Source organism: Oncorhynchus nerka, linkage group LG22, assembly GCF_034236695.1.
Source record: "Oncorhynchus nerka isolate Pitt River linkage group LG22, Oner_Uvic_2.0, whole genome shotgun sequence".
NCBI lineage: Eukaryota > Metazoa > Chordata > Actinopteri > Salmoniformes > Salmonidae > Oncorhynchus > Oncorhynchus nerka.
Genome location: NC_088417.1, coordinates 48,140,254 through 48,284,432, shown reverse-complemented (window position 1 = coordinate 48,284,432; position 144,179 = coordinate 48,140,254). Strand labels below are relative to the sequence as shown.

The following is a 144,179-nucleotide window of genomic DNA, read 5'->3' as shown; positions in this document are numbered from 1 at the left end:
AATATGACATCCAATTATGAGCAGAGGGTAAACAAATGATTAATGTCTCACAACTCAGTTGTGTTGTAGACTGCAATCTGGTAATGCAGTCACTGTGTGCCAGCATCCCTTATATTAGTGAGTAACTTGTTTTATCAGCAGCGGAAATACCTCTCTCTCTCTTTCTCTCTCTCTCTCTCTCTCTCTCTCTCTCTCTCTCTCTCTCTCTGAATGATGTGTAGACAGGCATTTTAGCAACTCTGTCAAGCTTCCCTCGACATCTCCTGGTCTGTGTGAAATTGTTTCAGAGCTTAGCTAAAATGAGAACCAGGGGTAAAAAAAAAAGAAACATTAGCTACAGGCAAAGTGACCTGAGGTAGATTTGTATATACCTCCAGAAAGTATTCACACCCCTTGACTTTTTCCACATGTTGTGTTACAGCCTGAATTTGAAATGGAATTGAAGTGGAATTATGTTTTTCAAAATGATTACAAATGAATACAAAAATAAAAGCTGAAATGTCTTGAGTCAAGTATTCGACCCCTTTATTATGGCAAGCCTAAATAAGTTAAGGAGTAACGATTTGCTTAACAAGTCACATAATAAGTTGCATGGGCTAACTCTGTGTGCAATAATATTGTTTAAAATCATTTTTGAATGACTACCTCATCTCTGTAACCCATCCACACAATTACATGTAAGGTCCCTCAGCCGAGCAGTGAATTTCAAACACAGATTCAACCACAAAAACCAGGGAGGTTGTCCAATGCCTCGTAATGAAGGGCACCTATGACACTGAATATCCCTTTGAGCATGGTGAAGTAATTAATTATGTTTTTGATGTTACATCCAATCACTACAAAGATACAGGCGTCCTTCCTAACTCAGTTGCCGGAGAGAAAGGAAAAGGCTCAGGGATTTCACCATGAGGCCAATGGTAACATTAAAAAAGTTTAATGGCTGTGATATGAGAACTGAAGAAGGATAAACAACATTGTAGTTACTCCACAACACTAACCTAAGTGACAGAGTGAAAACAAGAAAGTCTTTATAGAATAAAAATATTCCAAAACATAAATCCTGTTTGCAATAAGGCACTAAAGTAATACTGCAAAACCTGTGACAAAACAATGACCTTTTTCCCTGAATAGAAAGTGTTATGTTTGTGGCAAATCCAATACAACACATTACTGAGTAACACTCTCTATAGCTTATTGAGAGTTATATTGTTATATATATTTTATTTTAAGGATATTGGTGGTGGCATCATGTTATGGGCATGCTTGTAACCATTAAGGATTGGGGAGTTTTTCAGGATTTTTTTTTTAACTAAATGGAGCCAAGCACAAGCAAAATCCTAATAGATTTCAGTCTGCTTTCCTCTGGCAGATGAATTCACCTTTCAGCAGGACAATAGCCTAAAACACAAGGCCAAATCTTCACCGGAGTTGCTTACCAGGAAGACAGGGAATATGGGGTCAGTGACCTAGCAGTGTGATGCTGGGACAACAACCTCTCAATCTCAGTAAGACTAAGGAGCTGATCGTGGACTACAGGAAACGAGTGGCCAGCATGGTCTCAACCACATCGACAAGGCTGCAGTGGAGCGGGTTCGATAGCTTCAAGTTCCTCAGGGGTCCAAATCACTAAGGACTTAAAATGGTCGGTGCACAGTCGTGAAAAAGGCGCAACAACACCTCGTCCCACTCAGGAGGATGGCATAGGCCCTCAAATCCTCAAAAAGTTATACAGCTGCACCAATGAGAGCATCTTGACTGGCTGCATCTCTGCTTGGAATGGCAACAGTAATGCCCTCTCGCGCTACAGAGCAGTGGCAGTCAGTGACGTTTATAATGAGGGGACACACATTTCTTTTCATGAGCATGGCCTTATTTCTATTACAGCATGTTGAATGAGGTCATTCATATTCCATTCACCCAGTTCAATGTAACAGTGATAGGTTTAGGCTACTTTGTCTTTCAAAGATAATTCATAAAAATCCAAATAACTTCACAGATCTTCATTGTAAAGAGTTTAAACACTGTTTCCCATGCTTGTTCAATGAAACATAAACAATTAATGAACATGCACCTGTGGAATGGTCGTTAAGACACTAACACCTTACAGACGGTAGCCAATTAAGGTCACAGTTATGAAAACTTAGGACACTAAAGAGGCCTTTCTACTGACTCTGAAAAACACCAAAAGAAAGATGCCCAGGGTCCCTGCTCATCTGCATGAACGTGCCTTAGGCATGCTGCAAGGAGGCATGAGGAATGCAGATGTGACCAGGGCAATAAATTGCAATGTACGTACTGTGAGATGCCTAAGACAGCACTACAGGGAAACAGGACAGGCAGCTGATTGTCCTCGCAGTAGCAGACCACGTGTAACAACCCCTGCAGGTCTAGGGTTGTTCCCCCCCCAAATATGTCCGGGAACTTGCAGGTGCCTTGGTGGAAGAGTGGGGTAACATCTCACAGCAAGAACTGGCAAATCTGGTGCAGTCCATGAGGAGGAGATGCACTGCAGTACTTAATGCAGCTGGTGGCCACACCAGATACTGATTGTTGTTTTTGATTTTGACCCCTGCTTTGTTCAGGGACACATTATTCCATTCCTGTTAGTCACATGTCTGTGGAACTTGTTCAGTTTATGTATCAGTTGTTGAATCTTGTGTTCATACAAATATTTACACATGTTAAGTTTGCTGAAAATAAACGCAGTTGACAGTGAGAGGACATTTATTTTTTGCTGAGTTTACATGATAATCAAATTTTCCTTATACCCATGATGAGGTTGCTACAACCTAGTCTACGAATATGAAAGTTTACAACATAAGTGCACGCAGGTCGAGAGAAATTTGAGATGACAGACAGTGACTCATTTAATGCTGCTTTGCACACTCTTGCCTGCATCTTGCTTGTCTAGAGTGTAATCATTAGTCCAACTGTTGCAAATGAGAGTTTGGACAAAATAGGTAATTTTTTTCCCCTGTTTCATTTGCTTCCGTTTAAGAAAAGGTTTTCAACAGAATCAACAGAATGAATACACCCCTTATGATGGATAAATACAGTTCACTTTCATAGCAGCCACATTGTATTCCTTCTCGCCTCTATGCACTCTCCTCCTCTTACCTTTCTATATCGACTTCAATGAACAACACATCAGCTGTATGTGACCAGGCGAAAAAACCTTTCCAAGCCAAATCATGTCATAGCAGTTATTTATTACGCTTTGGATGCAACATCTAGTCACTACAAAGATACAGGAGTCCTTCCTATCTCAGTTGTCGGAGAGGAAGGAAACCGTTTAGGGATTTCACCATGAGGTGATTGGTAACTTTAAAACCGTTGCAGAGTTTAATGGCTGTGATAGGAGGAAACTGAGGATGGATCAACAACATTGTAGTTGCTCCACAATAATAACAAACGTTTCAGAGTGAAAAGAGGAAAGTCTTTAAAGAATAAAAATATTCCAGAACATGCACCCTCTTTGCAATAAGGAACTAAAGTAATGATTCAAAAAATGTGGCAAAAAAAGTACTTTTTGTTCTGAATACAAAGTGTTATGTTTGAGGCAAATCTACAACAACACATCACTGAGTACCAATCTTAATATTCTCAAGCATGGTGGTGGCTGCATTATGTTATGGATATGCTCGTCATCAGCATGGACTAGGCAGTAAAAAAAACAGGCACAATCCTAGAGGAATACCTGGGTCAGTCTGCTTTCCAACAGACACTGGAAGACACATTCAACTTTCAGCAGGACAACAACCTAAGACCCAAGGACAAATTTACACTGGAGTTGCTTACCAAGACAACATTGAATGTCCCTGAGTGGTCTCGTTAGCTTTTCAAGCCGCTTTAAGTCAAAACTCTATGGTAAGACGTGAAAATGGTTTTCTATCAATGACTTGACAGAGCTTGAAGAGTTTAAAGAAGAATAATGGTCAATTATTGTACAATCCAGGTGTGCAAAGCTCTTAGAGACTTACCAAGAAGACTCACAGTTGTAATTGCTGCTAAAGTTGATTCTAACATATATTGACTCTGGGGATTGAATACTTATCTAATCAAGATATATTACATTTTTTTTTAAGTGTTCAAATTTTTCTTCCACTTTGACATAATATTTTTTTAATGTAGATTGTTGAAAAAATGTGTAACAACAAAATGTGGAAAAAGTGAAGGGGTGTGAATACTTTCTGAAGGCAAGGTATTATGCCTCATCACAATTCTATCTCGGAGATCTACGGACAGTTCCTTAGATATGATATAGTTTCTGCTCTGTCATGCACTGTCAACTGTGGTACCAGGTGTGTTTCTTTCTAAATCATGTCCAAACAACTGAATTGGCCACAGGTGGACTCCAATCAAGTTGTAGTGACGGCTCAAGGAGGATCAAAGGAAATGGGATGCACCTGAGCTCGATTTGGAGCGTCATAGCAAAAGGGTGTGAATACTTACGTGAATTATATATTTCTGTATTTAATTTTCAATACATTTGCAAACATTTCTAGAAACATGTTTTCACTTTATCATTATGGGGTATTGTGTGTAGATCGGTGAGAAAAATATATATATTCATCAATTTTGAATTTAGGCTGTAACACAACACAACTTTCTGAAGGCACTGTAACCTTTTTGAATGGTGCCACACGTTCATTGTGTACGTTTTGTAATCAGAACTTCTTAAGGACAACGCTAGACTGCACAAAGCCTTTTCCACTCTATCACTCTGCCTCAACCTCCTTTATCCCATTGTTATCATTGACACATCTGGGCTTTTTACAACAATCCTATAAGGCTCTTTACAAAATTGTCTTAGCTAAAAAAAAAAAAAAAAAACAAATGTTATGCCATTGTGCCCCCACGCGCATTATCTCTATGGGTGTCAAGTTTAATTACACTTGATCATCCTCAGAGTTTGGAGTAAAATTGGGAACATGCAGGGCCGTTTAACGACCCAGTTCTCCGCTATCCCTCTGCCTCTCCCTGACCTTGCAGGCTTGGATAAACACACACATGGCCATCCTGTGAAATGTGATCTGTCAGATTAAATATTTCCACTCTGCCTGCACTGAGATGTGTGACCACGGGGCAGAGCTTTAGATTGGCAACTGAACCAATACAATCACTGGATTTCGCAGAGGTAACCCTGTATTGCCCCAGGTGTCTGCAGCCTGCATCCCCAAAGTCCAGTTCCTTAACTCATATGTTGAGGGTTATCAGCAACAGCAGAACAAATCCCTAATCCCTAAAACTGAGCTCTGATAAAATCTTTCAAACTTTAAGCATCTAACTTTTTGAATATAACAAATACTGGTGCTCTACTATCTGGTGAAGGTCCGATATCTATGCTATACGTTATATTGTCCATGTGTCATAAAACAAGCTTCCCGTTTCATAAGATGTTTTTATTCAACTTGAATGGAGGCATCACGAAGACAAATTTAACGATTGTATGGCTAATGATTTTCACTGTTGAGGATACCAAAAACTGCTGTATGAAATGACTGCCTAGTAAAAAGTGTTCATTATATTTTTGTTTTGTTATAAGTACAGTAGTAAACTTTTAATAAAGCCTAGAACAAAGGTATGTGGACACCTGCTTGTCAAATATCTCACTGCAAAATTAGGGGGATTAATTTGGAGTTGGTCCCAGCTGCTATAACAGCCTCCACTCTTCTGGGAAGGCTTTCCACTAGATGTTGGAACATTGCTGCAGGGGAATGGCTTCATCTACAGAATCGTCTAGAATGTAAATGTATACTATAGCATTAAGATTTCCCTTCACTGGAACCAAGGGGCCTAGCCCGAACCATGAAAAACATCCCCAGACCATTATTTCTCCTTCACCAAACTTTACAGTTGGCACTATGCATTGGGCAGGTAGCGTTCTCCTAGCATCCTCCAAACCAACATTCATCTGTCGGACTGCCAGAGGGTGAAGCATGATTCATCACTCTAGAGAACGTGTTTCCATTGCTCTAGAGTCCAATAAAGGTGAGCTTTACACCACTCCAGCCGACGCTTGGCATTGCACATGGTGATCTTAGGCTTGTGTGCGGCTGCTAGGCCATGGAAACCCATTTCATGACGCTCCTGATGAACAGTTATTGTGCTGACATTGCATTCCAGAGGCAGTTTGGAACTTGGTAGTGAGTGTTGCAACTGAGGACAGATAATGTTTTACGCGCAACCCGCTTCAGCACTCAGCGGTCCCGTTCCGAGAGCTTGTGTGGCCTACCACTTCGCAGCTGAGTCATTGTTGCACCTAGACTTTTCCACTTCACAATAACAGCACTTACAGATGACCAGGGCAGCCCCAGCCGGGCAGAAATTTGACTTATTGGAGAGGTAGGACTTGAGAGAAGGTAAGAGCGGTGTCTTTGCCCTCTGTCTAAGTCTCAAAGTTGAAGAGAACCACGAGATCCATCCTGTCATCATCCTCGTCATCCAATAGCGGCCTTCCCCTGACACTACGTCCTTAGACAGTGAGGGGAGGTAATAGAGGCTATCCATAACCTCACCCCAGCTGGGCTCAGTTGTGGGGGACTGAGCCTCAACCTCGTCGGTGACTAAGAGGTGAGGGAGGGGGTAGAGATAGAGGAGTGTTTTATCCTCCTACTCAAACCCGCTATGAAAATCGAATAAAAATGTTATTCACGTGCTTTGTACACAACAGGTGTAGATTACCAGTTAAATGCTTACTTACGGGTCAATTTCCAGAGTTAAAGAAGTTAATATACATATATATATATATATATATATAAATGTAAATAATACAAATCATTCTATAAATGTGGAAAGTCAAGGGGTCTGAATAGTTTCCGAATGCACTGTTTATATATATGCTACCGGTCAAAAGTTTTAGAGCAATAGTGAAGACATCAAAACTAAGAAATAACACAAATGGAATAATGTAGGAACCAAAAAAAGTGTTAAACAAATCTAAATATATTTTATATTTGAGATTCTTCAAAGTAGCCACCATTTGCCTTGATGACAGCTTTGCACACTCTTGGCATTCTCTCAACCAGCTTTACCTGGAACGCTTTTCCAACAGTCTTGAAGGAGTACCCACATATGCTGAGCACTTGTTGGCTGCTTTTCCTTCACTCTGTGGTCCGACTCATCCCAAACCATCTCAGTTGGGTTGAGATCGGGGGATTGTGGAAGCCAGGTCAACTGATGCAGCGCTCCATCACTCTACTTCTTGGTAAGATAGCCCTTACACAGCCTGGAAGTGTGTTGGGTCATTGTCCGACTAAGCCCAAACCAGATGGGATGGTGTATCGCTTCAGAATGCTGTGGTAGCCATGCTGGTTAAGTGTGCCTTGAATTCTAAATAAATCATCACAGTGTCACCAGCAAAGCACCCCCACACCATCACACCTCCTCCTCCATGCTTGATGGTGGGAAATACACATGCAGAGATCATCCGTTCACAAAAACACGGCGGTTGGAACCAAAAATCTCCAATTTGGACAAATTTCCACCGGTTTAATGTCCATTGTTCATGTTTCTTGGCCCAAGCAAGTCTCCTCTGCTTATTGGTGTCCTTTAGTAATGGTTTCATTGCAGCAATTCAATGAAGGCCTGATTCACACAGTCTCATTTGAACAGTTGATGCTATGTGTTTGAAATTTCCAGATTGACTGATCTTCATGTCTTAAAGTAATGATAGACTGTAGATTCTCTTGCTTTTTTGATCCGTTCTTGCCATAATACATTACGGACTTAGTCTTTTCACAAATAGAGCTACCTTCTGTCGTGTTGTCCGCAAACTTAATGATGGTGTTGGAGTCGTGAACAGCCATGCAGTGCTATACAGTTGTGGGTGAACAGGAAGTACAGGAGAGGACTAAGCACGCACCCAAGGGGCCCCCGTGTTGAGGGTCAGCGTGGCGGATGTTTTATTACCTCCTATCTCCAACTGGGGATGGCCTGTCAGGAAGTCCAGGATCCAGTTGCAGATGGAGGTGTTTAGTCCCAGGGACCTTAGCTTAGTGATGAGCTTAGAGGGCATGATGTCATTGTGTCAGAATTGTGTTTAGAAAAGAGAAGATGCAAAACAGGGGAATTATAAATGGGCAAACTTGCAGTGATGCACATTTGGACCACAACTGATGTTGAACGCTGAGCTTTAGTCAATGAACATAGGTATAGAGTACAGTATATGTATATATGTATATACCGTACTACATACCATCTACTGCATCTTGCCTATGACGTTCAGCAATCGCTCATCCATATATTTATATGTACATATTCTTATTCATTCCTTTACACTTGTGTGTAAAAGGTAGTTGTTGTGAAATTGTTAGATTACTTGTTAGATATTGCTGCATGGTCGGAACTGAAATTTTGTCCGCCGCTTGTTGCCATGCAAAAGACTGCCGGTCGCACGGTAATTGACCGTTAATTAACATAAACGTATTTAGAATCTCCAGGCCTCCATGCATACAAGCCGCTGATGCCTTTGTAATATCTACAATTTAAAAATTCTAATAAATCAATTGAATATACTCCATTATTTATTTTAGGCAGATCTAAATAAACACTTTGATATGAAGAAAATGTATTTCAGAAGAACAGAATATAAGTTGGCCTACTGTATGTTGTGTCGCTATGCCCAATGCCTTGGGCTCTCCAACCCTGTTCCTGCATTTACCCAGTCCTTAATTTAGGAAACCTAGTGAAATCTGTTCGAGAACATTAATAGTAACATGTTTTCACAACAAAACATATTTAATTAAACCGTTGACAGGCCCTCCCTCCGTCTGTGCGCTAGAGAAAATAATTAAGGAGAGAGAAGAGGAGAATGTTTCTGTTAATTATTAAAATATAAAAATGCCCGGTTACCAGACTATTCAAAATAAAATATAAATTCACTATAATTGTAAGCTTAGCCACCTGCACAATCAATGAACGAACAGCATCGCCTAGGCCTATACGTTCTCTCCCAGACTCGAGAATAGAACATTTAGAGTGTAGCATAACTTAACCACTCCATCCAGTACGCATAACAATATAATCCACACTTACTAGAATTTTATTGTATAAGGGCACAATCATTATTTGAATTCAGGTTTTTTGTCTGGCTAGGGTTCACATAGGCCTATGTGCATGCATGATATCTAATATGCATATGGGTGTTTTGAAATATTCATCACCTTAGAATGCGCTGTCCATTTAGTTGTTTTAGGCTTTGAAACAACATCCACAATGACCATGTTTTATACACTCAGTTTCAACCTGTCGTTGAACTTCTTTCTTCCAGTTGATCAATCACAGTGAGGTTAGTTTTAAAAGCACATGCTGTTTATTGATGTGTTTGATAGGGTTTTTGATTGCATTTGCGTTGATTTCAGTGTGGTTACAAGGACAATAGAGGACTGAGTACTAGACCATTAGCATCCTGATGGTCTTCAGCGAGTTTGGGCACTACCAATGCATGTCCAGGTGCATAAGAGGAGATTACCGTGACTCAATGGTCACGTGGAATTTTACTAGGGTCATAACTGCTGATGTGGAGATAATATGGTCACTGCAACAGCCCTAGTGAAGACACTTGCCAGCTGGTCAGCGCATGCTCTGAGTACGTGTCCTGGTAATCTGTATTGTGAATGTTAACCTGTTTAAAGGTCTTACTCACATCAGCGACTAGACAGCAATTTACAATCCTTATAGGACTTGGGGTTGTCGAGTGCTTCCTGAGCATGTTCCCTTCTCGGGCAATTGATGCATAGAAGGTAAAATTCCTACTATGCAATCATGGAACTACAAGTGCAAGAACGCGGGAGTTTGAATGCTTTGCTCAGCTCATCTTGGGATGGGGCAGCACTAGCCCATTGTATAGAACAGAGCTAGCTGATGGTGAGACACCGGTTGTAAAAACAATGTGTAAGCCCTGGGCTTTAGATAGGCATAAACTAGCTAGTAGAAGTCTTGCAACTAATGTGCACAGCGTGAACGCTACAGCCGCGAGGCTAGTAATAGGTTAGCTAGCTAGCAGCTACCTCGTGGCTCAGGCACGCTGTAGCTACCCCAGTGTTAGCCGAAAATAACCTTGCGAGGGCAGTTTGACTTCGGGTAAGTATTCTACCACGACTGTAGAGACGCTAACCAATCGTTCTAGTTGACACAAATAAGTAAACGAACTAGACAAGAGAAGGGAGCTAGCAATATAACTGTGTTGCAGGTGGTTAGCTTTCCTTTCCCTTTCGGTCAGTACTCAACACTATTGATAGAAGCCGAGGTCCTACATTTAGCAGTGTTAACCTCATGGTTCGCCTGAGAACCAAATACAACTGATTACAGTTAGTTGTTTTGTAATCAGACAACGTGTAATCAGTTTCTCTCCAACCTTGTCCCTGGACCAAAGACTAGCTTTTCAGTCTTGCAAGGTAACTTTAGAGTGCAGAACACAATGAGCGGGGTTTGAAAATAAACAGTTATACATTTGCCTGACAATGTTTTGTCATAGAAAAGATTTAAGACAATTGGGTTAACTTCCTGTATTGACTCAATTGAAAATTATTTGCTGCTCATCTGTCTCTGTCGAGTCCCATAGTTCTTCTGGAGTGTCAGGCCTTGGGAGACGGTATTCTAATATCCTCCTCTGGGAGGAGTGACATTTTCCTGTTTGTTTCCATCCCTGCAAAATTATCAAGAAAGCAAAATAAGCACTAATATGGAGTGACTCTGTGGGCTTTGCTCTCATTAGGGAGGGCGAGCCAGCAGCGTGTTTTATAGCGGTAGAGACTTTCCATTATGTCAGCGAAGTATATCACTGAGTTTCGAGACAGGATCCAGAGCCACAAAGGGAGTTGGGACTAGCCTTGGGGTGTTATCAGCGCACGCCATTGTTTTCATGCTCCCACATCATTTCCACAGAGATGTACCTAAGAGGTGAAACATTGCTGACCTTTTTGTTAATCACTCTCTATGCATGGTGTATTGATGTGCAGTAACACTCTGTTTACCGAGCCATAGGACACTGTATGAAAACACGTGGCTTGACTTGGCACACAGTGCAGCCTCTTAGTAATCAGATACGTTGTGGTGTTACCAAATTCATTAGCCTCCACTGCTCTCTTCTAGTAGGAGGTAAGTTAAGGTGGCTGGTATTACTAAGGTTGCAAAGCTACCGGTAATTTACCAAAGTTATCAGAATATTTTGGTAATTTTGGTAATTAACAGTACATCTATGGCAATCTATTGTAACTTTGGTAATTTATACTTGAATACATTTTAAAAATTTATTCATATATGCAGTGGTTCCCAAACTTTTTATAGTTCCATCCCCCTTCAAACATTCAACCTCCAACTGCATACAGGGGGAAACATCACAAACCCTCTAGCACCAGGGTCAGCGCACTCTCAAATGTTGTTTTTTTGCCATCATTGTAAGCCTACAACAACATTTATTCAACATACGTAAGTATGAGTGTGACTTTTTGTCACAACCTGGCTCGTGGGAAGTGACAAAGAGCTCTTATAGGACCAGGGCACAAATAATAATATCATAATAATCAATAATGTTGCTCTTTCTTTAACCATCTCACATATGAAACCTTATTTGTTAATCGAAAATTGTGAATAACTCATGAGATGGGCCGAGAATCCACTCTCACATAGGCACGTGGTTGCAAAGGTCATCAATGTCTTAACAATGCGATTTGCCAAGGCAAGATACTCTGAGCGCAGCCCAATCCAGAAATCTGGCAGTGGCTTCTGATTAAATACATTTTCCCAGAACCGCTTGTTGCAATTTAGATGAGGAGTTCCATGAGAGAGTTCCATTGATGAGAGTTCCAACTTCTTCATCATAGCCTCAATTTTGTCCCGCACATTGAAAATAGTTGCGGAGAGTCCCTGTAGTCCTAGATTCAGATCATTCAGGTGAGAGAAAACATCACTCAGTTAGGCCAGTCGTGTGAGAAACTTGTCATCCTGCAAGCGGTCAGACAAGTGAAAATGATGGTCAGTAAAGAAACCTTTAAGCTCGGTCTCTCAATTTTAAAAAAAATGTGTCAATACTTTGCCCCTTGATAAACAGCGCATGTTGTAAACGTGTCACATGGTTGCTGCCCATATCATTGTATAGTGCAGAAAGTACACAAGAGTTTAATGGTTTAAAATGGTTTAACAAAGTTAACCATTTTCACTGTAGTGTCCAAAACGTATTTCAAGCTGTCAGGCATTCCCTTGGCAGCAAGAGCCTCTCGGTGGATGCTGCAGTGTACCCAAGTGGCTTCGGGAGCAACTGCTTGCATGTGCGTTACCACTCCACTACTGTATGTCTCCCTGTGATGGCTTTTGCGCCATCAGTACAGATACCAACATGAGTAGCAGCTACTTTTGACTACATACGACCGTTAGTGGAATTCCCACGAGAGAGTACCGGTTAATGTGATTGGATGTTTATTATTTGACTAGTCTAACAAAATTTGACATTGTGTTGTTATTTCGCTGATCACCAGATGGTTTAATTATTTTCTTGCAGTAAAACAAGGCTACTCAGGCAAGAAAAAACCTTACTCAAATGTATAGCCACGTTGTAAAATAATAATGGACTGTTTGAATATGTTGAGAAAAAAAAATGGAAAAACAAAATAATATATATATATATATATATATATATATATATATTGGTACACTTAATGCCGTCGGGATAACAATGTGATTCAGATTTTTATTTTATTTTAAATATATATATATTTTCAATCTGAATCACATCGTTATCCTGACGGCATTGCGTATAACCCTGGGGGTACGCACAATGAATTCATCTTTTATATCTGTGTCCATGTTGTCGATGAGTTTCCAGTAGATAGACCATATAGTTCAAGAGAATATAATTAATGAAAAAATAATCTAATCAGCAATGGCATTATATTTACTCTTCCAACTATTAACTTTTTTTCACAACTGCCACCAGATTGATGCCAAAAAAATGTATCATAAATACATATTGGTATATACACTACATGGACAAATGTATATGGACACATGCTCATTGAACATCTCATTCCAAAATAATAGGCATTAAAATGAAGTTGGTCCCACCTTTGCTGCTATAACAGCCTCCACTGTTCTGGAAAGGCTTTCCACTAGATATTGGAACATTGCCGTGGGGACTTGCTCACATTCAGCCATAAGAGCATCAGTGAGGTTGGGCACTGATGTTGGGCGATTAGGCTTGGCTCGAAATCAGCGTTCCAGTTCATCCCAAAGGCATTCGATGGGGATGAGTTCAAGGCTCTGTGCAGGCCAGTCAAGTTCCTCCACACCGATCTCAGCAAACAATTTCTGTATGGACCTCGCTTTTGTGGAAGGGGCATTGTCATGCTGAAACAGGAAATGGCCTTACCCAAACTGCTGCCACTAAGTTAGAAGCACTGTAACGGCGTTCTTCGTTTGTTGAAAGAGAGTCGGACCGAAATGCAGCGTGGTGGTTAATCATGATCTTTAATGAAGGAAAACGGAACGATACATGAAATAACTCATAAATACAAAAACAACAAACAGAACGAGAAACCTATTACAGCCTATCTGGTGAACACTACACAGAGACAGGAACAATCACCCACGAAATACAAAGCGAACCCAGGCTACCTAAATACGGTTCCCAATCAGAGACAACGAGAATCACCTGACTCTGATTGAGAACCGCCTCAGGCAGCCAAGCCTATGCAACACCCCTACTCAGCCGTGATCCCAATAATACAAAAAAAAAACAATACGAACCACAACATATAAACCCATGTCACACCCTGGCCTGACCAAACATATAACGAAAACACAATACAATGACCAAGGCGTGACAAGCACAGAATTGTCTAGAATGTCATTGTATGCTGTAGCGTTAAGACTTCCCTTCACTGAGACTTCCCGTAACATAAACAGCCCCAGACCATTGTTCCTCCTCCACCAAACCTTACAGTTGGCACTATGCATTCGGCAGAGATTGTTCTCCTGGCATCTGTTGGACTGCCAGATTGTGAAGCATGATTCATCACTCCAGAGAACGCGTTTCCACTGTTCCAGAGTCCAATGGCGGCAAGCTTTACACCACTCCAGCTGACGCTTGGCATTGCGCATGGTGTTCTTAGGCTTGTGTGCAGCTGTTTGGCCTTGGAAACCCATTTCCTGAAGCTCCCGACGAACAGTTATTGTGGTTGCTTCCCGAGGCAGTTTGGAACTCGGTGTAGTGAGTGTTGCAACCGAGGACCGGGGCAGCTCTGGCAGAAATATCACTATGGAGATGCGTGTGTGCTCATTTTTATACACCTGTCAGCAATGGGTGTGTCTTAAATAGCTAAATCCACAAATTTGAAGGGGTGTCCACATATGTTTATACAGTGCCTTCGTAATGTATTCAGACCCTTTGACTTTTTCCACATTTTGTTACATTTCAGCCTTATTCGAAAATGTATAAAATAGTTTTTTCCCCCTTGTCAATCTACACACAATACCCCATAATGATGAAGCAAAAACAGGTTTAGAAATTTTGCTGATTTATATAAATAAATACTAACTGAAATATCACATTTATAGAAGTATTTAGACCCTCTACTCAGTACTTTGTTGAAGCACCTTTGGCAGTGATTACAGCATTGAGTCTTCTTGGGTATGACGCTACAAGCTTGTCACACCTCTATTTGGGGAGTTTCTCCCATTCTTCTCTGCAGATCCTCTCAAGCTCTGTCAGGCTGAATGGAGAACGTCGCTGCACAGCTATTTTCAGGTCTCTCCAGAGATGTTCGGTCAGGTTCAAGTCCGGGCTCTGGCTGGGAAACTCAAAGATATTCAGAGACTTGTCCCGAAGCCACTCCTGCATTGTCTTGGCTGTGTGCTTAGGGCCGTTGGAAGGTGAACCTTCGCCCCAGTCTGAGATCGTGAGCGCTCTGGAACAGGTTTTCATCAAGGATATCGCTGTACTTTGCCCTGTTCATCTTTGTCTTGATCCTGACTAGCCTTGTAGTCCCTGCCACTGAGAAACAACCTCACTGCATGATGCTGCCACCACCATGCTTCACCGTATGGATGCTGCCAGGTTTCCTCCAAACGTGACGCTTGGCATTCAGGCCAAAGAGTTCAATGTTGGTTTCATCAGACCAGATACTCTTGTTCCTTATGGTCTTTAGGTGCCTTTGGGTAAATTCCAAGCTGGCTGTCATGTGCCTTTTACTGAGGAGTGGCTTCCATCTGGCCACTGTACCATAAAGGCCTGATGAAAAGATGGTTGTCCTTTTGAAAGTTTCTCCCATCTCCACACAGGAACTCTGGAGCTGTCAGAATGACCATCGGGTTCTTGGTTACCTCCCTCACAAAGGCCCTTCTCCACTGATTGTTCATTTGGGCCTGGTGGTCAACTATAGGAAGTGTCTTGGTGGTTTCAAATGTCTTCCATTTAAGAATGATGGTGGCCACTGTGTTCTTTGGGACCTTAAATGCTGCAGACATTGTTTGGTACCCTTCCCCAGATCTGTGCCGACATAATCCTGTCTCGGATCTCTACGAACAATTCCTTTGACCTCATGGCTTGGTTTTTGCTCTGACATGCACTGTCAACTGTGGGACCTTATATAGACAGGCGTGTGCCTTTCCAAATGTCCATTAATTGAATTTACCACAGGTGGACTTCAATGAAGTTGTAGAAAAATCTCAAGGATGATCATTGGAAACTGAATGCATCTGAGTTCAATTTCGAGTCTCATAGCAAAGGGTCTAAATAATTAGGGTAAATAAGTATTTTTTTAAATTTCTGTTTTCTAAAAACCTGTTTTGCTTTGTCCTTATGGGGTAATGTAGATGGCTGAGGGTTTTATTTTATTTTATTTGATCCATTTTAGAATAAGGGTGTAACGTAACAAAATGTGGAAAAAGTCAAGAGGTCTGAATACTTTCCGAAGGCACTGTATATGGTGTCCATGTTTATAAAGGATATTTCATGCAGAAACCCTCATATTGAACACCATTGGTATTAGCTAAGTCAATGGATTATATTTAGAATTATATTTATCAGCTTTGTCATTCTATTTGTTTTGATAAGGCATCACAGAGGGCCAGTGATAAATACAGATGTCTGTGATAATCTGAATTATCCAAAAGGGCCACTTGATGTCTTGTGATAGATTACATGTCAATCAGTCAAATGTATTTATAAAGTCCTTTTTACATCAGCAGATGTAACAAAGTGCTATACAGAAACTCAGACTAAAACCCCAAACAGCAAGCAATGCAGATGTAGAAAAACAGTGGCTAGGAAAAACTCCCTTGAAAGGCAGGAACCTAGAAATAAACCTAGAGAGGGACCAGGCTCTGAGTGGTGCCAGTCCTCTTCTGGCTGTGCCAGGTGGAGATTATAAGAGTACATGGCCATTTAAGGCCAGATTGTTCTTCAAGATGTTCAAACGTTCATAGATGACCAGCAGGGTCAAATAATAATCACAATGGTTGTAGTGGGTGCAACAGGTCAGTACCTCAGGAGTAAATGTAATTGGTCTTTTCATAGCCAAGCATTTAGAGGTCGAGACAGCAGGTGCGGTAGAGAGAGATATCAACTGCAGGTCCGGGACAAGGTAGCGTGTCCTGTGAACAGGTCAGGGTTCCCTAGCCGCAGGCAGAACAGTTGAAACTGGAGCAGCAGCACGGCCAGGTGGACTGGGGACAGCCAGGAGTCATCAGGCCAAGTAGTCCTGAGGCATGATCCTAGGGCTCAGGTCCTCTGGGAGGGGAGGGAGCATACTTAAATTCACACAGGACACCAGATAAGACAGGAGAATTACACCAGATATAACAGACTGACCCTAGCCCCCGGTACATAGACTATTACAGCATACATACTGGAGACTGAGACAGGGGTGGGTCGGGGGGACACTGTGGCCCCGTCCAACGATACCCCCAGACAGGGCCAACCAGGCAGGATATAACCCCACACATTTAGCCAAAGAACAGTCCCCACACCACTAGAGAGATATCAACAGACCATGAACATAAAATCTTTGAAAGACCCCAAAATGCTGGTAGTTCACTGGTAAACTTCTAAAGTTTCCAGTAATATAACCTACCTTAGCAACCCTATGTATTACTCACACTATTGAAGCAATAATGTATAGCAGTGGTATGTTGATAAAGGCTATATTCAGAGAAGTGCCAGGACAGGACTGCAACTCAGTTTCTTGATGGGAGTTGTAACATAACATAGGTACTACATTCCTACCAGAAATACAATAATACAATAAAACATGAGTACTTACTTTAAAGAAAGATGTTTTTTAAATTACACAGCCAACCGAATGACCTTTTGTTACACATATTACTGTGATTAACAATCTAACGGTTTCTTTCCCCTGCGTGTCTTTTTATTCAGCTATAATAATCCCCTCTCCCGATAGAGTGCTGATTGTGAAGTTGATTATTATCTTGACCGCTTTACTTCATCTGCAATTCTTATTAGTGGAAAGAGTGTTGAGTTCATTTGGAAGTAAATTGCACAACTTTCCCATTTGCATGATTGAGTGGAATAACATATACCTTCCTCCCCCTCTCCACCTCCCTCTTCCTTGTTCATTATTACCTGTGGTAAGGATAGCAATAGCAGCATGTGACAGTGATTCTACACAAACATTTGTATTGTTTTAATGATTCTCTTATCTATACTCAGATGTGGTTGTACCTGTGGGGGCTGAGGCTGGTGCTGCTGCTGCCTGGACTGGCCTTATCAGCGGTTGACATATGAGGTGTACCTCATCCTCTCGGTCTCTCTCTCTATTCATTTTTTTTTGCCACACTCTAAACCTGTGCAATGAGCATTATAAATGAAACCATTAATAGCCATGGGTCACTTTCACAAAATACTCAAAGCATTAGTAGAAATTGTTTTTGGAAAATAGGGTCAAAAACACACACAATAACAACAGCATTCTTTTGCCCAGTGAGTCATTTGCTACGGAACACTGCCCTGGTCATTAGAGAGGAGGTACAATGAGAGGAGGTATCCCCCCCCCACATCGAGCAATGGACCAGAGATCCCTGCGGCAATACCGTCTGAGCCACTTCCCTCCTTGGTCCCTGGAGCCCCAGCTAGCTCTCTCCACTCTCCTACCCTCCTCCAGGCCTCAGGGCCCAGGCCTCTTGATGCACAGAGTGTACCCTGACACCATGTACCAACCTGAAATACTATCCCACGGGTACACCCCAATCTTCCCTTCAATGAGCCTGCAATAATCTGTATAATACAGTGAGTCATTTTCCATCCCTGGTGAGTCCGTTGAAGCAGGCCACTGCATGACTTTGCCCACTCCTGCAAAGAATGGAAAAACGATCAACATGATTCCAAAATCACTCATACAATAGGTTCTCTGATGTTCTTCAAAAAGAAATGAGAAAGGTGTCTGAGAATATGGCACGATAATAGAACATAGTCTCATGCTTGATGGAATTCAACGCTTGTTTGAGAGCGAGCTTTCTTCTTTTTTTTTGCGGCTGAAATAAGCTACAGTACTATATCATGAGCAGAGTAAATACGATCCCCTGTTCCTGGTTGTAGTCCGTGGAATAATTGTGTATGACACTGCACATTGTCTGAGTGCTTAATTCGTCTAACAGGTGCATCGCACTGAGCCAAGTTTGACGCTTTAAGAGTTCACAGTAAATTGAGGGCCATTATCAGTAATGGCACCAAGTCGTCCCTTAGATCTCCGTGATTTAATTTAGCAACACACAAGGATCAACAATGTTAATTACAAATTTACAAGCAGGTAAGGGCATCAGAAGTAAATGTCAACAGCTGACAAGCCTAATAAATGATCCATTCTGAATGACTCCGTAGGACATTTTGTCATTATGGCAGTGGTTGAGGTATAAATGGCCGCCGTAAAGCAATTCATAACACATTACGGGCTAATATATTTTATGAGCCTCTTGAGAAATCGCAGGAGATAGACATGACTTGGGAAATGGATGTAAAGACGCGAGCGAGGGTTTTCACAGTGATGGAGTGTTGCATGTAGCCAACTAGTTGCTGCACACTGCCATGTGTTCTTGTGGACTGACACATACATACATACACACACACGTGCACACCAAACACAAACACGCAAAATACCAGGGTTTCTGTTAGCCTGTAATAAAAGAAAGTAAAAATGTTGCCGGCCAATTTGACCAGGAGAAAAAAACTATCCCCTTTGCAAAATAATGCTATTTATTAATTGATGGAAATATCAGTCAATGGAAAAACATTTTTACCGTCATGCTTATCCGTCTGTGGGTTAATTCAATTGGGGCGTGTGTATACTTGTCAGACAGGCTACAGCCTATTTTGAGTGGAGTATCTCGTCAGACAATGCTAGAGCTGCTGCCGCTGCTGCAGCTCCTCAGCTCTTTGCTGCTGGAGTCAAACGTGCTTTTATAAGCCCTGCCGTTGCGCAACAATCCTGAATACAATCTCGTGTTAAAATTCGCTACTATTTTTATTTCTCAACGGGTAATCGAAGCGCGCCTCCCATTCGCCATTCATAGGCAACGGCAGGCAGGCTATGCACTTGAATGTCACCCGCCACCTTGCAATGTGAGCTGGTGGCAGTATGCATTTAGAAAATGTATACTGAACTGTTCGAAACTTGAATGTTTTACTTCATATTGTAACCACTCTGCTTACCTTATTGCATAATGAACGCTAATCAAACAACTGTCATTTCAAAGGGTTTGCCCATCTTCACCTTTCACATTTCTCACTGGTGAATTAAGACTACTGGGTTTAGGGAGGATACATGGTCTGCCTCTCGAATGGCACCGTATTCCCTGTATGTAAGATGCACTACTTTTAACCAGAGCCCTATGTGCCTTGATCAAAAGTAGTGCACTATACAGGGAATATGGTGCCATTTGAGATACAACCATACTGTAGCAGTGCCATATCCCCACCTCACAGCAGTCTAGTGCCCTATCCACCACGGATCACACTCAAGCACATAGCACAGGAGTGAAGCCCTTTGTGTCTGATCGGCTCGCCTAAAGAGCAACCCATTACTCCCATCTAATGTATGCTTGATTAGACAGTTAGACAGTGTATTTCCTCGACTAATGCGCGTTGAAGTAGTTTTTTTTTTTTACCTTACGTGTTATATGACACAGTACCGTATTTGCATTTCTATTATACAGCGAGACAGAAGATAATAGCAACCTGTTCAAACAGGTTGGGGTTTTCAACCTTTACACTTTTACTACAACCGCTTAGTTTCCTTGGGAACAGATGTTAATTACTATAAAGTGTTTCACTGAGAACTATTCACACATTCCACCCCATATGGTACAGCTAGAGCAGAAAGGAAAGACACTTGGCACGAGTCTTGACGAGAGTGTTATTTTGGGCTGCCGTTCACAAATATTGTGCCAGTCGGGGGTGAGACAAACATCAGCCATTTTCCTGATTGTTTCACGCGCGAATAGAGACAATTTCATCAGCATTTGTAGACAATGTGGTACAATGTTGTCAGAGATGAAATTGCATTTGAAAGAGAGCTTGTACCAGCTGATATAGTTCTGGGAGCATTCCTTGGAGACTCGGAGTTGTATTTGTGAATCGATTAAGCATAGAGTAGGGCTTGGGGAATGCCAAGGAGCAAGTAAGGACACCGTCATGGAAGTCATTACACACAATGAACATTTTGGGGATGAGTCTCGGATTGCCAGGAAGTTGTGTGAGATCATAAAGCATATTGTGAATAGTAGTATTATAGTTCTACGCATTTGCTAGGTGACACCTCAATTATAGATGGTAGGCTAGGTTTCTTTGTACACTTCGTACCACCAGTTTAGCATGCTACATTGAAATAAGTGTAGTTCCATGGGAAATAAAGGACATTGGCAGAGTTTGTTGATCACACCAGGTAGTGTTATGTCAACATAATCTTTCTGATATTTCACAGTTATTTATCAATCTATGTGGAGTAAACGCAGAGTAAAGCTCAACTAACGACACAAATCACTGTAATATAAATCAGGTGCCTCCCAAGGCCTCAACATACTATAAATCAATGGCAGACCTTATTGCTTTTCTGGCTTTGTAATAGAGAGAAGAATAGCTACGGGTTTGAAAATATATTGTCTACTGGTCATGTGATGAAAGTGATTGCGATTTCAGCACTTTGTTTAGATTACACAATACGACTGCTTCAGAGGTGTTTGTTTCACCAGCGCTTACATTTCCCTTTTCATGATACTTAACTCAAAATGAACAGCTACAAACTCACTTTTTAAATAAACAATGTGTCCGCTTTTCCCTAATGCTGTAATGCACAATTTTAATATCCATTCATTTTTTTCCATATGCCTGATTTTGAGAAAACGCTCTTCTCAAAGCCTCTATTACTGCTCAAGTCCAACCTTGTCATTCATTACCTTACGAATGATCATTTCTGAATGTGGAAATTGTTATATGAAAGATTGCATTTAAAAGGCTGATTTATTAAGACCACCAGAGGACAGGGAGCCAGGCAACCGCTTGAAAGACATGCAAACGCCTTGCGCTAATAACGGTAGATCAAATAGACTATATTTAGCAGTGCATTTAGCAGTGCAAGTGAAGGCATTCCTAACTGCCCATGAAAACCTGGAAAGCGAGAGAAATCAAGAAATTGTATATGTCGTATGCTTCTTAAACAACAGGTGTAGACTAACAGTGACATGTTTACTTACGGCCCTTCCCAACAATGCGAAAAAATATCAATAGTAGAAAAATAGTAAATGCATAAATAAATTAAATAAATACACAATGAGTAATGATAACTTGACTATGTACACAGGATACCATTACCAGGTCGATGTGCAGGGGTACGTGGTAATTTAGGTAGATACAGTTGAAGTCTGAAGTTTACATACACCTTAGCCAAATACATTTAAACTCTGTTTTTCACAATTCCTGACATTTAATCTGAGTAAAAATTCCCTGTTTTAGGTCAGTTAGGATCACCACTTTATTTTAAGAATGTGAAATGTCAGAATAATAGTAGAGAGAATGATTTATTTCAGCTTTTATTTCTTTCATCACATTCCCAGTGGGACAGACGTTTACATACACTCAATTAGTATTTGGTAGCATTGCCTTTAAATTGTTTCACTTGGGTCAAACGTTTCGGGTAGCCTTCCCACAATAAGTTGGGTGAATTTTGGCCCATTCCTCCTGACAGAGCTGGTGTAACTGAGTCAGGTTTGTAAGGCCTCCTTGTTCGCACAAGCTTTTTCAGTTCTGCCCACTGATTCTCTATAGGATTGAGGTCAGGGCTTTGTGATGGCCACTCCAATACCTTGACTTTGTTGTCCTTAAGCCATTTTGCCACAACTTTGGAAGTATGCTTGAGGTCATTGTCCATTTGGAAGACCCATTTCCGACTAAGCTTTAACTTCCTGACTGATGTCTTGACATGTTGCTTCAATATATCCACTTAATTTTCCTTCCTCATGAGCCATCTATTTTGTGAAGTGCACCAGTCACTCCTGCAGCAAAGCACCCCCACAACATGATGCTGCCACCCCCGTGCTTCACGGTTGGGATGGTGTCCTTCGGCTTGCAAGCCTCCCCCTTTTTCCTCAAAACATAACGATGGTCATTATGGCCAAACAGTTCTATTTTTGTTTCATCAGACCAGAAGACATTTCCCATTGTGCAGTTGCAAACCGTAGTCTGGCTTCTTTATGGCGGTTTTAGAGCAGTGGCTTCTTGCTGAGAGGCATTTCAGGTTATGTTGATATAGGACTTGTTTTACTGTGGATATAAATACTTTTGTACCTGTTTCCTCCAGCATCTTCATAAGGTCCTTTGCTGTTGTTCTGGGATAGATTTGCACTTCTCGCACCTAAGTACGTTCATCTCTAGGAGACAGAACGCGTCTCCTTCCTGAGCGGTATTGTCACACCCTGACCATAGTTTGCTTTGTATGTTTCTATGTTTTGTTTGGTCAGGGTGTGATCTGAGTGGGCATTCTATGTTGTGTGTCTAGTTTGTCTGTTTCTGTGTTTGGCCTGATATGGTTCTCAATCAGAGGCAAGTGTTGTCTCTGATTGGGAACCATATTTAGGTAGCCTGTTTGGTGTTGGGTTTCGTGGGTGATTGTTCCTGTCTCTGTGTTTGTTTGCACCAGATAGGCTGTTTAGGTTTTTCACGGTTTTCACGTTTATTGTTTTGTGTATACTGTTCGTGTTGTTCATCTTTATTAACCTCTTAGGGAAGTTGAGAATTCAAGCAGCTTTTCGCAGCTTTTTGTTAAAAATCGCGCAACATTTCAGCGCCCTGCTATTCATGCCAGGAATATAGTATATGCATATGATTAGTATGTGTGGATAGAAAACACTCAGACGTTTCTAAAACTGTTTAAATCACGGCTGTGACTATAACAGAACGTGCGTTTAATCGAAAAGTGCAGGGAAATCTGATCACTGAAAATGGAAAAATATATCCGTCCGCGACTTCAAGGAATTGTTCAAAGTGATCCGAATTAAATGAGGCCGAGGTTACAGTGCCTACAGCTTCCACACGATGTCTAGAGTCTTGTCATTTGATTCAGCTTTGATTCTTGGTCAAACCGAATCAAGGGAACCGATTCCCTCCGGTCTCCGACCGGATGTTTTGGTCGAGCTCTCTTCAGACATCTTTTCGACACGGACAGCTAAAGAATTTACATCGCCTCCTGATGAATTTTATCGCTTATTAACGTGTACTAATACCTAAAGTTGCATTACAAAAGTATTTCGAAGTGTTTTGTGAAAGTTTATCGTCGACTTTTTGAATTTAAAAAAATGACGTTACGTTATGAAACACTATTTTTTTCCGTTTATCACACAGTATTCTTAGATCGATATCTAGGCTATATATGGACCGATTTAATCGAAAAAAGACCCTACATGATATTTATGGGACATCTAGGAGTGCCAAGAAAGAAGCTCGTCAAAGGTAATGAATGTTTTATATTTTATTTCAGCGTTTTGGTTTGCGACGGCTAACGCAAAATCTGTCGTGTTAGGTGACGTTGCAGTATTTTGAGGGTGCATGGTATCAGATAATAGCTTCTCATGCTTTCGCCGAAAAGCATTTTACAAATCTGACTTGGTGGATAGATTCACAACGAGTGTAGCTTTAATTCAGTATATTGTATGTCCATTTTAATGAAAGTTTGAGGTTTATCAACCTCTATAGGTGGCGCTCTTGAACATTTCCGCTGATTGTGGTTCCCACCACGGGACCACGTCCCTAAGGTTTTCACGTTTATTGTTTTTTGTATACTGTTCGTGTTGTTCATCTTTATTAAAGATGTATACAAATAACCACGCTGCATTTTGGTCCGATCCCTGCTACACCTCCTCTTCAGAGGAAGAGGAAGAAGAAAACCTTAACAGAATCACCCACCACAACAGGACCAAGCGGCGTGGTAACGGGCAACAGCAACAGCGGCGCAAAGAGGAATGGACATGGGACGATGTATTGGACGGCAAGGGTTGCTACACATGGAGATCCTGGCGGGAAAAGATTGCCCTCCATGGGAACAGGTGGAGGCAGCTAGGAGAGCAGAGGCAGCCGGAGAGAGGAGCCAGCGATATGAGGGAACACGGCTGGCAAGGAAGCCCGAGAGGCAGCCCCAAAAATGTCTTGGGGGGGAGGGACACAGGAAGTATGGCGAAGCCAGGTAGGAGACCTGAGCCAACTTCCTGTGCTTATCGGAGGGCGAGAGAGACCGGGCAAGCACCGTGTTATGCTCTGTCAGGCATTTGGAAATTGCTCCCAAGGATGAACCAGACTTGTGGAGGTCTACAATTAAAGCTGATTTCTTTTGATTTTCTCATGATGTCAAGCAAAGAGGCACTGAGTTTGAAGGTAGGCCATGAAATACATCCACAGGTACACCTCCAATTGACTCAAATTAGGTCTATCAGAAGCTTCTAAAGCTATGATATCATTTTCCAAGCTGTTTAAAGGCACAGTCAACATAGTGTATGTAAACTTCTGACTCACTGGAATTGTGATACAGAGAATGAAATAATCTGTCCGTAATCAATTGTTGGAAAAATTACTTGTGTCATCCACAAATTAGATGTCAAACTATAGTTTGTTAACAAGAAATGTGTGGAGTGGTTGAAAAAGGAGTTTTAATGACACCAACCTAAGTATATGTAAACTTCTGACTTCAACTGTATGTACATATAGCTAGGGATAAAGTAACTAGGCAACAGGATAGATAATTAACAGTAGCAGCAGCATATGTGATTAGCAAAATAGAAAAAAGGTCAATGCAGATAATCCGGGTAGCTATTGGATAACAGCAGATAATAGCAGTCTTGTTCAGGGTCCTGTTGGTTCCGGACTTCGTGCATTGGTACCGCTTGCACTTTGGTAGCAGAGTGAACAGTCTATGACTTGGTCTTTGACAATGTTTAGGGCCTTCCTTTGATATCGCTTGGTATAGTGGTCCTTGATGGCAGGGAGCTAGACACCAGTGATGTACTGGGTCATACGCATTACCCTCTGTAGCGCCTTGCGGTCGGAAGCCAAACAGTTACAAGTGGTGATGCAGCCAGTCAAGATGCTCTCAATGGTGCAGCTGTAGAACTTTTGGAGATGTGAGTGTTACAGAGTGATAGTCATTTAAACATATTACCTTGTTGTTATTGGGCACAGGGATTATGGTGGTCTGTTTGAAACATGTACAGTAAGTATTACAGACTAGGCCTGGGAGAGGTTGAAAATGTCAGTGAAGACACTTGCCAGCTGGTCAGCGCATACTCCGATTACGTGTCCTGATAATCCTTCTGGCACCGAGGCCTTGTGAATGTTAACCTTTTTCAAGGTCTTACTCAAATCGGCTAGTCGCAAGTCGTCCGGAACTGCTGGTGCTCTCATGCATGGTTGTGGTGTTGCTTGCCTCGAAGCGAGCATAGAATACATTTACAGTGCCTTGCAAAATTATTCAGACCCCTTGGATTTCTTCACATTTTATTGTGTTACAAAGTGCGATTAAAATGGTCATTTATTTTGGATGAAAAATGTGAGAGTTAATAAATAAAATATAGTTGTTGCATAAGTATGCTGCGCCTTCGTTTAGGCAAGCCTAAATTAGTTCAGGTGTTCCTAATGCTTTGTACACTCAGTGTACACTGTGTGTATGTGTGTGTATGTATATATGTATACGGATGCCATTGTTTCCCTTCATTTGAAGATGCAATGCGGAGGCAGGTGTTTTATACAACAGCCTTTTGTGTGTTCTCTTTTCGTCTCTCTCCACATATTTGCAATCAAACGCCAGCCCATCCATTATCTTGGCTAAACCAACTAGGCTCGTAATTTACAAATGTTATACACCTCTGTTATTAAGGCACATGAAAGATCACATGTTCCAGAAGACATTTCTGCGCCTGTCTCCCGAATCATTTATGCCAACTTTGACGTGAGTCACGTGTTTTCCCGGCATTTTACAGCTTGTTTTCTAGCATAAATTATTCAGGAATAAAACGTTGTTATAGATCACTTTAAATAATTGGGTCTATTGCATTTCTTTGCGAAATCTTAAGCTAACAAGTGGTAGGCCTATGCTTTTAGCCATTTTCTTGAGCGTAAAACACAATACCCTCACATACCCTTACATATCCCCTCAATTCGAGCCCTGGATAGTAAGACTATAATTTAGTATGTCAACAGGTGGGCCTACCTGTTATTTATTGAATAGGAAGAAATAGGCAAAGCCCTATTGCTGTTAGTAGCCTGAAGTAAAATTAAAATGACGACTGTTTAACTTTATTAAGCCTTCTCGATAATAGCCTACTTTCAGCACCCATGCACTATCTATCTCCATGGCTGCCTCTTCATAGTAATGTGTGTTATGTAAATTACTCAAATATGGCTTTTTGGGGTGGCAGGTAGAGTATTGGGCCAGTAAATGAAAGGTTTCTGGATCGAATCCCTGAGCTGACAATTGTGAAAACCTGCCGTTCTGCCCCTGAACAAGGCAGTTAACCCACTTTTCCCCAGTAGGCCGTCATTGTAAACAAGAATTTGTTCTTAACTGACTTGCCTAGTTAAATACAAGTCAAATAAAATGTAAAAAGGTCAATTAAAACATATTGTTTTTTATTCAAATCAATTGTAGCACTAGCAAGTAGTCTTCCTTATCATCTTCACGCTCTCCCTCTCAAACTGAACACCAGTAGTCCTTATCATCTTCACGCTCTCCCTCTCAAACTGAACACCAGTAGTCCTAGTCTGCAAGCACAGATATTGATTTTGTTTCTTGACAAATAAAACAAATATTTTCGGAAGAAGTCTTTGACTCGCCTCCTGAAGTGCCACCGTACACAGCACAGTCATTGGTTAGGCAGCACAAAAGGGTTTACCTCAGCAAGAGCAGGGCAGGCCGGGGCTCATGATTGGGATAGGCTATCCATTGCAGTGTGTAATGTTTTACATACACCATCCCAGCAGTGCAAAAACTCAAGAAGGAGGTACATTTTCTTTGAAATATAACCTGGCCCTGTGCTTCTCCGAGCATGCTCGTCGTATAGCCTATAGTATAGGCTATGGATCATTTGATTGAGACCACATTAGGCGCACTTGATATTGCACGCCCAGCAGAGAGTCAGGGATGAGGGGCAGCATCGGGCACACCGAGATAAAATAAGCAACTAATTATCAAACTTTGAGACAATATGACATTTAATCGATTACAATTACAGGATCCTCCCCTAGACTAAATTAAACTCCCCCACTCCCCCATTTTCCCTGGGTACCAATTGCGTCATTTCAACTGCTCCCTTAAGTCAAAGCTTTATTAGTCACTTAACTTGCCAACCTATTCCACGAAACTGTGCAGGAAACATTCTGTGTAGGAACTTCTTTCCCTACTTGCTGTTAAGGGTCCCCAATTATTCAGTTACAATATACATTTCGTATCTTCCATTTTGTTGCGGTGCCACCGTGTCCCGCGAAGGAGTGTATAGCCTATTGTAGCTGACTGGGTTCAGATGGCATCATCTAAGCATCATTTAAGGATAAGCTGCTGTCTCCATTACCCTGGTCTGGGTATGTGTGGAGGGACAGTGTTTGCATCCCAAATGGCACTGTAGTCCCTTTTATAGAGCACTACTTTTGACCAGGACTCATAGGAATGTGGTCAAAAGCAGTGCTCTATAAAGGGAATAGAGTGCAATTCGGGATGCAGCCTGGGTGTGTTCTGGGGAGAGACAGTGCTGTGAGCTCATTAAGGGCGCTGATGAATAGGATTCCACTTGAGTGGAGGTGCCCGAGGACAATATGGTAGAGATTGCATGATGATCCCTCCAAAGAGCAAGACAGGCTCCAGGACAGAGCTGTGTAAAAGAGCAACGGCATTCCAGGTAGCAAAATATTGCCCTATGCAAACACAGTTCATCATATCCGGGCCGCTGGCAGCAGCACACCCAGTGTGTACTATGGAAATGTTTGCCAAGCGATATTCTTGTTCTGCTATGGTAGCGGTATCAGGCGATTGTGAAAATGTGTAGTTAACCATTGCATGTGATACTACATAATCAGTTGAAATGATTTCTCATCAGCGTTATATGCTCTTTACGCTCAACATTGCCCTACAATACCGGTCATAATTATTAGAACACGCCTGTCATTTCGTTTAATGAGTAGCCTGATGAGTTTTGACTTTCAGTCATCATTTCAACATGGGGTTGGCCTACCATGGAGAAGGCTACAGCACACAATACAGCACACACACCAACAAAGGGATCTAAAGAGTGTCGTCGTTGATTCAACCAGCTCTCTGCCCCAGGAAGATAGTCATTTACTCCATCACCAACTATATGTGAACTTCTGACATGGTTGTTTTGAGAGCAGCTGCCGGGATGGCTTTGATGTCAGTATCCTTTCTGTGTGTAGCACTGTGAGTGTATTATTGAGCGCGTCCCAAATGCCACCCTCTTCCCTACATAGTGCACTACTTTTGACCAGGGATCCCTGTGGGCCGTGGTCAAAAGTAGTACACCGCATAGGGAATAGAGTGCCATTTAGGACGCAGGCCTACATATTAGGGTTCCTTGTAATTCTCCTGCCGCCCGTCATCAGTCAGGCCAGCCATGTTTTCTCTCGTAGCCCAGGCAGCAGCGTCTGACGTGTGGTCAGCTTGTCAGTCACACACTCATGCGCCTCTTGCTCAGCAGAGCATCTGTACAACATCAAAAGCACCTGTGGTGTCAGACACGCTGCCGTCATCTGGTTCGTCCTGGATCAGGTGGTAGTGAGTGGAGAGTTTGGGTGCATACCAAATGGCAACCTAGTCCCTATATAATGCACTACTTTTGAGTAGAGCTCTAGTTAAAGGAGGGCCGCTGGGCTCTGGTCAAAACAGTGCACGATATAGGGAATAGGGTGCCATTTGTGATGCAACTTGTGTCTACGGTGGGTGTCCCTGGGACCCAGGTTGGTTGAGTGAGTGTCTTCTGGATGGAGTTGGGGAGTGATCTCACTGAGATGTGAGCTGTTGCTGTCCTTTTTCATTTAGACTGACTACATGAGACTAATACATTAGATTAGGAGGAGAGAGTGTTCAACTTCACCCATCTCGGAAATTACTAAAAACCTCACCTTTATCACTATGATCCTCAAAATGGAAGGAAGGTATCCCAATTTCTGCAATAGCTGACAAATAAGGGCCCAAATGTGCGTAAGTGTGTATGGAAATTAGCTTCAAAAGCACCGTTTAATGACACTTTCTATTATTGTGTCTGGCTATGTATCTGATTCAAGATGTCGCGTTAGATCAATCTGCATATATTCAGCACACTTTTATGATAATTCCAGACACATCTGGGAACCTTCATGAACATCATTCATCAATCAAGATGCCACATTTGAAATGTAGATGTGACATATAAGAACATGTGATGGCCATGGCATAGAGGAGCTATAGCTAGCTAGTAACATAAGGCTAGTTCACCCTATCAACACTGGCCCTCTTCCTGTGTCCCTCAATGTTTTCACTACAAGGCTATTAGTCAAAATGGCACGAGCCCCTGAAGTAACAGGGAACAATTAAACAAAGATTGATTTCACACACGGCCAAAATAAAGTGGAATTGAAACCTGTTTACTTCAACAGTAAATTGAAGCGAGCAAGCATGACAACTGGCAGCATTTAAATTCTATTACCAGGTGCCCAGACATCTGGGTAATTCCCCCGGCAGGTTCGAACCAGGGCTTTGTGAGATATGCATTATTTACAGGCCAGGTTAAGACTGCCATCCTACTTTACTCACTACACACATCGATGACGGGCAGGAGCGGGGGTGGGGGGCGAAGGAGGCGGAGGGGTGCTTTGAGAAACAATGGCAAAGTCAAAGTGTCTTTTGACTTATTAAATCATGAAGTGACTGATCCCTGGCATGTACCGAGTCACGGCCGAGAGCTGCAGCTGTTGGAGCAGAAGGGAATGAGCTTTGTCGTGGTACTGAAAGGAGAGCAGGGGAACAGGGGCGCTCAGATCACAGTGTCTACGTCCCAAATGGTACCCTATTCCTTATGTGGTACACTACTTTTGACCAGGGAATAGGGTGCCATTTGGGACACACCCAAAGTTACAGTATCCCTTCCTTCCCTCCTGGTCGACGTGCCAGGCAGGCGTCCGTGATGTTTCCACTTCACGTCTCTGACTCTACTGCATGGTGGTGATATTAATATGACTATTATTATTATGTTTATTAATAATAAGGTGATACTCTGCCACCGATGCCATAATAAGTCATTTCTTCCATACTGCATAACATTGCAGCTATACATAATCTGTCCTAGCCGGCGTCTACCGTATTAACAACACATATGCTTACGCTCGCCTCTTTATGTGAATTCATGTGGATGTGTGTGAACGGTGTGAATTCCTCATGTCTTATTCTCTTCAAAACCCATAACTAATCTGAAATGCTAGCTTTGAGTGTGCACATCTGTGTTCACCCGTGATACTGTAGGAAGAAGAGCAGGTGTGCTAACCAAATTGCACCCTATTCCTGATTTTAGTGCACTAATTTTGACCAAAGCCCCCATAGGGTTCTTGTCAATAAGTAGTGCACTATACAGGGAATAGGGTGCCATTTGCGACACATACCCGTTGTCCCGAACTGACCTCCCCTACCTAGAAACACCTGTTCGTTGGCAGGGACAATATGAAGTGTCTTTGATCTGTGGCCAAAGTATGTCATATCTAATACGGTCATGCCATGCTACAACTTCAATTATCTTTACTGTTCTTTAATTTAAGCCCCTAATGTTGCACATCGCTTCACTTAGCAGATGAGAGTATCACCAATGGGACCTCACAGCAAAATTACACATCTGACATTACATTTCATGTAAAATATGGCTCTGGTACAGCCAATTACAATTTGACTGCATCAGCAAGATTTGTAGCAGTCTTAAGCAGTAATCTTTTCTCACTTAGTTGAACTTGACAACTTTTCTCCTTTTTCTCTTCGGCCAGCATCTAAACAGGCAGAGATGTGCCTCAGGACAGCAAACTCTCATCATGCAAACAGTCTGGAGTTATAAACAGCAATCGTCTAGCAGTAATGAAGGTTATTTAGAAGGAGGTTATCTTGAAGGAGTTCCCACATTGGCTGCTTTTCCTTCCCTCTGCCGTCCAACTCATCCCGAACCAACTCAATAGGGTTATGGTTGGGTGATTGTGGAGGCCAGGTCATCTGATGCAGCACTCCATCACTCTCCTTCTTGGTCAAATAGCCCTTACACAGCCTGGAGGTGTGTTGGGTCATTTTCCTGTTGAAAAACAAATGATAGTACCACTAAGCGCAAACCAGATGGGATGGCGTATCGCTGCAGAATGCTGTGGTAGCCATGCTGGTTAAGTGTACCTTGAATTCTAAATAAATCATGACAGTGCAACCAGCAAAGCACCCCACACCATCACACCTCCTCCTCCATGCTTCACGGTGGGAACCACAGATGCGGAGATCATCCGTTCACCTAGTCTGCATCTCACAAAGACACTGTGGTTGGAACCAAAGACACTGTGGTTGGAACCAAAAAAAAAAAACACTCATCAGACAAAGGACAGATTTCCACCGGTCTAATGTCCATTGCTCGTGTTTCTTGGCCCAGGCAAGTCTCTTCTTATTATTGGTATCCTCTAGTAGTGGTTTCTTTGCAGCAATTCAACCATGAAGGCCTGATTTACACAGTCACCTCTGAAGAGTTGATGTTAAGATGTGTCTGTTACTTGAACTCTATGAGGTGCAATCTGAAGTGCAGTTGTTTGCAGATATCTGAGGCTAATGAACTTATCCTCTGCAGCAAAGGTAACTCTGGGTCTTCCGTTCCTGTGGCATTCCTCATGAGAGCAAGTTTCATCATAGTGCTTCATGGTTTTTCCGACTGCACTTGAAGAAACTTTCAAAGTTCTTGACATTTTCTGGATTAATTGACCTTCATGTCTTAAACTAATGATGGTCTGTCATTTCTCTTTGCTTATTTGAGCTATTCTTGCCACAACATGGACTTTTACAAAATAGGGCTTTCTTCTGTATACCCCTACCTTGTCACAACACAACTGATTGTCTCAAATGCATTAAGGAAAGAAATTCCACAAATGAACTTTTAACAAGGCACACCTGTTAATTGAAATTCATTCCAGGTGACTACCTCATGATGCTGGTTGAGAGAATGCCAAGAGTGTGCAAAGCTCTCATTAAGGCACAGGGTGGCTTCTTTGAAGAATCTCAAATATAAAATATATTTAGATTTGTTTAACACTTTGTTGGTTACTACATGATTCCATATGTGTTATTTCATAGTTTTGATGTCATCACTATTATTCTACAATGTAGAAAATAGTAAAAAATAAAGAAAAACCCTTGAATGAGTAGGTGTGTCCAAACTTTTGACTGGTGCTGTACATATACATCAGGAATGAATGATGCATGTCATGCTAACAAAGACAAATGTGTTGGCTTGTCGTCAACAATAGAACACTATCTGATAACACTTTCTCTAATGGTATCTTGAACACTCTTGAGAACATGAGTGCAGTCCACTGTTGGATTAATACAATCTATTAGAGTCTATCTACAAAGGAGACAGACTAGATTTAATCAGAGAATTGGGCTGGCAAGCTTAATACGATTATCTCTCCTTAATTAAAATATCATCAAGATGGCTGACATTAAATAGAAAGTCCGTACAGACATAAAACATTTGGATGTACATTACAGGTTGGATGTACACGTTGTTTCAGTATTTTACAGAAACCCATAAGGATTTCCAAATGGTAGCACATTTTTGTTCAACAACAAATTAATACATGTGTTGAGTGTAATTTAATGTTTTTACCAAAGCAGCAAAGTGATTTATTCAACCTGACATAATTTTACAGCGTAAGGTATTACAAAATGTCAAACTAGACTACTACTACGGTTTCTTTTTTAATCAAAGTCCCTCTTGTGGCCAGGGACTCTGTGGATTATTTTGCTTGGCTTTAATTCATTATTAATCTGACAACTAGTAATTTGTACCACCTCCCTGTACCCCAGAGAGGCTGAGTGATACTGTAGCCTTAATCCTATGTTTGGGCTGGTAATTGGTTTTGTTTTTTAAACGTGTTCGTTTCCCTAATGATTCATTATTTTAGAATATCAAAAGGCTCAAGAGAGACAACATAGCTCAAGTGCTGGAAGGGGATAAGGTTTCTTGCTCAGAATGATGATCAGTTGGTCAAACAAAGACAGGACACAGTAGTATGGGTTGATGATGAGGATGCTAATGGTTTTTAATGAGAATTCTCATACGCTTTCTTAAGAGTTCTATGTCCCATTTAACCCGTCACAAACACATTTTGAAAAGACCCAAAACATCAAAATAGTTTATTGTGGGTAGCCTAGACAGATCTGGGTTCAAATCCATGCATATTTAAGTATTTTTTTATTTAAATGTGTACTTTCTGTGTATTTGAGTATTTCCACATAATGTGGCCAAGTCAGCTACCTCTTTTTGAATTTTATGAAACTATTTTCAAAAATGTATTTACAAATACAGTATTTCAAATACCACTAGGACCAAACAGACCTGGGAGTATTTAATATTTATGGAGTATTTAAATATTTGTATTTGAAAATACATGCCAATACTTTCCTAGTGTATTTTGAAATACATTCCAATATTCAAAAACATAATTAAAAATGTTTGTGAAAATAATTGACATCTCCTAAATAGTATTTGAACGCAGGTCTGAGCCTTTTAACCGTCTCTTAAGGACAGGAATCGGCCAACGCATTTCAGCATTGAAGGGAACATTGAATAGAAGGCCTATTCTTGTTTTTCTGCTGAGTATGAGGCCTTTCCACACTGCAACAATCTCTAATAATATCAGACTGCATTCTGCTCTGCTGTTTCCCCAAGGAGTGTGTCTGTTTGTTTTCATTACAGACACAGTCTTTAATCTAGATATATTACGGGCGCAGAGGACCTACACACTTTTGTCAGGTTTTTTAATTAGGGTATCTGTCGTTGGACTCCTCTTGCTCCATGTTCTCAAATTAGTCACTTGGATGATCAGGGGGGCTGTGGGATGGAGAGGCTGTAGCTCCGGGGGAAACAGTGCTTCAGCTGCCATTGTGTGTTGCATATTATCATCCTGACCCACATTCCTCCCTGTCTGAGTCTCCTGTTCATTTAGCCTGCGTTGTCAAGCCCGGGCCTAATGACGAAGCCCCTGAAAAGGTGGGGGAAAGGGAAAAAAACAAGAGAATGAATCGTGTTACTTCCATTTAGAAGTCAATTCCATGGACCTCTGAGATTACCCCCTCTTAAATTTGTTGGTGTGAGTGACAGGCTTGTGGGATAGAGGCTCGACTGGTGATCTTGAGGGGACAGGGAGCCAATGGGTATTTTAATAGCTTCAGACCCCTGCTTTGAAACATGCCATTCTATCTGACAACCTCATGCTAAAAGAGTGACTCTCACAGTTATGAGATTATAATGTTGGAAACCCATCCAGCAGCGGGAATCCATATTCTGGTATAGATTCACCACATGGGGGTGAAAGAGAATTTCACATAGCCACTAAAAAGTCACAGAGTTTTAGAGGCAATTCTCTGAAGGGACTGTGGTTGAAGTGGTGCATGCTTAAACTGGCCAGGCCAATGATACATTTGCCTGTTCAACATTCACACAGTTCTATATATAGATGAGGTGGTGTGGTCTGAATCACTCACTGTGTTCAACCAGGTCAGCTCATTATTAATAGCCAATGAGACATCGGCAAAAATGTGTTTCTTGCATTTCTTCAAAGATTTCTTCCCCATTGCAGACATTTCTGACCCAGATAGTATAAGGAACCTGCAGCCAGGCAGGAGCCAGGCAGGTAAACCATGCTGTATTTCTTTGTTGTTTTGTTCATTTATCCCTTCATTAGTTCTGTTCCCTGGTTAATGACTTTCCCTCACACTATTTCTACCTGCTGGCAGAGAGAGGGAGGAGGTTGAGGAGCTCCGAGTGTAAACCACTAATGACTCGACATCAATCCACGGCGTACCAATGCAACGCACCTCCAGGCAACCAATAGGAGTTGGGGGGGGGGTATCTTTCCTCGACAAATAAATAGAGACAATCTATGACAAGGAAAATATTGCTTATTAACGTAGTGCCAGAAGGAGATGTGATTGCACATTTTTTCTAAATTATGGCATTTTTGTTCCATTTAAAACAAGGATTCTTGCATATCAGCCAGCAGTGTGAATGCAGTAACCTGTGTAGGCCTACTGTGCTTGAGGAAAGATTGCACCTCCTCCCCAGCGGTGTTTGTGCAGTCAACTTATATTACCTGTCATACGAACAGCTTATTCTAAAATTGCCCCTGAAGGTTGCATCGGAGAGTAATGGTTTCATGGATCAATAGCAGTCCATGGCATTAGTGAGAGTTGGTGCTCACTGGCAGATGTTTTAGTCTAATGGGAGCTCTGGTGGTCACTGAAAACTCGCATAGCACTTGGCCCTGTGTCTGAGTTTGGTAAGTACTGTATGGTTATTTCAGAAAGTGAAGAGTAGACATATTAGCACACAATTTAACTGGGTTGATATGTTTTTGATAAAACAAAGTTGGCATGCTTTTTCATTATCTTTTCCAACATTGACTTTGTTGTTAAAAATAGATATGCCATCATTGAGTATTTCAGTATCCTTCATTCACTGAAGTAGATAACTGAGAACAAATTGTATTTGTGAAATACTGACATGGTAGGTTAAGAAGTATCAAAAGTATAATGAGAATTATACAATGTATTTTTTTGTTAAAGTCGCTACCAAACATTACAGTTATTCTGTAGCAAATGTTATCACACTGTAATTGTTCATCTGTAAATTGGAACAACAACGATTGCATGGATCTGCAATAGAGGAACAGGTACAGCTTTTCATAAGCACAAATTGAAATGAGCTTCCAATAATTGCTTAATGTGGTAAAAGTGAACATGATTGTGTAGATATGGGGATTGAAACATGGAAATCAAACAGCAAACTACTTTGCCTACTTTGGAAAAAAGAATCAAAGAAACAAACCTAGAGCTGAAACATAATATAGTTATAAACAACTGTCTTGAACTACACTGCAGATCAAGCATTGATCTTGGCCCTTACATAATTGAATTGAATGAAGCTCAAATGTGTTTTAAACAAAGCATATCTATCTATACAAAGTTATTCACAAAAGTAAAACAAATGGATGCTATGACAATTGCCTATCACCTAATCCCCATACCCTCCTTTCCCGAAAATATATGGAAATGTGATTATTCTCTTTTCAAGTGTTAAAGCAAGTTATCTAAGTATCTGTAAAAAAGTTTCCCAGATTTGTTTTCACACCTTTAAAAAAGAGCCCTGTCTTAAATCAATGTCATATGACTGAAGTATATTAATGATTTTGCATTTAAGTGTCATCATTGCACATTCCGGGCAGGTGGATATGCATGGGGGTAGTTACTTAGCTGTTGAAGCTGCCACAATTACATGAGAAAAATGTCCTCTCAGTGCCGCAGCGAGGGAGAAAGAAGATGAAAACTCCTCTTTTAAGGGAAACAGTCAAAGATAAAAATTTAGTTGAAAGACAAAACTCTGAGATGAAAGGGAGACATAGCATCTCCATTTCTCTTTCTGACTATGGAAGTCGTGAGAGAATGAAAGGGCTGTTCCCTTATGTTTTCTTTGCCATCTCACTTTCTTTTCTTCATTTTGTCTTCTTCCTGCTTTGCTCTTCCACTGTATTGTAAATGAACATAATGCTTTTTCCAGAGTCAGGTACCTGCTCATGCTGTAGCAAAGAGAGGAACCCATTGTCCTCGTTATCTTACCTCCTGGTCAACAGCTGAAGATTAGTTTTGTTAGCCTATACTGTCATTTTTTGTAATCACTCATTTATTGAAAGTCCAAAAATATTTTCTGTTGTCCAAAGTTACACTGTATCATCCAAGTACTGTAAATGTCTCTTATTCAATGGATCTTCTTAAGTTGACAGTCCCCGAAATCGGGCCCTAGAATTGCTTAAATAAATATTTTATGTTTAGATTGGAGATTTTATTGATTTCTCACCATTTTAGAAGTCAGAAGATAGCCATCCAGACCTACCTATGACCATGTCAACGTCCTAAACGTGTATTTGCCTTCTACTAGGGGGGTCCTTTATAAAAACATGTATCTAGCTCGACTACTTTACGGTACAGACATGGCGAAGCAATCACTGAATTTGTCTCGAGCAGGCTGATCTAAATAGATCTTCATAGATTTTCATAGCTCTACGATAAATAATGCAATCTACACACTTCCTTAAACCTACAAATAAGTATTTTATTTTTTTATTTTTTTTATTTCACCTTTATTTAACCAGGTAGGCTAGTTGAGAACAAGTTCTCATTTGCAACTGCGACCTGGCCAAGATAAAGCATAGCAGTGTGAACAGACAACACAGAGTTACACATGGAGTAAACAATTAACAAGTCAATAACACAGTAGAAAAAAAATGGGCAGTCTATATACAATGTGTGCAAAAGGCATGAGGAGGTAGGCGAATAATACAATTTTGCAGATTAACACTGGAGTGATAAATGATCAGATGGTCATGTACAGGTAGAGATATTGGTGTGCAAAAGAGCAGAAAAGTAAATAAATAAAAATAAAAAAACAGTATAAAAACAGTATGGGAATGAGGTAGGTGAAAATGGGTGGGCTATTTACCAATAGACTATGTACAGCTGCAGCGATCGGTTAGCTGCTCGGATAGCTGATGTTTGAAGTTGGTGAGGGAGATAAAAGTCTCCAACTTCAGCGATTTTTGCAGTTCGTTCCAGTCACAGGCAGCAGAGTACTGGAACGAAAGGCGGCCAAATGAGGTGTTGGCTTTAGGGATGATCAGTGAGATACACCTGCTGGAGCGCGTGCTACGGATGGGTGTTGCCATCGTGACCAGTGAACTGAGATAAGGCGGAGCTTTACCTAGCATGGACTTGTAGATGACCTGGAGCCAGTGGGTCTGGCGACGAATATGTAGCGAGGGCCAGCCGACTAGAGCATACAAGTCGCAGTGGTGGGTGGTATAAGGTGCTTTGGTGACAAAACGGATGGCACTGTGATAGACTGCATCCAGTTTGCTGAGTAGAGTATTGGAAGCCATTTTGTAGATGACATCGCCGAAGTCGAGGATCGGTAGGATAGTCAGTTTTACTAGGGTAAGCTTGGCGGCGTGAGTGAAGGAGGCTTTGTTGCGGAATAGAAAGCCGACTCTTGATTTGATTTTCGATTGGAGATGTTTGATGTGAGTCTGGAAGGAGAGTTTGCAGTCTAGCCAGACACCTAGGTACTTATAGATGTCCACATATTCAAGGTCGGAACCATCCAGGGTGGTGATGCTAGTCGGGCATGCGGGTGCAGGCAGCGATCGGTTGAAAAGCATGCATTTGGTTTTACTCGCGTTTAAGAGCAGTTGGAGGCCACGGAAGGAGTGCTGTATGGCATTGAAGCTCGTTTGGAGGTTAGATAGCACAGTGTCCAATGACGGGCCGAAAGTATATAGAATGGTGTCGTCTGCGTAGAGGTGGATCAGGGAATCGCCCGCAGCAAGAGCAACATCATTGATATATACAGAGAAAAGTGTCGGCCCGAGAATTGAACCCTGTGGCACCCCCATAGAGACTGCCAGAGGACCGGACAGCATGCCCTCCGATTTGACACACTGAACTCTGTCTGCAAAGTAATTGGTGAACCAGGCAAGGCAGTCATCCGAGAAACCGAGGCTATCGAGTCTGCCGATAAGAATATGGTGATTGACAGAGTCGAAAGCCTTGGCGAGGTCGATGAAGACGGCTGCACAGTACTGTCTTTTATCGATGGCGGTTATGATATCGTTTAGTACCTTGAGCGTGGCTGAGGTGCACCCGTGACCGGCTCGGAAACCAGATTCCACAGCGGAGAAGGTACGGTGGGATTCGAGATGGTCAGTGACCTGTTTGTTGACTTGGCTTTCGAAGACCTTAGATAGGCAGGGCAGGATGGATATAGGTCTATAGCAGTTTGGGTCCAGGGTGTCTCCCCCTTTGAAGAGGGGGATGACTGCGGCAGCTTTCCAATCCTTGGGGATCTCAGACGATATGAAAGAGAGGTTGAACAGGCTGGTAATAGGGGTTGCGACAATGGCGGCAGATAGTTTCAGAAATAGAGGGTCCAGATTGTCAAGCCCAGCTGATTTGTACGGGTCTAGGTTTTGCAGCTCTTTCAGAACATCTGCTATCTGGATTTGGGTAAAGGAGAACCTGGAGAGGCTTGGGCGAGGAGCTGCGGGGGGCGGAGCTGTTGGCCGAGGTTGGAGTAGCCAGGCGGAAGGCATGGCCAGCCGTTGAGAAGTGCTTATTGAAGCTTTCGATAATCATGGATTTATCGGTGGAGACCGTGTTACCTAGCCTCAGTGCAGTGGGCAGCTGGGAGGAGGTGCTCTTGTTCTCCATGGACTTCACAGTGTCCCAGAACTTTTTGGAGTTGGAGCTACATGATGCAAACTTCTGCCTGAAGAAGCTGGCCTTAGCTTTCCTGACTGACTGCGTGTATTGGTTCCTGACTTCCCTGAACAGTTGCATATCACGGGGCTATTCGATGCTATTGCAGTCCGCCACAGGATGTTTTTGTGCTGGTCGAGGGCAGTCAGGTCTGGAGTGAACCAAGGGCTGTATCTGTTCTTGGTTCTGCATTTTTGAACGGAGCATGCTTATCTAAAATGGTGAGGAAGTTACTTTTAAAGAATGACCAGGCATCCTCAACTGACGGGATGAGGTCAATGTCCTTCCAGGATACCCGGGCCAGGTCGATTAGAAAGGCCTGCTCACAGAAGTGTTTTAGGGAGCGATTGACAGTGATGAGGGGTGGTCGTTTGACTGCGGCTCCGTGGCGGATACAGGCAATGAGGCAGTGATCGCTGAGATCCTGGTTGAAGACAGCGGAGGTGTATTTGGAGGGCCAGTTGGTCAGGATGACGTCTATGAGGGTGCCCTTGTTTACAGAGTTAGGGTTGTACCTGGTGGGTTCCTTGATGATTTGAGTGAGATTGAGGGCATCTAGCTTACATTGTAGGACTGCCGGGGTGTTAAGCATATCCCAGTTTAGGTCACCTAACAGAACAAACTCTGAAGCTAGATGGGGGGCGATCAATTCACAAATGGTGTCCAGGGCACAGCTGGGAGCTGAGGGTGGTCGGTAGCAGGCGGCAACAGTGAGAGACTTATTTCTGGAAAGGGTAATTTTCAAAATTAGTAGTTCGAACTGTTTGGGTATGGACCTGGAAAGTATGACATTACTTTGCAGGCTATCTCTGCAGTAGACTGCAACTCCGCCCCTTTTGGCAGTTCTATCTTGACGGAAGATGTTATAGTTGGGTATGGAAATCTCTGAATTTTTGGTGGCCTTCCTGAGCCAGGATTCAGACACGGCAAGGACATCAGGGTTAGCAGAGTGTGCTAAAGCAGTGAGTAAAACAAACTTAGGGAGGAGGCTTCTGATGTTGACATGCATAAAACCAAGGCTTTTTCGATCACAGAAGTCAACAAATGAGGGTACCTGGGGACATGCAGGGCCTGGGTTTACCTCCACATAACCCGCGGAACAGAGAAGGAGTAGTATGAGGGTGCGGCTAAAGGCTATCAAAACTGGTCGCCTAGAGCGTTGGGGGCAGAGGATAAGAGGAGCAGGTTTCTGGGCATGGTAGAATATATTCAGGGCATAATGCGCAGACAGGGGTATGGTGGGGTGCGGGTACAGCGGAGGTAGGCCCAGGCACTGGGTGATGATGAGAGAGGTTGTATCTCTGGACATGCTGGTTGTAATGGGTGAGGTCACCGCATGTGTGGGAGGTGGGACAAAGGTGGTAACAGGGGTATGCAGAGTGGGTCTAGGGGCTCCATTGTGAACTAAAACAATGATAACTAACCTGAACAACAGTATACAAGGCATATTGACATCTGAGAGAGACATACAGCGAGGCATACAGTAATCACAGGTGTTGAATTTGGTGAGCTAGCTAAAAACAGTAGGCGAGGCTAATCCGCTAGCACAACAAACAGCAGGTAAAATGGCGTTGACTAGGCAACGGGGCCGACAGGTAAGACAAACAAGCAGAAAGGAGTACCGTGATTAATGGACAGTCCAGCGTGCGTCAGCTATGTAGCCAAGAGATCAGTGTCCAGGGGGCAGCGGTGGATGGGCAGGGAGGCTGGGCTGGCGAGTGTTATCCAGGTTTTTAAAAAACTAACAATGACTAAATAGCTTGTAGCTAGTTAGCTGGTTAGCGTCTGGAGGTTCTTGAGTGTGTCATAAAAATAAAAATAAGAGTAAAAGTAATAGCGATTCCGTATCACATTGGGTGAGGCAGGTTTCCGGAAGGTATAAACAAATTAAAAATCAAAAAGAGATAGAAAGTAAATGGGGTCAGAGAGTGATTGGGACGCGGTGGTTCAGACGGTTAGCAGGCCTGTGCTAACAAGCTAACAGTTCGTAGGCCCGAGCTAGACAAGGTAGCAGTTAGCGGACCGGAGCTTGACAAGCTAGCCGTTAGCAGGCCGAATTAGCAAGCAGGGAGATAGCGAGGGCTAGAGAGTTAACCTTTGGGGGACGTCGCGATGGGGTGAGTCTGTTTATTCCTCTTCATGCGGTGAGCTGGAGATACAGCGATTCAGAAAGCTCGCGGGCCTTGGCCCCTCGGACGATTATGTCGGCGGACCAGTCGTGATGGATTGGTGGGGCTCCGTGTCGGCAGTAGAGGGTCCAGGCCAATTGGCAAAATAGGTATTGTTGGACCTCTTCGGCTAGTCGGGAGATGGGCTTAGCTCGAGGCTAGCTCCAGGCTAACTGGTGCTTGCTCTGGGACAGAGACGTTAGCCAGGAGTAGCCACTCGGATTGCAGCTAGCTAGTTGCGATGATCCGGTGTAAAGGTTCAGAGCTTGCGGTAGGAATCCGGAGATGTGGTAGAGAAAAAGCAGTCTGATATGCTTTGGGTAGATGTCGCGCTGGTGTCCTAGTTAGCGTTGAAGACCGCTAGCAGTGGCTAGCTACTAGCTAGTAGCTAGTTAGCTGGCTAGCTTCTGATGAGGGTTCCGATTCTAAAGTATAGAAAAAGCAGATCCGTACCACATTGGGTGATGCGGGTTGCAGGTGAGTATATTCAGCCTGTAGTTGGAAAGTGAGATTAAAATATGTACGAAATATATACAGTAAAAAACCGAGGAAAAACTATATTTACACTATACAGGACGGGACAAGACAAAACACACGTCCGACTGCTACGCCATCTTGGAACGTAAAGGAGTAATTTTGTGTGGGAGTCAAACATTTGTTTTGGTTGGAAGCAAACATATTGCATATGCTCAGAGCAACAAAATAGAGCCCTTTACATAGTCCTTCTCTGCTTGTCTATAGGAGGGAACGTCACTGTTTAAATGTCATGATATCTTTCTAGGGGTGTGTGTGTGTGTGGGGGGGGGATATTGTAGAATGGCTGTCAGCTCAACTGGTTATTGACGTTCTCGCTCTCCCTGCTATACACTGAGCAAGTCTAAGCAATCAGGCACAAGTTGATGAGCACCTCTGCAGTTAATTCTGTGTCTTTCATCTTGTTGCTAGGTTTCCATATGAATTTCAAACGTATGATTTACACTCGTTGATTGTTTACATACAGCTTACAGTAGCAACAGTGCACACAGTACAGTTTCTGTACCTTTCCCCAAGTCATTTTACCATCTCCCTTTCAAGCCTCTGAAGGTCACCAGTGTGACGGAGCAGGCTAATGATGGCTGTTTGTGCTCGGGTCTCAGTGTGGATGGGTCTCGCTGAGGCTGCGGTCCTAAGCAGCTAGCCAGGCATTTTAAACCCTCTTTCCCCCTGAGACGGCAGTCTGCAGCCCCAGCTCAGCTAACAGACAGGACAAGCCAGGAGATTACTGTAGTTTACACTGAAGGTATGGTGGGGGGGGGGGGAGTATGCTAAAAATCTAATATACGCCCTACACTTGTACTCCTAATCTAAAAGCGGAGTGATGGCAGGGGCAAGTGCAACTCTTTTTAAGGACTGTCAGGTGGGGGTTTATTTCTGGGTTTGATTGTGTTGGTGATTTAACTGGTTGTGAAACATATTGGTAAAGTGTAAGGTCGTGTAGGGGGTCATGGAAGGAGTAATGACTGTGGAAGTTACCGGACTGTACATTACACCTGCAGTGCGTCTTAAACACTCACAAAGGGGGCGCGATGGACCATGATTGAACTTGACTGTAAAGTAGAAAAAGGTGTTTAATAGTTTGATTACTGTACTTTTCTGCTCTGTGCGAAAGTAGTAATGTAATGTGTATATCGGGATGGCTACTTTCCTGTTCTGAGTTCTACAACAAGTTCAAGAATTCAATCTCATTACAGTAGAAGGATTTGTTTAGGTTGGAATCAGTGCAGTTATGACGCTAGTGAAGCGATCCTTTTTTAATTGCTTCTCTACCTCTGTAACTGCAGACACAATCTAATGCCCATATTCTTCATTTTTCACAAGATGTTTTCTTCTCCTTCCTCTCATGTGGACCATCCTGCATAACAGAGTACATTTGATTACTTTTGAATGCTATTAACTTACGTCTGTAAGGTGTTTGTTTTCACATTCCATTTTAGATCAGCCCAATTCAGGATTACCAAGTTATTTATTTATTTTTTTTTTTTTTTTTCAAAAAATGTTAAGGATTGTCAAGTGTTGGTGTTCAGTCATTTGGAAATTGAGACATATTCCTGTCTTATATCACTAAAGCCTTGTTTCGTACTTTGAAGTTGAACTGCGATATTACTTGGATAACTTTGATCCAGACTCCACAAAATATTTTATACTTGGGATTTTAAACTGGGAGAATGTAGAGACTGAGAGGGAGGTGCAGTTAGCATATGTGACCGACTGGCTCTATTCAGTCCTATGTAGCAAAATTTGAAATGGTGTTTTTTACATTGCACAAAAGTAAAGACTCAGCTAGAAAATGGTATATCATATATTAAAGTTGAGGAACAATGGGAAAGTTTCAAAGTTGATAAACTTACCCCAGTTTTGAGAAAATGGTCCTTGAATGTTTTGGTACACCTTCTGGAGAGCTCTTCTTTTTCTACACCTATTCAGCGTTGTTCTTAAGTCTTAGCCCCACCCATCTCTTTAAGGATTCACATGTGAGGTCATGTGCTAAACAGTGAGTACAGTAGTGTACCAAACAACCAAAGATTGCAAGACTAAAAGCTACTTCGATCGACATGTCTGTACGCAATTGTCTCAGGGACATCATGAACATTATATTGTCATCCGACATCAAACTTGTCATTGATGTTATGAAAAATATAAACACAAAGGCGACAGGCTGCATGACATCAGCAGCCTGGTGGTCCAAAAAGCACAACTAGTGTATGTTAAGCCCAATAAACCCACCCATTTAAAAACTAAGTACATGTCAATCTAGCAAACCAGGCAACTAAAATCAACTTTCTAAAAAATGTTTTGGTTTGTTTCCAACTTGCTAGCTAGCCAGTTCAAGTAATGATGATATCATATAGCTGACAATGTCTAAACTTGATCTAGTTTTAAAAATTAATGAACAATTAAACTCACAACAAGATCATTATTTACAAATTAATGGCAAGCTAATTACAGAAAATAGCTTGCGGATGTGAGTGTGACAAAATAAAAAAGAGCATTCTACCTAATGTTATATCCTAATTTGACTTTGGTGCATGTCATGTTGTTCCTCACATTACCATCTCTGGTAAACACACACTATATCAAATCAAATCTAAGTTTATTTGTCACATGCACAGGATACAGAAGGTGTAAATGGTACAGTGAAATAGTTGCTTTCATAGAAGTAGCTAGCTAAACAATGAACCATGATCCCAACTCATAATGTTACTACCCTGCATGAGATCCCAATGTTAGTTGGTTTGCTATAGGTAGCAAACCAACTAGGTTCAATGTTAGCTAGCTAACATTATGCTATAACTAGCAATACAAATTGCTCTGAGATACAAATAATATTACTACACAGATCATACACATAATGTGAGCCAGCCAACCAGCTAACGTTAGCTAGCCATCTTCAGTACGCTTTAACTTGCAATGAAAATGACTTTTGACAAAATGATAAATGTATAATATCTGAAAATGTAGCTAGCTAGACTCTATTACCCGTATACATGGATAAATGCTTTTCCCTCCCTGTCACGGATGCCATGGTTGCCCTTAGTTTTAAGATGTAATCCAGAGACCGGTGTTTTATACAACAGACCTTCTGTGTTCTCTTTTGGACTCCCTCCGCTTTTGCAATCAAACACTTCAATAGTCTCTATCTCTTAGTTATTGTACTCTGCTTCCACCGGGCATTCCACTGAATTCAAAACTCAGTCTTCCAAAAAATGGAGAGCATAAGCAACACTTTTGCAGTTCTTCGTGATATCTTTAAAAAAACTGTGTTAGAAAGGAATACCTACACATACTCAGCTGTTCATGTTATAGACAGAAGTGTGCTTCCAATCCAAACTCATCTCTCGGCATGTCCAGTTCTCAGCCAATCATGGCAATTGGGACGGTTCCTGTCTTTTACCGTGGCTGAACCAACTGGGCTCGCAATTTAACCATTTTATTTGTATTTACAGATGGCATACACGTTTGTTATTAAGACACATGAAAGTTCACATGTTCCAGAAGGCATTTTGATTTTAGAAAATGTTTACGTTCAAATGCCTCTCCTGTGAAGTAGTGATGTGTGACATATGCCTAGTTTCCTGAAACGAGTCACATATAGTACCGATGCACGGTTTGAGCACTTTAGGTTTCCACAGCAGTCAGTCCTCCATAGTATTTCTCCTTCACTGCTCTGCCAATAACTCTCATGTTGCAATGAGTTCTCATTTAGCCTGTCCCAAGGTGCAGTGAGTCAGATAAGGTTTGCCAAGCACACACACATCCTGACGGCAGAACATATGGGGGAAGACTGGATGTCTTTACTCAGCTAATCTAATGGCATGACTAAAATGTTGGGAGAGCTATTGAGATTTACTTGAGATTACTCAATGGCTGTCAAACTACTGTCCTCCGAATCAATGGCATTGATCTGAAAATATTATAATATGATATAACCCAGCTAGCACATTTGGTTCCTTGGAAGTTGTGGGTACCTAGGATTTTGGTTTAACATTGGTTGTGGATACGAAGCCATACGATTCCTGACCGGTAAAACAGATTACATTTTTTAAAGTTCTGAGAACAGAAGTGAACATTTAGAGAGCGTTTTGTTCATTCTTATAACCGAATGTATATGTTTTTAAATAGCATTCTTAGAACATTCTCTGAACGTTCTGAAAATGTTCTTGTTTTTTTTTATGGACATTTTCTTCACTTTCTGAGAACAAATGTGTGTTTTTAAATTCTTAGAATATTCTCTGAACGTTGTTAATGTTTTCTTGTGTTTTTATATGGAAGTTTTCTTAACGTTCTCTGAACAATTTGAGAACATGACTTTAAATAGAATCATGTAGGAAAACCTGTAGGAAACGTTATGCTGAAGTACTGAAATTCCCACATTTTTTGTTGTTTCTTTACATTCTCTGAACTACTTGAGAACATTTCCAATGCCAAACCAGAACAAATTCCTAGAACATTACCAAAATTGAAATGAAATGTAACCGTGTTTCTGTTAAAGCAGGGCTGCCCAACCCTCTTCCTGGAGCTCTACCGTCCTGTGCGTTTTCAATCCCATCCTAATTTTACACACCTATTCTACTTATAGCTGCTCAACAAGACCTTAACTAGCTGAATCCGATATGCTAAATTAGGGTTGGGCGGAACACCTACAGGACAGTAGATCTCCAGCAATAGGGTTGGGCAGCCCTGTGTTAAAGTAATGAATATTATTTTTCAATGTGCTGAGAATGTTCCAAAGCCAAGCAACTATCCTACACCATTTCCAGAAAGTTGTGGAAAGGTTGTATGCAAAATAACCATAGGACAAGCACGCTCTCACCAAGTTTTAAGAAACATATGGTTCTCAAAATGTTATGTGCTAGCTGGGAATACACTTTCCTGAGCTCTGTCAAAAGCTCAAACTGTCCCAATTGAGAGTTTCTGGGCAACTTGCTACGCAACATGGCATTGCTATTGGGAGATTATAGATTTTTCAGAGAATGGATTAATTAAACAAATAGAAGTAAACATATGTAATTAAGTATTGCTATTCTGCAAATAGCAATACTTAATGCATGACACCATGGCACCACCACTTAAATAATGTGAACATTGGGATCTCAAAACGTGTTTGGAACATTGATTGCTTCTCTTATGTAGCTTGCCTTTCCTTTTGGCTTGCTCTTCTGATAAACACCCATTGTCTTTTTTGTCCCTCAGAACAATTTTCACAAAACAAATGTTATAGTGTTCCCTTGGCAAAGCTCTTACGACAGACATTCCAGTTTCACTACAGTCAAATTCTTGCAGCTTTGTAACAGCATAGATTTACGATTTGCTGAGTTGGGCTGAAAAGAGATGAGATTTTGAAATGGCCTCTCTGTTGTTGATTGTCTTTTGTCTGCGTACACTTTATTTACACAGCCAGATTGAGAACAGAAGTAGAGTTCTCTCATGCAGTATGTGGCTCCCGTCATTTGCTGCATCGCAGGCTACTTTCGTTAGCTCTGGGCCATAGTTATAGGCTGTCACTGTGAAGACTTATGTCTAAATTAAACAGGCAAGTATTTAATGTGCTCATGTCTCAATGAGGGTAATGTCCATGCAACAGATAACCCTCAAAGGACCCCTGGTCCATGCTTTGATTCACAGTTACTTTCGACCTGATGTCCCTCACGTATGAGGAAAGGATCTATCATCTCCATAATTACCTAAGAGGCAAGTCAATCTTTTTCCATTAGCAGGACACAGATGGCATGGCTTAAATAACCCAATCATCTCAGCCCATGGAGGTCAAGCCATCATAAATCAAACAGGAGCACTGCTCACACCCTTGAGGGATAGTAGTAAGGTTTCAACACTTGATGTATAAGATCAAGCTTTTACTCTCTTGGATCTGATGCTAAGAACCGCTCATGAGAGGCTTTCAGACACCGACTCTTTCAATTAAATTGGATTTATTTTTAGTCGTTTTTTTAATAGTTAGTCCATTCTTTAGTTTGGGTTATGTCTCGAGATTTAAAGTAGGCTTCTTTTATAGATCATGCCTCTCCCTAAACAGCAGAAAGCAGATTGCACAGTCATCTTTCCTGCCAGGTCTTGACTATGGTGACACCATTTATCTGAATGCAGCCAGCCCCTACTCTTAAAACTTTGGATGCCGTCTACCATAGCGCTCTTCGCTTGATCACAGGTGACAGTTTTAATACGCATCACTGCATCCTGTATCAAAAGGTTGGCTGGTAGATCATTCATTACTCCCTTTTGAAAGTGAGCACCACTTTCAAAACTACAAAAGCTCTGGAGTGCATCTTTAAGCAGCTAACATTTCAAACAGGGAGTACTGTGAATTTCAGCCGCTCAGCTGCTGTCTTCAGCAGAATAAGAAAGACTTACTGGTGGTAGGACATCATTGAAGGAAAATAAGGACATTCATTTAAACAAGTGGCACACTCCAGTCCCCCCAGAAGGAATAACATTGCCTCGGACTGATGCGGATGGTGGGGTGTGTCTGTGAAAGGTCATAAGATCTTTACCCCCTGAAAAAACTGAGGATCTTGGATTGATAGCGTGTCATAAGAACTTAACCCATATCACCGTCGACCTTTCTCCTCACAAAGTCGCCTTGATAGATGTACTTCATTACCCGATTTGAAAAGTCGAAAATTGAATCCCTCCCCTTCTTCGTGGCAGTTTGATCAATGATTGATCAGCCACTGAATGTAGTCAGAGAGAAAGGGCTGGAGCATTGAAATGACCCCTTGTCATGCTAATGGATGGCACCAGAGCAGTGCCAGCGGCAGGTCTTTGCAACGACACAAGTTTCGCGCATACAGACAATGCAGCGAGTAGGCAAAATAGAGCTGGTAAAAGTGTTTTAAAGTTTGGTTTGTTTGATTCGGTCGTGTGTTGCAAAGAGAGGTGCTAACAATTCAAGTAGCATGTCCGTTAACCCTCCTGTCACTGAAGAGAAAGGAACCCAATTTAGTCATCAGGCAGCCCGCATGCTTCACCAAAAAGCAACGAAACGTGACGTAATGTAGGAGACTTTTCTCCCTTTTAGAGGCTTAACAGAACTGTTGTTGAGTTTAGGAGTGACATGAGGGTGAACGGATAGGACATTGAGGCATCAGGGCTACAGTGGGGTGGCGGAACCAGGGGGGATGCAGGTTGGACGCTTTGGATGCCTGCATCTTGTACAATGTTGTCTTTCTGTGTTATTTATTAGCTGTAATTGATGCTGATGTCTATTCTGAATTAGGCATTGCTATCAGGCCCCGGTCCTCGCAGGAGGGGGTATGGTTCTTCGCAGCGATCGGGAGACATTTTCTAATGACTTATTCATATCAATGAGCTTTTAATATTTGGTGCGCTCATCACTTGGCGGAGATACACAGGCACCCCTCCCACCTCCTGTCAACTCTCACAGGCAGCTGGTGGAAGGAAGGGGGAGGAAGGGGGAGTGGAGCAATGCTCTCCATTCACATCAAGTCTTAAAGATGCCCACAGCGGGTGGCCTGTGTTTGCACAATTTTATTTCAAGTAAGGAATAAACACACTCTCAGCTGCACTTGATTAATCATGGCTCCTCCATTCCTCTGCACATATTTATCAGCGGGCTGGGAGACAGAGTGCTGAGCAGTCAGGCAGGATGTGATGCTGTGTTTGAAACATGGGGTGTTAATCCCTCGGCAAGTGAAAGAGGACAAAACTGTCTAAAGCATCTCAATGAGGTTGTTTACCTTTTTGTTTTCATGTGGATTGGAGGATTATACATAATTAATTGGACCCCCTGCGCGAAAACACATTATGCAAGCACACACATACGCACACTGCCACACGCACTCAAGCAAGCAAGAACCCATGCACGCACACACGCAAACAAAAACACACACATTTAATACACTCACTCTTACACACTTAACCATCCTCCAAAAGCATTTAGTCCTGCAGCGGTAAGGTCATTATAACCTAATTGAGGTTCATTTAAAGTCTGTATTGTGTTGTTATAGGAGACACGTGCACCATGGCAGATTACAACAAGCTGAAGAGTATGCTGCTGGATATGCAGCCTAAAGGCCTGAATGGCGGGGACAGGAACCTTAAGAGAGACATGGACCAGAAGAGAGCCCTGGTGGACACCATGTTTAAGTACCTGGACATGGACGGGGATGGCCGTCTGTGCAGCGACGAGCTGGAGCAGGTGGGTACTTCTCTGGGGCGGGAATTGGATTAAGGTGGGCATCAGAGCCACACTGACTGGTGTTAAGTGGATGCATCTCCATCCATGGGTGATCTACTTCTACTAGCCCTATGCCAGAAGGGGCTCGGGGTCGGGGTGTAGGGCTCAGTGGCGGTCAGTGCCGTTTAAGATGAGGAGGGGGCCAACAAAAAAATGTGTTCATGAGCCATGGCCTTATTTCTATTGCAGCGTTTTGGATGACTCTTTCATATTCCATTCACCCAGATCAATGTAACAGCGATAGGTTTAGGCTACTACATGATACTCTAATTTTCCCTATACCCATCATGAGGTTGCTACAACCTAGCCTACGAATGAAAGTTTACAACGTAGGTGCACACAGGTCGAGAGGCAAATTTGAGGTCACAGACAGTGACACATGGACTGACAGTGACATTCAATACCGCCTTGCACACTCTTGCCTACATCTAGCTGATATAGGGTGTAATCATTAGTCCAACAAGAGTTTCTATTGGACAAATTCAGGTATGTTTATCCCTATTTTGTTCCATTTGCTTCCATTTAAGAAACCTTTTTCAACAGAATTCCTTGTTGTATCTATGTTCTCTCCTCCTCTCAGCTCTTCCTTCACTTGTGGACTTCAAAGCGCAACACATCAGCTGTATGTGACCAGGCGGAAAAAAAACTTTCCAAGCCAAACCGCTACACACAGCCTACATCATGGGCACCATAGATAACATAGCTAATATAACTAAGGTGTTAGTAAACCCGCTACAATCATGCAGTAAAGTTACAGTGTACAGTCAGTAAGCAGTTACAACAGCGGGTCCCGGTGACAATAAATTTGTAATACCAAAATATTACCTTGACTTGGAAGAGTTCCAGTGTTGTGTTCGATAGTCATAGCCAACTAGCTAACATAGCATCCCTCTGTTTGAGCAGGGTGTTTCAGTAGGCTAAACTAGCTAGTTGAATTTGCTAGCTAAGTGAAACTGAAAGTGAAAAAAATTACAACGTTGAACAATTTTCTTTCTCTCTCTTTGAGTCAACTAATCACCATATTTTATACACTGCAGTTCTAGCTAGCTGTAGCTTATGCTTTCAGTACTAGATCATTCTCTGATCCTTTGATTGGGTGGACAACATGTCAGTTCATGCTGAAAGAGCTCTGATAGCCTGGAGGACGTCCTCCAGAAGTTGTCATAATTACTGTGCAAGTCTATGGAAGGGGTGAGAACCATGAGCCTCCTCGGTTTTGTATTGAAGTCAATGCACCCAGAGGAGGGCGGAAGCTAGTTGTCCTCCGGCTACACCGTTGTGCTTCCCTATAGAGTGCTGTTGAGGCTACTGTAGACCTTCTTAGCAATATAGTGTGTTTTAATCATTTATTTGGTGATGTGATTATATTTAGGAAAACTTTTTAAATGTTTTACAATTAAAATGTTTATGAAATTTACTGAGGAGGATGGTCCTCCCTTTCTTCCTCTTAGGATCCTCCACTGGCAGGGCTTGAGCATAGTCTGAAGGTAGAGAGGCACAGTTGTCATGTTGCTCCGTAGGCAAGCACCACAGTGTTGTTGTGGATGCAAGCTCCAAATGGAAGCCAGGGGAGTGTACGGTGTGACATGCGAGAACTCGGGAATGTGTTGTTTCTGCATTAAAGCACTGTTTAGGTTTGTGATCTTTTTTTAAATGGTAGATACTTCAAATTATTTAGTTGCAGTGTTGTGACAAATAGCTGTCGTGTTTTATTAGCTTACAGAACAGGTTCCTAAATGACATAACTCTTTGTCTCATGAAACTAAAATAAAATACTTTGCCTACATAGAAATGGCACCCTATTCGCTATACACTACTTTTAAATCTATATATGGAATAGGGTGTCATTTGGGACGGACAATTTGCACCTTTCTACTTTGAGGAGACAGGACCGATGTGAAATACATTATGAACTATTTCTCACATCTCAGCAGTTTAGAAGATTTGATTGAAGATCTGATCAAATCATGGTTGGCAATTATTAATGTTGACACGTAGCCAAGAAATCTTTAAAGAGACATTTACTTTTTTTTAAGGGAGAAAAATCGATCCAAGATCAGAGAAATCAAAGAAATAGAAATAAGATGTCACTAAATGTCATGATCAGATATATATATATATATATATATGTGTTAATTAAGCAGTATTTGACTAGCTCTACACATTGGTTCTCCTTCCCTCTATAGATGTACAGAATGGGGCCAGTCTCAACAGAAGCATAGTTTGCACCTGTACTTTTTCCAAAGGGAATTCAATATAGGATAGAACAAGGCTAAAATAAGGGTTAAGAGAAGATGTAAGACAGTTAAGTGAATGAAGGAAGACAGTTGTTATGCTGTACTTTATCTGACTTAGTCTTATGGTTTATATCCATAGAACTAGAATGTGAATCATAGAATGTAATACAGTCATTGTAATATAGTCTATGGTTTCCATCCTCCTGTCCAGATCTCTATGAAGGAGCACCTCGAAGACAGTCTGCTGGAGTGCACCATGCAGGACCTGCTCCGCTACGATGATTACAACAACGACGGACACCTCACTCTGCACGAGTTCTACACCGCTTTTCGTAAGTCCAGCATGAAAATCCCCACCTCCCTCTCAGTCTCTCTCTCTCCCTCGCTCCCTCCCTCCCTCTCTCAGCCCATCCCATCAGGATAAGACCGGATCAGACCAGATCAACCTGACTCAGGCTGCGCTGCAATCCAGTAATCCTGCAATCCTCTGCCCTGTTTGCCAGGCCAGGCATCATTATGGGCCTCTGAGCTGTGAGCCGTGGTTGAGAGCACCTGGTCATCAGGCCTAATAAAGAATAATCGCACAGCCAATATGGCAGACTGGATTTGGGCTGGAACGGAAGATGACAGAGCAACCCCTATCACTGAGGTTGCTTTACCTTTGAGAGGATATCTATACACCATACATCTCAGCCATTGTGATTAGAAACACAATATGCGACCTGAGCACCAAAATGCACAGCCCAGAGCTATATTGCCAGTCCATCCAATTGGACAAAGCCGATAAATCAGGCCATTACCAGTAGGCGGCATGGCACCATTTTGAAGGCTTTCACAATCGGGGCAAAAACACAGGTCCATTAAGCCTCAACAGTCATTAACCATAGTAATGACTGGGTTTTAGTGGAATCATTGTTGTCATTATACAGTTACTTTCCTTTTAGCATCCAGATGGGCTGTGAGAATGGCTGGCGGTGGGTCTGTTTTGAGGAAGGTGTAAGGGGTTTAACAGGGAGGTGAAGGAGAGGGTTGGGACTAATAAAACATGTGATTGATCAGACATTGTTCAAGGTTAACTGTTGTGCTGCATAAGACTAAAACAAGGAGGGGGAATGTTTTATTAAGAGGAGGTTTATGGCTTATGTGCTATGGATGGATGTTCCTGAGATGAGTTGTTCTCCCATGAGGGAAATTGAAGTTGAGATGCCAGGAAGTTCAGGTGTTTCTACACAACCTCCCCCTGTAGATGCCATGCTTGGTAGATACACTGGGCAGCAGTACTCAATGTTAAGCCCCGTTCTGCAGATGCTGTTGCGTAGAGAGTGTTCTGTTCCATAGCAGGCAGACAAATTCCATTCCAAAGCTGGGAGTTCAGTTTGGCTCTAGACACCCCCCTTCAGGAAGTGATAGTATTTGCAGTGATCTACTTAGGTGTCTGACAGTAGCAGTTCAGCACAGCGTTGTTGTTTCCTTTTTTCCCCTCTCTCTCTCTCCAACATCTTCTTGCTTTATCCTTTGCCCTGGTCTGTCAGGATGGCTTTGCTGTACAGGATGGCTTTGCTGTACAGAATGGCTTTGCTGTACAGGATGGCTTTGCTGTACAGGAAGGCTTTGCTGTACAGAATGGCTTTGCTGTACAGAATGGCTTTGCTGTACAAGATGGCTTTGCTGTACAGGATGGCTTTGCTGTACAGGATGGCTTTGCTGTACAAGATGGCTTTGCTGTACAAGATGGCTTTGCTGTACAGGATGGCTTTGCTGTACAGGATGGCTTTGCTGTACAGGATGGCTTTGCTGTACAGGATTGGCTTTGCTGTACAAGATGGCTTTGCTGTACAGGATGGCTTTGCTGTACAAGATGGCTTTGCTGTACAAGATGGCTTTGCTGTACAGGATGGCTTTGCTGTACAAGATGGCTTTGCTGTACAGGATGGCTTTGCTGTACAGGATGGCTTTGCTGTACAGGATGGCTTTGCTGTACAGGATTGGCTTTGCTGTACAAGATGGCTTTGCTGTACAAGATGGCTTTGCTGTACAGGATGGCTTTGCTGTACAGGATGGCTTTGCTGTACAGGATGGCTTTGCTGTACAGGATGGCTTTGCTGTACAGGATGGCTTTGCTGTACAGCTGTAATCACAGTCAGAAAAAAATATCTACTTGAATCTTTGCCTGATGAGTATTTAACGAAATGTTGGAAAGTAGTGTTCATGACTAATGATGAAAAGTTTGGAGAGCTCAACTCAGTCAAAGGAAGAAGAGACCTCTCGTTCTTCACAAAGGTGAATAAGTAATGGCCGTTGGATAACGCACATCCCTGCCGCAGTGCCTACGGAGGTGCTGAGATAAAGGTATAATGACTCTGAGATGTGCTCTGTGTGTGCCCTACCCACTGTGCACAGATGTCAATACAACGTCTATTCCACGTTGTTTCAACGTCATTTTGTTGAGAAGACATGGAAACAACAGTGACTCAACCAGTGTGTTCCCAGTCGGTAGAGTGTAGTATTTATCTATTCCAGAGTGGTCAGGGGGGAAGAAGGGAAAGGAAGAAAGAGGGAAAGAAAGGGAGACAAGTGTAATTGGCTAGGAAAAGGGGTCCGTGTGTGTGTGTGCGTGTGGTGGAATGTACTGAGGGGCAGGCTTTGCGGTGGAGGGGCATGAATGACCGTGTTCAATAAAAAATACAAAAAAACACCCAATGTGAAGGTAGATCATGCTAGAGAATGGCTGGTACACGTGCGCTGTTATTAGAGTGAACTGATACATTGACCTCATGGACCACATGTGTTTTAGCCATTGAAGCAGATGCTTGTCCAGACTTGCAGATACGTACACACTGTGGTAGTACTCCCTTTAACATTGTAAACCTTTTCTACTGCAGGAGGGATGCATTGTAGTGCCCCAGGGGAGTGGAAAAGAGGCATCCATATGGGACGGAGTGAAGAGGATAAGGGAAGGGAGAGGAGAGGGGGAATGCTGGAGTTGGGGGCATTGTGCCCAGAGCTCCCTTCGCTGGGAGTCTATTTGTATTTCATGGCTGCCGTTAATAGTGGAATTATAAGGACATGGTGAGCTGAGCTGGCAGGCACAGTCAGCAGATCTGCTTAATTAATCAAGTGGCTGAAACAGAGTGTGGTGGCAGAGAGGGGGGAGAGAGTGGTCAGGGGGGAAGGAGGGAAGGAAGAAAGAGGGAAAGAAAGGGAGACCAGTGTAATTGGCTAGGAAAAGGGGTCCATGTGTGTGCGTGCGTGTGTGCGTGTGGTGGAATGTACTGAGGGGCAGGCTTTGCGGTTGAGGGGCATGAATGACCGTGTTGGGTGTAGGTCAGGAAGAGCGGCACGCGCCAGTCCCCTGTCTGCCTGTGATGCTTATCCTCCACAGGTGGAGATTACACAGGCCATCAGAAGGGTATGCTTATCACAAGGAGATCACCGCTTTTCAAGGGATGCAAATTACTACATTAGCAAAGGCATAGTCAATTAAACCCACTCATTGAAAGACAAAGCTTCTGTCCGTCACCGTAAAGCTGTCGCAGCACATTTTTCATGGTTTTTTGACTTTCCCAGTAAGTGAAAAACAGCCTAAATTTAGATCATAAGCTGACACTGTGGACAACCTCGATCATATCTGCATGTCATTGTCCAACAAGTAACCATGAAGTTGTAGCCTGCAGTGAGTGGTGAAATATCCGTAGTTAAGCACATAGTAGAGAGTGACTTAAGATAACTGTACTTAAGGTCTATTCCACCTGCCTCCCCCTCAGGTTGGCTCCTCTCGTCCAGCTCCTCTCTGTTCCACGTTGGTGTTTTATTTGAAGGCTCATTAGACGACGCCATGGCCTTCACGGCTAATTGCCAATACCATATTTGTATGGTTTCCGGCACATTCATTGTGTCAGCTGTGTGCTGGGGTAATTACATTCTGTCAGCTTGCTGTGTTAGCCCTTAATAACCATCTCTGTCCCTGAGTGTGACAGAAACAGAGGATGTCCTGTCATCACATCTCTTCCTCCACACATCCACCGTTTTACAGTTTCCCTCGGCAGCCCCTTAAATATGGCCAACGGTAAGACAGCGAACGGCAAGAAGCCAGAGGATTCCTCTGTTCTGCATAACACAGTGAGACAAGCAAAGTGAGTCTCCATGGCAACTGTAGGTACCTCTGATCTTGGAATAATCTATTTTGTGAGACATTTAACAATGCCGCCATCTCCCTATAGAGAGGCGAGAAGAGAAGAGGAGGACAGTACAGAAGGAATGTGTCTACGCTCATTAAGTTGCCTGATACACTGAGCCTAAAATGCACAGGTACAATGTGTGTCTGGAAGACGAAGCAAAATATCTCCGTACCCAGAGACTTCAATAAGTATCAAATTTCAAATAAGAAATATGAGCCAACATCTTCAACATTGTGAAATACCACAGGGTTTTTTCTTTGTACAGTAGAAACATCCAAGCATATGTCAAATGATATTGCAGAGCAGTATAATGCTAATAAAATCAATATCCCTGTTAGGCTGACAGAATCTTTATCCACTTGTTTACATAGACAGTGATATAAATCTATAAATGGGATGAAAAAGTAGCGCATTAGTGTTACAGCAGTTGCCTGTCAGCATGTAACCAATTAAAGGCAAATGTTGGAAACTCATTGTTTGCCAAAAGAATTGTGAAATACAACGACTTCCGCAGAGTTCACAGAAAGGATGTTTGTCTTTCTTTTCTTATACATGAGAACTGACTATTTAATTGAAAGTCTTAATATTCTCCAATCCAAACTCCAATCCTTGAGTTTGAATAGAAGACTCTCTTAACCGGGGGAAATGTAATACAAGATGTGATAAAAGAACACTTAATGTAAAACTCTAATATTTCCTGTCTCCATAATCATCAGTGAGTTGATCATTTAAAAGGTGAACATTCTCTGGAGAGCCGTTGTGCTACCAGTCATCTAATATCAATTTTAATTTTACCCCTTTAATAGTTATTCTCTAATTTATCGGAGTCGTGTCCCAGGAATAGCACGGCCTGACCTCTAACCCCTGAACACCCAGACTCCACTACTCCTCCATCCTCCTTTCCAACAACGCCTCGTTGTTTTTCCACCATCACATTTTTGCTAGCAGTCCTCAGGCTCCGGCACACCGTTTTTCACACACTGAGGCCCCCCGGCTGTTAGCAGCACAGCACGGGGTCTTCTTTTATCTCTCGCTCCAGCAAGGAAATAATTCATTATCATGCCTCCATTGATTGATTCATTTTGTGAGCTTCATTGCTCCCTCTGCAACTTTAAAACAAGTGCGTGTGTCCCCCAGCCCCCTCCCCTGGAGAAGAGAGTCTGTCCCAGAAAGAGTGTTCCTCTGATCAGCCCAAACTGTTGTGGAGAGCTGGGCCTCAAAGAAACATTAAAACAGCTTAGAAAAACACACCTTTTGAAAGAGTATGATAACAAAGACCACAACAAAGATGCAGTGTGTTCATCGTACTTGTACTGCTTCACTGGGTTCGCTGTAAGGGCCCAATTCCGAACTGAGTTAAGCGGGTAATTGGATTGTAATTCCCTTTTTATGCACTTTTTTTCCTCTAGGTGTATTCTACACTTGAATTTTTAAGGATGAGAATAGCATGCTATTCGTTTTAGGTGGAGATCGAATAAATGAAGGTGTGGCGGAGGTGTGTCTACAGAAACGCCGTATTCTGACCTTGACTTAATTCCCTAATTATTCCACCACCTTTATACGTGAGGGAACAATGAAAAAGACCTAGCGAACCTACCGATTCCAAGTGGAAAAAACATCTACTTTATTTTTTCTGATAGAAATAACACTATTCTTCATGCACTGTACTTTACAACTTGATAAGAGCTAGGTAAATGAGTAATCCATTTGGAAGAGGGAATTATAAATATAAATTACACTTGTTTTACATACAGTTGAAGTTTTTCAACCACTCCACAAATGTCTTGTAAACAAACTATAGTTTTGTCAAGTCAGTTAGGACATCTACTTTGTGCATGACACAAGTAATTTTTCCAACAATTGTTTACAGACAGATTATTTCACTTAAAATTCACTGTATCACAATTCCAGTGACTGTGCCTTTAAACTGTGCCTTTTGTAACGGTTTTCTTCTGGTGAAAGAGAGGAGGACCAAAATGCAGCGTGGTTATTTTTGTACATCTTTAATAAAGATGAAAATACAACAATCTACAAAACAAGAAACGTGAAAAAACCGAAACAGTCCTATCTGGTGCCACAAACACAAAGACAGGAACAATCACCCACAAAACCCAACACAAAACAGGCTACCTAAATATGGTTCCCAATCAGAGACAATGACTAACACCTGCCTCTGATTGAGAAACATATCAGGCCAAACATAGAAATAGACAAACCAGACACACAACATAGAATGCCCACCCAGCTCACATCCTGACCAACACTAAAACAAGGAAAACACACAAGAACGATGGTCAGAACGTGACACCTTTAAACAGCTTGGAAAATTCCCGAAAATGATGTCATGGCTTTAAAAGCTTCTGATAGGCTAATTGACATCATTTGAGTTAATTGGAGGTGTACCTGTGGATGTATTTCAAGGCCTACCTTCAAACTCAGTGCCTCTTTGCTTGACATCATGGGAAAATAAAAAAGAAATCAGACAATACCTCAGAAAAAGAATTGTGGACCTCCACAAGTCAGGTTCAACCTTGGGAGAAATATCCAGAAGGTACCACGTTCATCTGTACCAACAATAGTACCAAGTATAAACACCATGGGACCACACAGCTGTCATACCGCTCAGGAAGGAGAGATGAAAGTACTTTGGTGCGAAAAGTGCAAATCAATCCCAGAACAACAGCAAAGGACTTGTGAAGATGCTGGAGGAAACAAGTACAAAAGTATCTATATCCACAGTAAAATTAGTCCTATATCGACAACCTGAAAGGCTGCTCAGCAAGGAGAGGCCACTGCTCCAAAATCGCCATAAAAAAGCCAGCCTATGGTTTGCAACTGCACATGGGGACAAAGATGGTACTTTTTGGAGAAATGTCCTCTGGTCTGATGAAACAAAAATAGAACTGTTTAGCCAGAATGACCATTGTTATGTTTGGAGGGAAAAGGGGGAGGCTTGCAAGCCGAAGAACACCATCCCAACCATGAAGCACGGGGGTAGCAGCATCATGTTCTGGGGGTGCTTTGCTGCAGGAGGGACTGTGGGCAGAGGTGAAAAAGCGTGTGCGAGCAAAGAGGCCTACAAGCCTGACTCCGTTACACCAGCTATGTCAGGAGGAATGGGCCAAAATTCACCCAATTTATTGTGGGAAGCTTGTGGAAGGTATCCCAAAACGTTTGACCAAAGTTAAGCAATTTAAAGGCAATGCTACCAAATACTAATTGAGTATATGTAAACTTATGTCCCACTGGGAATGTGATGAAAGAAATAAAAGCTGAAATAAATCATTCTCTCTGCTATTATTCTGACATTGCACATTCATAAAATAGTGGCGATCCTAACTGACTTAATTCAGGGAATCTTTACGAGGATTAAATGTCAGGAATTGTGAAAAACTGAGTTTAAATGTATTTGGCTAAGGTATATGTAAACTTTCGTATCAGCATATCAACTTTCCCACATCAAAGTTTATCAAATGCTGTGCCATTATGCCAAATATAAATTGTACAGCCCTTTAACTTGCAGGGATGGGCACTCTCGAATATCTTACTTATAGGCTACTTTCTCTGTTTCATATTTCTATCATGTTAAATATTATCCACTATCAGTATTGGCCGTCAGTAGGCCTAATGACCTCACATACAGTGCCTTAGGAAAATATTACTTTTTCCAAAACATTTTACGTTACAGCCTTATTTTGAAATGGATTACATTTTTTAAAATCCTCAGCAATCTACAAACAATACCCCATAACGACAAAGCCAAAAAAAACAGGTTTATAGAAATGTTTGCAAAAAACATTTTTCAATAATATTTGTTTGTTTACATAATTATTCAGACTCGAAATTAAGCTCGGGTGCATCCTGTTTCCATTAATCACCCTTGAGATGTTTCTACAACTTGTTTGGAGTCCACCTTTGGTCAATTCAATTGATTGGACATGATTTGGAAAGGCACACACTATATATAACGTCCCATTCATTGCAAAAACCAAGCCATGAGGTGACCAAGAACCCGATGGTCACTCTGACAGGGTTCTGGAGTTCCTCTGTGGAAATGGGAGAACCTTCAAGAAGGAGAACCATCGCTGTAGCAATCCACCAATCAGGCCTTTATGGTAGATTGACCAGACGGAAGCCACTCCTCAGTAAGACAGCCCACACAAAATTCTCTGGTCTGATGAAACCAAGATTGAACTCTTTGGCCTGAATGCCAAGCGCCACGTCTGGAGGAAACCTGGCACCATCCCTACGGTGAAGCATGGTGGTGGCAGCATCATGCTGTGGGGATGTTTTCAGGGACTGGGAGAGTAGTCTGGGTGTCAGGATCAAGGGAAAGATGAACGGGGCAAAGTACAGTGAGATCCTTGAACAAAACCTGCTCCAGAGCACTCAGGACCTCAGACTGGGTCAAAGGTTCACCTTCCCACAGGTCATTAAGCACACGGCCAAGACAACGCAGGAGTAGCTTGTAGCATCATACCTAAGAATACTCGCAACTGTAATCACTGCCAAAGGTGCTTCAACAAAGTACTGAGTAAAGTAATGGCCATGTTGAAAGGAAACACTTTGAAGTTTGAGGAAATGTGAAATGAATGTAGGACGATATAACACAGTAGATCTGGTAAAAGATAATAAAAAGAAAAAAACATCATTTTTTTGTATTTCTTTTGTACCATCATCTTTGAAATGCAAGAGAAAGGCCATAATGTATTATTCCAGCCCAGGTGCAAGCCCAGGATCCTGTAGAGGTTAAGACAAACGGAATTTCCTAAATTGGAATCGGAATAGTTTTTGATGGCAAAAACACAGGCCTGGTATTTGATACTGCAATGAAGACTTGTTTTCATTAGGGAAAATCTCTTATGATAGAAAACCAATTCCACTGAGTGATTACACTTTTCTTATGCATACTAATACTCATCCATTCACAAGTCACGTCCAGTTACATTTTTATTTATTAGGATCCCTAATAACGCCAATGGTGACAGCTAATTTTACAGGGGTCCGACACGTAACAAAAAATACATTCGAAATAAAATACTTTACAATTTACATACATGTAAAAACATTAACAGATAGTGTGTGTGTGTGTGTGTGTGTGTGTGTGTGTGTGTGTGTGTGTGTGTGTGCGCGCGCATCTATCAGTTACACATACATGGCAGTGCGTACACACAAAAAGTAGGTCACATGGCAGAGAGGCGTTGTGCCGTGAGGTGTTGCTTTATTTGTTTTTTGAAACCAGGTTTTCTGTTCACTTTCACTATATAAGATGGAAGGAGTTCCATGCACTCATGGCTCTGTATAATACTGTACGTTTCCTTGAATTTGTTCTGGACCTGGAGACTGTGAAAATACCCCTGGTGGCATGTCTGGTGGGGTAAGTGTGTATGTCAGTGCTGTGTGTAAGTTGACTAGGCAAACAATTTGGAATTTCCAACACATTAATCTTTGTCATAAAAACATGTGTCGGAAGAGAGACTGGCATGCATAGTATTAATATTAGCCCTCTATTTACAATGAAGAGCAAGACATGCTGCTCTGTTCTGGGCAAGCTGCAGGTTAAGATAAAAATAGAGCCTGCAGGACTTTCTTTGTGGAATGTGGTATAGGTGTTTTTAATTTCTTTAGCTTGTCAATTCTTTGTTTGTTTTAGTCTGTTTTCAGCGTAATCTTCTGCAATTTATCCCTAACTATACAAAGAAATTCGAGTTTGGATTAGCATTTTTATCCACACCATCTTACAAGCGAATGTCGCGGTTAGCCCCTGTGGCTGGGACCTCTCCAACCTGACCCAAGCTTGGATCCTACTGGCTAGAAGGCTAGCAGTGTTTTTATTTATGGCTGGGCCCAAATGCGATAGGTGCAAGATTTGTGGATGTCCATCATTCATTTCGTATGATATGTTACAAATTACAATTCATATGAAATGTTTTGAATTACAATGCACATTAGATTTTATAAATTGCAATTCATACAATAAGTTACAAATTTGCAATACACATGATATGTTATGAATTCCAATTTGTTGTGGCTAACATTAGCAAGGTGGCTATCTGGCTAATGCTAATGTTAGCTAGGTAGCTAACGTTAGCTAGGCTAGGGTTTAGGGGTTACGTTTAGGTTTAGCTAACATGCTAAGTAGTTGTAAAGTAGTAAGTAGTTGCAAAGTTGCTAATTAGCTAAACACACAACCTTTGGGTTACTAGACATTTGCGTTATATACCTACCCACCTTGACTAACCACCCTCCTTTTACATTTTCCACGCGTAACTTTATGTCTTATGTAACTATACCATATGATATGTTACGAATTGCAATTTGTTGTGGCTAACGTTAACTAGATGGCTAAATTTAGCTAGGCTAGGGGATAGGGTTAGGGGTTAAGGTTAGGGTTAGCTAACATGTTAAGTAGTTGTAAAGTAGCTAAAAAGTACTAAGTGGTTGCAAAGCTGCTAATTAGCTAAAATGCTAACGTTGTCCGTGATGAGACTCAAACATGTAAGGGGAGGGAGACTGGTTAAAAAAAAAGAAGATTTTTAAGCCCGGAGACAATTGAGACATGGATTGTGTATGTGTGCCATTCAGAGGCTGAATGTGCAAGACAAAATATGTAAATGCCTTTGAACGAGGTATGTGATTATTATCATTTGACCTTGCTGGTCATCTATGAACGTTTGAACATCTTGGCCATGTACTGTTATAATCTCCACCCGGCACAGCCAGAAAAGGACTGGCCACCCCTCAGTGCCAGGTTCCTCTCTAGGTTTCTTCCTAGGTTCCTGCCTTTCTAGGGAGTTTTTCCTAGCTACCGTGCTTCTACATCTGCATTGCTTGCTGTTTGGGGTTTTAGGCTGGGTTTCTGTATAGCACTATGTGACATCGGCTGATGTAAAAAGGGCTTTATAAATACATTTGATTGATTGATTGAAACCTTTGGGTTGCTAGACGTTTTTGTTATACACCTCCCCATCCACCCCGACCAGCTTCCTTCCTTTCATTTTTGCCTTACTTAACCTCCCGTCTTAAATAACCATACGAAACATAACATATCATACTCATTTGAGTGTCACAGATTTGTGCATATTATGTTACGTCTAGTCTATGAGCCCAGGCTGCACAATCTAGTAGCTTCGGGAAGAGATTCTCTGGTGGTTAGCTCAGCTGCAGCAGAAGCAGGACCTGCTATCAAACTTCACCAACCTATCTGCATCCCAGGCGAGTCGCATCTCGTTCTCGATGAGTCGGGCGTCATTGATCTGTTCCTCCACTGGACAGATGATAAGCTTAACATCGCTGCCTTTGGGAGACTGGTCACTAGCCGTCTGGCAGTCTGGCAGGCCTCCATCTATCCCGGAAGATCCGATCCAGCTATCAAACAATGGCTGTCTGTTACAACTCTGCAGAGAAACCTCACTGCCTGGTGTCCTTGGCTGAGCATGAGGAGCTGAACAGACAAACGCATTACACCTGGCTCATATCATTTTAGAGAGCGATAGATAGATAGATAGATAGATAGATAGATAGATAGATAGATAGATAGATAGATAGATAGATAGATAGATCCAATGGGATTTTGCTGCTGGTAGCAATTTAACAGGATGGAGGTAATGGAACAAAAGATGGTTTCTGCTGCCAGCAGCCTACACAGCTTGTCCTATCCACATGTACATAGGCCTACTGTAGCTCTCTCTCTCCCAGCTGCATGTTGTTGAGTTTCCCAGGTCTACAGAGCTAAACAGTGTATCGATCAGCCTCAGACCTGCACAACGCACCGGTAATCTGCTGGAAACAACACTGATCTGTCAATGCCTGAGTCCCAAATGGCATCTTGTTCCCTTTATAGTGCAGTACTTTTGACTAGAGCCCTATGGGTCCTGGTCAATAGTAGAACATTATATATAGGACATAGGGTGCCATTTGGGCCTCAGCCTCCGTTCTGGAGGGAACCATAATGAAAAGAGAGCAGAATGTTAACCTGATGTTGCTTCCTGTTTACAGACTGTAGACTCTTTGTAGCGCATTGGTTCTCGCTCTGCGTATAAGATGCAGGTGGAAAAAGAGAAAGAAAATGTCTGGGTGGATTCTCCAGAGAATTGGCTGTTTCTCTAACTCAGCTGAAATCCTCAGGCCTCCAGAGACAATGTCAGTATATCCCTGCTCGACTAAGAGACTACCAGCAACATAGTTTTGCCTTGAGGAAATCATGCATTTAGCTTGCTCAATGGTAGAGCTCAAAGAGACAAGCTTTCCAATGCTGTGTGGTTCATCAAGGCAGACCTGCAGAACTCCCAATGTTTAAACATAGCCCATGTTGTAATGTTGTCCTTACCTCTATGTGAACTGTGGAAACAGCAAGGCAGTGTACTGATATTTATTTGAGATAAAGTGGTAATGTTGGTATCTCTATACTGTACAATCAGGTATTACAGATTTTTTTTTTTTGTAGGAATTAATTCCACATTTTCAAGTCAAAATAATATAATTTTTCAAATAAGAGGAATATTAAGAATGTTTAAGTCAGATAATTAGCATACACCAGCAGACAGAACCAATGTAATAACGTGGCAGGCTTGTGACTTCTAGACCTTTTCTCCAGTGATTTCCTTTTGTGGGAGCCAAGACTCCAATTAGCAATTAATCAACTTAATCAACTCATCAGTATCTTTCTAGAAACCTTTGACTATCTTTCTTTCCTATCGTGACAGAATGTTGCTCTTTGCTCTCATGGCTTGGTTAATTACTAAAGCTATTATTTCATGTCACACAGTTGCAGTACGGGACAATTGTTCTCTAATTGATCTTCTTTGCTCTGTACCACAATGCTCTGAAAAGGAGAACCATCCCACTAGGCACAAACTGGTTGAATCAACTTTTTTTTAACATAATTTGTCAATGTAGTGACGTGGAATCTACATTGGATTTGAAAATAGTCTGCATATAAACTATTGTTTTGAGGATGAAATTTCAACCACAGGATCATGTCATCATGGTAATCAAATTTCAACATAGACAAACGTTGTATAAAATAGAGTTGAATTTGTTCATTTAAAACAACGTCAGATCTTCAATGTTATATCAACTATCAGAAAAAGTAACAATAGCCTGGGCAGCACCTCCTACTGGAGAATTGATTCATGTACAGATGCACTTTGGTCTCACATTCAGGGTTTTAATCAAGCCCCGTGTAATTAACAGCTATTGTTTCAATTCAATCCAGAATTAAACTACAAATAGACAATACAATAGTCCAAGCTCTGGTTGATTTCAAATGTAATAATAATTTGTGATATTGAATTGTGTTTGGTTGTCCACACAACCAAATATCAAAATTTAAAAGAGACTTACACTGAGTGTACAAAACACTTGGAACACCTTCCTAATATTGATTTCCCTTTTGCCTTCAGAATAGCCTCAATTCGTGGACATGGACTCTACAAGGTGTCGAAAGCATTCCACAGGGATGCTGGCCCATGTTGACTCCAATGCTTCCCGCAGTTGTGTCAAGTTGGCTGGATGTCCTTTGGGTGGTGGACCAAAGGACATCCACACGGGAAACTGTTGATTGTGAAAAACCCAGCAGCTTTGCAGTTCTTGACACACTCAAACTGGTGCGCCTGGCACCTACTACCATACCACTTTCACTTTTGTTTTACACTTGCCTTGCCCACCAATACAGAGAGAAAACATGAGAAGAGAAAGAGATGTAATCGCATCACTTTATATGACAAAATAAATACAAATACATGTTACCAAAATACAAACAACGTTTCGGTAACACTTCATCTTAAGGGGTCCTACATGTGTAATTACACCCTAACAAGTCACTCTAGTAACAACACGTAACTGGTGGAAATTGCAGTCTGTAGCAAAAATTATTGTTTCCATGCTTGTTACATGTAGGCAAGTTTCCACAAAATTCACAAATGTAGTGTTTTGTTTCTTCTCAGCTGCATCCAATTCAGTAATAACTACCACAAGGTTGTAATCTCTTGTAGACAGATGTGCTGGAGGTCCCAGATTACAATGGTTGGATGCTTAATAGGCTCTAATTAGCTACCCTCAATTACCTCCATTCAATGTTGTTGCTAGCACTTGTCCCCTAAAAAGTGTACCATCTGGGTTAACTTGGTTTAACTTGGTTGAGTTTACAAAAACAGATCAGGTCAACAGATATAGGTCAACCTCACTGACTGGGGTCAATCATACAGATGTCATCCCAGTTTATAATATAATATATGATATATAAACAAAATACTTGCCCACTTACCCATTATGACAACCTGAACCTCTTTGCCATCCAAGTGAGAGGATAAACCCACTGAAAAAGTGTGTGCGAGCAAGGAGGCCTTACAAACCTGACTCAGTTACACCAGCTCTGTCAGGAGGAATGGGCCAACATTCACCCAACCTATTGTGGGAAGCTTGTGGAAGGCTACCCGAAACGTTTGACCCAAGTAAAACATTTTAAAGGCAATGCTACCAAATACTAATTGAGTGTACGTAAACTTCTGACCCACTGGGAATGTGATGGAAGAAATAAAAGCTGAAATAAATCATTCTCTCTACTAATTATTCTGACATTTCACATTCTTAAAATAAGGTGGTGATCCTAACTGACTGGGAATTTTTACTAGGATTAAATGTCAGGAATTGTGAAAAACTGAGTTTAAATGTATTTGGCTAAGGTGTATGTAAACTTCAGACTTCAACCTTAAGTGGTGACTCAAACCTGTAGCCTAAAGTATGGTTAATAGCCTAGATAGCTAATTGAGATGGTCTTTTTGTCCACTTTAAGCAATGGAAATTGACAACTGTCTCTGTCTCCATCTGTTTCTTTCTTGTAAGCATTTCCCATCCTGGTGTCGGTAACCTTGTGAGAATCTGTGGTAGAAAAGAAGAATGTATGAAAATGTAGCATAGACACTGTATATTACACTAGCTAGCTAGCTAACGTTAACATGCTGGGTGTGTCTCACGTAATACCCTTGAGTACGCATACCCTGAGAAGGTTAAGAGAACATACAACCATCGAGCCCAGCTAATGTTAGCTAGCTATTTAGCTAGTGAATAGCTAGCTAGATACCTGTGCTAAATCATCCAGCAGAATTAATGTATCCAAAAATGCAAATAAATTGCATAGAAAACATACTTTTGCTCTCCAGTGTTGATGTTTTTGACCTACAACACTGTTTTTTCGTAGCAATCTTTCATGTTTGGACTTGCCCACTGACCTTCCTCATGTGAAAGCTTTGCTTTCAAATGATATCGATGTCAACATCTGGGCACGTTTGCGGTCGTCATTATTTCTAGGGTTTTGCGCAGATGGGCAGAGCTTGACATGATGCCTTAATTCCTGCGATAAATAAATGATTGCACCAATGCAGCCCAGCCAAAAGTGAGAATGTTCCTCAACGGTGAAACACTTGCAAGGTTTACATGAGGGAATAAGAGTTTGTCTTATGACCATGTTAAGTGCATTTATAAACCATTATTCAACCAAGCTTAATAATAGGCTTACAATTTGGCAATCACAAATGACTATCATAATTTTAAACGTAGTCGTTTATTAATGTGTTTACAAATGTTTAATTGATGATTAAAATAATTGACCCATTGTAATTGACTCAATGCACAGTGAAATGGTTTAACATTTTAAAGTATTTTTTGATGTAAACTGTTTGTAAACCCGTTTTTGCTATTGGGCCTGGGCATCATACTCCAGAGCTATTTATTGCAGAAGTGATCGGTTTTCAATTGGCTAACACTTATCATGTGGTTTGTGCAGGCTGAAATATGGTGTGTTGGGATGTTATCGGAAACTTTAACATTTATAACAAGCATGGTAACTAGCGTTCGTTGTTAACACCACTGTAATTACAGACTGCAATTACCACCAGTTATTACAGTGTAACTGTGAATTATTACAATTAATTACAATGATTGTTACAGTGTAATCGCATATGTAATAACATATAATTGCATATGTAATTAAAGTGTAATAACAGATGTAATTACAGTGTAATAACAGATGTAATTACAGTGTAATAACATATGTAATTACACTAATAAGGACGTTACCAACATTTTTCGCTTGAAAAAACACTTCAGACAAGGTCAAACTGCACTTTGCGATTATTGCTTGAGAGGAAATGGAATGTTCTTTTCCTTCCATTCTGTCCTCCAACAGAGGAAACAGCTAGGGACAGGATGCAGGCTTCCTGTCATATTAGTAAGATGACTGATTATTAATTGTCACGTAAATCCAACCTGACTCCCCATCAGTGTGTCACACAGACCATGGCAGTGACATGCATTACAGAAATGTCCATTGGTGAGGAAAGTCATAGTCACATGGACTGGGACAGCTGAACATTGTCAGCCCGCATTTACTGCCTCCAATCAGAGTCCCTATGACTGTGTATTCACCCACCGTCTGCCCCCTTGTCCTGCCATCTACGATAAGTGTTGCCATGGAGCGGTGAGGGTAACAACTGCCCCAAGGCCAGTGACATGTGACCGCAGCCTCTCTCCAAGTCTCTATCGAGCTCACTGGGATCTGACGTCCTACTACATGACAAGAACTCGGGCCTGACACCTATGTTGGTTACTGACTTACACTAATGGTTGAGGCTATTGCAAGCAGTGACACACATGTTGTGCTATTGAATGGAATGTTCTCGTACATGCTAAGTAATGTTTACACTTGCTAGCTAATGTGCTAGCGTAGCAACAGCTCATTTGAAACACCACGTTTTACAACAATATCAGTGTCACATGTTTGTTCTTTTTCTGTATCTATAGCAAAACTGCTTAAACTCCCTCAGTATTTTCTTTTAAAGAAAAAAGTTAAGCTGCCTGAGCCTAATGCAAGATAAGTGCTCTCACTTTGTCACAGTGTGATACTGCATTCACTAGCTCCCATAGAAGTATATTATTGTATCTGTGTACAGATCTATGGGCTGGCCATGCACAGTATGTATTACACCTGAATGCAACAGACCTTAAAAACTAGTAACATTAAAGCATGAATGCCTTTTATTTACTGCCTCCTCTTTTATGTTGATCGGAGATCGATGTCTGGTGATTACGGTAGTGCGTTCTTACTAGGCTTTTACCACAGTCTGTTACAGTGGACCACAGATTTGAACCAGTATTCCCGGTACTATAACACACTATAACGTCCCCATCAATACCATTCATTGTCAGTTAAAAGCCAAGGCAGAACAACAGTACTTCAAGTCTCATGATGACATTACTGCACAACGCTTACTTAGCCATTTCCCTGCACATACTTCGCTTTCACCATCCTCCTTTCTAGGCCTAGATTCAATCAGATCGGGTGTTAACAGGTGATAGCAGACACCCGCATTGCTGATGTGTTGGCTGTGTCGGAGGTGGAATTGCGTTGGAGCTGTCAAGCGATCTTTGTCACGAAGCCAGACCCGTCCCACTCGCGTTAGAAGTTCAGAACCAGAAAGTGTAGGTTATAGAGAAATAATGACGTTCAAATGAAATTCATTAAATTCAATAATGAGAATCTACACCTAAACAAGGTGTAGATTACATCTCACATTTCAGTTTTTGAACGTGTAAACAAGGCTGCATGGGATTTCTCTAATTGCGTCTTTGTGCAGCCAATGGCAATGTCCGCTTTAGGTATGATACTGTGTGTCGATTGTGGATTTGACAGCTCTAACGCAGTTTCACCTCCCACACATCAAATCATCAGCTATGAAGATGTCAGCTAAAGCGGATCTGACTGAATCGGGCCCCTAGCTTTATGAATAACACGCAGAATGAAATTCAATTCAAAAGTTGCAAATCATGTTCAAACCCAAACACTGTCTAGCGCAAGGTGATTCCTACACTATGAGAAGAACCAAGGCCTAACATTGACGCTTTGGAAGACATTTCAAACACACCCCATTTAATGAGCTGCAGAAGAGATGCTGTGTGTGTGTGTGTGTGTGTGTGTGTGTGTGTGTGTGTGTGTGTGCCAATAACATCTCTAGGTCAGGTCAGTCAGTGGCACCCATAAAAAAAAGATTTATGCTGCAGGCAATTAATCCCTCTTACCTCCTCCTTAAGGCTTTAAAACAAGAAAAGCTATTTACCCCTGTCAAAGGCTTTAGCATTGTTTAATAAGAAAATGCCTCTGGCTGGCTGTTTTTAAAAGATTTAGGCTCTATTCAATCCGTTATCGTGGAAATTCAGCATTACATCGTGATTGAAATTGAAAGGCAATGTTCATGTGTTGGTGAAGACCGCATTCACAGTAAATGCTGCATGTCGGCTCAATCGTAAATTACCTTTACATTTCCATCACAGAATCAGCAATGCGTCTGCTTTACAGATGAAAGAATATCCAGATTGCATGTTGGCCCTTAATGTATCAGACTTGATCTAGCCAAATTAAGTTGGAGATTAGTTTCAGAGAATGTGTCGCTCCTCACTAAAGGCTTGGAGGTCAGTATTAAGTGAAGGTTGTCTATCTTTTTTGTTGTTGCTTTGGGGAGAGTTCTGTGGTTTTTATTTGGCATAGGGGAGGGTAGAGTGTTTTTCTCCAGGGTTTACTTTAGCCCTTTTGCAGGTTTTACTATACCATTACTCTTCTGCTTGCATGCCTCTTCCCTATATCGAGGTGTTTTGGTACTTCACTTATGCACTACGTTTTTCCACACACTAACTATACCACACAGGTCAATATAGTCTACCAGTCTATCCTGCTTTCTATCCATCATTCATAGTGACAATAGTGGTAGGTGGATCGTTTGTCCAGATCTGCAATATCCTAAGTAGCGATCATACCACACATAAGAATCATTCAAAGCTGCACCAATTTTCATTATAAGTGGAGAGGACATGGTGCATCATTGTGCATGAAAGAACAGTGAAGACATGAAACAGGCAGCTCAACAAGTTGCCCTATTGAACTTGTTTAGAGACACTACAATGATCTTACCTAGACTAGCCTCCAACACTCCAACACCCCATTGCAATGAATAATTGCATTGTTTTCTACGTTCTACTCTAGGCCGTAAACTTCAGCGAACATGTTATTTGAATCACAGCGCAAACGTGATTTGAATGTTTCATTCCATTCTATTCTTAACAATTTATTCGGTATAGAAAGTAGCATGCCAGTCTGACTGTATTTTAATTTCTGATGCTGAGATGCGCTGTCTGTTGTCGCTCACCAAGTCATCCTATAATAATGTGGCCACATATGCTTCCAGCAAGCAGGATGATGAGCTCTGCCTTCTCTCCAATCCGAGTGGCTACTCCTCGCGCACCTATAATTCATAACGCTTCAATATCCTATAGCCTAAACTTTTGTCATTTCACTTTTACAATGTATTATCTTTTATTTGTGGCATTAACACAACCAGTCATAAAGTTTTCATCTGATTAAAGGCTACTTCAAACGTATCCTGTAGGCTACCTGCGCACATTCGTCCAAAATATAATTCCAGCAGCCAAACTGTGCAGATTGTAGCGTTGAAAACGCAAACCGTGTTGAAGCGCCCAAAGTCTGTATGCTTTGTTTATTGGTTATGGTGCATTGGCACAGAAACCTGTTGGTGGAACATTTGTTGCATATATTTTAGATCATTATAAATATTGCATAAACATGTTAAATCAGATTTTCACCAAGCTGATCATTGTCTATCAGATGGCTCTGATCGTAGAGTAGGTCTAACGAAACTGTCAGGGAGAGTTAGCTCATCCGTGGTGCTCGGCGAACCCTCAACTTTCTGTCGAGTAGTCCTGCGTGGCATCGACTGTGCTCCAAAAGCATGCTGAAGTGGCAAATTCAATATCCACGCTTATAAACACAGGGTCGCTACAGTTCGTTATTTGTAATTTTTTGTTAAGTCTATGAGGGGGAGGGTGTGCACATTTTTATTTATTTTTTGTACCTTAAAAGGAGAAGGTCTCGTGAAAATATTTCTAACCTGAGAAGGACGCCTTGAGATGCACCAGCCCCCTAAAAAAAGACCTAAAATGGAATTTCAGGTGTCCAAGGTTAAACATATCCTTCACACTACAAGCAAATACCAATGGTACAAAACTGTATTGTTTATTAAGTGGATTCATTTGCCAACTGTTCAGTGCATTATCTGAACCTATTTTTTTCTAGACCGCTGAATATTTGCCATCACATACTTTATTTTACCTTTATTTAACTAGGCAAGTCAGTTAAGAACAAATTCTTATTTTCAATGACGGCCTAGGAACAGTGGGTTAACTGCCTGTTCAGGGGCAGAACGACAGGTTTGAACTTGCAACCTTTCGATTACTATAACTTAATAGAGTAAGTTTTACATTAACTATTGGTTGTGAATTTTTTTATGTACATGAGAAAGACACCCATTCGCAGTCAAACGTTCAGTCCATTCAACAATATGTGACTGGAAACGATTGTTTTTTTTATGGTTCAGGAAATTGAGTTCCATAAGGATTTATGGCTTTCTTTAGCAAATAATGGCAATTGGCTGTGACATAGAATTTCTCCTCAGTTATCCTCAGTAACTTATACTGTTCCCCAAATTACAAAGCTTTTCATATCTCCGTTTCACAAGCAGCATAACGGACTGAAAAATGTAAATGTCAAATTGCATATGCCTGAACATTCTGTATCCTATTTTTCCATAAAATTATATTTTTCCATGTAATCTAGTCAGAGCATTCGAATTGAGAGATTAGTACCTAGTAACATCATGCTATCATTTAGATACCGATTTACAAGTAAATGTACACTTATATTTTTGTTAATAAACCACCAAGCAGACTAGCAGCGATGTAGTAGGTTATTGACCTTACATTGCAGATTCTCCTGGGCCTATATTACAGAGCTCACTTAGATATATAGGTCCATCCCAATCAATGAAATCTTTTCTTATTTCTAAACCTTTAAATGTAGTTTAATGATGTGATTGTTCTCATCATCCAGACCTTTCCTATTCTTAGTGATTATAAAAAGCTTCATTCTCCTTGTAGTTCAGGGCTGCCAGGGAGCCGCAGTCAGTCTCTCCACCTTGGCTTTGTTAGAGCCACTGGGGCTCATTTAAAGAGAAAGTGACCGAGAGAGAGATAGAGGTAGAGAGAGAGAAAGAGAGGGAGAGACAGGAGGAGAGGTAAAGAGAGAGGCAAAGAGAGAAGTGGCAAGAGAAAGATTGAAAAATACAAAAGAGAGAGAGAGAGACAGAAGTAGAATAAAAGTGAGACAGGAGAAGTAGAGCGAGAGGCAATGGAGGGATTCATCTTTACCTGTGGAGGAGATTAAGGGTCTGGATTGTGTGTGATTAATGAGTGGGCTGCTGATTGCTCATCTTCTCTTTCCCTCCATGAATTACCAGCACACTCGCAAATTGACACATTCAGATCCCTCAAATTGAAGAGAGAGAGAGAAAGAGAGAAAGGAATTAAAGAGATGAGAATAAAAGAGAGAGAACTCAAGAACGAGAGAGAGAGAGAGAGAAAGAGAATGAAAGAAAAAGAGAGAAAGACAGAAAGGAATTAAAGAGATGAGAATAAGAGAGAGAACTAAAGAAAGAGAGAAAGATAAAATGAGAGAGAGAGAACTAAAGAAAGAGAGAGAGCGAGAATGAAAGAGAGAGAGAACTCAAGAACGAGAGAGAGAGAGAGAGAGAAAGAGAATGAAAGAAAAAGAGAGAATGAATGAAAGAGAGGGAGAGCACTAAAGAAAAACCGAGAGAGACAGAAGTGAATGTTTTATTCCAATGGTAATAACTTCAGGTTGTTGTGCTGGAAACATTTTATTCACGTACCATCTCAGCTATAGCAAAAAACTTTTCAGGAACATGTGGAGACCTCTCTACTGGGTCCCATTGGGTTTTAAGCAGGCCCCCAATGTCCGGTCTGGAGCGTGTAGTCACAAGCTTTGCTGGTCAGCTACCATGTAGCAACCTAGCAGTGCCCTAGAGAGCCTATGTAAATTATTATTATGACATTTGTCGTTACACAGGACCACGTGCTGACATAGACCAATCACAGGCCCGGCAGGCTACGAGGAGGTTCCATAGACATTAAGGTTGACTCTCTCAGCCAGGATGAAAACGACTACATCGACCACAATCATTTTCTAGTTACGAACACTTTCACCATGATCCTTAGCAATTTTTTGGGGGTGCCATTCAGCCCCATTCAGCAATATGGCACGCTTCAAATTCTAATACTTCTGGCTTCACGAGCCAAGCTTTCCATAGGAACACGTGGATGACGTCGGCACTATCACTATCTACTGGTTTTAATGTCTATGGCTTTAAGATAAAGGAATGTTCCATAGAACGTTTTCGAACTTGTTGGAGTTAACAATTAGTTTGACTGTTCCTGGGATTCTTCGGTGTGCAACACTCTCAGAATAAGAGGTAATGTTGCTGGACCCCAGGTCTGAGTAGCAGCTGCCATGGCAGCAGCTAATGGGGATTCTTAATAAATACAAATTCTACCTAACTCAACCGTTCCTGGAACCAAAAATGTATTAGCTGGTGTATTTATGTATTTTATCACTTTGCCTTGGTGTGAAATTACAAGACCTTATAAATCCTTGCAAGTCCTTTTACTGGACGTGGCAAATATGGTCTGTTTTTAATTGATAATAGAACAACCATATGTATCAGTTCCCACCTGCACAGCCCAGGCTTATATGTACAGCAACACATCAGGGATTGTTTGTAGTCACCGAGGGATCTCAGGGGAGGCATATCTGCATAGAGCCTCTCCCCGCTTTGAAAAGACACATTAAAGTGTGTGTGTGCACGTGCTTGTGTGTGTGCATGCATGTTTGTACTTTAGGTCCAATGTGGCTGCTTTTCTTCAGATGTTATATTGCAGTAGTGGCACATTGCTATCAGTTAGGGATTGGACTGAGGGAACCAAGCAGTCACAAGAATGTGGCCCAGCAAGAGGAAACAGAGCACCAATTAAGAGCTGTTTTAAACCTAATTGCTTTAAAGCCCATTGCTAAGCAGCTTTGGCAACATTGGAGAATAGGTAGCAAGTATCAAGAATGGCAAAATAAACACATTTATTTTCAGGTGTTGATATCCTGAATCGATTAATTAATCTATCTACCTAACCTGAAATTATCTATCCTGACTCTATATAACCTGAAATGATCTAGCCTGACTCTGTATAACTTGAAATGATCTAGCTTGATACTGTATAACCTGAAATGATCTATCCTCTCTATATAACCTGAAATGATCTAGCTTGACACTGTATAACCTGAAATGATCTATCCTGACTCTATACAAGCTGAAATGAACTAGCTTGACACTTTATAACCTGAAATAATCTATCCTGACTCTATACAACTTGAAATGATCTATCCTGACTCTATACAACTTGACATGATCTATCCTGACTCTCTATATATATTGTGGGGCTCCCGAGTGGAGCAGCGGTCTAAGGTACAGCATCTCAGTGCTAGAGGCATCACTACAGACCCTGGCCGTGATTGGGAGTCCCATAGGGTGGCGCACAAAAAGCCCAGCGTTGTCCGGGTTAGGGTTTGGCCGGGGTAGGCAGTCATTGTAAATAATAATTTGTTCCTAACTGACTTGCCTAGTTAAATAAAGGTTAAAAAAAAAGATATACACCACCGTTCAATAGTTTGGGGTAACCTTTGAAAGAAAAACACATATTTTGTGCATTAAAATGACATCAAATTGATCAGAAATACAGTGTAGACATATTTAATGTTGTAAATGACTATTGTAACTGGAAACAGCTGATTATTAATGGAATATCTACATACGGTAGGTGTACAGAGGCCCATTATCAGCAACCATCACTCCTGAGTTCCAATGGCACATTGTGTTAGCTAATCCAAGTTTATCAATTTAAAAGGCTAATTGATCATTAGAAAACCCTTTTACAATTATGTTAGCACAGCTGAAAACTGTTATACTGATTAAAGAAGCAACATAACTGGCCTTCTTGCAACTCAGCATTCTTTGTCCTCCAAACACGACGAGTTGCGTTTTTACCAAAAAGTTATATTTTGGTTTCATCTGACCATATGACATTCTCCCAATCTTCTTCTGGATCATCCAAATGCTCTCTAGCAAACTTCAGACGGGCCTGGGCATGTACTGGCTTAAGCAGGGGGACACGTCTGGCGCTGCAGGATTTGAGTCCCTGGCAGCGTAGTGTGTTACTGATGGTAGGCTTTGTTACTTTGGTCCCAGCTCTCTGCAGGTCATTCACTAGGTCCCTCTGTGTGGTTCTGGGATTTTTGCTCACCGTTCTTGTGATAATTTTGACCCCACGGGGTGAGTTCTTGCATGGAGCCCCAGATCGAGGGAGATTATCAGTGGTCTTGTATGTCTTCCATTTCCTAATAATTGCTCCCACAGTTGATTTCTTCAAACCAAGCTGCTTACCTATTGCAGATTCAGTCTTCCCAGCCTGGTGCAGGTCTACAATTTTGTTTCTGGTGTCCTTTGACAGCTCTTTGGTCTTGGCCCTAGTGGAGTTTGAACTGTGACTGTTTGAGGTTGTGGACAGGTGTCTTTTGTACTGATAACAAGTTCAAACAGGTGCCATTAATACAGGTAACGAGTGGAGGACAGAGGAGCCTCTTAAAGAAGAAGTTACAGATCCAGAAATCTTGCTTGTTTGTAGGTGACCAAATACTTATTTTCCACCATAATTTGCAAATAAATAAATTAAAAATCCTTAATCCTTATTTTCTGGATTTTTTCAACTAATTTTGTCTGGCATATTTGAGTGTACCTATGATGAAAATTACAGGCCTCTCTCATCTTTTTATGTGAGAGAACTTGCACAATTGGTGGCTGATTAAATACTTTTTTTGCCCCACTGTATATTGTAATGAAACAGGCATGGAGCAGGTCTCGAACCTTCGACCTTCTAGCCAGAAGTCCAGCTCGCTATCGACTGTGCTGCAAAAGCATGCTCGAGCGAGTCGATATCCGCGCTTATAAACCCAGGGTCGTTACACTACTCCCTCCTTTCAAAGAGCGCGTCCTCGCGACTCAATGTCTTATAGGAACGCGCTCACCGTCCAAGCACACGCACTGTCGTGGATGCAAGGTCGGATCACTTCTGACACCAATGTAAGGAAACAGCAGGGAGCAGATCTCAAACTCTCGACCTTCTAACCCGAAGTCCAGCACGCTATCAACTGTGCCGCGAAAGCATGCTCGAGAGTCAGAGTCAATATCCACGCTTATAAACCCAGGGTCGTTACAATATACACTGCTCAAAAAAATAAAGGGAACACTAAAATAACACATCCTAGATCTGAATGAATGAAATATTCTTATTAAATACTTTTTTCTTTACATAGTTGAATGTGCTGACAACAAAATCACACAAAAATGATCAATGGAAATCAAATTTATCAACCCATGGAGGTCTGGATTTGGAGTCACACTCAAAATTAAAGTGGAAAACCACACTACAGGCTGATCCAACTTTGATGTAATGAGGCTCAGTAGTGTGTGTGGCCTCCACGTGCCTGTATGACCTCCCTACAACGCCTGGGCATGCTCCTGATGAGGTGGCGGATGGTCTCCTGAGGGATCTCCTCCCAGACCTGGACTAAAGCATCCGCCAACTCCTGGACAGTCTGTGGTGCAACGTGGCATTGGTGGATGGAGCGAGACATGATGTCCCAGATGTGCTCAATTGGATTCAGGTCTGGGGAACGGGCGGGCCAGTCCATAGCATCAATGCCTTCCTCTTGCAGGAACTGCTGACACACTCCAGCCACATGAGGTCTAGCATTGTCTTGCATTAGGAGAAACCCAGGGCCAACCGCACCAGCATATGGTCTCACAGGGGGTCTGAGGATCTCATCTCGGTACCTAATGGCAGTCAGGCTACCTCTGGAGAGCACATGGAGGGCTGTGCGGCCCCCCAAAGAAATGCCACCCCACACTATGACTGACCCACCGCCAAACCGGTCATGCTGGAGGATGTTGCAGGCAGCAGAACGTTCTCCATGGCGTCTCCAGACTTTGTCACGTCTGTCACATGTGCTCAGTGTCAACCTGCTTTCACCTGTGAAGAGTACAGGGCGCCAGTGGCGAATTTTCCAATCTTGGTGGTCTCTGGCAAATGCCAAACGTCCTGCACGGTGTTGGGCTGTAAGCACAACCCCCACCTGTGGACGTCGGGCCCTCATACCACCCTCATGGAGACTGTTTCTGACCGTTTGAGCAGACACATGCACATTTGTGGCCTGCTGGAGGTCATTTTGCAGTGCTCTGGCAGTGCTCCTCCTGCTCCTCCTTGCACAAAGGCGGAGGTAGCGGTCCTGCTGCTGGGTTGTTGCCCTCCTATGGTTGTTGCCCTCCTCCACGTCTCCTGATGTACTGGCCTGTCTCCTGGTAGCGCCTCCATGCTCTGGACACTACGCTGACAGACACAGCAAACCTTCTTGCCACAGCTCGCATTGATGTCCCATCCTGGATGAGCTGCATTACCTGAGCCACTTGTGTGGGTTGTAGACTCCGTCTCATGCTACCACTAGAGTGAAAGCACCGCCAGCATTCGAAAGTGACCAAAACATCAGCTAGGAAGCATAGGAACTGAGAAGTGGTCTGTGGTCACCACCTGCAGAACCACTCCTTTATCGGGGGTGTCTTGCTAATTGCCTATAATTTCCACCTGTTGTCTCTTCCGTTTGCACAACAGCATGTGACATTTATTGTCAATCAGTGTTGCTTCCTAAGTGGACAGTTTGATTTCACAGAAGTGTGATTGAGTTGGAGTTACATTGTGTTGTTTAAGTGTTCCCTTCCCTATTTTTTTGAGCAGTGTATATACAGTTGAAGTCGCAAGTTTACATACACTTAGGTTGGAGTCATTAAAACTCGTTTTTCAGCCACTCCACAAATTTCTTGTTAGCAAACTATAGTGTTGGCAAGTCGGTTCGGACATCTACTTTTGTGCATGACACAATTCATTTTTCCAACAATTGTTTACAGACAGATTATTTCACTTATGATTCACTGTATCACAATTCCAGTGGGTCAGAAGTTTACATACACTAAGTTGACTGTGCCTTTAAACAGCTCGGAAAATGACAGAAAATTATGTCATGGCTTTAGAAGCTTCTGATAGGCTAATTGATATAATTTGAGTCAATTGAAGGTGTACCTGTGGATGTATTTCAAGGCCTACCTTCAAACTCAGTGCCTCTTTGCTTGACATCATGGGAAAATCAAAAGAAATCAGCTAATACGTCAGAAATAAATTGTAGACCTCCACAAGTCTGGTTCATCCTTGGGAGCAATTTCCAAATGCCTGAAGATACCACGTTCATCTGTACAAACAATAGTACGCAAGTATAAAGACCACGGGACCACGCAGCCATCATACCGATCAGGAAGGAGATGCATTCTGTCTCCTAGAGATTAACATATTTTGGTGCGAAAAGTGCAAATCAATCCCAGAACAACAGCAAAGGAGCTTGTGAAGATGCTGGAGGAAACAGGTCCAAAAGTATCTATATCCACAGTAAAATGAGTCCTATATCAACATAAATTGAAAGGCTGCTCAGCAAGGAAGAAGCCACTGCTCCATAAACGCCATAAAAAGCCAGACAACGATTTGCAACTGCACAAGGGGACAAAGATCATACCTTCTGGAGAAATGTCCTCTGGTCTGATGAAACAAGAATAGAACTGTTTGGCCATAATGACCATTGTTATGTTTGGAGGAATAAGGGGAGGCTTGCAAGCCAAAGAACACCATCCCAACCGTGAAGCACGGGGGAAGCAGCATCATGTTGTGGGGGTGCTTTGCTGCAGGAGGGACTGGTGCACTTCACAAAATAGATAGCTTCATGAGAAAGGAAAATTATGTGGATATATTGAAGCAACAGCTCAAGACGTCAGTGATTAAAGCTTGGTCACAAATTGCCTTAGCCACAACACTGACAACTTCATCAGAATGCCATAGGCATCAGAGGTGGAGCTATGGAGGTGGAGCTATGGAGGTGAAGCTTGGGAGGTGGAGCTATGGAGACCAATCAAACATTTAGGCCGAATTCTTACCGAGTCTAATGCTCCTTCCTCGACTCTCATTCCTGTGTACCCCCACCTCGCAGACAGCCAAGCTCTCTTCTCCCTGTTTCCAGTGATATCTTATTAAAGCCCCAGGTAATATAGGAGAAAGGGGACAAGATTTCTGGGCTGCATTCAGAGGCCCACATTAGTTATTCCCAGGGAGAGCTCATTCCTACTTTGCATTTACATTCCTGTGTGTGTTTTTTGGAGCGGAGGCCAGAAACGAGCATCCTCCATGATGGCTATACCGCATATAGCAGGCGCTAGCAGTTACCACTGATGGATCAATAGTTTGTGAATTGCAGGAAAGTTACTCGTACACATGCAATTTTTGGATGGGTTAAAAGCCTAGGAATCATTAAGGAGATAATGTCATGTCAACCCTATCCAGCAGGGAGAACCGTGCAGGCATGGCCAGTGGATATGTAATTTGTCTGCCTTTGTCACACACACTCTGCTCTTCAGAAGACGAGGCTTTTGCCTGTGTAGTCGGCTGGTAAAAAATTGGACGGAGAGAGGCTTCTCCTCAGGGAACAACAATCTCCAAAGCTGGAGTCAAAATCTCCATTTGGCATCAGGATTTATTTCACATCGAATTGCTCAGAGCCAACAAAAGATGAAACCACCACCGTTCTAACATGGACATTTTTTTGTGTGGGTGTGTTTTTGTATTGCTTTTGTGCCAGACAAAACAGTGTAGGCTGAATTTCTATATGGAGTGTGTTTGAAAAGTTGCCAGGTTGACTCTGCAATAACCTCCATCTTAGTGCACTCTGAATTTTACATTTGATTCAGCTCATATGTGTCAAAGTGTATATATTCTGGCGGATTTTAGAAGGCTGAAATCTGTTGGTTTTAACAATGATCTATCAGTTTTATCAACCTTCACTGTCCTTCAAGAGTTGACGAATTTCCTCCTCACTTCAGTTTTGCTTTCGGTTTGGAGACATCTCTCAAGACCCTGCAAATGAATATGTCCTTTTCAACAACTTTACTCTCTACTCATATACTGTACGTGTAACATTGGAGGGCAAAAAGGGAAACTGACCACTCAGTCATTTGCACAATCCTTCTCTCTGCATATTGTGATACCAGTAACATAAAGGTATGCAGTGTACATAAGAGGCCAGTTGTAGTGAGGAGTAGGCTCCCTAGCTAGCCATGTTAAATCAATGTATTCTGCTCTGCATTGGCCTAACTCTCATGGCCCACCATGTCACCCCAATTACTGTGGGGTAGATTAAACCCTACCTGGAAGTGGCAACGTATCATAAGAAAAAAATGTATATTGTTTTATTTTGGAACTCAGTTGGGGTCCTCAACTTAAAACAGAGTAAGAATAGTAGAATACATAATAGGTACAATTTAGAAATGTTTTACTCTTGATATGTCAGTCACTGACAGTCACTCGATTAGCCATGTCAGCTAACAGTTTTTAGAGAGGGAGTTTTTAGAGGGAGTTTGTCTAGCCAGTTATCTAAACTTGTATTCGGGCCTAATCATGGCCGAATTCCGACCGCGCATGCAGAGCATGTGCCCAGGGGCCCTGACCTCCAGGAGGCCCCATTGGTTTTGTTAGTCATTCTCACTCAGATATCATATTAACATAGCATAAGTCATTAGGGAATTTGCTTTGAAACTGCAGCAATGTCTCTCCCTTCCATGGCAAAATGGGTAGAATTGCATGAAATGTGCTGTAAAATTCCACATCCTTTCTCTCTGCCCCATGGCAACATGTGTAGATTTGCAGAACACTTGCTTTAAAACTGCAACATTTTCTTTACACCCCATGGCAAAATGTGTAGAATTACAATTAGACGTTAAAAGGTCTATCTCACTTCGGGCCCCCAAAAGGCACACTATTAGATGTGCTCTCCTAATCTCACCAATCCAGTAAGTAACCCTTGGTTATTTTACTATAAATTCAGTGTTTCACTAATCCAGTAAGTAACCCTTGGTTATTTTACTATAAATTCAGTGTTTCACTAATCCAGTAAGTAACCCTTGGTTATTTTACTATAAATTCAGTGTTTCACTAATCCAGTAAGTAACCCTTGGTTATTTTACTATAAATTCAGTGTTTCACTAATCCAGTAAGTAACCCTTGGTTATTTTACTATAAATTCAGTGTTTCACTAATCCAGTAAGTAACCCTTGGTTATTTTACTATAAATTCAGTGTTTCACTAATCCTATAAGTAACCCTTGGTTACTTTACTATAAATTCAGTGTTTCGCCTCTCTTGGTATGTTCTGTAACTGAACGAAGGAACAGCAAGCAGTGTAGCAATCTAAGTAGTTCTTGACTTAATGATATCATTAGACGGCAACAGTAAATGTTTCCCTCTCAAGCAGTTTGTGTTCGGTGCTCCACTAGCTCTCTGCCTTCAGAGCCTGATGAATTGGGTTTACGTAAGCCTTTATAAGAGGTGGATCAGAACATCGTGAATTGCTTCTGCGAGAAAAGCAGGGGAGATTTGTCACAAGCAATGTACTAGCTAGCAGAGCAGCTCTTCGCCAAGCTCCTTTCGAAATGCAAGGTATTCTAGTCTGAACACGAACCAGGGTGAGTCGACAACATTGTGTGTCTCAAACCTGTCAAACCTATTTGATTTGTATCACCTGGATTTGCTCATCATTGGATTCCCCTACACATCCAGTAGTGTTTGTTACAGTCATGTACTGTAGCAATACCGACTGTAAGGAATGTATAGACCAGCGGGAGAGGATGGCACATTGTAATTTCATACAGGTCACACGGGGGAAGAGAGCCAACTGTTTCCATCCAATCCATTTCAGAGTGGGAAGGGAACAGGGGAACAGCTCAGGAGTTCATGCATGGTCGGCTCGGTTTAGATATCTGTCAGGTGTCTGGGAATCTTTGTTTTATTGAATGACTTATACTCTTCCTAAAGACCCCAACCAATTTTGACCCAGGGTCATTCGGACATACACTGAGTGTACAAAACATTAGGAACACTTTCCTAATATTGAGTTGCAACCCCTTTTGCCCTCAGAACAGGCTCAATTTGTCTGGGTATGGACTCTGCAAGGTGTCGAAAGCGTTCCACAGGGATGCTGGCCCATGTTGACTCCAATGCTTCCCACAGTTGTGTAAAGTCGGCTGGATGTCCTTTGGGTGGCGGACCATTTTTGATACACACGAGAAACTGTTGAGTGTGAAAAACCCAGCCGCATGGCAGTTTTTGACACACTCAAACCGGTGCACCTGGCACCTACTACCAGACCCCGTTCGAATGCACTTAAACCTTTTGTCTGCCCATTCACCCTCTGAATGGCACACATACACAATCCATGTCTCAATTGTCTCAAGGCTTAAAAATCATTATTTAACCTGTCTCCTCCCCTTCATCTACACTGATTGAAGTGACATCAATAAGGGATCATAGTTTTCACCTGGAATCACCTGGTCAGTCTATTTCATGGAAAGAGAAGGTGTTCCTAATGTTTTGTACACTCAGTGTATTTATTACATTCTTACCTGTCATCCCTCATTCATCCATCCCTCTCTCATCCCTCTCTCTTCCTTCATGTATATGGGCCCCGGGGACACTGTGGAACAGTGCTTCTTGATTTTCCTTAAAGGTGAAACAAATTGGACTTGCTAGTCAGCTGAATGTAAATCTTCCTTAATGAGAGAAATTATATTTCCACAATGTCCTGCTCTCGTCCTCAGATCAGACACCGTTCCCTCTCACACAGCTGTGTTTGTATCCCCTACTGTGTGTTCTGTGATGAATAAAGTCTGTCTTTGGTTCAGTTCCACCAGCTCATCTCTATTATTGGGTTTCTTTCTTTCTTTCTTTCTTTCTTTCTTTCTTTCTTTCTTTCTTTCTTTCTTTCTTTCTTTCTTTCTTTCTTTCTTTCTTTCTTTCTTTCTTTCTTTCTTTCTTTCTTTCTTTCTTTCTTTCTTTCTTTCTTTGCTCACCCCCTATTTCTCTCTCTCTTTCTCCCCCCCCCTCTCCTCTCCTCTCTCTCACTCCCCTACTGTATGTCTCTCTCGCTCTCTCTCTCTCGCCCTCTTCGCCCCACCCCGACTACAGAGGTTGTTCAGCTGAGCCTGGCTGAGGACCAGAGAGTGAGTGTCTCCACGGTAACAGTGGGCCTCAGCACCGTGCTGTCTTGTGCCATCCAGGGAACGCTGCGGCCGCCAATCATCTGGAAGAGGAACGGAATCATACTCAACTTCCTGGACCTGGAGGACATCAATGTGAGTGTCGGCTGAGTCAGAGGGTTTCAGTTGTCCTGGTTGGAGGATTCCCAGAATAAGAAGGGAATAAGCAGGAAACCAGGGAATTTATGGGAAGTTATAGGACCCTGTAAAAATCATGTTTCGACATGAAGTAAGTCATGCTAGTATGAGCCAGAGTTCAAGGGAACAGGGTTGAAACAGGGTAGTCCTACAGCCCAAAACTGCATAGGCTTTCACTCCAAGACTGTCGATGTGAGTAAGAGTGTCTTTAAACATTATGGGCCTTTCAAGGTGAAACACTGAACCAGTGTCCAACATTGTAAACTTTGATGTGGTGTGTTTTTAGGAAAAAAAGATGTAATTGGAACGTTGGTTAATATTTTATTATCCTCAGAATGTCTCAGCAGGGGCTCTTCACATTGAAAGAAATCAAAGAATAATCAATAACTTTAGATAAAGGTTCACGGAAAATAAATGAGAAATGCTCATTCCCATTAACACCATTAATTCATTTTATTTTCCCAGCTTGTTTTTTTACATATCCAATTAAAAACAGGTCTGTGTTTTTCCTCACTTTTTAGCTAACATTTATTCGAATTAGAAATGATGTAATGATTTGGGTCTCATTGGCACTCTGCCAGGCGCCGTGCTGATCTGAAAGAGCACAAACCATGTTCAAAATAAATATTAGCAAATCCCAACATAGCATAGCATGGGAATTGGCAACATGCGGTTAATGAACTATGGAGTGGCGGCGCCGGCGAGTTGTTTAGCTCACAGCTGACTGTTAATCCACCAGCTGATTAGTATTCTCTACTTGCATGTTAACGAATTGGCCTTGTTATATGCTGCCATGGAGATACAATAGACAATGGCATGCAGGTCAACTGCCATGTGTATAAGCGGGGTCACGGGGAGGACAAGGAAGTGAGAGAAAAAAAGGTCCTCTGTGCAACATGCTACATGCTACTGCTACTGTTGCCGTGGAGTATTCAGTGGTAAATAGTGTGACGATAATTACAGTTGTCAGTTACCACTTTGAGGTTATTTTTCATGCCTTCATGTTCACAAAGTAATGTCTGATGCGCAAGAACATGCAGGTGTGCACAATAAGCAATGTGCCACTCCGCATCATGTGTTCCCAAGTAATTCTTAGGCGGCTTTATGCTCTTACAATGCACACAGTCTGCAAGGGAAAGAGTTACCTCCTATTGGGCACTACCGCCGCATTTTAATTCAGAACAAAGGAAATGATTCATACTGATTGAAGGCCTTTGGTCTCCGCGTGTGCCCCTCTAGCGGCGTTGGCAGAGAGCGGATGTTGCCGGTTCTCAGGGATTCAGTATTTTCAACCCAACTTCAGTTTCCCCCCCGAAAAATAAAAAAATAAACAGAAGCGGGAACTCCGTTCAGGCGTCTTTCTACGGCTACGTTGGGTTGCCGTGTGATCTGTCGCTTCGGGTCAGCGTAAAGTACATTCATTTACAGGCCAACTTGAGTTGTTCGTGTTGTACTATGAAAATGATCTCATTTTGCAATCAATAAACAAATATTACATTTAGCTGTGATTGAAATTCCAACCCAAAAGGCACTCTGACATATGAAACGTTTCACTGGCTGAGTGGCAATTTGCCCATGCTGGAATCAGACCCATTTGTCTGCACTCTGCTACAGCGTAAAGGTAGAGCAGTATTATTATTATTATTCTCTCTCTCTCTCTCTCTCTCTCTCTCTCTCTCTGTCTCTCTCTCTGTCGCTCTCTCGCTCTGTCGCTCTGTCGCTCTCTCGCTCTGGGCTCTCTCTCTCTCTCTGTCGCTCTCTCGCTCTCTCCCTCTCCACCCCCCCACACACTAGTAAATGGGACATTTTACATATTGAATGGCTACTTTTCTCCAAAGTAATTGAGTTGTGTTTTGGGAAAGATAAAATCTGTTCCCCTCTGCTTTGATTGCCTTCAAGGAGAAGGCGGCACTATACGGCTGCATTTACACAGGCTGCGCAGTTCTGGTCCTGTGGCCAATTATTGGCAAAAGAGCTGATCTGATTGGTCAAATAATTTGTGGAAAAGGATCAGAATTGGACTACCTGTGTCAAAGCAGCCTATGTACTGAGGAGAAAGAAAACAATTTGTTTCACTCATCACCTCCAGTAGTTCCAGACAGACCAACCTTTACTGAAACACAAGGGGATAATTCAGCAATGAAATTAAGTAGTGCGCTTTCTCTATTCAAACAAGTATGCTATATCATATGTTAATTAGCATGTCAAACTCGCCCGTTTGGGAATGCTGTGGAAAATCCACAAACGCTATTATGGCTACAATAGACAAATATTAGTGTATTATAAAGGGGGAGGGGAGATAGACGGAAGCATGGGGGTTGGTTTAGCATTTCAAAGACAAAGGAAAAGGAAACATTTATCAGACAATATTTAGCTTTTTATGAAATAAGGCAGAACTAATTAACTATGTGTAAGTCTAAAGCAATTCCGCTCACTGTATTAAATCTTTTTTAATTTTTTATTATGAGACATTTCCCTCTACAAGGTCCATCATTTGAGACCCAAATGGCGGTGTGAACAAGGTGTTCAGCATCTCTTGTTTAGTTTAACTTTGAGAGGATTGTATTACATTTATAGTCTCAGGACCACCCACATAGTGTACACACGTGTCTAGGTAATTAAAAAGCATCTCAGATAAACCTGTACTGGTTTAAGTATATCCCCTATGGGGCTACATACTATAGAGAAAAATGTCTAGTGTTTAATATCTACCTCACAGGGGGAGGCTGCTGAGGGGAGGACGGCTCGTAAGAATGGCGGAGCAAATGGAATGGCATCAAACACGTGGAAACCAGGGGTTCGATGTATTTGATACCTTTCCACTCACTCCACTCCAGCTTTTTTCCATGAGTATGCCCTCCCCAATAAAGGTGCCACCAACCTCCTGTGATCTACAGGTACTGTACTATACAGTCATTTATTTCTAAAGCAGTTTCTACTGTTTTGCGAAGTCTGTCCTAAGTATTTCCTCTGCATCGCTAGAGATGATATGTCCTCATCCACTCCCACACCTCGTTAGCTAAGAGAGAAGCAATATTTTTATTTATTTATCTAAAATCACGTAGTGGGACAATAGCTTGTGGCAAGAAACTCCAAGGCTTTAGTCTGTGTTCGGAGAGAGATTTGTTACCAGGTAGGTAGCTTTGCACACACTCTGTCCGCCACATACGGGACACCACTATTTAGTTTCTTAATCCTCCCTAAGCCCCTGCTAAAACCCCAGGTGAGTTGTGCATCCGGAAAAACAACAACTGGCTCCATTAATCACACTAATGTTCTTTGTATTTTTAACCCTTCCTATTTATCAGACTGAGTGAGCGTGACGACGGGGCTCAAATCCCCACACCCCTCCCAACACCCAGGGACCACGTTGATTCATTGTCTAATATGCTTCCCATCACTCCATGCTCCCCTGTTGTATGCCCTCCCTCCTCCTCCCTCCCTCCATTCGTCCCCAAACCCCCCTCACTCCCCTCCCTTATTCCCTTCCTCACCATCCTCCACTGCCACCTTCCTCTTCTCCCAATAGGACTTTGGTGATGACGGCTCCCTCTACATCACCAAGGTGACAACCATTCATATGGGGAACTACAGCTGTCATGCGTATGGATATGAAGAGCTCTACCAGACCCATGTACTGCAGGTGAATGGTTAGTAATGGCACATACGTGACATTTCACTGTCCTTTCAGGGTCAGATTTGAGTTTTGGCACGTGGTCGACAGAATGTTGACCTGACTAAACGTGTAGTAGTTGCAGTTTGCGATCATTGCTGCGTTCAACGTTACCGTTTCCGTTTTTTCTGTTGTTGCTTTGTTGTTGAATAGATAGCAAATATTTTGATCAAGTTAGATGCTTTTGTGGAGGAGGGACCTTCAGAGTTGCCTTCCGGGGTCAGGAGTGGTAACCCCTGCCTTAGACTCCAATGACAGCGTTCACATCGCCAAAAATGGCATTGATCCCAACATGTCCAACATTCTGTCATCGAAAGCAAATGAAACCTGTAACCATGGTGTTCTATTCACCATACTCCGTTGATTCCACCCTGAGCATGTAAACCGTTTGTAGCTACAGTACATCAACTAGCCAGCAGCAAGCAGCGCAGATGCTGCAGACATTTATCAAAGCACACTGCTCGACAAACTCGTTTGCATAAGTATTTTTTCCCTCTCTCGCTGAGATGACGTGTGATTAACCGGGCCTGCCTCTTCATTGAGGACCTTGGGAGAGCCGTCTGTACCGTATCAAATCAAAGATAATAATCGCCGTTTTCGGAGCTTTGATTCATTTGCATGCGCAGATATGAATAGAGGAAAAATAGCCTGAAATGATTTTCAATTAACAGGGACAATAGGCGTGATTGTGTTGTGTTGTACGGCAGGATTTAGGCTAATTGAAAAACGATACAGCTGCATCTAAGACCTGGCTTCAGCTGAAAAAGCTGAAAAAGTTTTCTTCCTGAAAGGCAGGTTATCTTGAAAGACAATTACCTTGTATTTCAATTGTGATCTTATTTGGTCTTATAAACATGTAAGCATGCCTCTTATAAACATGTCTCATGCTGGACTCTGTTGTAATGCAGTGCATGTAGCTATGCGTGTGGTACTGGTGTGAAACTAAATCCTTTCTGCCTGGTGTGCCCGATGTGCCTGGTGTGTGTGTGTGTGTTTCTACACCATCTTGCCACTCCTATCAATGTTTCTTTGTAAGTATACCTCCCTAACTCCTCTCTCTTGTGGCTGTGTGCGTGTGTCTCTCTCTTTTCACGTGTGTGTCTGTGCATGTGTGCGTGTTTCTGTGTATCTAGTTCCCCCAGTGATCCTGGTCTACCCAGAGACGCAGGCGCAGGAGCCTGGTGTGTCTGCCAGCCTGCACTGCCACGCCGACGGCATCCCAGACCCTAAGATCACGTGGCTGAAGAACGGCATGGACCTGCAGCCTAGACCGTCCAAGCAGCTCTCCCTCATCGGTAAGGCACCAGGCTGCTTTGCTGCCCACACTGGCAAGACGGAGTGCATCCCAAATGACACCTTATTGCCTATATAGAGAACTACTTTTGACTAAGGCCCATAGGTAACGTATAAGGGTCAGGGTGCCACTTGAGACGCACCCTGTTATTACCGTCACAGCAGCTGCTGTGTACCAGACACACCACTATGCAGGGAACCATGGAGGTGTTGCTATACTAGGTGCCAATCTGTGTCACACCTTTCTGTGTTGTCAAGTCTAAGATTACGGTGACCGTTTTGACTATTGTTAGTTTGTCGGTTGATTGCTTAGGCCACTGATTTCAGAAGAGTAAATATCCATTGCTAGAAGATGAAAGAAATAGATGGAACAACAGTGTGTGAAAATGAAACCGACAGCAGCCAGCCGTGTGGGGGGAGTTAAACGGAAGTTTCAATTTCCGAGGGGACAGAAGTGATCGTCTTTTATGGAGTCGTCCTCGTTAGATGGCAGTTTACAGGCTGTGTGTGGGTCATTACCTGTGATAATGGCCTGTTTTCAGGCTTCAGATGCAGCTTAAACAGGGGAGGTTCTGAAAGCTTCACACATACATTTAACGTCCTGCAACCCAGCTTCACGGATCGGCCAACTCTCACAGCTCGGTTTAGAGCTGGGTTCTAGGATGTCCATTTAATTGCTATCAGATCTGATGATAGTCTTATACCTAGTAAAGGTTTAACAGAGTGCTCAAAAGTCTACAGAGCACGGTGGTTTTAGAGAGTGATACTCTACACATGAATTTTTTCAACATTGCATCAGTAAATTGATTTCCAACTCGGAGGCTAATGTTAGAGCTCGCAATCTTTCTTGCCAATGTAAAGGTGAGGCTACAGTGGTCACTAGCTATGTTCCCATTAAGTAGTCCAGTGATTTTTTTCCCCTTGACATTTAGAAGGTTTGCATAGAAAATAGATGCGACAATTGACTGCTGCGGTGCGTTTGTGTCGATAAAAACAGCTGGAGCTAATGACATCCCAAAAACCTAGAATGTCAAATAAAACGGAGGTAGTTGGAAGTGTTTTCTTCATTAGTTTAGGTAAATTCCTCATGAATAAATTGTCGATAGACTGTATGGCCTCCCACCTATCTGTGTCATGTATCAGGTAGCCTGCAAAAGCCAAATATGGATAGAATGCAAGATTTGCAAAGAAACCTTTATTTTTTTATTTTTTTATAGTTGAACAGTAGATTTAACGAGCAGTAGGCATTTAGAAACAAATGTGGAGTGGAGGTTCACGTGCTCCGCGTCCCTTCAAAATGATTCGGCAATCATCATTTATTCGACAAGCACTGTTTGTCGCAATTTGACAAAAGAAAAGTTAGACAAAAGAAAAATCCACACCTTACCGAACTGATAAAAATGCTGTCAATCTTTACAAAACATTTCTCCTATAGCTGCAGTGTCCATTACACGACACAACCTTTTTTTTTTTACATAGCTTTGTTGGTTAACTGCCTAACTATGCTGCCAGGATCCCCTCCATTTACAATGGGAGTGTTCAAGAGGCTCAGCTGTTAGCAATAGGCGCTGTCCAAGGTTCATGACTGCTTAATGCTACTGATGGTGCTGAATGGACAGCTGCATGGGGGTTATATAGGAAGGCATAACACTGCTGAAATCAGATAGAAATGCATTATGTAGAACCAACATCATCCTCTGTCATTTGGAATATTGATATATATATATATATATATATATATATAGATATAGATAGATATCATCTCTGTATATTTTATTTCTATCTGACACATTCTCAACATCTCAACTGACTAAAACCTTCCATTTACCCCCTGGCGCCACACAGTTCTACAAGTCTGAAATCACAGTATAATATCTCTGTTCCCTTGTTATTAATTCAACACAAAAACAACATTTTAAGTGAGAAATCAATGTCTAACTATAGGCAAATTATTAATTGAGTGGTTATGCATTAAAATTGATCAAAGCATAATTATGGATAATAGGCAATTACGACACTGGGTGTTTAATGTCGGGAGGCCCACACTTTACATCATTACGTTTCTCCTCCCTAAAGAGTAGATAGAAAAGTGAATTTGAACACAAACTACTGTGAAAACATAATCCATTTAACTGTGCATTTCAATAACGTGAGGTATAGTGTAACAAAAATGACTGTTTATAAGGTGGTATAACTTTTGTTATCTACGTTGCTCCAAATGGGGCGGCATGTAGTCCAGTGGTTAGAGCGTTGGACTAGAAACCGAAAGGTCGATCCCCCGAGCTGACAAGGTAAAAATATGTCGTTCTGAACAAGACAGTTAACCCACTATTCCTAGGCCACCATTGAAAATAAGAATGCGTTTTTTAACTGAATTGCCTAGTTAAATAAATACACGTTGCATTATCTGTGCATTGGTTCCTGTGGAAGTTGTTTGTTTATATTAGTCCAGGGTTTTAGTCTCAGGCCATGGCTCAGTCAGGTCTTTTGTAGCACTGAGAAGTTCTCCACTGCCTCTGCACTGCCAATCCACATTTAGGAGACACATGGAGAGAGCTCAAGAGAGGGGGATCAAAGAGGACAGCAAGAGGGAGGCAGAGAAGAGGGGAGGAAGGTGGAAGAGAGACTGGCACATGATCTTTGACACGGCGTGTCGAAAGCAGCTGTCTGACACAGGTGTCCTTCACTCCTTCTGCGGCGTTGTGAAGATTGCCTTGTGATCAAGGCAACAATGCAGCAACAGCAACGGCAGCAGCGTGAGGATGAGGAGGGGGGGAGGGATGTGAGTGTGAGAGCATGCCGTAGATCCAAAAAAGGCTGAGTGCTAGTGTCAGAGAGCTAGGAAAACCTCTGCTGCCTCTCATGATAGCACTGTGCCCTGGGATACATCACGTTTACCTGATACATCTAACACACACACACACACTAGTGATACCGTCAGAGAGGGATGCCTCTGATGATAGCACTGTGCCCTGGGATACATCACCTTTACCTGATACATCTAACACACACACACACTAGTGATACCGTCAGAGAGGGATGCCTCTGATGATAGCACTGTGCCCTGGGATACATCACCTTTACCTGATACATCTAACACACACACACTAGTGATACCGTCGGAGAGGGATGCCTCTGATGATAGCACTGTGCCCTGGGATACATCACCTTTACCTGATACATCTAACACACACACACACTAGTGATACCGTCAGAGAGGGATGCCTCTGATGATAGCACTGTGCCCTGGGATACATCACCTTTACCTGATACATCTAACACACACACACACTAGTGATACCGTCAGAGAGGGATGCCTCTGATGATAGCACTCACTGTGTCCTGGGATACATCACCTTTACCTGATACATCTAACACACACACACTAGTGATACCGTCGGAGAGGGATGCCTCTGATGATAGCACTGTGCCCTGGGATACATCACCTTTACCTGATACATCTAACACACACACACTAGTGATACCGTCAGAGAGGGATGCCTCTGATGATAGTACTCACTGTGTCTTGGGATACATCACCTTTACCTGATACATCTAACACACACACACTAGTGATACCGTCAGAGAGGGATGCCTCTGATGATAGCACTGTGCCCTGGGATACATCACCTTTACCTGACACTCTAGATCTCTGTGAACAGAACAGAGACGATTCAGTCAAAGTATATTTTGATAAAGTGTTGTTGTGATGTCGTCAAAAGGGTTCTTTCATCAATGGCTTCTGTTAGTGAGAAGTAGGTACGCAGGTAGGTGGCTACTTAGATTACCTTTGTTTATTCATTTTCGAAAAGGACAGAGTGTGCATTTTTAGGTGGGAGGATGAAACATCCATGGAAAATGTGTATCAGTGTAGAAACGTGGGACTGAGCTAACACTTGTCTTTTCTGCTCATCTCTAACACAGCGAATGGGAGCGAGCTCCACATTGGCAGTGTACGCTATGAGGACACAGGCGCCTACACCTGCATTGCTAAGAATGAGGTGGGGGTGGACGAGGACATATCGTCCCTGTTTGTGGAGGACTCAGCCAGAAAGACACGTAAGTGGCTGAGAGTAGAACATGGAAAAATGTCTCTGGGATTTTCAAAAGCCAATTTAGGCAATGAAAATGTAGACAGTAATTAACAATTACAATTACAATACAATTAACGAAAATAGTAGGCTGTAGAAAGCAGAGGTGGGACCAAGTCATTGTTTCACAAGTCACAAGTAAGTCTCAAGTCTTAGCACTCAAGTCCCAAGTCCCAAGTCAAGACAGGCAACTCTGTTGTTCTTTTTGCTGCACTGCTTTGCTTTATCTTGGCCAGGTCGCAGTTGTAAATGAGAACTTGTTCTCAACTGGCCTACCTGGCTAAATAAAGGTTACATTTTTATTTTTATTTTTTTAAGTCCCAGTCAAGTCTCAAGTCCAGACCAATAAATCTCAAGTGCTAAACTTTGAGTTTCGAGTCCTAAACAAGTCATAATGTGCTCTTCAATGTAATTCCATTTCATATTTTTAAGAGTAGTATCACTTAGTATATTACATTTACACAAATCATGAATGCATTTAAAAAGTATACATATTTTTTATTTTCCAAATAAACCTCATATTTCCATGGAAATACATGGGTAGCCATGAGAAAGTCCCCCCCCCCCTCATATCAATCGCCTATCGAGGATCGCTATGGGCCGCAATCTATAATTTTCTTTCCACATGTTTTGCAAGTTGCAATGTGTTTTTTTTGTTGACTACATCGTAGTCTTTATATCCGAAAATAATAATTTGGGGTATCATCTTTCCAAGGGCTCCGTCTGAATTCACCCACTGACGTTCCTCTGCACTGCCTCGCGCAACTTTTTCTCAGCTGGCTCAATTTGATTGGCTGCTCTCCGATTCAAACTGTAATCCGTTAAATGAAGAGTTGATGCGCTGCACAATTTTTAATATTTGGGCTTGGGGAGGGTATCAAGTCAGTTTGAGTCAAAAGGCTCAAGTCCAAGTTAAGTCACGAGTCATTGGTGTTAAAGTCAAAGTCGAGTTGCAAGTCATCATATTTGTGACTGACTTGATTCTGACTCGAGTCCACACCTCTGGTAGAAAGTGTCAGAAACAGAAGTTATAACAAATAAATTATAATGCTTTGTATCTGATTTATTGTATAGTATCTGTATGTACAGTATATATATATAACATTTGTACAGCCTTTGAGATTTAGATAGACCTCAAATGCAATTTAAAAAATCTAGAACACATTTATGTTGTGATAATACAGAATCTCTGTCTCTGTAAAGAAACACTCTTGCTAAATGTGTTTCTGTCCCACTTTTTCTGAAATGACTTGATATGACATGGTCTCTTCTCTTCTCTCTCTCTCTTCTCTCTCTCCTCTGTCTCCCTTTCTCCATCTCTCTTCTGTCATTCTGATGCTGATGCTGCAGTTGCAAACATACTGTGGCGGGAGGAAGGTACTAAAACCTACTGTTGTATAACACTTGTCACCATGTCTTATTCCCTGTTCTTTTAAATGAACCTCTAGAATAGACCAACAGTCTTCTGAATGCCCATGTCTTGTCGGGTGAATAGGTTCATTATATGCAGTATATGTCAAATCAAATTGTATTTGTCACATACATATGTTTAGCAGATGTTATTGTGTGTGTAGCGAAATGCTGGTGTAGAATACACTCCACAAGAGTAACGCTACTGATTAGCAGCTTTACCGCTAATTTCCATCATTTTACTTTATCTTCCTGAATGATGATTGGTGTGTATGTGTTCTTGCTGAAAACAGTATTTCACAAAACCATGAAAAGATACACACAATTAAAACAGTTTTGTTACAGGCCTGCCTCAACACTTCAGCACACATAACTCTTCCTCAGAACAGTATAATCGAGTTGTGACACCAAAACGTGTGTATGAGAAGAACTCTTTTGGCTGATTAGAGAGTATGAGAGAGGCCCACCCGTTTGAATCCTGATGCAGACTGCACCACTGGCCTGCACGTCACAACATGACTGTGTCAGCAGCACTCACGGTGTTGATTTCACCTCGTCATTCAATATGATGTAACCTGCCATCCATCCCCACACAATGTGCTTTTCCAAAGCATGAATAGCAGTTGTCTAGTAAACAGCTGTTGTTTAGGGTCAGGTAACTGGCCCGCAAAATGTTATTGCGCTCATAGCGGCTATCAAGTTTGAGAAGACAGTCTCACAATTCACTCGCTAGACATACTGTTTGCAGAGACTGACTGTGCTGTCAAAATGTCTGACAACACCACCAGTCATTCAACAGCTCAGGCGTTGCTAACAGGGTCTGTAGGCACTGGTAGGCTCTTGAATGTTAGCTGAACCAATTTTTATGTCCTATCTCCCCAGGGTTGAGCGTAGGGAACATGTTCTATGTGTTTTCTGATGAGGGCATCACGGTGCTGCAGCCCAGCAAGTGTGAGATACGCAGACACATCAAGTGCACCGAGAGGATCATGGCCAGCTATGTGAGTACATACTGTACATGTTTTAGAGGATAATGATTTTTTGGACTTTGTATTTGTGGACTTTTTATGACTTGAGATGATATTAAATATATACTAATCCAGAGGGAATAAGCCTCACTCTTACAGATATACGGTTCATTCAGAAAGTATTCAGACCCCTGGACTTTTTCCACATTTTGTTACGTTGCAGCCTTATTCTAAAATGTATTAAATAAATAGAAATCGTCAACAATCTACACACAACACCCCATAATGACAAAACAAAAAATAGAATAATGAAATATCACATTTACATAGGTAGTCAAACCCTTTACTCAGTACTTTGTTGAAGCACCTTTGGCAGCGAACACAGCCTGGAGTCTTCTTGGGTATGACGCTACAAGCTTGGCACACCTGTATTTGGGGAGTTTCTCCCATTCTTCTCCGCAGATCCTCTCAGGTTGGATGGGGAGCGTTGATGCACAGCTATTTTCAGGTCAGATGTTCAATCGGGTTCAAGTCCAGGCTCTGGCTGGGCACTCAAGGACATTCAAAGATTTGTCCCGAAGCCACTCCTGCATTGTCTTGGCTGTGTGCTTAGGGTCGATGTACTGCTGGAAGGTGAACCTTCATCCCAGTCTGAGGTCCTGAGCACTCTGGAGGTGGTTTTTATCAAGGATCTCTCTGTACTTTGCTACGTTCATCTTTCCCTCAATCCTGACTAGTCTCCCAGTCCCTGCCACTGAAAAACATCCCCACAGCATAATGCTGCCACCACCATGCTTCACCGTAGGGATGGTGCCAGGTTTCCTCCAGAATTGAAGCTTAGTATTCAGGCAAAGAGCGGCCAGCTCTCGGAAGAGTGTTGGTGGTTCCACACTTCTTCCATTTAAGAATGTTGGAGGCCACTGTGTTCTTGGGGACCTTCAGTGCTGCAGAAATGTTTTGGTACCCTCTCCTGTCTCTGAGCTCTATGGTTTTTGCTCTGACATGCACAGTCAACTGTGGGACCTTATATAGACAGGTGTGTGCCTTTCCAAATCATGTCCAAGTAATTGAATTTACCACAGGTGGACTCCAATCAAGTTGTAGAAACATCTCAAGGATGATCAATGGAAACAGGATGCACCTGAGCTCAATTTCGAGTCTCATTGCAAAGGGTCTGAATACTTATGTAAATAAGGTATTTCTGTTTTTTACTTTAATACATAGACAAAACTTTCTGGAAAACGTGTTTTCGCATTGACATTATGGGGTATTGTGTGTAGATTGAGGGGGAAAGGAATTTAACACATTTAAAGGATGTAACTTAACAGAATGTGGAAAAGGGAATGGGTCCCCCCACACACACACACACACACTCCACTACAGCCCATTGCCAGTGTCTGTGCCCTCCGTTCACTAAATGTTACGGGATTACGAATGTCCATTAGTCAAAGACCCCAAGTCAATAGCTCACAGTAAACCTGCACGTCTGTAATATACTGTACTAGAGAACATCGCTCTCTCAAAGTAATGGGCTTAAGTTGGTAAAAGTTGCTTGTTTTTCTGAGGGATTTAAGTTGTACAGATTGCGGTAATTGTATTACAGATCAATACAAACGTAATACGGCATGTGTTAGTCCATTGCTGCTGTAAACAGCATTTTCTCTGCTGCATGATGGCCCAATCCCGTGTGTGGAAGCTATGTGATTAACCGTGGATTCGCCGCGCTCCCTTCTATTCTTGCTTCTTCTTCGTCATCGTCTTCTTCTGCTTCCTCCCTTCTTCCCGTCTTTCGTTCCTCCATTCGATCTCTTCTTCCATCCCGTTCTTTCTCCAGGAGGAGATGTGCCCGAAAGGTGAAGGTGTGTCTCCAGAACACTGTGTGTGGTCCTCAGCGGTCAGTGTGAGGGATAAATACATCTACGTCACCCAGCCCCTTCAGAAACGCCTGCTGGTCATCGACACCCAGGCCCAGAATGTGGTGCAGGTTGGTTGGTATTATTAATCTTCTCTATGAGCTGTTTAGAGAGTCGTCGTCGTCCCCCCCCGAGGCTTTTACACAGGTCACCAATAGGTAGAGAGAGAGAGAGAGAGAGAGAGAGAGAGAGAGAGAGAGAGAGAGATGAAAACAGACAAGTTAGTTTCCCAATCGCCAAGTTCTTGTCACACTTCGCCATGCCCTCACGGGTGTGTGTGAGTGCAGGGGGTTAATGCATCATCCCTTTCCTCTCTCCCTCCATCTCTCTCTGCCTCCTGTACCTCACCCTCTATCTCAGCCGTCTCCACTCTTTACGGAGACGTTTCTGGGAGTCTTTTGAAAGAGACAGAAAGAGCACCCTTCTTGTGCTCATATGTTGACTCGACAACAGCAACAACAGCAAAGTCATTTTCGTTTACTGTCACGCTGCATGATATTAGATACTGAACATTATTTAAAAAAAATGTAATATAACTTTAGCTGGAGAAATGCTGTAAAAATAAAATGGCTGTAAAAGAACAGTGAGCTGATAGTAAGTGAGATGTGTCTGTAACAAACTAGGAGTATACGGGGGGATGTGGCGAGCGGTCAGTTGCCTGTATGTCTCATTGTTTGGTGCACTCTGCCCCCCCCCCATTCCCCTTCTCTGACATGTGAGTGGCAGCGTCAGCGTCCCCCTCCTCCTCTGAGGGGTCTGGGAGTGGGAGTGCTGTTGACACATAGCTGACCAGTGGAAAATAAATAGGCTGGCTTCCCATTACTGAACACATGCCTCTGTCGCGCTTCACTGGGGGTGGCGATGGGGAAGGGAGGGGGGTCGGGAGGACTAGTCGAAGAGAATAGAAATGCAGGAGCACGGGATCAAACACGCTGGTTGACTTCAACATACGAGACGAACTGACACAAAGAGACGGGAAACACGGGGATAAATGCACAAGGGAAAATCAGCGACACCTGGAGGGGGGTAGAAACAATCACAAGGACAGGTGAAACAGATCACGCTTCTGTGTGTCTCTCTCTCTCTCTCTCTCTCTCTCTCTCTCTCAAGACGGTAGAGACAGATCCTTTCCCAGTGAAGCTGCTCTATGACAAGTCACATGACCAGGTCTGGGTGCTAAGCTGGGGCAGCATGCAGAAGTCCCACCCAACCTTAAAGGTAAGGAGTTATTGGTGTGCACTTGTGTATTTTTGTCCATTCGTGTGTTTGTGTGTGTGCATGTGTAGTATTTAATCTATGTATGTTTCGCAATGTTCGCAAACTACAATTTACAGCTGTGGCACTGTAGACAGTGCCTTCAGGGATGATTACAGCCCCCCAGGGGTAGTATTTATAGGGCTGAGGTAACCGAGGGCAGCAGCACAGCTTACTTCAACTGCTGAGGGACTACATTGTCATTTTGCAATGGCCACAACATGTTTATTGTTATGTTCCTCTTCCTTTGGAATTCTATTCAAATCTTGTGAGGTGCTCTGTCTGTCAGTAGCCAATACTCTCCCTTGCTAACAGCCTTATTAGCAAGGGAGAGTATGTGAGCACTTGTCAGTTTGAGCTCATTGTGAAATCCTAATATGTTCTCACGACCAACCGAGACGCAATGGGTCTCAAATAAAGAGGAGGCGAGGCAGTTTTGAAAGGCACATTTCTATTCCGTTCATTCTTCAAAGTGTTGTAAATTCTCAAATGGCTCTGCATAAGCATTCGGGTGAATTGTCATAACTACTCAAACACGCCTGGCGTTCTGTTGTCACTCAATAGTAATGAATAATTACAAAATGAGGCTCGAATCATTCGGTCCAAAATTCAATTTCAGGCAATCTGCATAACTGACTGTGGGGCATATGGATCACACGGCAGATGAATGGCTTGATAATGTCATTATTACTTGGAATGCAAGTAATTGACCTGAGCACCGGCAGTACTCCGTCCTCCAATTCAACATTTAAACACCTCCATTTTTTTTACTAGCTCAATATCTCTAAGCAAACGTCCAAGTGAGATTGTCAATTTATTAGATCAAAACAAATGAAGGCGGAGGGATGTTGAAAAGGGAGGGAAAGCCTTTCCAACTGTCTGATGGGTCTCACTGTCGACGTGTGCATGTGCCAATGCTGGCTATTCAGAGACAGCAATTGAGGCAGAGGTAATATAATAATGCATTAGCAGATGCTTTTATCCAAAGCGGCTTACAGTCCTGCGTGCCTACGTCTTACGTATGGCTGGTCCAAGGAATCAAACCCACTGTCCTGGCATCACAAGCACCACGGTCCACCAACTAAAGCCACAGAGGACCACAGAGAGAGACATGTGCGGTATCAAGCAGATGCACCGATAGAGGTCTAAGAGTGTCTGACCACCTGCTCTTTTTCCCCCCATCCTATGAGAAAAGTCCCCTTTCAGATTGGTGGCCTTGTTTCGTTGTTACATTTTTATTTCACTTTAAGTATATTTTCTCTCTTGTTTAAAAAAAAATGAGTTGCCCATCAAACTAGCTCATTTCAAAACAACTGTATCTTGGAAAATGGCCCCATGCGATCACATATTGCACTCATTCCTGCTGGCAGAAGCTACCTGTGCTAAACGTTTAGTGTAGTAGCTAGTTGTATGTGTCATCTCACTGTCAGGAACAGGAAAGGCTTCAATTTGAGTGTTTGTTCGCAGGCCTAAGAGGTAGATGTCAGCAGCAGAACAAACCAAGTATGGGTAGCTGAGGCCCAATATGGACAGATTTGTTGCCAGTCAAGACTGTTTTGCGTGGCTGATTGGGATGCACGACAAGTCGATAAGCCAGTGCGAATGACTAGTGCATCAGTGTTGTATCGATGTGCATGCCGAACAGAGTTGCTTCCCACTGGGCAGCTAACACGGTCATTTTTCTCCTCCCATGATTTTATTTCCATTAGGATAACAGCCTACACAAGAAATAACTCATATTGATAACCATCTAGGTGTCACCTTGATACACACATACAGTCTACTACTCAATTGGGAGGGCATGAATGGCAACAACACCGTTTGCCAAGCAACGGCATGGGTGGCAGTCACAGTAAGCACGGGCATACAAGCAACGGTACATCCATCATCAGTACTTTTAATTAAAAACAAAATGGTCTGTTTTATATCTGAAAATTTACAATTATTTGTGTAAAACTAACAGTGAAATACGACTCAGACTCCTCCTCTGGCTTCAAAGCAGAAGTCCAAACTCTCGTGGTACGGGGAAGCTCAATGTACAGTAATTGCGCAGTAAGAAAAAAACACAGCTCAGTCAAAACCATCTAACCTGTAGCTTTTGACACACCCACTCATTTCCACACGCCCACTACTTTCCTTTTGACACACCCACTCATTTCCACACGCCCACTACTTTCCTTTTGACACACCCACTCATTTCCACACGCCCACTACTTTCCTTTTGACACACCCACTCATTTCCACACGCCCACTACTTTCCTTTTGACACACCCACTCATTTCCACACGCCCACTACTTTCCTTTTGACACACCCACTCATTTCCACACGCCCACTACTTTCCTTTTGACACACCCACTCATTTCCACAAGCCCACTACTTTCCTTTTGACACACCCACTCATTTCCACACGCCCACTACTTTCCTTTTGACACACCCCACAGCAGCTGCACCCTCCTCGAACAAACTCCAACCACAGATTAATACTAGTTAGATTGTTTCAACAGCATAGCTAACTAGCTAATTTACATAATCTACATTCGCTATGATCATCTGATCAGCCCACCCCTCTTTGCCTTCTCTTTCAGCAGTAGGCTATAAGCTTGCTTACAGTGGGATGAGTGTGATTTTGCAGGAAAGAAATGCCTAGGCTACAATATATACTGAACAAAAATATAAACACAACATGTTTCATGAGCTGAAATAAAAGATCCCAGAATTTTTCCATATGCACAAAAAGCTTATTTCTCTCAAATGTTGTGCACAAATTTGTTTACATCCTTGTTAGTAAACCTTTCTCCTTTGCCAAGATAATCCATCCACCTGACAGGTGTGGCATCTCAAGAACATTTAACATTTAAGTCATTTAGCAGACGCTCTTATCCAGAGCGACTTACAAATTGGTGCATTCACCTTATGACCTCCAGTGGAACAGTAGTGCATCTAAATCTTTTCAGGGGGGGGGGGTGAGAGGGATTACTTTATCCTATCCTAGGTATTCCTTAAAGAGGTGGGGTTTCAGGTGTCTCCGGAAGGTGGTGATTGACTCCGCTGTCCTGGCGTCGTGAGGGAGTTTGTTCCACCATTGGGGGGCCAGAGCAGCGAACAGTTTTGACTGGGCTGAGCGGGAACTGTACTTCCTCAGTGGTAGGGAGGCGAGCAGGCCAGAGGTGGATGAACGCAGTGCCCTTGTTTGGGTGTAGGGCCTGATCAGAGCCTGGAGGTACTGAGGTGCCGTTCCCCTCACAGCTCCGTAGGCAAGCACCATGGTCTTGTAGCGGATGCGAGCTTCAACTGGAAGCCAGTGGAGGGAGCGGAGGAGCGGGGTGACGTGAGAGAACTTGGGAAGGTTGAACACCAGACGGGCTGCGGCGTTCTGGATGAGTTGTAGGGGTTTAATGGCACAGGCAGGGAGCCCAGCCAACAGCGAGTTGCAGTAATCCAGACGGGAGATGACAAGTGCCTGGATTAGGACCTGCGCCGCTTCCTGTGTGAGGCAGGGTCGTACTCTGCGGATGTTGTAGAGCATGAACCTACAGGAACGGGCCACCGCCTTGATGTTAGTTGAGAACGACAGGGTGTTGTCCAGGATCACGCCAAGGTTCGTAGCGCTCTGGGAGGAGGACACAATGGAGTTGTCAACCGTGATGGCGAGATCATGGAACGGGCAGTCCTTCCCGGGAGGAAGAGCAGCTCCGTCTTGCCGAGGTTCAGCTTGAGGTGGTGATCCGTCATCCACACGGATATGTCTGCCAGACATGCAGAGATGCGATTCGCCACCTGGTCATCAGAAGGGGAAAGGAGAAGATTAATTGTGTGTCGTCTGCATAGCAATGATAGGAGAGACCATGTGAGGTTATGACAGAGCCAAGTGACTTGGTGTATAGCGAGAATAGGAGAGGGCCTAGAACAGAGCCTGGGGGACACCAGTGGTGAGAGCACGTGGTATGGAGACGGATTCTCGCCACGCCACCTGGTAGGAGCGACCTGTCAGGTAGGACGCAATCCAAGCGTGGGCCGCGCCGGAGATGCCCAACTCGGAGAGGGTGGAGAGGAGGATCTGATGGTTCACAGTATCGAAGGCAGCCGATAGGTCTAGAAGGATGAGAGCAGAGGAGAGAGAGTTAGCTTTAGCAGTGCGGAGCGCCTCCGTGATACAGAGAAGAGCAGTCTCAGTTGAATGACTAGTCTTGAAACCTGACTGATTTGGATCAAGAAGGTCATTCTGAGAGAGATAGCGGGAGAGCTGGCCAAGGACGGCACGTTCAAGAGTTTTGGAGAGAAAAAGAAGAAGGGATACTGGTCTGTAGTTGTTGACATCGGAGGGATCGAGTGTAGGTTTTTCAGAAGGGTGCAACTCTCGCTCTCTTGAAGACGGAAGGGGCGTAGCCAGCAGTCAGGGATGAGTTGATGAGCGAGGTGAGGTAAGGGAGGAGGTCTCCGGAAATGGTCTGGAGAAGAGAGGAGGGGATAGGGTCAAGCGGGCAGGTTGTAGGGCGGCCGGCCGTCACAAGACGCGAGATTTCATCTGGAGAGAGAGGGGAGAAAGAGGTCAGAGCACAGGGTAGGGCAGTGTGAGCAGAACCAGCGGTGTCGTTTGACTTAGCAAACGAGGATCGGATGTCGTCGACCTTCTTTCAAAATGGTTGAAGTCATCTGCAGAGAGGGAGGAGGGGGAGGGGAGGGAGGATTCAGGAGGGAGGAGAAGGTTGCAAAGAGCTTCCTAGGGTTAGAGGCAGATGCTTGGAATTTAGAGTGGTAGAAAGTGGCTTTAGCAGCAGAGAAGAAGAGGAAAATGTAGAGAGGAGGGAGTGAAAGGATGTCAGGTCCGCAGGGGAGCGAGTTCCTCCATTTCCGCTCGGCTGCCCGGAGCCCTGTTCTGTGAGCTCGCAATGAGTCGTCGAGCCACGGAGCGGGAGGGGAGGACCGAGCCGGCCTGGAGGATAGGGGACATAGAGAGTCAAAGGATGCAGAAAGGGGGAGGAGAGGAGGGTTGAGGAGGCAGAATCAGGAGATAGGTTGGAGAAGGTTTGAGCAGAGGAAGAGATGATAGGATGGAAGAGGAGAGAGAGTAGCGGGAGAGAGAGCGAAGGTTGGGACGGCGCGATACCATCCGAGTAGGGGCAGTGTGGGAAGTGTTGGATGAGAGCGAGGGGAAAAGGATACAAGGTAGTGGTCGGAGACTTGGAGGGGAGTTGCAACGAGGTTAGTGGAAGAACAGCATCTAGTAAAGATGAGGTCGAGCGTATTTCCTGCCTTGTGAGTAGGGGGAAGGTGAGAGGGTGAGGTCAAAAGAGAGAGGAGTGGAAAGAAGGAGGCAGAGAGGAATGAGTCAAAGGTAGGCGTGGGGAGGTTAAAGTCGCCCAGAACTGTGAGAGGTGAGCCGTCCTCAGGAAAGGAGCTTATCAAGGCATCAAGCTCATTGATGAACTCTCGAGGGAACCTGGAGGGCGATAAATGATAAGGATGTTAAGCTTGAAAGGGCTGGTAACTGTGACAGCATGGAATTCAAAGGAGGCGATAGACAGATGGGTAAGGGGAGAAAGAGAGAATGACCACTTGGGAGAGATGAGGATCCCGGTGCCACCACCCCGCTGACCAGAAGCTCTCGGGGTGTGCGAGAACACGTGGGCAGACGAAGAGAGAGCAGTAGGAGTAGCAGTGTTGTCTGTGGTGATCCATGTTTCCGTCAGTGCCAAGAAGTCGAGGGACTGGAGGGAGACATAGGCGGAGATGAACTCTGCCTTGTTGGCGCAGATCGGCAGTTCCAGAGGCTACCGGAGACCTGGAACTCCACGTGGGTCGTGCGCTGGGACCACCAGATTAGGGTGGGCGCGGCCACGCGGTGTGGAGCGTTTGTATGGTCTGTGCAGAGGGGAGAGAACAGGGATAGACAGACACATAGTTGACAGGCTACACAAGAGGCTACGCTAATGCAAAGGAGATTGGAATGACAAGTGGACTACACGTCACGAGTGTTCAGAGAGTTAAGCTTACGTAGCAAGAATCTTATTGACTAAACTGATTAAAATGATACAGTACTGCTGAAGTGGCCTAGCTGGCAGAGGCTGCGTTGTTGACTAAGTAGGCTAGTTGGCATTGGCTGCGTTGTTGACACTACACTAATCAAGTCGTTCCGTTGAGTGTAATAGTTTCTACTGTGCTGCTATTCGGGGCTAGCTGGCTAGCTAGCAGTGTTGATTACGTTACGTTGCGTTAAAAGAACGACAATAGCTGGCTAACTAACCTAGGAAATCGCTCTAGACTACACAATTATCTTTGATACAAAGAGGCTATGTAGCTAGCTATGTAGCTAGCTACGATCAAACAAATCAAGCCGTTGTACTGTAATGAAATGAAATGAAAAATGTGATACTACCTGTGGAGCGAAGCGAAATGCGACCGGATTGTTGAGTGCAGAAGTTCTGTTCGGTAGACGTTGGCTAGCTGTTGGCTAGCTAGCAGAGTCTCCTATGTTAAGGTAGACATAAAACTACACACTCTAAACTACACAATTATCTTGGGTACGAAGACAGCAAAGACAACTATGTAGCTAGCTAACACTACACTAATCAAGTCGTTCAGTTGAGTGTAATAGTTGTGCTGCTAATCGGTAGACGGTGGACTAGCTAACGGTGGACGTTAGCTAGCTGGCTAGCTGCAGGGCAGTGTAGACTGCGTTAGGACGACGAAATACGATAATTACGCAATTATCTATGATACAAAGACGGCTGTGTAGCTAGCTAAGAAGAAATTGCTAAGATTAGACAAATCAAACCGTTGTACTATAATGAAATGTAATGAAATGTAATGAAATGTAATACTACCTGCGGACCGAGTGCAGATGCGACCGCTCGCTCCAACCCGGAAGTGCCAGAAGCTGAAGAAGCTGATTAAACAGCATGATCATTACACAGGTGCACCTTGTACTGGGGGACAATAAAAGGCCACTCTAAAATGTGCAGTTTTGCCACTCAACACAATGCCACAGATGTCTCAAGTTTTGAGGGAGTGTGCAATTGGCATTCTGACTGAAGGAATGTCCACCTGAGCTGTTGTCAGAGAATGTAATGTTAATTTCTCTACCATAAGCCTCCTCCAACCTCATTTTAGAGAATTTGGTATTATGTCCAACTGCCCTCACAACCACAGACCATGTGTAACCACGCCAGCCCAGTACCTCCACATCCGGCTTCTTCACCTGTGGGATTACCTGAGACCAGCTACCTGGACAGCTGATGAAAATGAAGAGTATTTCTCTCTGTAATAAAGACCTTTTGTTGAGAAAAACTCGATGTGCCCCTGCCCAGTCATGTGAAATCAATAGATTAGGGCCTAATTCATTTATTTCAATTGACTGATTTCCTTATATGAACTGTAACTCAGTAAAATTGTTGAAATTGTTGTATTTTGCATTTATATTTTTGTTCAGTATATATGTTGACATTTGGCTACAGGATCATTAGATAATTACCTATGAAACTAGGGTTTAGAAACATGTTGATATGAGCTTACAACATAACAGTGGCAAGACGCTGGAATATGTTGAAACCTCAGCATGATCAAAAGATGCAACTGTAATAGATACTTGGATAATGGAATTGGCCAGTAGAGGCCTGCAAGTTGGATATTAGTAAGTATGTTTGCACGAGCCTTGGCTTGTAGAAGTACGATCCTATCTCCTGTTTCTGAAGCTTGATGTACAAGTACACCCCCTAGAGAGGACACAGGTCTATCTCAGGAGTTGGATATTAGTATAAACTTGGATTTATAGTACAATTACAACATTACTTTACCCTCATAATATAGTGTAAGACCAGTGTAATATTCTTGTAAAGTGGGGACCTACAGTATAGAATATATAAAGCATTTCTTAATAATATTGAGATCCACCAGTCTGCCTTGAAGGAAGTACAGTTCAATATAAAAGGTACTCAGTCAGTACAAACCAATTTCCCTTCAGTGTTAAACCTACACAATAGGTGTAATACAGGAGAGAAAATAATAGCCGAGGTAAAATACAGTATGTGCCAGGGTGGTGGTGTGAAGTTTACAGCATCCTGAGCCTGTGAGAGCATTACTTCCCAATTAGACATGACTTCTATGATGTGAGCGCATTACTTCTTAATTAGACATGACTTCTTCGATGTGAGTCTGTGAGAGCATAACTTCTTAATTAGACATTACTTCTATGATGTGAGCCTGTGAGAGCATAACTTCCTAATTAGACATGACTTCTATGATGTGAGCCTGTGAGAGCATAACTTCATAATTAGACATGACTTCTATGATGTGAGCCTGTGAGAGCATAACTTCCTAATTAGACATGACTTCTATGATGTGAGCCTGTGAGAGCATAACTTCCTAATTAGACATGACTTCTATGATGTGAGCTTGTGAGAGCATAACTTCTTAATTAGACATGACTTCTATGATGTGAGCCTGTGAGAGCATAACTTCCTAATTAGACACAACTTCTGATGTGAGCCTGTGAGAGCATAACTTCTTAATTAGACATGACTTCTATGTGAGCCTGTGAGAGCATAACTTCTTAATTAGACATGACTTCTATGTGAGCCTGTGAGAGCATAACTTCATAATTAGACATGACTTCTATGATGTGAGCCTGTGAGAGCATAACTTCCTAATTAGACATGACTTCTATGATGTGAGCCTGTGAGAGCATAACTTCCTAATTAGACATGACTTCTATGATGTGAGCTTGTGAGAGCATAACTTCTTAATTAGACATGACTTCTATGATGTGAGCCTGTGAGAGCATAACTTCCTAATTAGACACAACTTCTGATGTGAGCCTGTGAGAGCATAACTTCTTAATTAGACATGACTTCTATGTGAGCCTGTGAGAGCATAACTTCCTAATTAGACATGACTTCTATGTGAGCCTGTGAGAGCATTACTTCCTAATTAGACATGACTTCTATGATGTGAGCCTGTGAGAGCATAACTTCCTAATTAGACATGACTTCTATGATGTGAGCTTGTGAGAGCATAACTTCTTAATTAGACATGACTTCTATGATGTGAGCCTGTGAGAGCATAACTTCCTAATTAGACACAACTTCTGATGTGAGCCTGTGAGAGCATAACTTCTTAATTAGACATGACTTCTATGTGAGCCTGTGAGAGCATAACTTCCTAATTAGACATGACTTCTATGTGAGCCTGTGAGAGCATTACTTCCTAATTAGACATGACTTATATGATGTGAGCCTGTGAGAGCATTACTTCCTAATTAGACATGACTTATATGATGTGAGCCTGTGAGAGCATTACTTCCTAATTAGACATGACTTATATGACGTGTGATCTCATTAACTCTTCACCATTGTAACAATGTAACATCTCTAATGACCTTCTTTATTAACAAGGTTTCTCTCTAAAAAAAACTGTTTTGTTACATCCGGGGCTCTGTAGCTCTGTTGACTGCAATGGCAAAGGGCGCTGCATTAAAACGTTTTTTAAATTTGTCAGTATAGTTTGCTCATAGGAAGACTGCAAAATACAAAATCAGGTCCCCCACTGACAATGTGATGGCTTTAGAGCTTTAGTAGGGATGGCACCGACTTCAGATTAGTGTCTTTAGTTGTTTTATCTTTAATTCAAATAGCTTCTACATTAAATATTTACTGGGGTTCCTTAAACAAGCCAAGCTATGCAGTGGTCACATAAACAGCCCACAAGTCCTTGACAGTGACCTGATTAATGTAGGGTACCTGATGAAGCATTTGTCATGTACATACTGGGTGGGGCCAATAAAGTGGATGGATAGATCGTCCAATGAGAAATGGATGAGTCAGACGACCACCTTTGACTTGTGACTTGTATCTTCTCAAGCAACCATTAGCCAATACATTTGTCTATCCTGTCTTGAGGTGAGGCCATATACAGTGCCTTGCGAAAGTATTTGGCCCCCTTGAACGTTGCGAACTTTTGCCACATTTCTGGCTTCAAACATAAAGATATAAAGCTGTATTTTTTTGTGAAGAATCAACACCAAGTGGGACACAATCATGAAGTGGAACGACATTTATTGGATATTTCAAACTTTTTTAACAAATCAAAAACTGAAAAATTGGGCGTGCAAAATTATTCAGCCCCTTTACTTTCAGTGCAGCAAACTCTCTCCAGAAGTTCAGTGAGGATCTCTGAATGATCCAATGTTGACCTAAATGACTAATGATGATAAATACAATCCACCTGTGTGTAATCAAGTCTCCGTATAAATGCACCTGCACTGTGATAGTCTCAGAGGTCCGTTAAAAGCGCAGAGAGCATCAAGAAGAACAAGGAACACACCAGGCAGGTCCGAGATACTGTTGTGAAGAAGTTTAAAGCCGGATTTGGATGCAAAAAGATTTCCCAAGCTTTAAACATCCCAAGGAGCACTGTGCAAGCGATAATATTGAAATGGAAGGAGTATCAGACCACTGCAAATCTACCAAGACCTGGCCCTCCCTCTAAACTTTCAGCTCATACAAGGAGAAGACTGATCAGAGATGCAGCCAAGAGGCCCATGATCACTCTGGATGAACTGCAGAGATCTACAGCTGAGTTGGGAGACTCTGTCCATAGGACAACAATCAGTCGTATATTGCACAAATCTGGCCTTTATGGAAGAGTGGCAAGAAGAAAGCCATTTCTTAAAGATATCCATAAAAAGTGTCATTTAAAGTTTGCCACAAGCCACCTGGGAGACACACCAAACATGTGGAAGAAGGTGCTCTGGTCAGATGAAACCAAAATTGAACTTTTTGGCAACAATGCAAAACGTTATGTTTGGCGTAAAAGCAACACAGCGCATCACCCTGAACACACCATCCCCACTGTCAAACATGGTGGTGGCAGCATCATGGTTTGGGCCTGCTTTTCTTCAGCAGGGACAGGGAAGATGGTTAAAATTGATGGGAAGATGGATGGAGCCAAATACAGGACCATTCGGGAAGAAAACCTGATGGAGTCTGCAACAGACCTGAGACTGGGACGGAGATTTGTCTTCCAACAAGACAATGACAATTCTAACACCTGGATATGTTTATTTTTGAACCATTCCATTGTAGATTTTGCTTTATGTTTTGGATCATTGTCTTGTTGGAAGACAAATCTCCGTCCCAGTCTCAGGTCTTTTGCAGACTCCATCAGGTTTTCTTCCAGCTGTAGATCTCTGCAGTTCATCCAGAGTGATCATGGGCCTCTTGGCTGCATCTCTGATCAGTCTTCTCCTTGTATGAGCTGAAAGTTTAGAGGGACGGCCAGGTCTTGGTAGATTTGCAGTGGTCTGATACTCCTTCCATTTCAATATTATCGCTTGCACAGTGCCCCTTGGGATGTTTAAAGCTTGGGAAATCTTTTTGCATCCAAATCCGGCTTTAAACTTCTTCACAACAGTATCTCGGACCTGCCTGGTGTGTTCCTTGTTCTTCTTGATGCTCTCTGCGCTTTTAACGGACCTCTGAGACTATCACAGTGCAGGTGCATTTATACAGAGACTTGATTACACACAGGTGGATTGTATTTATCATCATTAGTCATTTAGGTCAACATTGGATCATTCAGAGATCCTCACTGAACTTCTGGAGAGAGTTTGCTGCACTGAAAGTAAAGGGGCTGAATAATTTTGCACGCCCAATTTTTCAGTTTTTGATTTGTTAAAAAAGTTTGAAATATCCAATAAATGTCGTTCCACTTCATGATTGTGTCCCACTTGTTGTTGATTCTTCACAAAAAAATACAGTTTTATATCTTTATGTTTGAAGCCTGAAATGTGGCAAAAGGTCGCAAAGTTCAAGGGGGCCGAATACTTTCGCAAGGCACTGTATCATCAGTTTAACTATACTTCCCAATGCACACTGACACATTTGTTTTTGTTTTGGCTCTGTACTCCAGCACCTTGGATTTGAAATGATACAATGGCAATGAGGATAAAGTGGAGACTGTAAGCTATTGCTGAGCGATTAGTGCTTTTTGAAGTCAGTTCGGTTTCAGTTCAATTATTTTTTTAAATTATGGTTTTCAATTTATTTTAGATTTTTTACTTTAAATATATGATGAAATAATCGACACAATACATTATTTACCATTCATTTCTATTGGGCAAACAGCAAATGCATCCAACAAGTTTGCAGAGTCACAAACTTGATGTAATCATTGCGTGTTAGGCATATGGGACCAAATACTGAACTTTTGACTACTTTAATACAGATACAGTACCAGTTAAATGTTTGGACACACCTACTCATTCAAGGGTTTTTCTTTATTTTTACTAATTTCTACATTGTAGAATAATAGTGAAGACATCAACACTATGAAATAATACATATGGAATCATGTAATAACCAAAAAAGTGTTAAACAAATCAAAATATATTTTAGATTTCAGATTCTTCTAAGTAGCCACCCTTTGCCTTGATTACAGCTTTGCACACTCTTGGCATTCTCTCAACCAGCTTCATGAGGAATGATTTTCCAATAGCCTTGAAGGAGTTCCCAAATATTCTGCTTTTCCTTCCCTTTGCCGTCTAACTCATCCCAAACCATATCAATCGGATTGATGTTGGGTGATTTTGGAGGCCAGGTATCTGATGCCGCACTCCATAACTCTCCTTCTTGGTCAAAAAGCCCTTACACAGCCTTGAGGTGTGTTTTGGGTCATTTTCCTGTTAAAAAGAAAAATGATAGTACCACTAAGTGCAAACCAGATGGGATGGCGTATCGCTGCAGAATGCTGTGGTAGCCATGCTGGTTAAGTGTGACTTAAATTCTAAATAAATCACAGAGAGTGTCACCAGCAAAGCATCATCACACCTCCTCCTCCATGCTTCACGGTGGGAACCACACATGCTGAGATCATCCGTTCACCTACTCTGTGTCTCACACAGACACAACGGTTGAAACCAAATATCTCAAATTTGGACTCATCAGAGCAAAGGACGGTCTAATGTCCATTGCTCCTGTTTCTTGTCCCAAACAAGTCTCTTCTTCTTATTGGTGTCCTTGAGTAGTGGTTTCTTTGCAGCAATTCGACCATGAAGGCCTGATTCATGAAGTCTCCTCTGAACAGTTGATGTTGAGATGTGTGTTACTGGAATTCTGAAAAGCATTTATTTGGGCTGCAATCTGAGGTGCAGTTAACTCTAATGTACTTATTCTCTGCAGCAGAGGTAACTCTGAGTCTTCCTTTCCTGTGGCGTTCCTCACGAGTGCCAGTTTTGTGGTAGAGCTTGATGGGTTTTGCGACTGCACGTGAAGAAACTTTCAAAGATCTTGAAATGTTCCGCATTGACTGACATTCATGTCTTAAAGTAATGATGTACTGTAATTTCTCTTTGCTTATTTGAGCTGTTCTGGCCGTAATATTGACTTGGTCTTTTACCAAATAGGGCTATTGTCTGTATACCACCCCTACCTTCTCACAACACAACTGATTGGCTGAAACGCATTAAGGAAAGAAATTACAGAAATGTACTTTAAAAAAGCATACCTGTTAATTGAAATGCATTCCTGGTGACTACCTCATGAAGCTGGTTGAGAGAATGCTAATAGTGTGCAAAGCTGTCATCAAGGCAAAGAAAGGGTGGCTACTTTGAAGAATCTCAAATATAAAATACATTTTCATTTGTTTAACATTTTTTGGGATACTACATGATTCCATACAGTTGAAGTCAGAAGTTTACATACATTTAGGTCGGAGTCATTAAAACTCATTTTTCAACCACTCCACAAATGTCCTGTTAACAAACTATAGTTTTGGCAAGTCGGTTAGGACATTTTTCCAACAATGTTTACAGACAGATTTTTTCACTTATAATTCACTGTATCACAATTCCAGCGGGTCAGAAGTTTACATACACTAAGTTGACTGTGCCATCAAACAGCTTATGATGTCATGGCTTTAGAAGCTTCTGATAGGCTAATTGACATCATTTGAGTCAATTGGAGGTGTACCTGTGGATGTATTTCAAGGCCTACCTTCAAACTCAGTGCCTCTTTGCTTGACATCATGGGAAAATCAAAAGAAATCAGCCGATACCGCAGAAAGGAAAATGTAGACCTCCACAAGTCTGGTTCATCCTTGGGAGCAATTTTCAAACGCCTGCAGGTACCACGTCCTTCTGTACCAACAATAGTACGCAAGTATAAACACCATGGGACCATGCAGCCGTCATACCGCTCAGGAAAGTGAGACGCATTCTGTCTCCTAGAGATGAATGTACTTTGGTGCAAAAAGTGCCAATCAATCCCAGAACAACAGCAAAGGACATTGTGGAGATGCTGGAGGAAATAGTTATAAAAGTATCTATATCCACAGTAAAACGAGTCCTATATCGACATGACCTGAAAGGCCGTTCAGCAAGGAAGAAGCCACTGCTCTAAAACCACCATAAAAAAGCCGGTTTGCAACTGCACATGGGGACAAGGATCGTACTTTTTGGAGAAATGTCCTCTGGTCTGATGAAACAAAAATAGAACTGTTTGGCCATAATGACCATCGTTATGTTTGGAGGAATAGGGGAGGCTTGCAAGCCAAAGAACACCATCCCAACCGTGAAGCACGGGGGTGGCAGCATCATGTTGTGGGGGTGCTTTGCTGCAGGAGGGTGTGGTTTATTTAACCAAATAGATGGCTCATGAGGATGGAAAATGATTTGGATATGTTGAAGCAACATCTCAAGACATCAGTCAGGAAGCTAAAGCTCGGTCACAAATGGGTCTTCCAAATGGACAATGACCTCAAGCATACTTCCAAAGTTGTGGCAAAATGGCTTAAAGACAACAAAGTTAAGGTATTGGAGTGGCCATCACAAAGCCCTGACCTCAATCCTATAGAAAATGTGTGGGCAGAACTGAAGAAGTGTGTGCGAGCAAGGTGCCTTACAAACCTGACTCAGTTACACCAGCTCTGTCAGGAGGAATGGGCCAAAATTCACCCAACTTATTGTGGGAAGCTTGTGGGAGGCTATCTGAAACGTTTGACCAAAGTAAAACAATTTAAAGGCAATGCTACCAAATACTAAATTAATGTATGTTTACTTCTGACCCACTGGGAATGTGATGGAAGAAATAAAAGCTGAAATAAATCATTCTCTGTACCATTATTCTGACATTTCACATTCTTAACATACAGTGGAGATCCTAACTGACCTAAAACAGGGAATTTGTACTAGGATTAAATGCAGGAATTGTGAAAAACTGAGTTTAAATGTATTTGGCTAAGGTGTATGTAAACTTCCGACTTCAACTGTATGTGTTATTTCATATTGTTGATGTCTTCACTATTATTAAAAAATGTAGAAAATAGTCCACATAAATAACAGCCCTGGAAGGTGTAGGTGTGTCTAAACTTTTGACTGGCACTGTATAAGTGAATCTGTCCCAAAATCTTTGGTCCTGGAAGGAGTAGGTGTGTCTAAACTTTTGACTGGCACTGTATAAGTGAATCTGTCCCAATATATTTGGTCCTGGAAGGAGTAGGTGTGTCTAAACTTTTGACTGGCACTGTATAAGTGAATCTGTCCCAATATCTTTGGTCCCCTAAAATGTACAAAAAGTACTGTCATTTCTAAATGGTTCACCCGATATGGATGAAAATACCTTCAAATTAAAGCTGACAGTCTGTCACTTTCCCAGTACTTTTGGAGTTCAGAGTATATGGCAACATTGCCTTCGAAGTGTTTCGCTGTTATGTTTAAGTAAACGCTCCAACCCATGCTCTCTTTTTATGTTCTCTTGCCAGATAAGTGACACTTGTATTTGTATAATTCCTGTTCTCATGTTCTCCTTTGACTGCTCTGTTCTAGGTGATTCCCCAGGCCAGTGTTGGAGAGGTGCACCACACCATCCGCACCCCCTTCCAGAGGGTTGATGACTTCTTCATCCCCCCAACCAACCTCATTATCACACACGTCAGGTACAGAAGGCCCGTTAACCTTTAACACTGGTGACCTCACCACCTCATCTTCGCAATCTCTCTCAAATGGAGGAGAAAAGAGCTAATTATAATTTAATGAGAATCCTAACCACACCGTAATCACCCAAAAAAGACCATTAACCTTTCCCTTGAACTTTGTCGTCTTAGGTTTGGCTTCGTCTTCCTCAAATCTGAACCTGCGGTGCATAAGATTGACTTGGAGACCTTCCACAGAGTCAAAACCATCAGCCTGAAGAACTATAGCTGTGTGCCCGTCAGCATGGCCTACACACACCTGAGTGGCTTTTACTTCATTCAGTGCCAGTCTCAGAGCAGGGACCCCTCGTCAGCCCAGCCACAGCTCCTCATCGACAGTGTCACCGACACTGTCATTGGTCCCAACCTCAACATCACGGGCCAGCCCTATGTGTCCCCGGATGGCCGCTACATCATCACCCCTGACCAGCAGCGCGGCAAGGTCAGAGTTCAAACAGTGTCCTTCCAGGGGGTGCTGGGTTTAAGCCGGGAGCTGGACACCTCTCTCGTTGTGTCCGACCTGATCTTCCAGCCCTCATTCACTAAGTCCAACCAGTACACTGTGGTAGCTGCCTCTGGCTCAGGCACAGACCTGCTCTTCTCTGACCTGGCAACAGGGCACATTGAGGTCCTCGGAAGCCTCAAGGAGCCCCTGTCACACCACACCTGGCCCTGGGGGGGGCCCAACAGGGTGGTGGTGTCCAGCGGACTGTTTGGCCAGTACTTGGTCACTCCCTCAGCGGAATCTCTCTTTGTGTTGAACGGCAAACTGAACACACCCCACTGTGAGGTGTCAGACATCAAGAGAGGGAACACAGTGGTGTGGGTGGGAGAGGTATGAGAGAGTGGGAAGAAGGGGAGAGGGAGAGAAAGAGAGATCAGGCCAAAACACTTAATTAAGATATATATGGACATAAGTGGACTCAACCATGGGACTGAGTGTGAGGAACACACGCCTGGGTTATTGTAACAAAAGTACACAAAAAATAATAATTGAAAAAAATATTTAGAAAATCATATTATGGTATTTTTACGGGGAGAAGATGGGTGGTGAGTTCCTTTTAGTGCAACTGTGATCTATGTGTACTTAACTAAGAGGAGTTGTACATTGCACTTCCTTGTAAACACTGCAGATAACAGGAGGGATATAATGATGACATTTTGAAAATTTAACTATGCACAACGCTCACTTTTTTTAGACTAACGCTTTTTGGTTTCGAGATGTTTGTTGTTCACCAGTACTGCAAATAGTCCCAACAAGATGTCTGTCTGCCTCTAGTGTATACATGTGTTAGCGGTCCTTTTCACAACCACAGCACCCTGTTACTCGCCTTTGTCCTTGTCCATGTTATTGTACGCTTTCTGTCAACAACATACAGTTTGGCGTGAAACATGTTGTACCGTATTAGTCAAGACCTGTTACTTTCCAAAGAGAATACTTTTCCATCCCTTAGCTAAGAACAGTATCTAATAGCATACAGTAGAAAACCCATCCGTGGATAACATGTTATTGTACAAAGAATATATATGGTATAGTATGTCCCCCACCCTCTCTCACACAGTAAGCCTACTTCCAGTTTTGATCCAGTGACCTCCTAGTCCTCTGTCCACTAAGTCTAGCATTGTAAGGGTGTTGTTCATCAGCATGGAGGTATTGTAAGTCCTGTGTATCCAGTTTCCCTATAGCTTAGTTTCCATTCTTCAACTGCTCCACAACTGAAATACAGCTTTCCCTCATAAGGAGTAGCTGTGCCTGTTACCCTAATGTTGGCTAGTACTGTATGTGACGAGCAAGTAATAGCAAAACACACCTGTTATTAAAAAAAGACACAAACCAAGATTAACAGATGTGTTGCTCATGTTTGCGATTTAGATATGTGTTGCTACGGTAACTGCCTTGGCTCAATCTGACACAGATGACATTTCTTAGAACACTGTTGTATCGAGAGAGAAATATGTGTGTGTTCCAGGAGTGAGGCAGAGATGTGTAATATATATTCAAAAAGCCCAATTTGAAGCCCAATTATTTTGCGGTCACGGAAGAAAAAAAACATTTCCGTAATTGCCATCAAAAAGCACCAGGCACTCAGACCAAAGTACTTATTTTGCCACCATTACAGAGTAACTTCAGAATAATTCATGTGAGTCACCACCAAAGGCATCATCAGAACTGAGTGTTCCATATGCATGTACTGAGAGTTGAGGCTCATCTCACTAATATTGTTTAAGAGCATTTCGGCTGGGATTCAATCAAAGGCGCGTTAACAACAAGGTCATTTCTGCTTGTCGACAAGGTAATTTCCGCAGCATTTACAGTGAATGCAACATCCACAATCGTCAGGAAAATTGCCTTTAAAAGGTACATTGCCACTAGTGCAATGTGCTTATCATCAATGCACCTCTGATTGAATCCCAGCCTTCAAGTACACAGGATCACAAACAGTACAGTTGCTGGTGAAAATGTCACATATATTACATACCTGGTCTCTAACCAAGACCATGGCTGCAAACCTGAACCTCTTGGTATGATATTGACATTAGAGACACTGTTGTAGATATAAATTGTTCTTGTTTAGAACACATTCAAACGAGTCCAGTTTTCTTTATGCATTTGGTGTGTTCTTGTTTATGAGGGAAATGGTTTGTAAAATAATATCTAATAAAATGACAAAAAAAAAAACGTGTCACATTATAAATGACTTTGAACATAAAATATGTGAATATTCAGGGACAAATTTCACCAAACACATATGTTTGTTGCTAACGTGAGGACAAACTATGGTATATAACCCCGAACTGATGCTGTATATGTATTTCAACGTTCATTACATCAAGTTGTTAGAGCTACAGTTACATCAAATTGTTATGAGTTTGTTGATATCTGGGCCTCTGGATTTGGCTCTTTTGTGCAGCAGTTTCTCATACAGTACGTCATCCTGACATCTGGACAGCACAGGTCTGAAAACGTTGCAGACATCCCTTTGTCATATCGGACTCTCTTTACAATACTCTTCTTCCATCCAAAGCCCAATCGATCCAGTGTAGCTTTCTGTCTGAAACCAGGCAAGAGTAGTTTCTAAATGAGGAGTACCATTTGTAATGGTCAGAAGAGTGGCCCAGACCCGCCAATGGCGAACACAGCGTCACTTTGGTTTTTTTCTGTTGGGTTGAGTCAGGATGTGTCCAGTGGTAATGGGTTTTGGGTTGCCCCAGGACAACATACTAGCTCTTCTTCAGCAGTTACGACAATGACCAGTCTCAACGGGGGACTTCTTGCTAACTAGAGCGACAGTATTATGACTGAGAAAAAAAAAACATCCAGTCAGCAGACATTCTTTACTATTAGGACGAAACTATGACTGACTAAACACTAACAATATATTAGCATTGTGCTGATACGTGGCTAAAACTTACATTTTTATCACTGTTTATACTTGGCTCTAACATGAATCCTTCGTTCTGATCTTGTCCTTATCTTGTCCTTATCTTGTCTGTTTACATTTATAAGATCTGATAACAATCAGATCACAAAGCATCTTTTAATCGTCTACTGCTGCCTAAAATTGTGGGCTCAATCAGAATGTGATCAGGACAATGGATGCATGTTAGCACCAGGTATAAATGGGGCTTGTGTTACCCATCCCTCAGTAACTGGCTAAGTAACGGCAAGATACGCCTGCCTCTAAATCTCACATTGTTAACAGAGCTACACAGTTCTTTAAGCACTAAAAACCACGTAGTTATCAGATATGAATTCATATAGGCTCAACTAAGAGTATTCAAATCAGCAGATATGTCAAATGTTATATAAATATCAACAACACAAGAGGCCTAAATTAGAGGATAAATGTGTGCTGTTCTAAGATCTTTGGCAACCTTAAAGGCTTGTAGCTGTATCCATGCTGGTTTATCTCTATGCAACACATTCTCATTGTTAAGGCAATAACTGTTGTATGATGTATGTGTTTTGTGAGTAGATTTTTCCTAAGATGTTAAAACAGTCTGGGTGTATAAATGTATTACTTCTCCTCTAATTGTTAAAGGGAAACTTCACACAAAAACTATATTTGAGTCTTTTTTTTCCATTTGTCCACTTGGTGATGCGTTTCGAAACATCATGATGATGTGGCACGTGACACTTTGCTTCTTGAAAATCCTTTATCTTGAAAACTTGACTGCTGACATGCAAAACATTTTGGGACTGTATCGACAGTGGATTAATGAACAAAAATACCAAAATATCATTTTTGAGTGGAGTCTCCCTTTAATGACTCCTATGCTTTTTTCCCCCACCTAACAATTGCCTCTGTACAATAATATATTAAAATATTATTTTTTAAATATATTTTTGAGTTGCTTCATCTGAACTGAAATGTATGGAACCAGTGTCTATACCTCATATTATCTACCCACAGACAAGACCCAGCTCACCAGTGATGTATTTGAATTAGCATTGACTGTAAGGATATGACATACTGTACTGTATACTGTATTGTGTTGCCTGGGATGTAATTTTTCTTTCCCCCCAGTTTTTCAATAAAATATAAAATGGACTATTTACTAAGAAGCGTATTTTCTTCTAACCATTCCGTTTTTTAGGAACATGCTACAGAATTGGCAAATAATGAGAATGGAACCAAATTCTCATTAGATGCTATTTATTTCATCACCCAATCTATGGATGCCAAAACAGAGGACAAAAGAGAACACGCAAAGATTGTTTCTGTTGTGAAGATGCATTGCCTCCTTAAGTAAAAATTTGAATATGAAACATGGTTGACCAAAGGTAAACTGATTCCACAATCTCACATCACTTTGCCTTTAAATTGCATGGACGACAAGGAGTCTGTGCAAGGTGTGAATTGCGGGGGAGCCAGGGGGGCTCAGCTCCCTTAAATGCAACAAAACTCAAACTTTAGGTGGTCGGTCACTAAATGCTCATTTAACCATTCTTCTATGTCTTTAAAATGCAGTGGAAAATATGTTTTACAGTGGTAAATATTAAAATAAATGCTTCGAAATTAAACTAACACCCCCACCTCTGTCCAACCAGTAACCATCTCAGAGCATTTTGTATTATTCTATATGTAAATCTGGGACACTCCATTTAGGATGATATGTTACGTTTAGTATGGTTACGTAAGACAGATGGTTACTTAAGGCAGAAACAAAAGGTGGTTGCTCTAAGTGGATGGGTGGGTGTATAACGCAAACATCTAGAAACCCAAAGGTTGCCCATCAACACCGCCATTGGACTCTGGAGCAGAGGAAACACATTCTCTGCAGCAACAAATCACGATTCACCATCTGGCAGTCCGACGGACTAATCTAGGTTTGGCGGATGCCAGGAGAACGCTACCTGCCCCAATGCAAAGTGCCAACTGTAAAGTCTGGTGGAGGAGGAATACTGGTCTGGGCTGTTTTTCATGGTTCGGGCTAGGCCCCTTAATTCCAGTGAAGGGAAATCTTAACACTAAAGCATACAATAACAGTCTAGACGATTCTCTGCTTCCAACTTTGTGGCAACAGTTTGGGGAAGACCCTTTCCTGTTTCGGCATGATGATGCCCCCATGCACAAAGCGAGGTCCATACAGAAATGGTTTGTTGAGATGACCTGCACAGTGCCCTGACCTCAACCCCATCGAGCAGCTTTGGGATGAATTGGAACGCCGACTGCGAGCCAGGCCTAAACGCCCAACCTCACTAATGCTCTTGTGGCTGAATGGAAGCAAGTCCCTGCAGCAATGTTCTAACCTCTAGTGGAAATCCTTACTGTCCTTGGCTGATATAGCAGCATATGGGGGACCAACTCCATATTAATGCCCATGATTTTGGAATGAGCTGTTCAACGAGCAAGTGTCAACATATTTTGTAGCTAGCTTAGAAATGTAATTCATAACATATCATACAAAATGGGTAATGGACATCCACAAATGAATACATACCATATAAAACCTAACATATCATACTAATGGAGTATCTCGGATGTACATACAGAATAGTATGAAATGCTCTGAGAACAGGTTGCTCTATCATGATGTAAACCATGTATTTCTATGTGGCTGAGCAGTCCACTCAGTAGTGCAACATTTTGGCCTAAGCAGAGCTCCTTTACTCATCGATTTCCCTTTGTACTTCCTCATTTTCGCCAGTTGTTTGCCATGAGCCCTTGATAGAAATAGCCCATGCCTTTATTCCAATGCATTATGTTTATCCGTTGATTTGTCATTGTTTACTTTTGTCAGTCAGCTGATCAGACTCATTGCTTTGTTTTTCAGGTGCGCTGGTGTTCTCCATTTCGTCTGTGGCGCGAAGTAGTAGACCATTTATTTAGCTTTATGATTTTCTATCAATGCTTGTTTTCTTTCCTGGATCAGCTGATGATGGTCGACAATATCACTAGACAACAAGCCTACAGCTAGACACCAATGCACATCCAATCCATCCCACAAGTACGTTATTGACAGTAGGCCTAGAGTTGACCCTTTCGATTAGAAGCATTCGATTTCGCAATGTAATATGCCTACATTATTTGGATTTGTGTGCCCATGAGAACCGTTTTCACGGCAAAACAGTGAAATGTTACGTAGGTATAGTTACATATAGTTTATGTCACACAATCTGTGAAGACTCCAAGCATTAACTCATGCATTATGGATAACTCGTGTTAAACATGTTTTGATTCAACTCATGCATTATATTGAAGGTAAGCTACCTGTTCTGGGTTTACCCACCTTTTTCTGAAAAATTTATTGAAAGTTTAATGAGCGTTACTTTTTCACCGTGACCGGCAATCAGAGTATTCCCACCTATATGTTTTCCACTACATCACTGGCTACCGGCGAAGAACCTGACTATCAACAATGACAAGCCACAGGGGTCAGACAACTTGGATAATAGTGGACAATATTGCCACTCCTATTTGCCACATCTTCAATTTAAGCCTACTAGAAACTGTGTGCCCTCAGGATTGGAGGGAAGCAAAAGTCTTTCTGCTAAGAATAGTAAAGCCACCTTCACTGGCTCATATAGCCAATCAATCAGCCTGTTAACAACCATTAGTAAACTTATGGAAATAATTGTGTTTGACCAGATTCAATGCTATTTTACAGTAAACAAATGGACAACAAACATTCAGCATGCTTATAGAGAAAGACATTCAACAAGCACAGCACTTACACAAATTACTGATAATTGGCTGAGAGAAATTGATGATAAAAAGATTGTGAAGGCTGTTTTGTTAGACTTCAGTGCGACCTTTGACATTATCGATCATAGTCTGTTGCTGGCAAAACGTATGTTATGGCTTTACACCCCCTGCTATATTGTGGACAAAGAGTTACCTGTCTAAGAGAACACAGAAGGTGTTCTTTAATGGAAGCCTCTCCAATATAATCCAGGTAGAATCAGGAATTCCCCAAGGCAGCTGTCTAGGCTCATTACCTTTTTCAATCTTTTCTAATGAATTGCCACTGACTTTGAGGAAAGCCAGAGTGTCTATGTATGCGGACGACTCAACACTATACATGTCAGCTACTACAGCGACTGAAATGACTGCAACACTTAACAAAGAGTTGCAGTTAGTTTCAGAGTGGGCGGCAAGGAATATGTTAGTCCTAAATATTTCTAAAACTAAAAGCATTGTATTTGGGACAAATCATTCACTAAACCCTAAACCTCAACTAAATCTTGTAATAAATCATGTGGAAATTGAGCAAGTTGAGGTGACTAAACTGCTTGGAGTTACCCTGGATTGTAAACTGTCAAGGTCAAAGGCAAGGCACGGCTGGCCCTTGGATGTACACAGAGAGCAAACATAAATAATATGCATGTCAATCTCTCCTGGCTCAAAGTGGAGGACAGATTGACTTCATCACTGCTTGTATTTATGAGAGGTATTGACATGTTGAATGCACTGAGCTGTCTGTTTGAACTACTGGCGCACAGCTCGAACACCCATGCATACCCCACAAGACATGCCACAAGAGGTCTCTTCACAGTCCCGAAGTCCAGAACAGACTATGGAAGGCGCACAATTCTAAATAGAGCCATGACTACATGGAACTCTATTCCACATCAAGTAACTCACGCAAGCAGTAAAATCTGATTTAAAAACAGATAAAAAAAACGGAACAGCGGGGACTGTGAAGCAACACAAACATCGGCGCATACTCACACACAAATTAGCATACACACTATACACACACGTACACATGGATTTTGTACTGTATATATGTGTTAGTGGTGGAGTAGGGGCTTTAGGGCAGACAGTCTGAATGTATTGTAATGTTTTTACCATTGTATAAACTGCCTTAACCCTCCTGCTGTGTTCCGGCAGAATTGGACCGATTTACCTTCAAACTCAGTGTCTCTTTGCTTGACATCATGGGAAAATCAAAAGGAATCAGTCAATACCTCAGAAAATGATTTGTAGACCTCCACATCCTTGGGAGCAATTTCCAAATGTCTGAAGGTACCACGTTCATCTGTATAAACAATAGTACGCAAGTATAAACATCATGGGACCATGCAGCCGTCATACAGCTCAGGAAGGAGATGCGTTCTGTCTCCTAGGGATGCGAAAAGTGCAAATCAATCCCAGAACAACAGCAGGACCTTGTGAAGATGCTGGAGGAAACAGGTACAAGTATCTATATGCACAGTAAAACAAATCCTATATCGACATAACCTGAAAGGCCCGCTCAGCAAGGAAGAAGCCACTGCTCCAAAACCGCCATAAAAAGCCAGACTACGGTTTACAACTGCACATGGGGACAAAGATCATACTTTTTGGAGAATGTCCTCTGGTCTGATGAAACAAAAATAAAACTGTTTGGCCATAATGACCTTTGTTGTGTTTGGAGGAAAAAGGGGGATGCTTGCAAGCCAAAGTATACCATCCCAACCGTGAAGCACGGAGGTGGCAGCATCATGTTGTGGGGGTTCTTTGCTGCAGGAGGGAATGGTTTATTTTACCAAATAGATGGCATCATGAGGACGGAACATTATGTGGATATGTTGAAGCAACATCTCAAGACATCAGTCAGGAAGTTAAAGCTTGGTGGCAAACGGGTCTTCCAAATGGACAATGACCCCAATTATACTTCCAAAGTTGTGGCAAAATGGCTTAAGGACAACAAAGTCAAGGTATTGGAGTGGCCATCACAAACCTATAGAAAATGCGTGGGCAGAACTGAAAAAGCGTGTGCGAGCAAGGAGGCCAACAAACCTGACTCAGTTACACCAGCTATGTCAGGAGGAATGGGCCAAAATCCACCGAACTTGTAGTGGGAAGCTTGTGGAAGGCTACCCAAAACGTTTGACCCAAGTTAGACAATTTAAAGGCAATGCTACCAAATACTAATCGAGTGTATGTAAACTTCTGACCCCCTGGGAATGTGATGAAAGAAATAAAAGCTGAAAAAAGCATTCTCTACTATTATTCTGACATTTCACATTCTTAATGTAAAGTGGTGATCCTAACTGACCTAAAACAGGGAATTTTTACTTGGATTAAATGTCAGGAAATGTGAAAAACTGAGTTTAAAAATTAAAAATACATTTTGCATGAACACATTCACTCAATAGAGACCACCCGAATGTAATGGTCTAACTCACACTCTGAGTCTGTGACAATCTTGATGAATCACAGGCCACTAGTCACATACCTGATGACCCCTTCTGCAGAAGCTCCGTCCCTGTCCCTCTCTAGGCCATTGTCATTCATAATTTCAGACCACTGCTGAGGTGGCTGGCTGGCAGATGGCCTTCACTCCTGTGGAAGTTCACGTTATATATAGGCTTCAGTGCTCAACATGGTCTCCGATCCATGTCCATTACTCATACCAATGTGCTTGTGAGGGACGCTGTCAATATAATCTCCGTCAGCATCAGGTTTCCCAGGACACTCATTCCCTTCCCAGGCAGAGCTGACCGGATCAGTGTGTCGGCTCAAACCACAGAGCATGTGAATCTGATCACACGGCCAATTACCACCCTATTCACATCCCTAGCGTCCCAAATAGCACCCTACTCCCAATATAGTGCAGTACATTTGACATGGGCAGGGTCGAAGTCGTGCACTATATAGGAAATAGGGTTCCATTTGGGGCGCAGCCCACCACCATCTCCCAGGACTCCAAACATCACCAGGATAGAACTCTTCGATCCATCATGCAGTCTTCCAGGCTCTCCTGGGAAAAGTTGGCAATGAGATTGTGATGGTCCCAGGGAAAAAGAAGTAAATGTTTCATCACAATAAGAACTTTGAGATGATGAGGTGAAGAAAATATGTGGAAATACTGGATCTGTAGTGGATGATTGGCAAAGCTCCAATTATGCGTGAGTGGTAGGTAGGGATAGCTATGCAGAAGATTTTCAATATGTTTTTGTCTGCATGGCATTTTGTACAGTAGTTTCATATTAATATACTTAATATACTTCATTATAATGAGTTGTTTGAGAACATGAGGCTATGGTGTGATGTAATTCTGACAATGTACAAAGACACACTGTACAGTACATAGAATTCTTTCCAAATGAGAGGTATGCACCTCACTTCAAGTCTCTTCACTTATGATTGAAATGCAATTACACTCACCCTCATATCTTCACATACATTATGTTGCCTCTCTAAACCACATACATTATGTTGCCTCTCTAAACCACAGTATCCATCACTCCTACACATCATCACTCCTATACATTTGTGGCCTGGTCACCATATCTATAGCATTTGTGACTATATGGACTGACAACAAACAATATATTTGTTTTCTAAAGCAAAAACAGACAGGGCGTCCAGGCTAGGTACAGCAATTTGAAGTTCCCTTTCAGTCGGTACTCTTGGTAGGGGAGAGTGGGGTAAGTTGAGCCAAAGGGTTAGTTGAGTTAGTTGAGTCACCCCTTGTTTTGAGGAAACCATACACAAAATTCATAATTTGACCAAATATTTAGGAAGCGGTCATCATTTCTGTGAAGGAAGAAACCACATGGAAAAAGTGGTAAGCGTCTTAGATCCAAAAAACTGTTTTTCACCCAAGTCATATTCTCTGATCTGTTTCACCTGTCTTGTGCTTGTCTCCACCCCCTTCAGGTGTCATCCATTTTCCCCATTATCCCATGTGCATTTATACCTGTGTTTTCTGTTTGTCTGTTGCTAGTTCGAGTTGTCTCGTAAAGCCTACCAGCGTGTTTTTCCTGTACTGTTTCGCTCTAGCGCTTGTTTTCTAGTTTTTCTAGTGTTTTGCCCTGGATTACGGACCTCTGACTGCCCTTGACCTGTCTTTTGTCCGCCCCGCCGTTTGGACAATAAACATCTGTAATTCGAACTGTCTGCATCTGGGTCTTATCATGAGTCGTGATAGTACGAACTAGCCATAAGTACCAAGCAGACTCGGATCAGCTCCGCAACGCAGTCTCATTGGAGGCTGTGGATCTGAAGATCCTCTCCTACAAGACATCCCTGCTCGTGGCTTTGGCCACGGCTAAACATGTTGGGGACCTCCACTCGTTATCCGTACACCCTTCCTCCACTCAGTTCACCCCTGGAGACCCATAGTTGACATTGTGTCTTATGGCAACCTTATGCCCCCCCAAAAGTCCTGGCTATGTCCATCAGATCATTAGCTTTTGAGCTGTTCGCTTTTTCTCCTCCTACGATTGCTCAACGGGGGTTGCATGCCTACATTGAGTGGATCTGGAATTTCGGTTTGGGTGACCAGAGCCTATACTATGAATGTAGTTTGAAGAATTAGCGAGGTGACTTTGGTCAACTCTTAGCTAAACTTGGGATAACCGGTAAAACGAAAGTGTCTCACCATTTGTACAGCAACGAATCCTTCAGATCTAACCTGCTCTGAGTAGTCTAACTAAGGGCTATCTACATTTAGGACCAATTAAATCAGATTCCCTCCCTCTAGGAAAGATTGCATCATCATCCACTTAATCTCAGGAAGATATCCGATTTTTATTAATATTAATATGTATTAATGAAATGTGTTTTGTGTGTTAACTACCTATCACAATACACATTTAGTAATGACAAATGCATTTCAAACTTTACCCACAGTAAACTTTTGTGTGACTTCATGAAATTATTTTATCAATAGAAGTGGGATAAACGGTGCTCATGAATTGATAACCACACCAAAGAAATAAAATAAAGATGGCACTTCTAAAAGTATTTTTAACACGATAGCCTGCTGAATTTGCAAGATAACTTTTCTTTCATTTGGATTTCGACAGAAATGAAAATGTGGCACTGACTTGCCCAAGGATTGATGTTTCAGCATTGTCTCAATGAAGAGTTTGCCCTGTTCAACTAGCCACGTGTGACATGCATGAGCGGTTACAAGCCTGCTAGAGTTAGCGGCAGGCGGACAAGTAACAGGAGACTGTCATTGGGCATCACGCAGTTTGCGCAATACCAATGCTACCCCTTTTCTGCGGGTTGGAGTTCTGGGCAGTCTGCCATGGACCATTTCATTTGGTATCTGTTGAGGTCGGCTTTGGGCCAAGAGTGATGTGTTTAACCGAGAGTACCGACTGAAAGGGAACATACTGGTATGAGTATAACTACAGTTCCCTGAAAGAGGAAAACGAGGTACAACACATGTTTGGACCCGCGCTGCTCGGTTCTGGGCTTGGTGAAGAGCGGTACTGAATTTAAGGAATGAATCCAATCCTCAGGGTTATGACCTTGAAAGGCAAGGCTTCCACCGAGGTGCGTTTTTCAGGGAACGGTATAATCATAACGGTACGTTATGTTCCATGACAGAACATGGTTTGGTTCCAGCTACCTATCTCTGCTCTCGAGTGGCTGAAAACAAATTATGCTTATTAGAGGAGAAACCTACAGCTGCACCTAGTTAGGATCTGATCATTACTGCGGCTGTTGTTGCCTCTCTCTCTCTGGCTTTCGGGTCATGGTGAGGGACAAGATTAGACGGCCATGTTTTCTGAGAATACAGCCAGAATTAAATAGGTCTCCCTTTCTGTCTGTCTCTCTGTCTTTCTCTGTCTCTCTCTGTCTTTGTCTTTGTCTGTCTCTGTCTTTCTCTGCCTCTCTGTTTATCTCTCTCGGTCTCTCTCTCTTTTTATTTATTTTTATTGTTAATTTTTATTTGACCTTTACTTAACCAGGTAGGCTAGTTGAGAACAATTTCTCATTTACAACTGCGACCTGGCCAAGATAAAGCAAAGCAGTGTGACACAGACAACACAGAGTTACACCTGGAGTAAACAATAAACAAGCCAATAACACAATAAACAAGTCAGTGACACAGTGAACTGAGATAAGGCGGAGCTTTACCTAGCATAGACTTATAGATGACCTGGAACCAGTGGGTCTGGTGACGAATATGTAGCGAGGGCCAGCCGACTAGAGCATAAAGGTGGAAGTGGTGGGTGGTATAAGGTGCTTTGGTAACAAAACGGATGGCACTGTGATAGACTGCATCCAGTTTGCTGAATAGAGTATTGGAAGCTATTTTGTAGATGAGATCGCCAAAGTCGAGGATCGGTAGGATAGTCAGTTTTACGAGGGTAAGTTTGGCGGCGTGAGTGAAAGAGGCTTTGTTGCGAAATAGAAAGCCGATTCTAGATTTGATTTTGGATTGGAGATGTTTAATATGAGTCTGGAAGGAGAGTTTACAGTCTAACCAGATACCTAGGTATTTGTAGTTGTCCACATATTCTAGGTCGGAACCGTCCAGGGTGGTGATGCTAGTCCGGCGGGCGGGTGCGGGCAGCGAACGGTTGAAAAGCATGTATTTGGTTTTACTAGCGTTTAAGAGCAGTTGGAGGCCACGGAAGGAGTGTTGTATGGCATTAAAGCTCGTTTGGAGGTTAGTTAGCACAGTGTCCAAGGAAGGGCCAGAAGTATACAGAATGGTGTCGTCTGTGTAGAGGTGGAACAGGAAATCGCTCAAGAGCGACATCATTGATATATACAGAGAAAAGAGTCGGCCCGAGAATTGAACCCTGTGGTACCCCCATAGAGACTGCCAGAGGCCCGGACAATATGCCCTCCAATGACATACTGAACTCTGTCTGGAAAGTAGTTGGTGAACCAGGTGAGGCAGTCATTAGAAAAACCAAGGCTATTGAGTCTGCCAATAAGAATACGGTGATTGACAGAGTCAAAAGCCTTGGCCAGGTTGATGAAGATGGCTGCACAGTACTGTCTTTTATGATATCATTCAGTACCTTGAGCGTGGCTGAGGTGTACCCGTGACCGGCTCGGAAACCGGATTGCACAGCGGAGAAGGTCCGGTGGGATTCAAAATGGTCAGTGATCTGTTTATTAACTTGGCTTTCGAAGACTTTAGATAGGCAGGGCAGGAAGGATATAGGTCTGTAACAGTTTGGGTCTAGGGTGTCGCCCCCTTTGAAGAGGGGGATGACCGCGGCAGCTTTCCAATCTTTAGGGACCTCGGGCGATACAAAAGAGAGGTTGAACAGGCTGGTAATAGGGGTTGCAACAATGGCGGTGGATAGTTTTAGAAAGAGAGGGTCCAGATTGTCTAGCCCAGCTGATTTGTATAGGTCCAGGTTTTGCAGCTGTTTCAGAACATCTGCTGTCTGGATTTGGGTGAAGGAGAAGCTGGGGAGGCTTGGGCGAGTAGCCGTTGAGAAATGGTTATTGACATTTTTGATTATCATGGATTTATCAGTGGTGACCGTGTTAGCTAGCCTCAGTGCAGCGGGAAGCTGGGAGGAGGTGCTCTTGTTCTCCATGGACTTTACAGTATCCCAACACTTTTTGGAGTTAGAGCTACAGGATGCGAATTTCTGCTTGAAAAAGCTAGCCTTTGCTTTCCTGACTGACTGCGTGTATTGGTTCCTGACTTCCCTGAACAGTTGCATATCGCGGGGACTATTCGATGCCATTGCAGTCCGCCACAGGATGTTTTTGTGCTGCTGATCAATGGCAGTCAGGTCTGGAGTGAACCAAGGGCTGTTCTTAGTTCTGCATTTTTTGAAAGGGGCATGCTTATCTAAGATGGTGAGGAAATTACTTTTAAAGATTGACCAGGCATCCTCGACTGACGGGATGAGGTCAATATCCTTCCAGGATACCCGGGCCAGGTCGATTAGAAAGGCCTGCTCGCAAAAGTGTTTTAGGGAGCGTTTGACAAGGATGAGGGGTGGTCGTTTGACTGGGGACCCATAGCGGATACAGGCAGTGAGGCAGTGATCGCTGAGATCCTGATTGAAAACAGCGGAGGTGTATTTGGAGGGCAAGTTGGTCAGGATCAGGTCTATGAGGGTGCCCATGTTTACAGATTTAGGGTTGTACCTGGTGGGTTCCTTGATGATTTGTGTGAAATTGAGGGCATCTAGCTTAGATTGTAGGACTGCCGGGGTGTTAGCATATCCCAGTTTAGGTCACCTAACAGAACGAATTCTGAAGCTAGATGGGGGGTGATCAATTCACAAATGGTGTCCAGGGCACAGCTGGGAGCAGAGGGGGGTCGATAGCAGGCAGCAACAGTGGTCTCACTCTCTGTCTCTCTCTGTCTTTCTCTGTCTTTGTCTCTCTCGCTCTGTTTGATTTTCTCTGTCTGTTTTTCTCTATCTCTGTCTTTGTCTCACTCTCTGTCTCTCTCTGTCTATGTCTTTCTCTCTGTCCCTCTCGGTCTCGCTCTCTGTATTTCGGTGTCTCTGTATCTCTCTCTTTCTTTCTTTCTGTCTGTCTCTCTCTCTCTGTCTTTCTCTGTCTCTCTCTCTGTGTCTCTTTCTGACAATAAGCAGACAGCAATCACAAACAAGTCAGAATGAGAATGATGCTGCCTCTCCATTATACTCAGGACAAGCAAGGTCCTCTTTAGTGTGTATGTTGTATATGTCATATACTTCTGAGTTTAGAAACACCCAGCAGGGCAGCGTTAGAACAGTGTGCCTGTATTCCAACCACACTTCATTCTAAGGTAACTATTTCATGCTGAGGTCAAGTGAATTGGATGAAGACTAAACCTGTGACGTTGACATGGAGTATTGGTCAAAACATCAGAGCAAACGCACCCTCAAGATTTTTTTCTTCTCCACTGAGTCCACTGGTTTTACTTGTTTGGAATCATGCTGTGTTCCTGAAGGACAATGGACGCATTTTCCTGGAAATATGAGAGAACTAAGGAACGAATGCTAGCTGTAGGCTTCCGAGCAGCAGTAAAGCAGCATGCTACCTAATGACATATTATATCTTCATTAGGACTATAGAAGAGTATGTGGATGTCCCCATTTCCATAGACAACCAGGACTAACATCAACATAAGCTCAAGCCCTCTAAGTAGTTCTGCAGACAGCATTACTCTTATGTTATTCTTAAAAGGAAATAGAGGGTCAATCGATGTATTAACACTAATGCCATTATACGTGGTAAATGACTGTGATAACAAAACAAGTCACCTTATCTCTTAGAGCAAGCAACAAAATCAGATTGCAATGTGCTATGCTACTGTAGCTGTCAATAAGTTGGCCACAAAAAGGCTCAATGTTAATCAACAAGCAATGTTCGATCTCAACTCTGGACCTCAAAGCCCGTTCTACTGCCTTTTTTCTTGGTTCCCCACTAACCAGGGCTGATTTAGACCTGTAACACCAGGTATGTGCAATTTATTATCAGGTAGAACAGAACACCAGCAGGTTCCGGACCTCGTAGGGTAAGAATTGAATAACCCTGTGGTGTAGACCATAAAAAGAACATAAGGTCATATTTGAACCAATACTGTAAATATCAGTTCAAACCAGTAAAAGAGCAGCCATATTCAAACAGACAGTATAGCAGCCCAAGCGATGTCCTTAGTTGTGGCTCTGATACAGAATCATTGTGAGTTGCTGAGCGGTTTGGCTTCTTCCCCTTCAACGGGCAATCATCCAGGGACTAGCCATTACAAACCAGCCCAGCTCTGCATGTGGGATTGGAGGAGCTAAAACGGTCTAATTACAAATGCTTAGACATTAGATTGTATTCAGCCAGAGTATTAGGTATACAGGGCCTTCAGAATGTATTCATAACCCTTGACTGTTTCCATTTTTTTTGTAATACAGCCTGAATTTAACATTTACTAAATTGAGATGTTTGGTCACTGGCCCACACACAATACCCCATAATGTCAAAATGGAATTATGTTTTTTGACATTTTTACAAATTATTTCAAAAAATTTTTTTTTTTAAAGCTACACGTCTTGAGTCAATAAGTACTCAACCCCTTTGTTATGACAAGCCTAAATAAGTTCAGGAGTAAAGATGTGCTGAACAAGTCACATAACTTGCATGGGCTCACTGTGTGGAATAATAGTGCAAACCCCTTAGAGTCACATAATAAAAAAATCCCCATGAAAATCTGTCAATTAAACCTAGAGATATCGGCATCCGCCGATGTCGCACTTCCACGTCTGCGGTGAAAGGTAACAGAGCGAGAGTGGTGTTTGTCAGACCATGAGACATCCCAAAAATCGGTCTGCTTACAAAACTGTCTGTAGCGTCTGAACGGTATGTCCTACATTATGGAAAGGGGAGACTCTCACGAACACGATGGAGGTCTCCATTTTGCTCTATGACCCCCACAGGTGTCAGGGGACTCCTCTGAAGTCGTTACCATCAATGTGCAAACTTCTGTTTGCGGAGTCCAAACCGTTTGGGCTACAAACTAATGTGACGCCGCTGTGGAAAGGGGAGATTCTCACGAACACGTTGAATGAAAGTTTGAAGGTAGTTTTGTGCCTACCCAAAAAAAGGGGTTAAATATGAGTAGAAAAAATATATATACAGTATGCTGAGCAAAAAGATAAACACTACATGTAAAGTGCTGGTCCCATGTTACATGAGCTGAAATCAAAGATCAGAGAAATGTTACAATTTGTGCACAAATTTGTTTACCTCCTTGTTAGTGCACATTTCTCCTTTGCAAAGATCATCAATCCACCTGACAGGAGTAGCATATCAAGAAGCTGAGATCAGCCACCCGGACAGCTGTCTGTAATAATGCCCTTTTGTGGGGAAAACTCATTCTGATTGGCTGGGCCTGGCTCCACAGTGGGTGGGTCTTTACATGTTGCCCAGTCATAGATTGGGGTCTATTTAATTTACTTCAACTGACTGATTTCCTTATATGAACTGTAATTCAGTAATATTGTTGAAATTGTTGCATGTTGCACTTATATATATACTAAACGTTTCTTATAATTTATTTTGACTGTCTTTTTGCCATTTCTGAATGTGTTATTCAATGCGTTTCTCTGGGCTATAGTACGGCTAGAGGCCAAAAGGGGTACCCCCCCCCCGCCAAACAGCTTAGACTTTTAAGAATAAGCATGATTTCTGTATGACCACCTCGTCAATGTACCCCACATAAAACATGCAATTCTAGATATTATGACGTTTTAATCCATGGTCTTGCTGCTACTGTCATCATCAAGAACTATATTATGACTTTATTTTTTAACAGATGGCTTAAATGTTTAATGAACAGATTCATGTCCTCTTTTCTACTCAATTATATCTTTGAGTTATAGAATTTAATAAGTATTACAGCCCCCGTTGCATATTGCTATTCAAATCGGTTTGTGTAAATGAGTTCTAAAGTGACTAAGTTCGAGAAGACTTCATTCTTCAGTGGAGTGAGGCTGAGCCGAGAATGAACACTGTAATATCAACAAACTTAATTTTCGTTGTTGTTTTTCCCTGCATATGTTTTATTGATGCAAGTGTCAGATATGGCTGCCATGGGGTAAGTGATCAATGAGCAGAGAAGGATTCTCTCCTGGCCCCTCCTTCACCGGCTGTCATACGCTAATCAAGTCAGAGCTCATTATCTGACACTCCCCAATAAACACCACGTTAATCCTTATGAAGGAGAGACAGAACGGAAATTAGTATTGAGAGAAATTTGTAAATCAAATTTTAACAAGGCCGGCTGTGGTAATATAATGGGGCCTAATGAAAAGAATGTTTTGCCGCAGTGCTGACAGCATGGCATTTACCCAGCTGTGCCTGGCCTGGTGAATAAAGGGAAGGGGAGGGGTGTTGAGCGAGCAGGAGGGTAGAGGCACTAATAGGGGGGGGTTCATTGATGGATTTAGTGAACAGAATCCCATTTTGGAGCTGCTGAGGTGTTGCATTGAGTCATCCCGAAGGGGGCAGCCAAAGATTGAAAACCTTGACCCTTGATTCCACTCTGCCAGTGCCGAGTCACAGTGCATTGACTTGATGCATGAATGCCGCCAAAAGAGAAAATGAAAGGGAAGTTTAAGCTAAAGTGGATGGACTTTGAACTGACAGCCACTTATTGTCATCACCAATTCATTTGGGTATTGGGGGAGGAAGAAAGGGAGCAAATGAGGACACAATAAAGCTGGAGGTAAGTGAGTACAGTGTAATAGAGGTGTAATAGATATGTAATTGCATGTTAATTACACCAGTGGGTGATATAAATGTACGTAATGAAGTCATTGTTCCCTATTTCCTTTCTTTCCTCATCTAATTGACCTGGTACAATTGTGTGAAAGAGTAAACTGTGGTTATATTTGTTCTGGATATCAGACTTTTCTGGTTTAGTGCATTCCAGGTCTGGAGTTAATTGTATTCTCACAATTTGAAATAAATCCATTGAATCACAAATCCTTTGAAGGACTGACATATTATCCTTTTCACAGTGTGGTTAATCATAATACAGTCAAAGTACAATTCTGTGAGTAATTCCTCAAAGGAGTTGAAAAAAAAAAACAAGAAGCTACTGTACTCTGCATCCTCACCGAAATATTTTCTGAGAAGCTGTAGATAATTGATGAGGGCTCTTGTTTTCTGACAGGGTAGCTCTCGTGCAGCTGGAACAACCTGCTCTAAAACGGGGATAAAGAGGTGTTAAAGTGCCGCAGAGTTTGTCAGATGTGTTCCTACAAAAGCACCTGCCAAATAGTTGAAAACCTAATTCCATCTCTCCGCTGCGGCGCTGCGGCTGCGGCAGCTGCTTTTGTGCGTCCGGATCGGCTCGCTCGCGGTTCAACCGTGTATTTCAGCTTGACAGACAATGCTGCATGAGCAGGTGTCATCTTCAAAGAAAGTCCTCCCCCAATTACCCCTCAGAGCTGGCAGCCAGTCTTCTTTGGAATGCCGGGTAGGACTTGAAAGTAACGGGAAAGGGGAAACATACAGACAACCACAAAGTTCATCAGCTAACTATGTTTCCTTGAAAGTATCAAAGAGGTAGGAACTCTCTGCTTGACTCTAAAAAGGGTCACGACAGGGCAGCTCGGATGGCGTGGAGCAGAGCATTTTGAACGGCGCTGTGTCTTCCGTGTGGGGGAAAGTGCGGAGCCGAAGGGATTCGAGGATCTGTCCCTGCAGATCTTAAAACGAAGACACGTAGGCCTAGATTCAAATCGGGACCACGGATGATCGGCGTCGTAGCTCAATCAACATTTCAAGGGAAGGTTCCCACATTCGCGGAGACCGCGTTCATTGCGAATGCCGCATATATCGGCTCAATCAGAAAATATCTTTAAATGTATATTGCGCTCTAATGCAGATCTTCCACGGTCCAGATAAAATGTAGCCGTCAGAAATACAGCAAATGTGAGCATTTATATGAAAACAGTGTCATGAGATCAATTGTACTTAATTGTTATTCTAAACCCATTTAAACCTACAGGTAACTGCCAAAACAAAGGAAGCACCAACATAATGGGTCTTAGTAGGGTGTTGGGCCACCATGAGCTGCCAGAACATCTTCAATGCACCTTCCATAGATTCTACAAGTGTCTGGATCTCTTTTGGAATGATGCGACACCATTCCTCCACGAGAAATTCCATCATTTGGTGTTTTGTTGATGGAGATGGAAACACGGTCTCATGTGCCACTCCAGAATCAACTGGGTTGAGATCTGGTGACTGAGACACACAGACACACCCTATAGCCAAAATAATGGGCAACTGGGCATTTTTATTCATGACCCTAAGCATGATGGGATGTTTTAATTGCTTAATTAACTCAGGAACCACACCTGTGTGGAAACACCTGCTTTCAATATACTTTGTGTCCCTCATTTACTCAAGTGTTTCCTTTATTTTGGCAGTTACCCGCTTTTCAAATGATGTCAACGTATCTCATATGGAGACACATTAACACCTGAGTACCCTATACAAGGTGTTAACACGGGTGCTTTCACAGGTCGCATTTAGAAAGCCAAATGTAATCGGGCATGTTAAGTCGAAGGTGCTAATAGGTGCAGGATACAGCCTTGTTGACAGCAGGCAGGCAGAATGGATCGTGTCTCAGTGAATATGTTATGAAAAGGCTCCTCAGCCTGTTCATTATCAGGGCAGTCAGACAGGCAGGTATTTGTTTGCTCATTGACAGAAACAACTTGTCCCTCACACTTAAGATACTCTTGTGTTCTGTTAGGAAATCGCAGAAAGTGTTCTGTGATGCAAGCTCGTGATTTCTTGTCTCTGACTTTTCTCCATTTATCATCTAGGCTATCTATTTGCCTGCCAGACATGTTCACGTAGGGTGTTCAACCACTCTGACCAGGGTGATGAAATTTCACTTCCTTACGCTATAAAATACACTTAACATTTCACAGAGATACCCTTGTTTTTTCAAATGAATATAAAAGCATATTCTAAAATACGGAAATACTACATGTATTGTCTCATGGCTCATCACGTATTCCTTGTCTGGACAAAAACATAATATGCTTAATCCTTTAAATTCTCTCACATGACGCTGTCACTAGTTTGACAAGGTACATGCACCATATTCAGTCCAAGGCTGAGTGGGGAAAAAAGGGGAAACGACTCTCCGATATCGGTTTATCAATGCTAGGACAAATAGTCGGGGAGAGAAGGTGAAAGGATTGGAAAACAAGACAATATACCGTGAGAACTTGAGTGCACAGATAATATTGAGTGATGGCACCCACATAGGAAACCTGTCTAGGATGCCTTTTCACCCCTTTTCCCCTGTGGAAATGAATTAAAGCTGAGACAATATGGCTGTGCATTTTCCTTTTCAATTAGAGACGGCGCTGAGACTTGGAGTTTCCAGACTAAACGTTGTAGCACTTTTTTAGGCCACCGAGGCTGTGATCAATAAGTCATCAGCTACAGCAGCGCACAAAAACAAAGAGGCAATCATCTGTGAATGAAGCAGTACAGCGCAGCGCTACATTTTTGCAAGAACTCTACTGCCACAACAATCTCATCCAGTGCGCACTCTCACCACCGCGTGTGCAAACGCCGAGAAACGTCTGTTGGCTATATGAAAGCTATCCAGTAAAAGGCGATCTAGTAAAACACAAACATTTCGAAGATGTATTTTTGATTTGGTGAAATGGCTGCTGGCTTTATTATGATAATGTATTTTCGTTTTATCAACAAAAACAGACCACTTGACTTTTTCCACATGTTGTTACATTTACAAGCTTGTTCTTAAATGGATTAAATAAAAACATTTCCTCATCAATCTACATAATGAAAAAGTGAAAAAAGGTTTTTAGAAGTATTCAGACCCTTGATTGGAGTCCACCTGTGGTAAATTCAATTGATTGGACATGACTTGGAAAGACTCACACCTGTCTATATAAGGTCCCACAGTTGACAGTGCATATCAGGAAAAAAAACAAGCCATGAGGTCGACGGAATTGTCCGTAGAGCTCTGAGACAGGATTGTGTCGAGGCACAGATCTAGGGAAGTGTACCAAAAAATGTCTGCAGCATTCCATAATTAAATGGAAGAAGTTTGGAACCACCAAGACTCCTCCAAGAGCTGGCCGCCCGTACAACTGAGCAATAGGGGAAGAAGGGCCTTGGTCAGGAGGTGACAAAGAACCCGATGGTCACTATGACAGAGCTCCAGAGTTCCTCTGTGGAGATGGTTTTCCTTCTGGAAGGTTCTTACATCTCTGCAGCACTCGCCCAATCAGGCCTTTATGGATAAAGTAATCCTTCTCACCCCCCCCCCCTTAAAAGATTTAGATGCACTATTGTAAAGTGGCTGTTCCACTGGATGTCTTAAGGTGAACGCACCAATTTGTAAGTCGCTCTGGATAAGAGCGTCTGCTAAATGACTTAAATGTAATGTAATGTTATGGTATAGTGGCCAGACGGAAGCCACTCCTCAGTAAAAGGCACATGGCAGCCAGTTTGGAGTTTGCCAAAAGGCACCTAAAGGACTCTCAGACCATGAGAAACAAGATTCTCTGGTCTGATGAAATCAAGATTGAACTTTCTGGCCTGAATACCAAGTTCCATGTTGGGAGGAAACCTGGCACCATCCCTACGGTGTAGCATGGTGGTGACAGCATCATGCTGTGGGGATGTTTTTCAGCGGCAGGGACTTGGAGACTAGTTTGTAGCAAGGGAAAAAGAACAGAGCATAGTTCAGAGAGATCCTTGATGAAAACCTGCTCCAGAGTGCTCAGGACCTTAGACTGGGGTGAAGGTTCACCTTCCAACAGGACAACAACCCTAAGCACACAGCCAAGACAACGCAGGAGTTTCTGAATGTCCTTGAATGGCCCAGCCAGAGCCCAGACTTGAACACGATCTAACATCTCTGGAGGGAACTGAAAGTAGCTGTGCAGCGACGCTCCCCATCCTACCTGACAGAGCTTGAGAGGATCTGCAGAGAAGAACAGGAGATCTGCAGAGAAGAACACCTCCCCACCTCTTTAAGGAATACCTAGATAGGATAAAGTAATCCTTCCCCCTCCCCCCTTAAAAGACCTAGATGCACTATTGTAAAGTGGCTGTTCCACTGGATGTCATAAGGTGAAAGCACCAATTTGTAAGTCGCTCTGGATAAGAGCGTCTGCTAAATGACTTAAATGTAAATGTGTAAATGTAACACTCGAGGCTGTAATCGCTACCAAAGGTGCTTCAACAAAGTACTGAGCAAAGGTTCTGAATACTTTTGTAAATGTGATATTTCAGTTGTTTTATTCATTTTAGAATAAGGATCTAATGTGGAAAAAGTCAAGGGGTCTGAATGTAAAGGCCATATCTACTTTCTAAAAATAGAAGTGAATGTTCTGTAAGCTTAATTCTAATCAATTATCAGAACACAATAAGAAGCCCATCGACAGGGGTGTAAGTACTTAAAAATACTTGGAAGTACAACTTCAATAGTTTGTTGGATTATTTGTACTTTACTTTACTAATTATATTTTTGACAACTTTTACTTTTACTCCACTACATTCCTAAAGAAAATAATGTACTTTCTACTTCATACATTTCCCCTGACACCCAAAAGTGCTGATTACTTTTTGAATGCTTAGCAGGACAGGAAAAATGTTCACAGACTTAAAGAGAAAATCCTAGGTCATCTCTACTGCACCTAAACTGGCGGACTCACTAGACACAAAGCCTTTGTTTGTAAATTATGTCTGAGTGTTGGAGTGTGCCCCTGGCTATCTGTATTTTTTATTTTTTTTAAGAACATTGTGCTGTCTGGCTTGCTTAATATAAGGATTAAGGGGGGGGGTACAGCAGCCCAAACGGTTGAAAACCCTGGGCCTGCTGCATCTAGGACCTGAAGGATGAAAAGAGTGTCATGTAGAAAACAAGAGCAAAAACCAGGGGACTGCACAAATATGCACTCAATGGAAGAACCAACTTCGGCACACTGTTCGGGCCCTGTGAGACAGTGGCCAAGACCCTACAGAGCACCAAGGCGAGTGCCCACGGCGCCCTCGAATGTGCCAATGTGCTTAGGGAACGGGTCAGGGCAATGAGAGATGACCGCGTTGTGGAGGAGATAATGGCCAAAGTTCGTAATAAAATACAATTTAATTAAATGAATGACACACATACACCACACAAGGTTAAAAAACATCAAATTGATCATAAATACAGTGTAGACATTGTTAATGTTGTAAATGACTATTGTAGCTGGAAATGGCAGATAGTTTATGGACTATCTACATAGGTGTACAGAGGCCCATTATCAGCAACCATCACTCCTGTGTTCCAATGGCCCGTTGTGTTAGCTAATCCAAGTTTATCATTTTCAAAGGCTAAATGATCATTGGAAACCCCTTTTGCAATTACAGCTGAAGTCAGAAGTTAACATTCACTTAGGTTGTAGTCATTAAAACTCGTTTTTCAACCACTCCAAAAATGTCTTGTTGACAAACTATAGTTTTGGCAAGTCGGTTAGGACATCTACTTTGTGCGTGACACAAGTCATTTTTCCAGCAATTGTTTAAAGACAGATTATTTAACTTCTAATTCACTGTATCACAATTCCAGTGGGTCAGAAGATTACATCCACTAAGTTGAATGTGCCTTTTAACAGCTTGGAAAATTCCCGAAAATGAAGTCATGGCTTTAGAAGATTCTGATAATTGACATAATTTGAGTCAATTGGAGGTGTACCTGTTGATGTATTTCAAGGCCTACCTTCAAACTCAGTACCTCTTTGCTTGACGTCATGGGAAACTCAAAAGAAATCAACCAAGACCTCAGAAAAAAATTGTGGTCCTCCACAAGTCTGGTTCATCCTTGGGGGCAAATGCCTGAACCACGTTCATCTGTACAAACAATAGTACGCAAGTATAAACACCATGGGACCACGCAGCCGTTATAGCGCTCAGGAAGGAGATGCATTCTATCTCCTAGAGATGGTGCGAAAAGTGCAAATCAATCCCAGAACAACAGCAAAGAACCTCGTGAAGATGTTGGAGGAAACAGGTACAAAATGATCTATATCCACGAGTCCTGTATCGACATAACCTGAAAGGCCGCTCAGCAAGGAAGAAGCCACTGCTCCAAAACCGCCATAAAAAAGCCAGACAACGGTTTGCAACTGCACAAGGGGACAAAGATCATACTTTTGGGAGAAATGTCCTCTGGTCTGATGAAACAAAATAGAACTGTTTGGCCATAATGACCATTGTTATGTTCGGTGGGAAAAGGAGGAGGCTTGCAAGCCAAAGGACACCATCCCAACCGTGAAGCACAGGGGTGGCTGCATCATGTTGTGGGGGTGCTTTGCTGCAGGAGGGACTGGTGCACTTCACAAAATAGATGACATCATGAGGATGGAAAACTATGTGTATATTGAAGCAACATCTCAAGACATCAGTCAGGAAGTTAAAGCTTGGTCGTAAATGGGTCTTCCAAATGGACAATGACTTCAGGCATACTTCCAAAGTTGAGGCAAAATTGCTTAAGGACAACAAAGTCGAGGTATTGGAGTAGCCATCACAAAGCACTAACCTCAATCCCATAGAAAATGTGTGGGCAGAACTGAAAAAGCTTGTGCGAGCAAGGAGGCCTACAAATCTGACTCAGTTACACCATCTCTGTCAGGAGAAATGGGCCAAAATTCACCTAACTTATTCTGGGAAGCTTGTGGAAGGCACCCGAAACATTTGACCCAAGTTAAACAATTTAAGGGCAATGCTACCAAATACTAATTGAGTGTATGTAAACTTCTGACCCACTGGGAATGTGATGAAAGAAATAAAAGCTGAAATTAATCATTCTCTCTACTATTATTCTGACATTTCACATTCTTAAAATAAAGTGGTGATCCTAACTGACCTAATTCAGGGAATATTTACTAGGATTAAATGTCAGGATTTGTGACAAACTGAGTTTAATGTATAGTTAGTTTGATGTATTTGGCTAAGGTGTACATAAACTTCTGACTTCAACTGTATTTAAACTCAGCTGAAAACTGTGGTCCTGATTAAAGAAGCAATAAAAATGGCCTTCTTTGGACTAGTTGAGTATCTGGAGCATCAGCATTTGTGGGTTAGATTACATACTCAAAATGGCCAGAAACAATTAACTTTCTTCTGAAACTCATCAGTTTATTCTTTTTCTGACAAATGAAGGCTATTCCATGCGAGAAATTGCCAAGAAACTGAAGATCTCGTACAACGCTGTGTACTACTTCCTTCACAGAACAGTGCAAACTGGCTCTAACCAGAATAGTACATTAGAGTGTCTAGTTTGCGAAACAGACGCCTCACCATTCCTCAACTGCCAGCTTCATTAAATTGTACTCGCAAAACACCCGTCTCAATGTCAACAATGAAGGGCGACTCCAGGATGCTGGCCTTCTAGGCAGAGTTCCTCTCTCCTATGTCTTTGCTATTTTGCCCATCTTAATCGTTTCTTTTTATTGACCAGTCTGAGATATGGCTTTTTGCAACTCTGCCAAGAAGGCCAGCATCCCGGAGTCGCCTCTTCACTGTTGACATTGAGACTGGTGTTTTGCGGGTACTATTTAATGAAGCTGCCAGTGCAATTAGAAGTGGAGAGACGATTCGAGGATATCAGCAAGATGCAGCAAAAGGAAGCACATTTCAACTGGATGCACAGTCCCTTGACTTCCTCCACCTCCCCATGAAGCTAGACACAAGCCGCCTGCTGCGCCAACTCCACATGTTGGGAGACATCACAAAAAATACCACATGCAGCTGTCCCAGAGGTTACTTCAACTCTGGCCAAAGTTCACCCACAAACGAGAGGTCTCTTCAGGGAAGGAGAAACCCTAATCAAACTGTGCCTCTGTCTTCCGATCTCTGTCATGTCCTAGGAGAGGACTTTTGCAACCCTAAATACGTGGGTACACAGCACAATGAGTCAGAAAAGGCTGAAACACCTGACCCTTATCCAAGTTCACTGAGAAATTCTGGACACATAGGACTTACATGCCCTGATGAGGTCCTTCATCAGCGGCACCCTGGAGCACAAGGCCACTTGTATTGTTTTATGACTGCCGGTGCACCTGGCCCTGCAGCATGTGGTAAGACCAATGGTTTAATAAGATTGATTTAATATTCTTTATCCAATACATTTTGGGGATGTATTAATAGTTTGTTTCTGTGTTACAAAATGCCATATCAATGCATTGTTAA

General features: G+C 42.4%; 1 protein-coding gene across 1 annotated transcript; it reads left to right on the top strand.

Annotated features, from left to right (window-relative positions):
• Positions 1-57,277: 57,277 nt before the first annotated feature.
• On the top strand, positions 57,278-120,785 carry LOC115105279 (follistatin-related protein 4-like). The gene is made up of 10 exons (XM_065006809.1): positions 57,278-57,287; positions 85,530-85,696; positions 89,268-89,388; positions 90,545-90,706; positions 94,629-94,763; positions 97,088-97,206; positions 99,008-99,157; positions 100,197-100,304; positions 116,156-116,265; positions 116,434-120,785. The coding sequence occupies exons 1-10, from the start codon at positions 57,278-57,280 to the stop codon at positions 117,140-117,142; spliced, it is 1,791 nt and encodes a 596-aa protein (XP_064862881.1). The 3' UTR covers positions 117,143-120,785.
• Positions 120,786-144,179: the final 23,394 nt, after the last annotated feature.

Bases quoted from the DNA above. Each gene is read 5' to 3' on its own strand.
- LOC115105279 (XM_065006809.1), top strand. The intron at 89,389-90,544 runs GTTAGTAATGGC...CTGTGTATCTAG, and splicing joins CCATGTACTGCAGGTGAATG to TTCCCCCAGTGATCCTGGTC. The intron at 99,158-100,196 runs GTTGGTTGGTAT...CTCTCTCTCAAG, and splicing joins AGGCCCAGAATGTGGTGCAG to ACGGTAGAGACAGATCCTTT.